We start from the raw sequence: 144,179 nt of genomic DNA, 5'->3' as shown, positions 1-144,179 counted from the left end.
GCCTTATGTTTGTTTTATATATGTAATATATGCTTATAAAATGAATTATTTATTTAAAGTGAAACTCAAACTCTTAACCTCATGCTTATTAATTAAGTTCTTTCCAACTAAGCAATTTCAAACCCCTTTGGTTTAATAAACCATTCTATGATTTATAAAGAGTTATGTACTAAGAAAATAATTATTTTGAGAATGGTTTATACCTTGTATATTTCTTAGTTTGATAAACTTATTATCTATTTTGGGAATATGTACTTTGTTATGTGATTTTAAGGAAATGATTTTTGCTACATCGGGCTATTTGATTGTAAGAACTATTTTGATTATTTGATCAAACTCATGAGGCAACCTACATTTTGCTGTTTGTTTTGTTTGGCTTGGAACGTTCCTAATTGCTCATTCCGAATCGTCGAGCTTGACTCATTCCGAATCGTCGAGTCTTTTGAATTATTTATTGGAACGTTCCATCCGGCTCATTCTGAATCGTCGAGCCTGACTCATTCCGAATCGTCGAGTCTTTTTGAACCATTATACCAATAATGGCATGTGCCACAGAATATAATGGTGGTTGTAGATTGCCAATGGGTCATATGTTAAGGAATGGTTTGTGCTTTTGAAAGTATTGTATTATGAAATATTGTTGATGCCCATGTAGCTAAAGTTTCTTGCTTTGTGGGAACTTGTGTATAGTATGATGAAAGTATATTATAACTTCGATATAGTTTAAAGATCGAGCTTTGCATCGAGTTATTACTCTAAAGCTTTTTGTATTATTTTGGGGTTACTTGATCCGGGATTGGGAGGAGTATCACTTACTGGGCATTAGCTCATTATTTGTATTTTATTTTCTCGTGTTTCAAAGTAGTAAGAACATGTGAATAGCATGAGCACAAGTGGTGGGGTCTCGAAGGTGACTTTTGAAACTAGGAGACTTAGTCCTAGTGTTGGAGCTTATCACGAATGTTTGTTTCTTTTGGATATTCCCTTTGACCCTTGTATTTTTGGTAACCCGTTGTGCTTGTGATGTATTTTGGACATACTACTCATGATTGTAAAAATTTGTGTGTGGATTTAATGAGCTTTTGGGAAGAACTAGTTGCTTATATTTTGTCATTTTGGGTTGTGGAATTGTTATGTATTTAAGTGTTGTTATGAAGGTTTCGAGAGATACGTGCGGTTAGGCTTCGTATTGTTACAAGTTTTCATGTAACGGTATGGTCGGGTCATGTCCTAGAAGTGGGGCGTGACAATTATTTTATTGAGAATTATATTGCAAGGCCGAAACAGACCCTAAGGTGCTTTGTGAGAACATCAAAACCTAGAAACCTGAGTGATGCTATGTGATTTGCAGGTCAGTATGAGAAAGGGCTCAAAACTGTTGACACCCCAAAAACCCCCAATTGGAACCCTAAAACACCATTGCCCACAGAATTCCCACAGAACCCTATCCAAAGCCTGAGCAACTCCAACTCACCCACCCAAATGACCAAACACCAAACCTCTGCACAGACAGCCACCTCCAAAACACCAGAAATAGCCCAATTCAAGAACCAACTAAGAGAACAAAAGAGATGTAAGGGCCCTACATTTAACATTATAGAGGAGGAAATCAGTGAAGTTCCTAAGGATGGGGAACAGGAGGAGCCAGACAGTGAGGAGGCTGAAGAAGCCGGTCGTCCACCACCAGCAAGAGGCAGCCGGATCACCTCCGACGAAGTTGCGATAGTCACGATTGCGGAGAACGCATCCGTTGGCCGATTTGTCTCCCAAAGGTCGCAAACGAGAGCGGCAGAGGTGGGGAGTCTCGTGAGATGGTCAGAAACACCATCGCCGGCGAGAGAACGGCTGGTCTCAGTCGAGGCAATCGCGATCGGCGCGAACTCGAGTTCGTAAACTGCGGCCGATCATCACTCCGATGGTCTGGATGAGTAGCTGCTGTGCTGGGGATGATTTCTACCGGTCTGGAATCTTCATCGCCAACAGTTTGCGTTTCTCAAACCGCGAACCTGGATTCGACTTTGGATGTTGTTCCGACATCGGTGTCGCTCCAAGCCGGCGATGAGGATTCTCGAAGGTCTAATGTCGTCGCCAACACCCAGGGAAAAAATTTACGCCTATGGCAGATGTAGAGAGCAAAGCGCTGATAACGTGTTGTAAAATCAAATAGCAGGGAAAATACAGAGAATGGAAAGGGAAGGCAGAAGCTTCTCATTCATCATCATCAGTCATTCTTATGGCAAGATACATATAAGGTAATTAACGGAAGCAATAATGAGAGATAATTACATAACTGTTACAACCGTTACAATACTATATAATAATATCCATAATAAGTATAATATTTATAACATACCCAACAGATTAATAGGAAAACAAATATCATTAGGATTTGAGATTTTACTATACTGCAATATAAGGTTCAAAGCTTAAGTGCAATCTTAATAAGCTTTATGACACATATATAGTATGTAGTGTACTATAAATAACTTAAGTTCGTTTAAAAAAAAAAAAAACCTTAAAGTTCATGTGATTTATAAGAAATTGTTAATTACGACAGTATAAAATTAAAAATTTGCTGATTATCTAAATTGCATATTAGGAACTTTAATATGTTTTCTTTCTTTAACTTAGGAAAATTATAATTTGCAGTCTGTTTTCTACTTGTACAACATTTATTAGTAAATATGATTAGTTAATAATCATTTAAATGCAGAATTCCACCATGGCTGCTGAAATGAATACCTTTGGCTGCTCAAGTATTTAACCCATACAAATTTCACCCCAAATTACTCCACAAAAGTCAAGCTGCATCTCTCATGCTGCAGCTAAATCGTTTCGAGATTTTCAAAGAACTTGGAGGATCCAAACTTCCGAAATGCCTCTTCTTCTATTTTGAATTCCTCTTTTCATAACTCTCTGATTCAAATTCCAATATGCTGCTCTTTGTAGTATCTGTTTCTGATACTAAACCATTCAGAACTTACAAGAACGACGAGACTAACCACATTCAAGAATACAGAGCAGAATAGGTGACCACAAAACTAAGAATAACCCCACCAGAAAACAAGAAAACAAATACCTTTGACACAGATTGTCCTGCATGGTGTTGTCAGAAACAACAGAGTGGTCCTTGTGTTCGAAGAACGATTAATATATATTTCTTGAGATTTCAGCCTTTTTATCCATCTTTTTGAGTACTGCAATCCGGGGATGGATAGAAAAAGCGAAAGGGTAAATTTGGATTCCAAGTATACTTTCATAAATCCCTCCTCTTTCTCTTTCAGAGCACGCCATGTAAACTGTGCATGTCATTTTTCCTTCAACTACAAGCTGGCTAACTTACCCTCCCCTCACCAACCAAGAAAAAAAAATAAAAAATTACAACCCAAAAAAGATAAAATTTTCCCCATTTTTGCTCGATTTCCAGTCAAGCAAAACCACTTTGTCTTCTTAGTAGTTATCATTTGGTTGTGACATGTCCCCAGAAATTCCATGAAAATACAACATAGTATTAGTAAAAATAAAAAGAATGAAAACCCTTTTGGAATATGATTGGAGTAATTTCTGGGAAACTTGGATGCCATGATTACACGTACAGAATGGTAATGATTGGGGTGACTGATGCCTTAAGGGATTAGCAAACTCAACCAAGATTTTAATGAATGTTTCAATTCCACACAGTAAACTTCCATAATACCATGCTGTCTCAATCTGTAGCACATTTGTAAGTGATTTATAAGGTAAGACATCAAATATGAAACCGAGTTTAAAATATGAAATCCTGCAGCTCAAACAACTGTTTTTGTTTCAACTATCCTTTCATTTTTCTCAGTTATATGGACAGAAGATGGAACAGCAGAAGAGCCCGGGGCTTTCACAGTTGGCAGCTTACTTTCTTGTTTCACCATTGCACGCTGCATCCTTGGAGGTCACAGCAGGCAGTGAAGAAACAGAAACAACTCCACCTTTGTCCTTCTTCCCACCAGAAAAGCTAGGCTGAGAGATCAGTTGCTTGCTCACAGTCACATCAATTGAAGTGGTCATTCTGGTTCTGGTTATAAACCCCCCTCTCCTCTTACCACCTTTGCTACTCGTCTCAGCTCAATACGCCTTCTGGCGAAGCCCTGATGATCCCTTTCTGCCGGCACCACTGGCTTGAGGTGCAGACACAACACTAGACTAGCTTTACTGCTATTTGGGATACGTAAAGGATGTCATTTATTTGAAATAATAAGGTTAAAATTAAAAAAAAAAAAAGTTAGGAAGCTACTATATATTTTTGGAAAAGTACCAAACAGAGCTTATAACGTATTAGTAAGTTAAAATAAGTTATAAGCTCTGTCAAACATAGCCTATTAGATTGCAATTACAACGAGTAAGAAAGAATGAATTGGAGATATTCGAGTTTGTGATCGAGGACTTAAATAGCTAAATGGCTACCTTTTAGAGTTTCGTTTTTGCATTGGGAAACTTTGGAGGTGCAGCAGGAGCACAGGCCTGGATTCGTGTTCAAAGTGCCATGTTCCACAGCCTCAAGCACATTGAGATCACATACCAAAAGGAGCCACATTGCATCTGCAACAATCAGGAATTACTTAACTTCTTTAAGCACACACACCATTTCCAGCAGGATATAAGGCTACAACTCCTTCCGTAAAGAGCTCCATTTGAAGAGTTTTAAACCTGTGCGCTCTCCGATGTTCTAAGTCATCTTTGGTATTCTTCTATAATACACACTAAATTGTCTATAAATGCACATTTTTGTAAGAGTCTAAGAGATTAAGACAACCGACGAAAGAGATTAAGGAAAATCCAATATTTTTTTAAAGTGATGAGACAAAAATACCCTTGTCTAAGAAACACTTTCATCGGAAAAGTTATCAAAATGACAAAAAGTGTTCAAAATTTTATAGTCTAGGGTGTTTAATGACAAATACGATAGTCTTATATTAAACGTGAAATTTTCACAAAAGACAAGATACCTATACAAATATAACGATAAGCAAAATAAATCATGTTATTAAAAATGAACATTCAATATATTAAAAATGAACAATGATCCGCATATGACATATAGTGTTTGGTAATAATTAGATTAGTTAATAAAACATTTCTAAAAACAAAAATGCACTAGTCGAGAATCAAACTCGAGTCTGTACAATGGCAGGGTACTATTCAACCACTAGACCACTAATGCCTCACCAATAAAATAAAAGTGATCAGAAACACCGACATTTTTCCGTCCACCAAAATTGTTCGACGAAAATTTGAAAAAAAATAGACTTTTTTCAGCTTTTTTTAGAGCGATTGGAAAAGTGAACATTTCCCGCAGTGGTTATGGAATTAGCAACATAAAAGTTAAATTATGTGTACCTAAGACTCAATCATCACGTGTAATATTATATTTTATTTGTCATCTTATATATATATATATATATATATATATATATATTATAGGAAAAAAATGAACATCCGGTCCTCAAATTATGTACCAAAATGTAATTAGATTATCAAATTAAAAAACTACAAATTGAACCCTTTGTGTGAATTTTGAATCCAAATATTATTATAATCAAAAGAAATCATGCATAATTTTAGGAAGTATATTTTTTGTAGGATTAAGTTCTTTCTACTACCTTGTCAACAACAGAGCTCACGTTATTTTTGTTGTATGTTAATTCTATCGTTGCAGTCGCTGGTTGCAGGTAAGTTAGTCGACTGACTGGAATTTTTAAAGTAAAACGTGATAGGTGCGTTTTAATTGTGGTACATTCTTGAGCATTTTTTTGTGCATTTTGAGATTGGAATACATGTGTGCTGATGGCGTATGTGTACACTTTAGTTAAATTTCTTTTGAATTTTAGTCAACGTTTCCGAAATCAGCTCCTTATGGAGCAACTAGCTCTTTTCGGATGGATCCTACAACTCCTTTCGGAAAGAGCTCCTTTAAGACAGTTTAATACCTATGCGCTCTCCTATCTTCAAAGTCATCTTTGGTATTCTTCTATAATACACAATTATTTGTCTACAAATGCACACTTCTGAAAGAGTCTAAGAGAAGAAGACAACCGACGAAAGAGATTAAGGAAAATCGAATATTTTTTTAAAGTGATGAGACAAAAATAACCTTGTCAAAAACAAAGTTGTCGAAAAAGTTATCAAAATAACAAAAAATGTTCATAATTTTATAGTTTAAGGTGTTTAATGACAAAAACGATAGTCTTATATTAAACGCGGAATTTTCACAAAAGACAAGAAACCTCTACAAATATAATGATAAGCAAAATAAATCATGATATTTAAAAATGAACATTCAATATATTAAAAATGAACAACGATCCACATATGACATATATTGATTGGTAATAATAGATTAGTTTATAAAACATTTCTAAAAACAAAAATGCACTAGCTGTGAATCAAACCCGGGTCTATAACGTGGCAGGGTACTATTCTACCAAAAGACCACTAGTGCCTCACCAATAATATAAAGGTGATCAGAAATACCGTCATTTTTCCGTCCACCACAATTGTTCGACGAAAAATTAAAAAAAAAAATACACTTTTTCAGCTATTTTTTAGAGCGATTGGAAAAGTGAACATTTCCCGCAGTGGTTATGGAATTAGCAACATAAAAGTTAAATTATGTGTTCCTAAGACTCAATCATCACGTGTAATATAATATTTTATATATTATCTTATATATATTATAGGAAAAAAATGAACATCTGGCCCTCAAATTATGTACCAAAATGTAATTAGATTATCAAATTTAAAAACAACAAATTCAACCCTTAAATTTGTGTGCATTTTGAATCCCAATATTATTATAATCAAATGTAATCATGCATTATTTTAGGAAGTATATTTTTTATATGATTAAGTTCTTTCTACAACCTCGTCAACAATTGAGGTCACGTTATTTTTGTCGTACGTTAATTGTTTCGTAGCAGTCGCTGGTTGCAGGTAAGTTAGTCGACTGGCAGGAATTTTCAAAGGAAAACGTGATAGGTGCGTTTTAATTGTAGTACATTCTCGAGTATTTTTTTTGTGCATTTTGAGATAGGGATTCATGTGTGTTGATGGTGTATGTGTACACTTTAGTCAAATTTCTTGTGCATTTTAGTCAACGTTTTCGAAAAGAGCTCATTATGTAGCAACTAGCTCTTTCCGGATGGACCCTACAACTCCTTCCGGAAAGAGCTCGTTTTGGAGAGTTTTTTACCTGTGCGCTCTCCTATCTTCTAAGTCATCTTTGTTATTCTTCTATAATACACAATAATTTGTCTTTGAATGCAAACTTCTAGAAGAGTCTAAGAGATGAAGACAACCGAAGAAAGAGATTAAGGAAAAGCGAATTTTTTTTTTTTAAAGTGATGAGACAAAAGTACCATTGTCTAAAACAAAGTTTCATCGGAAATGTTATCAAAATGACAAAAAATGTTCAAAATTTTATAGGTTAGGGTGTTTAATGATAAAAACGATAGTCTTATATTAAACGTGGAATTTTAACAAAAGACAAGAAACCTCTACAAATACAATGATAAGCAAAATAAATCATGATATTTAAAAATGAACATTCAATATATTAAAAATGCACAATGATCCGCATATGACATATACTGATTGGTAATAATTAGATTAGTTTGTAAAACATTTCTAAAAACAAAAATGCACCAGCCAGGAATCGAACCCTGGTCTGTACCGTGGCAGGGTACTATTTTACAACTAGACCACAAGTGCCTCACCAATAAAATAAAGGTGTTCAGAAATACCAACGTTTTTCCGTTCACCACAATTGATCGACGATAATTTGAAAAAAATGCACTTTTTGCAGCTATTTTTTAGAGCGATAGGAAAAGTGAACATTTCCCGCCGTGGTTATGGAATTAGCAACATAAAAGTTAAATTATGTGTACCTAAGACTCAATCATCACGTGTAATATTATATTTTATTTGTTATCTTATATATATTATAGGAAAAAAAATTAATGAACATCCGGCCCTTGAATAATGTACCAAAATGTAATTAGATTATCAAATTAAAAAACTACAAATTGAACCCTTAAATTCGTGTGCATTTTGAATCTCAATATTATTATAATCAAATGTAATCATGCATTATTTTAGGAAGTATATTTTTTGTAGGATTAAGTTCTTTCTACAAACTCGTCAACGACAGAGCTCACGTTATTTTTGTCGTATGTTAATTGTTTCGTTGCAGTCGTTGGTTGCAGGTAAGTTAGTCGACTGACTGGAATTGTCAAAGTAAAACATGATAGGTGCGTTTTAATTGTAGTACATTCTTGAGAATTTTTTTTGTGCATTTTGAGATAGGAAATCATGTGTGCTGATTGTGTATGTGTACACATTAGTCAAATTTCTTGTGCATTTTAGTCAACGTTTCCGAAAAGAGCTCCTTATGGAGCAACTAGCTCTTTTCGGATGGACCCTACAACTCCTTCCGGAAAGAGCTCCTAATGGAGTGTTTTATACATGTGCGCTCTCCTATGTTTTAAGTCATCTTTGGTATTTTTCTATAATACACAACAATTTGTCTATAAATGGACACTTCTGAAAGAGTGTAAGAGATGAAAAATGAAAATTGAATATTTTTTTAAATTGATGAGACAAAAATACCCTTGTCTAAAAAACACTTTCATCGGAAAATCTATCAAAATTACAAAAAATGTTCAAAATTTTATCGTCTAGGGTGTTTGATTATAAAAACGATAGTCTTATATTAAACGTGGAATTTTTACAAAAGACAAGAAACCTATACAAATATAATGATAAGCAAAATAAATCATGATATTTAAAAATGAACATTCAATATATTAAAAATGCACAATGATCCGCATATGAGATATACTGATTGGTAATAATTAGATTAGTTTGTAAAACATTTCTAAAAACAAAAATGCACCAATCGGGAATCAAACCCGGGTCTGTACCACGGTAGGGTACTATTTTACCACTAGACCACTATTGCCTCACCAATAAAATAAAGGTGATCAGAAATACCGGCGTTTTTCTGTCCACCCCAATTGTTCGACGAAAATTTTCAAAAAAAATACACTTTCTTCAACTGTTTTTTAGAGCGAAAGGAAAAGTGAATATTTCCCGCCGTGGTTATGTAATTAGCAACATAAAAGTTAAATTATGTGTACCTAAGACTCAATCATCACGTGTAATGTTATATTTTATTTGTCATCTTATATATATTATAGGAAAAAAATGAACATCCGGCCCTTGAATTATGTACCAAAATGTAATTAGATCATCAAATTAAAAAACTACAAATTGAACCCTTAAATTTGTGTGCATTTTAAATCTCAATATTATTATAATCAAATGTAATCATGCATTATTTTAGGAAGTATATTTTTTGTAGGATTAAGTTCTTTCTATAACCTCGTCAACAACAGAGCTCACGTTATTTTTGTCGTATGTTAATTGTTTCGTTGCAGTCGTTGGTTGCAGGTAAGTTAGTCGACTGACTGGAATTGTCAAAGTAAAACGTGATAGGTGCGTTTTAATTGGAGTACGTTCTTGAGACTTTTTTTGTGCGTTTTGAGATAGGGATTCATGTGTGCTGATGGTGTATGTGTACACATTAGTCAAATTTCTTGTGCATTTTAGTCAACGTTTACGAAAAGAGCTCCTTATGGAGCAACAAGCTCTTTCTGGATGGACCCTACAACTCCTTCTGGAAAGAGCTCCTTTTGGAGAGTTTAATACTTGTGCGCTATCCTATCTTCAAAGTCATCTTTGGTATTCTTCTATAATACAAAATAATTTGTCTATAAATGCACACTTCAGTAAGAGTCTAAGAGATGAAGACAACCGACAAAAGAGATTAAGGAAAATTGAATATTTTTTTTAAAGTAACGAGACAAAAATAAACTTGTATAAAACAAAGTTTCGTTGGAAAAGTTATCAAAATGACAAAAAATGTTCAAAATTTTATAGTTTAGGGTGTTTAATGACAAAAACGATAGTCTTATATTAAACATGGAATTTTCAGAAAAGACAAGTGTCCACTACAAATATAATGATAAACAAAATAAATCATGATATTTAAAAATGAACATTCAAAATATTAAAAATGAACAATGATCCGCATATGACATATACTGATTGGTAATAATTAGATTAGTTTATAAAACATTTCTAAAAACAAAAATGCACCAGCCATGAATCGAACCCTGGTCTGTACCGTGGCAGGGTACTATTCTACAACTAGACCACAAGTGCCTCACCAATAAAATAAAGGTGTTCAGAAATACCGACATTTTTCCGTCCACCACAATTGATCGACGATAATTTGAAAAAAAATGCACTTTTTGCGGCTATTTTTTAGAGCGATTGGAAAAGTGAACATTTCCCGCAGTGGTTTTGGAATTAGCAACATAAAAGTTAAATTATGTGTACCTAAGACTCAATCATCACGTGTAATATTATATTTTATTTGTCATCTTATATATATTATAGGATAAAAATGAATAGCCGGCCCTCAAATTATGTACCAAATTGTACTTATATTATCAAATTAAAAAACTACAAATTGAACCCTTTAACTTTGTGTGGATTTTGAATTTGAATATTATTAAAATCAAACGTAATCATGCATTATTTTAGGAAGTATATTTTTTGTACGATTAAGTTCTTTCTACAACCTCGTCAACAACAGAGCTCACGTTATTTTTGCCGTATGTTAATTGTTTTGTTGCACTCGCTGGTTGCAGTTAAGATCGTCGACTGACTGAATTTTCAAAGTGAAACGTGATAGGTGCGTTTTTAATTGTAGTACATTCTTGAGCATTGTTTTGTGCATTTTTTTGATAGGGATTCATATGTGCTGATGGTGTATGTGTACACATTAGTCAAATTTCTTGTGCATTTTAGTCAACGTTTACGAAAAGATCTCCTTATGGAGCAACTAGCTCATTCAGGATGGACCCTACAACTTCTTCCGAAGAGAGCTCCTTTTGGAGAGTTTTATACCTGTGCGCTCTCCTATGATCTAAGCCATCTTTGGTATTCTTCTATAATACACAATAATTTGTCTATAAATGCACAATTATGAAAGAGTCTAAGAGACGAAAACAACCGACGAAAGAGATTAAGGTAAATCGAATATTTTTTTAAAGTGATGAGACAAAAATATCATTGTCTAAAACAATGTTTAATCGGAAAAGTTATCAAAATGACAAAAAATGTTCAAAATTTTATAGTCCAGGGTGTTTAATGATAAAAACGATAGCCTTATGTTAAACGTGGAATTTTCACAAAAGACAAGAAACCTTTACAAATATAATGATAAGCAAAATAAATCATGATATTTATAAGTGAACTTTCAATATATTAAAAATGAACAATGATCCGCATATGACATATACTGATTGGTAATAATTAGATTAGTTTATAAAACATTTCTAAAAACAAAAATGCAACAACCAGGAATCAAACTCGGGTCTGTACCGTGGCAGGATACTATTTTACCACTAGACCACTAGTACCTCACCAATAAAATAAAGGTGATCAGAAATACCGGCATTTTTCTGTCCACCACAATTGTTCGACGAAAATTTGAAAAAAAAACACAATTTTTTTGGCTATTTTTTAGAGCGATTGGAAAAGTGAACATTTCCCGCAGTGTTTATCGAATTAGCAACATAAAAGTTAAATTATGTGTACCTAAGACTCAATCATCACGTGTAATATTATATTTTATTTGTCATCTTATAAATATTATAGGAAAAAAAAATGAACACCCGGCCCTCAAATTATGTACCAAAATGTAATTAGATTATCAAATTAAAAAACTACAAATTCAAGACTTAAATTTGTGTGCATTTTGAATCCGAATATTATTATAATCAAATGTAATCATGCATTATTTTAGGAAGTATATTTTTGGTAGGATTAAGTTCTTTCTACAACCCCGTCAACAACAGAGCTCACGTTATTTTTGTCGTATGTTAATTGTTTCGTTACAGTAGCTGGTTGTAGGTAAGTTCGTCGACTGATTGGAATTTTCAAAGTAAAACGTGATAGGTGCGTTTTTAATTGTAGTACATTCTTGAGCATTTTTTTTGTGCATTTTGAGATGGGGATTCATGTGTGCTGATGGTGTATGTATACACATTAGTCAAATTTCTTGTGCATTTTAGGCAACGTTTACGAAAAGAGCTCCTTATGGAGAAACTAGATCTTTTCGGATGGACCCTACAACTCCTTCTGGAAAGAACTCCTTTTGGGTTTAATTGAAGAATTAATCTAAGCTTTCTTTGGTAATCCATTTCTAAAAATCCTGAAATTTAATAGTCAAGGGACTAGAATTTGACTAATCACTTAAGTCAATCAGGTGTACCTTGTGCTTTATGGTTTGTGCCCTTACCCCTTTATCTTTCCAACTTTAGTAAGGGTAAAAATGACCTTTCACCCATGAATTGTTGTTCAAGCTATCCCTAGCAAGACATTTCATTCATTCCTCACTCAAGCCTAAGTCTCAAATACTCTAACATCTCTCTAAAAGAACCTAGCTTATTCTTCAAGAAAAAAGGTGAACCTTCTAGCCTTTCAAGATCTCACTCCAAGATTCCTACTTTCTTCTTCCCAAGCATAAGAAAGGGTAAGGTTCATAGCTTTTGAGTGTTTTTAGCCATCTTTTGGGTGTCTTTATCTAAGTTAGAATCTTTCTTGTGTTCTGGCTTGTGTAAGAATTTGGTGGAGAAGAGGAACTCTAAGAAGAGGCTTAGGAGGGTGAAAATGAGAAGTTGTTAAGCTACAAAGGTAACCCATGCTATACAAAACCTATTTTCTTACTGAAATGATGCTTATTAGCTTCTATTTGATGTTCTTGGTGTGATTTGTGAGATTTGATGCATGATCTTGTGATGATGCATGTTTAGAGCCTGTATTTAGGTTTCTTGAATGCCATTGCTTGGCTATTTCTTGGGTTCAAGTCATATATGTGTTGTGTGTGAGATTTTGGGTGTTTTGGACTGGAACTTGACCTTGATGATGAAAATCCCCGAAGGGAATATTGGTGTACAGGTATTGTATCCCGCGGGCAGAACGGTGGGCAGTGGCCTACCCGCCGCCCCACCCGCGGGGAACAGGCTGCGTGTGGGTTGTACCCCGCGTGCAGGCCCACGGGTGGGGGCCTACCCGTGGCCCCACCCGCGGGGAACAATTGTGGTTGGTGCGGGGATTTGTTCCCCGTGATTCTTTTCTTCTTGGTATTGATGTTTTGACCTCCCGTTGTTGGATTATTGAGCTATTTGTGAGTCTTCTTGATGTTTCGTATGTCTAGAACGATGTGTTAGGAATCCACGTTAGGATTTGGGGTCTTGAATCGTGCTAAGGGTCCAACCTTGTGTTTCGTTGGGCGTACATGAGTTTTGAAGGTTCGTTGGAACCATTTCGGTTTACCCGTTTGATGAGCATGCTAGTTTGATGTTGATATGCTAGTATGTATGGTTTGTTCTTTCTTGATGGGGTTGACAACTCGTATTGTCAATCATTTGATGTTGGATTGTAATCCTTTGTTGTTGAGTATTGTCTCATGTCTTCGTTGTGATGTATTTATTGATTCTTAAGGTGTGATCTTGTACAAATTGTTGTACCCTTTTTTCATACTTGAATGGGGCTATTGATGGGCTTTAGTCTTCTTGATAATGATGACTATGTGTGAATATGAATGAGATTGGTGGTTTGTGACTTGAGCTTTGCTCACATGATCGATGGTGTGTGACTATGTTATTTCATGGTACCCTCGTGTGCTGAGAGTTCGGCGGTGAATGATTGGCGGTGTAGGTGGGGGACGACGGTCCCAAGCGGAATAAGGTTGGACTCAGAAGTACAGGGTGGCACTAGGAGGTAACGGTTGGAACTGTGATAAGGCCACGGGTAGCCATAAGGTTGGAACAGGGCATAAGGTTGGAACTTTGAAACTTGAAACAGGAATGTGTCATTACGTGAATGTGAATTTCCTTGCTTATATGCACGTCTTTGATGAACTCTACCTTGTGAATGGTAGGTTGCATCTATATTGTGTTGTTCCTTGTTGTTTGTGATTTGTTGTCTTGTTGAGGTTGATGATCCTCGTTCTTGTTGAGAGTGTGATGATTCTTTGATGTTGATCTTCTTTTGGCTTTCAAATGACTATATACTGTATTCCTCAGTCTCAAATGGTTTTGATTATATCTATCTATATACTATGTTATTTAACGCGTATTGATGGGTTACCAGCATTATTTGCTGACCGGGTGTTATCCCTTATCTTTTACAGGTTTTGCTTAGTTGTGGAGCGCGCTAGTCGTTGTTAGTAGCTAGTGTAGTTCCCCCTTCCTTTAATTATTATGTTTTGGGCCTGTGAACCTTAGATAGACGTGTCATGTGTGCCCTAGACAGTATGTTGTTTTTGATGGATTGTTGTAGACTTAGCCTATGCACCCATGGTTTTATGGGTGTGGCATAACACCTTTCCCGGTTTTTGATAGCTTCTGCTTTATGTTGATTGATGTTAGTTTGTTTATCTTGAATTTAATTTTAAAAAAGTTGGTAAAAATCGGGGGTGTTACAGTTGGTATCAGAGCCTAGGTTTGAGCCTAGGATGTTAAGAGTTGAATTTTCAGAAGTTAAGTGTGAATTAAAACTCTAAGTTGACCTTTAAGTGCCTAAGTGTTAGGACTGAAGATTCTTAGGACACGCGGTGAGATGTGAGTTTTCTTATCGTTTGTTGTGTTTTTCTTATTGTTCTTGTTTAGTTGTAGTTTCCTCGTTTTAAGTGCTGGGTAAGGGTCCGCAGCTTTCTCGTGTTGTGCCGTAACCGTGTTGTTTATGTAGAATCTCGCTATGGCTCCGCCTCGCCACCGTGCCCGTACACCGGAGACGCCCACAAATGAGCAGCTGGCTCAGAACCTACAGCAGCTGACTCAGACAATGCAGACGTTGAGCGATGCCCTCTTGCACAAAAACAACCCTACTCCGCCGCCGCTAGCTGGGAATCGAGATGTGGGCCGCTTAGTTTCGGGGCATAGGCCGTCCGTCTTTGCTGGATTAGAAGACCCTGTTCTGCTTGAGGAGTGGATCAGGTCCTTGGACAAGATTTTTGCCGTAGTGGGTTGTCTGGACGACCTCCGCGTCGAGTTGGCTACGTTCTACTTTAGCCACGAGGCGAATCTTTGGTGGGTGCATGAAGGACCGACGTGGCTAGAAGAGCCAGGGTTCGATTGGTCGGCTTTGAAGGATAAGTTAGGAGAGAGATTCTACCCGTCCCACGTTAGGGCGGCCATGTACGAAGAGTTCCTGCATCTCCAACAAGGGTCATCAACCGTGGTGGAGTACCACAAACGCTTCCTCGAGTTGGCTCGCTATGCGCGGATGTTGGTTCCCACCGAGTTGGCTAAGGTGGAGAAGTTCGTTGCGGGGCTCAACTATGAAGCCAGGAAAGCTTTGATGGTGAACGGGCCTAAGACGCTCAATGAGGCTTATCTGAGTGCAGCAGATCTGTACCGAGTGCAACAGCTTCAAAGGGGATCTAATGAGTTGGCTAGGAAGAGAAGCGAAGGGAGTGGATCTCAAAGTTTCAAGAGGACAAGGCAAGATTTTAGAGCAAGACCAGCTCCTTCTCAGCCCCAGGGACCGGCTCGGACCGATTTTGGAGAGAGAGGGAGACCCTTCGGATGCAAGAGATGTGGGAAGGATCACATCGGAAAAGATTGTCAGGGTAACGCGCTCTAGTGCTTCAAGTGTGGGGAAAGCGGCCACAAAGCTTTTGATTGTCACCTCCAGTCCAACCAGAGAGCCTTGCCATCTAGCGCCAGATCCGGAGGACCACCAGGAGGGAGTTCCGGTCTTGGCTCGGGAGGGACGAAGCCTTTAGGCAGGGTGTTCGTGATGAGCAGGTCGCAGGCTGAGGCCGAGGGCATTCTGGAGGAGGAGGCTACAGGTGTCCTTCTTGAGCCTACCTTTTTACCTTGAGATGTACCCTTTTTGTGTGGTTTTCCTTGAGCCTACCTTTTTACCTTGAGATGTACCCTTTTTGTGTGGTTTTCCTTGTTACCTTTCTTTGAGTGAATTACCCCTTGTGGCTTGATTGTTCCTTTTGAGTTGTTAACCTTAGTTTATAGATCCCGGGGTAGTTAAGCTTAAAAAGTTAGGAAAAGTTTAATTTGTAATTAGTGAGTTTTAAACCCAGGCTTTAAAGTTTCTAAGCCATACCTTAAACCATCTACACCAATTGTGTTTCTTGAACTTTTTTCCACATAAGTTCCTTTTAACCTTTTTCTCTAAACCTACCCAAAAATCCCCAAATTAAAATCTTCTTTTTCCAAATTTTCCCCAAAACTCTTCCCTCTTTTTCTTTCTCTCCGACCCGTGCGCAGCATCAGCCGAGAACCCACCCCCTGTCGCTCTCCTCTGCCCGTCGCCCTACCAGCACCGCCGACCACCACCCGTCGCCGTCCGCCGTAGCTCATCGCCGCCACAGCAGTTCCGCGCCGCCGCCATGTCCTCGCCGGTGAAGCAGGCCGAAAGGGAAGAAGAAAAGGGAAGAAAAGAGAAGAAAAGAAGAAAAAGGAAAAGCTTTGGTTCTACTTAATCTTTGACATCTCATATCATGCCTAGAAGGTCAAAAACCGCGAGAAGAGTGGCGTGGGTGGATGCCCATTACTCGGTTTTGGAAGGTAAAGCTTTTGACCCCGAACCTTTTTCAAGCTCTATGTTGGAATTGTTGAATTATCAAGGCTTGTTAGATGGGTATCTTGCGATTAGAACCGAGACCTACCCAAGTTTGGTGAAAGTGTTCTATCGTCACATGAGTGTGACTAAAGAGGGGGGAATGTTGGAAATCACCTCTAAAGTGGGAGGTATGAAAATTTCCTTGACTGAGAAACGGTTGGCTCAGCTCTTGAGTTTGACGACCACCAGGGTCTCACAGTACAGTGGTGATTCTTGGATTGTGACAAGTAACTTGAGCTATCAGAATTATTTAAGCTTTTTGTTAGGTAGGACAAGTGGTTTTACCCAAGCCACGAGGCCATAAAGGAAATGGCTTTCTGCTGAGCAAAAGATTTTGGAAATGCTTGTTGCCTAACAACAATAAAAGTAATTTGTTGGGAAAGTTGGAATGCACATTTGCCTTTTACCTGAAATACAAAGTGAAGTTCAATCTGCCCTCCTTGATGCTGCAACACATGGACTACTGTAGGGACCATAACCGTAAAAGCCTACCCTATGGTATGGTTTTGAGTTGGATTTTCTTAAAGAAAGGGGTGAAAGTGGATGGCCATGTGTCCAAGCCAGTGGGCAAAATGGTTTTGGATGTCGTGAACCTCCGGAGCTGCAATATGTTTCAGTGGGAAAATGATGAATACATCACCCTGGAGGAAGTAGCAAAGAAACCCCTTGCCGAGAGGAGTTCCTTGGTTGAGCAGCTCGAGATTCCCGTTGGGAAGTTGAATCAGGTGGTGCAGAGTTTGGGAGGAGATGATGATGAAGAAAAAGAAGAAGAGGGAGGAGAAGAAGAAGAAGAGGAATCTGAGGAAAGTGATCCCGAGAGTGAGGAGAACTTGAGAAGAAAAGAGGTGATGACGAAGAGAGAGCACGATGCAATAACCCATGAGGAGCGTGTGGTGGCCCTTCTAAGATAACAAAATCGAATGATTGAAGAGGTTTTTTCCTTCATGAAGGCTCAGCTGGTCACCGTGAATCAAAGGCTGGATATGCTGGAAGCTAGCTCTAGCCGAGGTAGAGCCGAGGAAGCTTCTAACGAGGATGCCTAGGATTCGGAGGATGATTCCTCCTAGGCTGGAGTTTGGCGTAAGCTTGTTTCCTTCCTTGTTTGTCTTGGTTGCCAGCTGGTTGGATGTTGCTTGTTTAGTTGGGTGTTTAGTGGTGCTCCCTTGTTTGCTTTGGTTGTTAGCTTGTTGTTTAAGTTGTTTATTTAGTTGCTTTGCCTCATTTGAGCTTAGCCTGTTCATGGTTTAGGACTAGCGTAGATGGTTTTTGGTTGGTCTTAAGTTGTGCTAGTGGTAGTGTTGCTTGAGAAGTTTTCTCCGTTACCTTGAAACCTTGCATTACTTTTTGATCTTTGGAGCCCTTGTTTACTTACACTTTGTAATCTTTTGTCACATCTTTGATTCTTTGCTATCTTTTTGTTAAATCCGTCGTGCCCAAGCTTCGGGGACGAAGCTTCTTGTTAGGGGGAGAGGATGTGACACCCCGTAAATCTAAATACTAATTGGGATTAATTGAAGAATTAATCCAAGCTTTCTTTCGTAATCCATTTCTAAAACTCCTGAAAGTTAATAGTCAAGGGACTAGAATTTGACTAGTCACTTAAGTCAATCAGGTGTACCTTGTGCGTTATGGTTTGTGCCCTTACCCCTCTGTCTTTCCAACCTTAGTAAGGGTAAAAGTGACACTTCACCCATGAATTGTTGTTCAAGCTATCCCTAGCAAGACATTTCATTCATTCCTCACTCAAGCCTAAGTCTCAAACACTCTAACATCTCTCTAAAAGAACCTAGCTTATTCTTCAAGCAAAAAGGAGAACCTTCTAGCCTTGCAAGATCCCACTCTAAGATTCCTACTTTCTTCTTCCCAAGCATAAGAAAGGGCAAGGTTCATAGCTTTTTAGTGTTTTTAACCATCTTTTGGGTGTCTTTATCTAAGTTAGAATCTTTCATGTGTTTTGGCTTTTGTAAGAAGTTGGTGGAGAAGATGAACTCTATGAAGAGGCTTAGGAGGGTGAAAAGGAGAAGTTGTTAAGCTACAAAGGTAACCCATGCTATACAAAACCTATTTTTTTTACCTAAATGATGATTATTGGCTTCTATTTGATGTTCTTGGTGTGACTTGTGAGATTTGATGCATGATCTTGTGATGATGCATGTTTAGAGCTTGTATTTAGGTTTCTTGAATGCCATTGCTTGGCTATTTCTTGGGTTCAAGTCATATCTTTGTTATGTGTGAGATTTTTGGTGTTTTGGACTTGAACTTGACCTTGATGATGAAAACCCCCGAAGGGAATTTTGGTGTATATGTATTGTACCCCTCGGGCAGAACGGCGGGCAGTGTCCTACCCGCCGCCCCACCCGCGGGGAACAGGCTGCGTGAAGGTTGTACCCCGCGGGCAGGCCCACGGGTGGGGGCCTACCCGTGGCCCCACCCGAGGGGAACAATTGTGGTTGGTGCGGGGATTTGTTCCCCGTGATTCTTTTCTTCTTGGTATTGATGTTTTGACCTCCCGTTGTTGGATTATTGAGCTATTTGTGAGTCTTCTTGATGTTTCGTATGTCTAGAACGATGCGTTCGGAATACATGTTAGGATTTGGTGTCTTGAATCGTGCTAAGGGTCCAACCTTGTGTTTCGTTTGGATATTGTAACACCCCTAAATTTCAAGATATTTAAAACCTTTAAAATAAAGGCTAATCTCTTATAAATTCCCAAACAGAGCATAAACTTGACATAGTAGTCGGGGTGCTATGCCACAACTGAGCTGGAGAAATCAGATGCACAGGCTAAACTAACTAACAAGGCATAAACCATAACTAATATCCAAATACAATTCAAGGCAAGCAGGCCATCTCATCCAGGCTAGAACTATCTAAACTGTGACACCCCGTAATCCAAATTCAATTAAGGGATTAATTAAATAATTAATCCTATTTCAATTGGTAATTTAATTCTTAAAATCCTGGAAATTCAATAGTCGGGGACTAGTAATTGACTAGTCAACCACAAAGTCAAAGTTGTACCTTGAGCTTTGTAGGGAGTTCCCTTGTTCCCTTACACCACTTCATGTTAGTAAGGGTATTCTTGACTTTTCACCTTGTGTTAGTATTGTAAGCTAACCTAGTAGAACACCCTCATTTCTCTCCTTACACTTCCCAAATTCTAGCTCCACCTTCTCTCTAAAAGGATAGATAGCTTTTCTTCCAAGCCAAGTTGAAGCTTTGTCAAAACTTCAAGAGTTGTCTCCAAGATTCTACCTTTCATACATTTGGGCATCTAGGAGGGTAAGATCCATGTTCATCTTGTGTTTTTAGTGTTTTCTAAGGTGTCTTTTCTTAAAGATAGAATCTTTATGATCTTTTGGTGTGTTCTTGAAGTGGATGGGTTTGGAAGGTGAGCTTTGTTAAGAGCTTGGTGAGGTGTTAAGAGAAGGTTTTTGTCTACAAGAGGTAACCCATGCTCTACAAAATCTATTTTGCTTACCTATATGATGATTTCTTGGATTCTACATGTGTTTTGCTATGAATTGTGAGTGTTTATGCATTGTCTTGTGAAAATGCATATCTAGAGCTTGTGTTTAGGGTTCTTGTGTGCCATTGCTTGGCTATTCCTTTGATTCAAGTCATTTTGTTGTATTTGGTGAGTTTTTGGCATGTTTTGGACTTGAATTTGAGCTTGGAGTTGAAAATCCCCGAAGGGATTATTTGGTACAGGGTTACGTACCCGCGGGCGGAACGGCGGGGAGGGGATCCACCCGCCGCCCACCCGCGGGTAACATAAGCCGGTGGGTATGTAACCGCGGGTAGGGGCCTACCTGTGGGTCCACCCGCGGGGTACATATATGGTGTTGTTAGGGATTTGTTCCCCGTGATTCTTTTGACTCGGTATTTGGTCTTTTGCCTTCCCGATGTTCTTTTGTGGAACTATTTGAGCGTCTTCTTGATGTTTCGTATGTCTAGAACTATATGGTAGGAATCCATGTAAGTTTTGGTGTCTTGAATCGTGCTAAGTGTTCAACATTGTGTTTTGTTGAACCGTGATGAGTCTTGTGTGTTCTTCGGAACTACGTTTGGTTTACCCGTTTGCTAAGCATGCTAGTTCGGTGTTTAAATGCTAGCATGTGTGTTGTTTGTACCTTCCTATTGTTGATGATAACTTGTGTTATTCAACGTTTTTGTTGTTCGACTGTGATCCATTCCTTGATTGAGTATGGTTTCATATCTTCGTTGTGATCCGTTGATTGATTCCTGTTGTGGTGTGATGTGTGTGTGGCTTTACCTGGATTGCACGATTAGTGGTATGGGACACTAGTCACCAAGGTATTGCAGTGGTCCTCGTGGTGGCCATGACGTGATTATGGAGTTGTGACTTGTGTGTCAGGTTTGCGTATTTCTTGGGAGGCGTGTGTCGTAGTGTGTGTGATCGGTAACCTCGTGTACTATGAAATTGGTGGTCTTGTTGGTGGTTTGTTGGTGGGGGACGACGGTCCCAGGAAGGAAAAGGTTGGACTAAGAAGTACAGGGGTCCTGGAGGTAACGGTTGGAACTAGACATAAGGTTGGGGGTAGCCATAAGGTTGGAACCGGGCATAAGGAAGGCATATCAACTCGTGATGGGTGATGTCACGAGGGCTTGTGTAGCCGTTGTTGTGAGTTCTCTTCTTGTGAGGTGTGTAGTCACAAAGCCATGTGTTGCCTTGGCATGTGTTGCCGTTTGGTGTGTCCTTATTCCTTTGAGTTATGCATGTCGGGTATTAATCTATTGTGTGATGATAGATTATACCTTGAGACTTCTTGTGAGTTGTTGTTGTTCTTTGTAGTCTTGGGATGTGTTCCCATGTTCTTGTTGAGAGTGTTTGAGTTTTGTATTGACTTTTGTTGGTCCCGATAGGGTGGTGAAAATCTAGAGGGGGGGGGGGGGGGGGGTGAATAGACGTTCAAGCTTTTTCAAAATAAATAACTCTTTGGTAATTTCAACTCTAAATAACAAGTAAATAGAGTAAATTTAAACTGCACAGCGGAATAGGTAGTATGTAAAGAGTTATGCCCAATCAATAATTTAAATGCGCATGTAAGATAGGTACAGATGATATGTAAAGTGACAGAGATGTCTTGAATATATAAAGGAGATGGTGCACTTAATATATAATAATAATATTCAAGATTGTAAATAAATATGGTATTGCGTCAACCGTGTAACGAACGTTACATGCAACACGTCAAACTTGCTTAAAATAATTTGATATTTAAGCTCGTGAAGTTTGAGTCTCATGCATACGTGAAAACACACTAAACCCGAAGGATTAAGATTAACTGTGAATAGTAAACGGGTTAGTCAGATAAGATAGATAGATAGAGCAAATTATGTAAGTGCGGTATGTAAATGAGAGAGGCAATTTAGAGTGGTTCGGAAGTGGCGTAATCTTCGTAGTCCACTTTTCTCCTTTCGCGTCTAGGAGAAATTCACTATTTTTCACACACAGTTACAATAGTGAATAAGCGCTACACAAGCACTTCTTCCGGATGTTTTGCACACAGCTACACCCAACTCCGAGCGTTTCGCACACAGCTACACTCAACTTCGAGTATTTCGCACACAGCTATACTCAACGCCAACTAAGTGTCTCGCACACAGCTACACTTAGCAACTACGAGTGTTTTGCACACAGCTACGCTCACTAGAGTATTTTGCACACAGCTATACTCATTTTACAATTACACATACAAAGGTAATTGTATCTCTCTCCAACTAGATTTGAGACTATTCAGTCTAAGTCTCTAAGAATATTTGAGCACTTGCACTTTTCGAATTTTGCACTTCTCTTTTGTTCACGTCTATCTTGTTCACCTCTTCTTCTGTCTTCAAGTCTTCATGGCTTTTTATAGGCAATCAAATATATCCGTTGGAGTGGGATAATTTGATATTTGAATTTTGAATCTTCATAGCCTGATATTGTTGACAATAGTAGGTCTTCAATTTGATTTGATTGTCAACTTGCCTGACAAAATAATATCTTATCTTCACTTGATTTTCTAGTTGTTTCTTTTAAAATATTATTTTGTTGTCATATTGAATATCCAACGTATCTTTGAAATAAATTCATCTGATAGAATTTATTTCTAGGATAAGTTTTTATATTCATTTCTTCATAAATATTTTTTCGTTCTAATCAAATGTCTTTCAGGCAATTTTGGATTCTTGTGGCATGTGGGTAGACTTAGAATAAATTCCTTCGAATTTATCCAATTTCTGATCATCTTGCTTCTTTGACACATTGTGCTCCTTTGACTTGAACATTGTGCTCCTTAGCACACATCGTGTTCCTTTTAAGAACATTGTGCTCTTTTGGACATTGTGCTTGTCCGAAAACTTGACTTGTAAAAATAAATCCTTGGGGGGGGAATTGATCTCAAGTGTGATCGTTTTGAGTAAGGACTTCTACCATTTCACCGTTAGGCTCATCCGGTTATTTTCTGTAACGCCATTCCCTTATGCTTCTTTCTCGGATGTATACTCGTAGGACCAAAATTAATTTCCCAAATTAATTTTGTTCTTCATATGGTAGATTCCCTTTGATTCGATATTCTGATTTATGATGCATGTACTAAAAGACCTGAAAACCAAGGGGATTTAAAGTACATTTGGCTCATCAAAACTTACAAAAATATTCCTATCAATTTTCCCCCTTTTTGATGACGCCAAAACCTATACTCAGTCATTTGGCTTGTCTTTTAAAAACAATTATTTTTCAAAGGATTTTATTAACTTTGACATAGCCAAGACGAGTTTAACATTTGATTTTGACTCTAGGAAAGGTATTTTTAGCAACTGAAATTCCTATTCACATTTTTGGATTTAATAATAATGAATTTTTGCATTTTTCCAATTTATGCGATTTGATTCAATCTAAGCTAAAAATGTTACCTTTCAAGACAAATAAAATAACAATAAATAACAAGGAAAACTTAGTAGCATCATAAACAGATAATTCGAACCATATATTGTTCCAAGTTGTTCATGGGTTCATGTTCTCGTGGACCATACAAACACAAATGTGACAATCATACAAATCATCTAATGACTTTGTTTCTCCTCTCTTCAAGCACATGATTTATATGATTTTGAACATCAACGAAATTGTCACTAATGGCATAATTGTTGCATACCTGCCCAACCGAATAATAGTTGAATGCTTCAATGATGTTGCTTCCGGGCAGTATACCTTCTTCATACCATATGATGCATTCTTCTAGACTTCTTCCATTTTGTAGCTCGGCATCATTGACCTTGATATAGTCCTTTAGAACCATGATCATCAAAGCTCTAGCATAGCTTCTAATCCTTCTGAAGTTCTCATTTGAAACCCACAAATTTTGATCACTTGGACCACTCTTCTTCATTACCTTTGGTAGATCATTCAAAGTCACCAACTTTGGCATTTCAACTCTACCATCTCTTGGTGTGGATTCCAAATAGAGAGCTGCTTTGTTGTACCAATTGATTTGCTCAATATTTCCACCTGCACAAACAATGTCACGAAAAGAACAATTAGTGGTATTTGCGCTGCTTGATCCTCCTGGACTGCCAGCCTCACCACCACCGAACCAATATTCTAATCCTCCTCTTCTAGCAACATTTCTGCCAGCAGATCTGCCACCTCCTCCTCTACTACTGCTTGTACCAACATTTTGGGTGGCCATGGCAGTCATCATCATCTCAATCATGCCTTCCAAATGACTGAATCTCTCTTCCCCCTTTTTGGCGTAATCAAGGAGTGTATAAACTGATTCACGAAGAGATGAAATAGATTCTGAAATATTTTCATATGAACCTCGAAGGCAGCCCACTTTGGTGTTGACGGAGATGAGATCTGTGTGGACATCACTAATCTGCTTCTCATGTTGATGAACAACATTGAGAATTCCTTGGCTTTGGTTCACGGCAATTGCTTCATTTGCTTTTCCAGAATTATTGAGGATTTGAGAGAGTTGGATGTAGAACTCATTGAGTTGCCCCTTGACATTTGCATTCAATCCTCCAACTTGTCTCTCAAGTGCTTGGTCTGTGTCGATCAAATGTTGTTGACTCCTCCGATTTTCATCAAAAGATGTTTCGAATTTTCCTCTTTGAGTATTGACAACATGATCCACATGAGTGTAGATGCCTTGAAACATGCTTTCCATTTGGTCAACAAGGCTTAGTACAACTTTCTCCAGATTTTCCAATTTTTCATTTGAGGTTGTGCCATCAATATCTTACTCTTCTCGGGTTGTGGGAACACACCTTGCTCCTTCTTGAGCAGAATTGACTTCAAGCATGTGAGATTGTGCTTGATTTTCCACTTGATATCCTTCTCTTTCCGGTGTGTGTAACACGTGCGTGTCACCTTGTGCACTTTCTGCATGAATGGATTGAATTTCCTCCGTGTGTTGGCTAACTTGCATGGCATTTTGATCTTGACTTATTTCAATGAGATTCAACACACTCACATCATATAAGCCACTGTCCATTAAATGTGCACCATATGTGACATTTTCTTCTTCTTCATTCCTTGTGACAAATTCATCAATATCAACTAGGAAATCATCTTCGGTAGGCATATCTCCTTGGACTGTGCCATCAAGAGTAGTCTCGGCCAACTTAGCTGTCAATTTATTCACAAACATTCCATTCACCGTAGACATCAACGTTGCATGGCCAACATCAAAATTACCAATCCAATTTGAGGAAAATAATTCTTCTTCTTGCATACTCGGTCCTTTTGTCATCAAATCTTGATAGGAACCAAGTCTCCACTTTCTCCAATTTAGGACTCTTCGGTATTCATTTACCAAGACCAAATCAACTCCATCAACTTGATAAATTTCCTCATTCAACACTGTTTCCAATTCGGCAATTCGGGAAAAAAGGATTTATGAAACTTTGGCTTGTGTTGGGATTAGGGCTTGATGTGGGATTGTGACTCATGGTGGGATTTTGGCTTGTGGTAGGATTTTGGCTTGAGTTTGGATTTTGACTTGTGTTTGGATTTTGACTAGAGGTAGGGTTTTCATGGGATTGAGTTGAGGGTTGAGAGGATAAACCAAGAATTTCTGCAACTGGCCTTTTCCTAGCAGGAATGCCTCTCGGCTTCCTCTTTCTCTTGGAGTTCAAATCAGTTGATACTTCATGATCCTGAAACAAAATCCGGTTAGTTCCAAAAGGCTTTCTTGATCTCATTGGTAACCCCTTCCTTTTTATAATTTCACCAATAATTAGACCGAACCCTAGGATACGATTGAACTTCCCATTCCTGATTTTTGCACCTTTCACAAAATGTGTAATCCGGCTCAAGATAAGCTTACTCCAGTCACCCCTAACATCATTCATCACAACATGCAAATATCCAATTCTCACAGGTGATATATCCTCCATACTATTCAATTTGCACAATACACATTTATAGAGGATTTTAACTAGCATCTCATACTCAAACTTCAAATCAGATTTTTGACTGGAAAGATTTGGTTCGAGAGAAGCATTCTCATTCCGAATTTCTGTCCAAATTTCCGTGTGATCATATGTGTGAACATCTAAGTCCAATAGTGGTTGTTCTGGACTAGATATAGGCAAACCAAAAGTTGTGTGCAACTCTTGTTCATCAATGGTGATGAGAGTTCCATTCACGGTGGACTCAATGGTCCATCCAACAACCTTGGCATTCACATAAAAATCTGCTACATCTTCATCATAAAATCCTGAGTATGGATAAGAACATAACCTCATGAGATTACATTGTTCCAGTGCATGGATGATCCTTTGTGCGAATTGAGAGTTCTCGGCCTCTTTGAGAAATCCTTGAGGGTCAAAACTTCCTCCGGCCTTGATTCCAACTGCTAGCTTGGTGAGATTGAGTTGTTGAGAGTGTTCTTCATTCGGTTGAGAGCTTGAATCTCCAATGGCAGCCATAATGTGCTTGGTATTTTTGGAGATTGAGGGATTGAAGATTTTGAAAGAGATGAAGATTGAAAGGTTTCGGCTATGGAAGATGGAAAGATTTTGAGAGTTTTGAGTGTAATGGTGGCTCTTCCAACCGGTTGGGTGGAAGAGAGGTGCCTTTACAAAAATATCCTCACAATTGAATGTTGACTTTTAATAAGTGAGGGGTATTTTTGATATTCCAAGAGCTTCCAACCTTTGACCTAACTAATAGTTAGTTTAGGTTATTTATTCTTCATCCAATTTGTCTGCTGATGTGGCGCCAAAAATTTAGATACTCGGACTGATTTTACCTGAAATAAAATTCATAGAGCACTAAATCTGATCCAAAAATAATATATGCATATTTACACGTTTTATGTAGTTGGGATAAAGAGAAAGAAAGTTGATTCTTTCTAGACAATTTATTATATGCAACTACCATAAAAAGGTGTTCTCATTTAAGATAAAAACCATCATCGTGCTATCTTGTCACTCTTAAATGGTAAGATTGTGTAGAATTAAATAATTTTTATTTGTGCATATATGTATATGGATACACGGTTGAAGAGACATGCAAGCATTATGTGCTTTATCACATTTAATTGAGATAGGTAGACTTTAAATATAAAGATGTGACAATTTTTGCATGTGTGACACATAGGCACGAAAATAAATCAGATAAAGTAACAAAATTTCAGATGAGAAATTGAGCTTATAATTTAAATAGAGTTTAGAAACTTAGCTCAATTCAATCATGCCCATCTCGTGTCTTAATTTCGAAAATCTTGATTCACACAGAGGCTTTGTGAGAATATCAGCTAATTGATTCTCGGTCGGGATGTATTCGATTGACAATTCCTTCTTTTCGACATGATCCCGGATAAAATGATGTCTCACATCAATGTGTTTTGTTCTTGAATGTAACACGGGATTGTGTGTTATAGCTATGGCACTTGTATTGTCACACAGTATGTTGACATTTTCACAATTCACGCCATAATCTTTCAGCTGTTGTTTCATCCAGAGAATTTGCGCACAACAACTCCCAGCGGCTATATATTTAGCTTCGGCTGTACTCGTGGCTATGGAGTTTTGCTTTTTGCTAGACCATGATACCAATCTTCCCCCTAAGAACTGGCATGTCCCTGAGGTACTTTTTCGATCAATTTTATATCTTGCAAAATCTGCATCTGAGAAACTAGTTAGTGTAAAATTACCTTCTTTGGGATACCATAATCCCACATTGACTGTTCCTTTTAGGTATCGGATGATTTTCTTGGTGGCAAGAAAATGACTTTCTTTTGGCTTTGACTGAAACCTGGCACATATTCCCACTTAATAAGATATATCTGGTCAACTTGCAGTGAGGTATAGTAATGATCCAATCATTTCTCGATATTTTGTTTCGTCAACGTCTTTGCCTTCATCATCTTTATCCAATCTTAAAGATGTGCTCATCGGGATCTTGATTGAAGAGTTTCCATCTTGACCGAATTTCTTTATAAGATCTTTCGTGTATTTGGCCTGATTGATGAATATTCCTTCGTTGAGTGGCTTTACTTGTAAACCAAGAAAGTAGTTCAACTCTCCCATCATGCTCATCTCGAACTTATTCTGCATTAGCTTGAAAATTTCTCACATAACGTTTTATTAGTACTACCAAAGATAATATCATCGACATAAATTTGTACCAATAAAATGTGATCATTTTCTTGAATTCTAAACAAGGTTTTATCAACAAGGCCTTTTGTAAAACCACAGTTAATTAGGAACGTTGATAGTGTGTCATACCAAGCTCTCGGTGTTTGTTTCAACCCATATAACGCCTTCTTTAATCTGTAGACCTTATTAATATCACCTTTTACCTCGAAACCGGGAGGTTGCTCAACGTAGACTTCCTCTTCAAGTAAGCCGTTCAAAAATGCACTTTTCACGTCCATTTGATAGACGGTGAAATTCTTGTACGCGGCATAGGCTAGAAATATTCTGATGGTTTCCAGTCTTGCAACGGGTGCAAACGTTTCATCGAAATCTATGCCTTCTTCTTGTGAATATCCTTTTGCCACTAAACGTGTTTTATTTCGTATGACAATTCCATCCTCATTTGCTTTATTCCGAAAGACCCATTTTGTTCCAATTACATTGTAAATTGATCAAGCTCTTCTTGCATTGCATTAATCCAATCTGGATCACTTAGAGCTTCTTCAATGCTAGTGGGCTCCACCTGAGAAAGAAAACAAGAAAATAAAGTATGTATATTTGATGACCTTGTTTTTAGTCCTTCTCGTGGATCTCCAATCACTAGCTCTGGAGGGTGATTTTTGAGCCTTCTCAAGTCAGGTTGTAGGTTGCATGGGTTTTCCACGTTTCCTTGCTCAATAGGTAAGTTGGAGATAGATATATTTTGCTCATCAGATTGATCTCCAACTTGTGTTTCAACTTGAGAATTTTGACTTTCCACGTGGGGATCTTCATTGACTTCCATGTGTCCTTCACTATTGCAATCAATGTCCAATTGCTCCATACCCTGTATAATTTGATCTTTGAAAGATATGTCTGTATCATTAAATGACTTTTCAACTTGACAACTTTCCTGATCATTTTTCTTGCTCTGGGTTTCCTTCTTATGAGCTTCATCAAATGTAACATGAATTGATTCTTCTACCACCATGGACTTTTTGTTCAATACTCTGAATGCTTTGCTAGTGGATGAATATCCCAAAAATATTCCTTCATCTGCACGCTCATCAAAAGTCTTTAGATATGTTTTACCATTATTAAGAATGAAACACTTGATACCAAAAGTATGGAAATAATTAAGTTTAGGTTTTCTCCCTTTCCATAATTCATACGGAGTCTTATTGTAAGACTTGTGTATCAAGCTTCGATTTTGCGTGTAGCAAGCGGTGTTGATTGCTTCAGCCCAATATCTTTTAGGTAGCTCGGCTGACGTAATCATCACTCGTGCGGCTTCTTTTAGCGTTCTATTTCTTCTTTCGGCTACACCGTTTTGTTGAGGTGTACGTGCGGCAGATAATTGATGTAGAATTCCTTGAGAATTGCAGTAGACTTTAATTACTTGATTAACGAACTCTGTTCCACGATCAGTTCGGATTTTTGCAATTTTCAAGTCTTTCTCGTTTTGTAGTAGCTTGAGTAGTTCTGGCAACTTTTGCTCTACTTCATTTTTCTTCTTGAGAAATATCGTCCATGTGTACCTGGAAAAATCATCAACAACAACTAGTGTATATTTCTTACCACTTAGACTTGCAGGGTCTACTGGACCGAATAGATCCATGTGTAGTAGACTCAGCGGTCTTGTTGTAGATTCTTGAGCTTTGGATTTGAAAGATGACTTGATTTGCTTTCCTCTTTGGCAAGCATCACATATTTGATCTTTCTTGTAGACAATGTCGGGTAGACCTTCAACGAGTTTGTTTCTTGCTAGCTTGTTGATAGTCTTGAAGTTTAGATGATTCAACTTCTTGTGCCATTCCCAACTTGTTGCGTGTGAGTTGTTTGCTAGTAAGCATACTGATTCTTTTGTTGTGTTCCAATCCACAACATACATATTTTTCTTCCTTATTCCTTCAAGCACGACTTCTCCCGAGGAATTATTCTTCACTTGGCATTTATCTTTGAAGAACTCTACTAGATATCCTTTGTCACAAAATTGACTTGTACTCAACAAGTTGAATTTTAGACCTTCAACAAAGGATACATCTTCGATTTTCAAACCATTTTGAAAAATTGTACCAATTCCTTTTGTTATGCCGTATCGTTCATTTCCACCGAATACGACTTTTGGTCCTTCGATATTTTTAAGATTCACAGGACTAGATTTATTTCCAGTCATGTGTCTAGAGCATCCACTATCGAAGTACCAAACTTCCTGCAAATAAATTACACGTTTTTAGGTACCCAACTTGATTTGGGTCCTTGGGTGTTAGTCATTTTTGGTACCCAAATCCACCTTGTACTCACTGATCTAAGTTTAGGTGATTGGTAACCATTAAACACATTATAATCATATTTAATTTTTGAAAACATTTTTTTTGCCGGTTTTTGAAATTTGACTCGATTTTTTGGCACGTGGGAAGAAGATTGTTTGAGCCTATGATAAGCATTAAATCTGGACTTAGTCCATGGTTTAATATTATCAAACCAATCTTGTCTGGAGGGATAAAATCTCCTTGCCTCAATTCTTGGATTCCTTCCCATTCTCCTATGAGGGCTTTGTGCACTAGACTCATTGGTGTATTTCCATTTAGGAACAAACTTTTGCCTTTTTGTATACTGTTTAGGCGAAATATTATTTCTTTGGGGCTTCGGCCTAACAGTATTAATTTTGACATTCGTTTGATAACCAATTCCTTGTCTCACTATGCTTTCTTGACCTTTTACAAATTTTACTACTTGCACTTTATTATTTAAAGTAGTAGTAGAATTGGCCAAGTTTTTGGAGGCTTGAGAACACGATGGATCATAACCGAGTCTGGTTTTATCACTTGAGGGTTTTTGCATATTTACCATTTTGTCCATTATTTTGGATGAATGTGTAAATGTTGCTATAACCTCTCTAAGGTTGTGTTCTCTCACTTCCCTTGATTTACACTCTTCTTGAAGACAAATAATTTTATCTTTCAAGTCTTTCATTTCAAGTAGAGCATTTTGCAATTTTTCATTTATTTGATCTTTTTCGAGAATCAAAAGACAATTGCGCTCTTTGAGTTGAGAGTGAGTGTCCATTACGGTTTGACATTCTTCCATTAAGTGAAAGAAGGACTCCCTAGAAAATGATGAATTGACAGAATCATAAGAGTTAGATGTTACCTCATTTTTTTCATTTCCATTTGCCATAAGACACATGTCCTCGTAGGTGAGTTGTTAGAGATGTTCATGCAAAACATTGCATTGTCATCCTTTGAGGTGTCACTTTCATCACTTGAAGATTCTTCTGACTCACTTATCTCAAGTGGGTCACTAATGAGTGCTTTTCTTCTCTCCTTTGTGAATCTTTTATCTTTGGGCTTGTATTCTTCCTGTTGAGAGTTAGAAACATTTGTATATTGACTTTTACTTACCTTGGGGTGTGGACAACTTGCTGCAAAGTGTCCAGGCTTTCTACAGTTGTAGCATAAATTTGAATCTTCCTCATCAATTTATTTCTTCGAATTCTTTGTTGCATTCCACGATTTCCCTTGTGGATTTTTCTTGTAGTTGCTTCTCTTCATGAATTTCCTAAATTTTTTGACAAAGAGAGCAAATTGATCATTAGGCAATAATTCAACATTTTGTACTGACCTTGAGGTTGATGGTTGCTCAGCTACAAGTGCGTTGTTCTTTTCTTCATGATCTTCCTCTAATCTTGATTTCATCTCAAATTCATAAGCTTTTAGATCACTAAAGAGCTTATCGGTCGATAGGTTTTTAGATCCCTATGATCTCTCATGGCCGTGACCTTCATGTCCCATGTAGATGGTAGACCACGTAGAATTTTGAGTGAGATTTCTTTTTGATTAATATCTTTTCCAAGATCGTTAATCTCTCCTAAGATTTTGGCAAATCTTGTTTCCATGTCGGTAATATTCTCGCCGTTTATCATTTTGAAATCCTCGAATTTCTTTAATGCTATAGTGAGCTTATTATCCTTTTCTTGCTCGTCTCCTTCACCAATTTGAATGAGCATTTCCCAAACTTCCTTCGCGGATTGACACTTTAGAACTTTTGGAAATATCGTGTCATCGATAGATTTAAACAAAATATCCTTGGCAATGTTGTCCAAGTTATTTCTTGTTCTATCTCCACGAGACCATTCCTCTTTTGGTTTTGGAATGTATTGTGGAGTGTCACTTGTTTGTACGGATGAGGTGTTGACTTGCAAAATCTCAATAGGACCACTCGTAACCACTTCCCACATTTCATCATGTAATGCAGATAAATGTACCTGCATGCGAATTTTCCAATCATCAAATTTTTCTAAGGAAAATAATAAATTTTGGGCAAGAGCCATATCTCTTTTCATCATCTTGATTTTTCGAGATCTGTCTAGCAGTCAAAATTGACTCAAATAGACAACCGCTCTGATACCAATTGTTCGTCCCGATAGGGTGGTGAAAGTCTAGAGGGGGGGGGGGGGGGAGGGGGTGAATAGACTTTCAAGCTTTTTCAAAATAAATAACTCTTTGGTAATTTCAACTCTAAATAACAAGTAAATAGAGTAAATTTAAACTGCACAACGGAATAGGTAGTATGTAAAGAGTTATGCCCAATCAATAATTTAAATGCGCATGTAAGATAGGTACAGATGATATGTAAAGTGACAGAGATGTCTTGAATATATAAAGGAGATGGTGCACTCAATATATAATAATAATACTCAAGATTGTAAATAAATATGGTATTGCGTCAACCGTGTAACGAACGTTACATGCAACACGTCAAACTTGCTTAAAATAATTTGATATTTAAGCTCGTGAAGTTTGAGTCTCATGCATACGTGAAAACACACTAAACCCGAAGGATTAAGATTAACTGTGAATAGTAAACGGGTTAGTCAGATAAGATAGATAGATAGAGCAAATTATGTAAGTGCGGTATGTAAATGAGAGAGGCAATTTAGAGTGGTTCGTAAGTGGCGTAATCTTCCTAGTCCACTTTTCTCCTTTCGCGTCTAGGAGAAATTCACTATTTTTCACACACAGTTACAATAGTGAATAAGCACTACACAAGCACTTCTTTCGGATGTTTTGCACACAGCTACACCCAACTCCGAGTGTGTCGCACACAGCTACACTCAACTTCGAGTATTTCGCACACAGCTATACTCAACGCCAACTAAGTGTCTCGCACACAGCTACACTTAGCAACTACGAGTGTTTTGCATACAGCTACACTCACTAGAGTATTTTGCACACAGCTATACTCTTTTTACAATTACACATACAAAGGTAATTGTATCTCTCTCCAACTAGATTTGAGACTATTCAGACTAAGTCTCTAAGAATATTTGAGCACTTGCACTTTTCGAATTTTGCACTTCTCTTTTGTTCACGTCTATCTTGTTCACCTCTTCTTCTGTCTTCAAGTCTTCATGGCTTTTTATAGGCAATCAAATATATCCGTTGGAGTGGGATAATTTTATATTTGAATTTTGAATCTTCATAGCCTGATGTTGTTGACAATAGTAGGTCTTCAATTTGATTTGATTGTCAACTTGTCTGACAAAATAATATCTTATCTTCACTTGATTTTCTAGTTGTTTCTTTTAAAAATATTATTTTGTTGTCATATTGAATATCCAACGTATCTTTGAAATAAATTCATCTGATAGAATTTATTTCTAGGATAAGTTTTTATATTCATTTCTTCATAAATATTTTTCCGTTCTGATCAAATGTCTTTCAGACAATTTTGGATTCTTGTGGCATGTGGGTAGACTTAGAATAAATTCCTTTGAACTTATCCAATTTCTGATCATCTTGCTTCTTTGCCACATTGTGCTCCTTTGACTTGAACATCGTGCTCCTTGACTTGAACATTGAGCTCCTTTTCAGACATTGTGCTCCTTTTGAACATTGTGCTCTTTTTAAGAACATTATGCTCTTTTGGACATTGTGCTTGTCCGAAAACTTGACTTGTAAAAATAAGTCCTTGGGGGGGAATCAATCTCGGGTGTAATCATTTTGAGTAAGGACTTCTACCATTTCACCATTAAGCTCATCCAGTCATTCTTTGCAACGCCATTCCCTTATGCTTCTTTCTCGGATGAATACTCGTAGGACCAAAATTAATTTCCCAAATTAATTTTGTTCTTCATATGGTAGATTCCCTTTGATTCGATAATCTGATTTATGATGCTTGTACTAAAAGACATGAAAACCAAGGGGATCTAGAGTACATTTGGCTCATCAAAACTTACAAAAATATTCCTATCAACTTTTACTCTTGGTTTTGGACTTATATATATGTATCCCGTTTCGAAAATGAGTTTACAAACTTATATCTTATCTGTGGCCTGTGAGCCAATTTAGACTTAGTACTTGATGATGTTTGGTTTTAGATTTTGAACAATGCAGATGTTAGCCTGTGCGTTCACCTTTGGGTGAGCGTGGTATAGCACCCCTATACTTCCAGTTTACATATTTCCAGTTTCAGTCTTCCGATGTGTTTGATGTTTTGGTTTAGATATCTGCATGTTTAAGGCTTTAAATAGCATGGAAATCGGGGGTGTTACATAAACTAAGTCCACAAATCCACTAGCGCGCTCCTAAGCTACTTATTGTCCTTGAAAAACATTCGGTGTAACAACCGTCAGCGAATAATGCTGGTAACCCACTCCAACGCGTTAAGTACAATATAGGTAGATATAAGAAACTCATTTTGAAACTGGAATACATATATACATACAAGACTCTAGTTTAAATCGAAGATCAAGACTCAAGGCATATTAACAAACTCAATATCATAGAATAATCATAAGAACTAATAAGCATCCTAAGCATGCAACGTAAGACATATATAATCATGCAAATAACGAGTAGAGGCAACTAAGGCATTCAATACAATCAATTAGCAAGCAGTCAACAAAGCACATAATTCATCCTCCAACCTTATACCAAGTTCCAACCGTATAACTCCCCTACGTCCTTATATCAGTTCTGACGTATACCTCCAGGCCACCCTTATATCACCACCCCTTATGCCTCCGGGCAACTACATGCCCCCACCGACGAACCCACCTTTCAACCACCAACATATCAAGATGGTGCCGCAATGCCATTCAATGATCCGCACCTCTAGTGCTAATACCCAGGGGTTAGCGCATATAGCTCTAACATGACACCGCAGCACTTATAACCTGACCCATGCCTAAAGCAAGCAAGTCGAAGGTAGGTGTGTGCCTTTAGCACAGTCACCGCTATGGTCTGTACCTTTAGTACAATGACCGGGCACAAGTGAAGCCAACCGCCAACAGTTAATTTTCCATCAATCACAATCTCATCATCATCAGTCACACTGACCATTGCGTAATGACCACGATACTCATCATCATCAATCAATCAACTCATAATCACAGAACAAGCAAGACACAAAAACAACGACACGTATCACACATAAAATCCTAGAACGACGCCTAAAACACCAAACGAGACTCATACACGTCAAACGGGGTACAACGGGACACGGGGAAACAACAAACGGGGAAAAACACCACGAACCACGCTGGGATTCCAGAGGGTAGGTGGCGGGTGGAGGACCACCCGCCAGCCACCCGCTGCCGGCCGGTTACTATTCCAGCGGGTGGCCGGCGGGCGGTGGTCTGAATGGCCCGTCCTTTCCCTGGGCCAGGTCGAGTCGGATTTTATTCAACTCAGGATCCTGTTGCTAACTGGTTTTGATTTCTTCGAATAGTGTGGGTATGATTCTGAGATTAAATAGTTGGATTTTCGAATCTGTTCGTCTTTGTTCCACTATCTCTAAATTTAACCCTTGGATTCTTTACATAGTTCGTCTGACAGTACCCACGTGGTGTTGAGGGAGTAGCTCGTTTTTCGACTTAGTGCGTCTGCCACAACGTTAGCTCTTCCTTCGTGGTATTGAATATCCAAGTCATAGTCTTTTATGAGTTCTAACCACCGTCGTTGTCGCATGTTCAGATCCTTTTGAGTGAAGATGTATTTCAGGCTTTTATGGTCCGTGTAGATCTTGCATTGCACCCCATATAGATAATGCCTCCATATTTTTAGGGCGAATACAATGGCGGCTAGTTCTAGGTCGTGTGTGGGGTAATTTTCTTCGTGGGTTTTGAGTTGTCTGGACGCGTATGCTATTACTTTTCCGTTTTGCATTAGCACGCATCCCAGCTCCTTTTTAGAAGCGTCGCTGAAAACTTCGAATCCTTCTACTCCCGAGGGTAGCGTTAACACTGGGGTTGTGGTCAGCCTTTCTTTCAGTTCCTGAAAAGCCGAATCACAATTGTCGTCCCATCGAAAGGGGACTTCCTTTTTTCATGAGTCTGGTCAGGGGTTGGGCTATTATGGTGAAATTGGGTACAAATCTCCCGTAGTAACCGGCCAAACCAAGGAAGCTCATCACCTCTGGAAGTGCCTTTGGTGTAGGCCACTCCTTAACTGCGCGGATCTTGGTTGGATCTACCCTGATCCCCTCCTTGGTTATCACGTGGCCCAGAAATGCCACGCTGTCCTTCCAAAACTCGCATTTGGAGAGGTTGTGCGGAGGTGCTTCTCATGTGTTTCCTTGTCTTGTGAGTATACCAGGATGTCGTCAATAAATACAATCACGAAGTCATCCAGGTGGGGCCAAAATACACGGTTCATGAGATCCATGAATACTGCGGGTGCATTGTTTAGCCCGAAGGGCATCACTGTGAACTCGTAGTGGCCGTAGTGTGTTCGGAAGGCTAGTTTTGGAATATCTGGGTCGGCCACTTTTATTTGATGGTATCCGGATCTCAAATCGATTTTCGAGAACACCCCTGCTCCCTTGGGTTGGTCGAACAAGTCGTCTATCCGAGGAAGGGGATACTTGTTCTTTACAGTAACTTGATTTAGTTCCCTGTAGTCAATGCACAATCACATGCTTCCATCTTTCTTCTTGACGAATAGTACCAGTGCTCCCCATGGCGAGGTGCTGGGGCATATGTACCCTTTATCTAACAAGTCCTGTAGTTGTGTTTTTAGTTCTTGCATTTCCTTTGGTGCCAGGCTATAGGGTGGTTTTGAGATAGGGGCAGCGCCTGGCATCAATTCTACGGTGAATTCTACTTCCCTGGGCGGAGGTACCCCGGGGATTTCACTTGGTAAAACGTCCGCGAACTCGTCCACTATCAGAATTATCTGAGGTTCGGTTTCTTTAGCATCCAGATCCTCGATTGAGCACAAAAAGACTTCGTGCCCTTTTGTTAAGTACTTCTTCATTTTCATCATGTTTACTAGTTTGATTTCCGAACCCTTGGGGAATCCGCGGTAGGACATCCGTTTGTCGTTCGGTCCCCTCAGGACCACTTTTTGTTCGCCGCATATGATCTGTGCCTTGAATTTCCCCAGCCAGTCCATTCTCAAGATTACATGTATTCCATCCAATTTAAACTGGATTATGTTGCTAGGGAATTCTATTCCACCGATGGTGATCATTATGTTTTTGTACATGCGATCACACTTCATTACTTCGCCCGATGCCACCTTGATTCTTAGTTGTACCCCTGTGCTTGTGGTTAAATCGAGTCTTGTGGCGAATTCGGTTGCTATGAATGAATTGGTGGCTCCTTAATCAAATAGTACGACGGCAGGGATGGTGTGCATGAGGAATGTTCCGGTGACTATGTTGCTGTCTCCGATTCGGGCTCCACTCATGGGAAGGACCCTTTCTTGGGTGATTTTCACTCCCTCCTCTGGGACTTGCGCCATTGCTTCTTCCTGGTATTGGGGCGGGGTGGCCCTGGAAACTTTTGATTTTCATGGAGGGGTTGCGTGACTCCCCTCAACTTTCCTTTTGTGTCCCTCGTGTATCTTAGGGTCCTCTTCACCGGTGAACGAAGGGGGGTTGTATTCCCTGATTCGGCGTACTAAATCGTGGTCTCCTCCTATTGGGGTTGGATTGTTATTGATTGTTAAGGCGTGATTCACTGTTTGAACGATCTGGGTTAATCGCTGCAGGTTCTGGGTCAGGAGATCGTGTGTGTGTTGCTCTGGTTGATCCCCTGGAGGTGCCATCCCGGTCGTCTATAGGTTTAATACCGGGTGTGGGCGTGAGTTTAGAGAATTGTGTCTTTGTCTGCAAGAATTTCCTATGCTAAGCACATAGTGTATATTTGCAGATACAGGTTTAAAGGGGTTAAGCATAAGATGGTAAATAAACTCACTGTCTCACCACGTGCCCTAAGTTTCCTAGATCCTATGTACTTAAATACCTAGAGTTCAAGCTTAATGTCCTAAGGTCTTAGCCTAATGGCATTGTCCTAGGGTCGAACTTAGGCTCTGATACCAACTGTAACACCCCTAAATTTCAAGATATTTAAAACCTATAAAATAAAGGCTAATCTCTTATAAATTTCAAAATAGAGCATAAACTAGACATAGTAGTCGGGGTGCTATGCCACAACTGAGCTGGAGAACTCAGATGCACAGGCTAAACTAACTAACAATGCATAAACCATAACTAATATCCAAATACAATTCAAGGCACGCAGGCCATCTCATCTAGACTAGAACTATCTAAACTAAGTCCACGAATCCACTAGTGCGCTCCAAAGCTACTTACTGTCCCTGAAAAACATTCGGTGTAACAACCGTCAGCGAATAATGCTGGTAACCCACTCCAACGCGTTAAATACAATATAGGTAGATATAAGAAACTCATTTTGAAACTGGAATACATATATATACTTACGAGACTCTAATTTAAATCCAAGATCAAGACTCAAGGCATATTGACAGACACAATATCACAGAATAATCATAAGAACTAATAAGCATCCTAAGCATGCAACGTAAGACATAGATAATCATGCAAATAACGAGTAGAGGCAACTAAGGCATTCAATACAATCAATTAGCAACTAGTCAACAAAGCACATAATTCATCCTCCAACCTTATACCAAGTTCCAACCGTATAACTCCCCTCCGTCCTTATATCAGTTCCAACCTATATCTCCAGGCCACCCTTATATCCCCACCCCTTATGCCTCCGGGCAACTACATGCCCCCACCGACAAACCCACCTTTCAACCACCAACATATCAAGATGGTGCCGCAGTGCCATTCAATGATCTGCACCTCTAGTGCCAATTGTAACACCCCGTGTTACGACTCCTAAAACCATATTAATTAATTAATTACTCACCCTAAAAAGAGAATTAAAATCCATTAATTAACTAAAAGGGGGTCCACCATAGTCCATGGACCTTTATCCCTAAAACCAACCCCCTCTGTCCTATAAGGAATGGAAGTGGCAAGCCCATACCATTTAGACCCTAATTAGGACTCTTATGTATATAAATAGGGACATAAGAGGCACCTAGAACTCACACCACAATAAACTCTCACCACACAAGAATTCCCAAGAATTCTCGTAGTAGAAATCAAAAAAGAAGAAAACTTAAAGAAAGACCCTTCATAGCCAAGGAAATTAATTAAGGCTAAAAGGTAACCCATGTCTCAACAAAACCTATTTTCCTTGCTATAGTCTCCTTCTTTGGCTCCCTCTATATGCTTGTGTCTTGATGAATTCCTTTATAATAATCATGATATAATCTTATTTGATTGATGTGATTATTTTACATGTGATCTTGACGATCTTGATGTTAAAAAGAGGTTCTTGATGTTTATGTGATAATTCTTGATAAATCTTGATGTTTCTTGGTGTTAGAGATAAAATATGATCTTGGTAATTTGGATGGGAATTAGAGCCCTAGGTTGGATTGGGAATTTGTATTGTGATGTTCTTGATTCATATTTGGGTGGGAATTCGCATGTTCGGGTGTTGTTATGTTTAGAAGTCATGTTAGGATATGTTCAATATGATTCTTGCTTTTGATCCGTTAATTACCTATGTGGTGTCATTATTTACGTTTAAAAGTGTCTAAGCATGGTTTCGGGTTCCACAAGGGATCCCGGGGCGCGTTATTTGATGAAAGAGTTAGTGGGGGGTAGGTGGGGGTAGGGGAACCCGCCACCTACCCGCTGCCCGAGAATCACCGCCAGGCAGCGGGCAGCCGGCGGGCAGACGTCTGCCCGCCGGCCACCCGCTGCCCGGAGGATCGTCGCTGGCGGGTGGCCCTCCACCCACCGGCTACCCGCTGGTCTGTTACCCACCCCGGGTCCTCGGCTTCCCCGTTTGATGTTCCCCATTCCCCATGGAGTCCCAACGGACCCCATTTGTCGTGCTTGAGTCTAGTTTGATGTTTCGGGTGCCATTCGTAGGATAAAAGAGTCTTGGGAATTGCATGCTAGTGAATCGGTAACCCGTTGGCCTAGGAGGAGGATGCATGAACCCCTTAGGACTACTCTTAGTATGTGAATGATCACACTTAAGTTTATTTATACGTCTCCCCCTTCCCAATGTGCTATTACGTGCTACAAGGTGTTATGTGATGCATGATTCCCCAATTTGGTTGCGATCAAATTGGGTGTTCCTGAGTTGCGGTCAAATTGGTTACTTATGATCTGCGGTTCATTTTCCAGGCTGCGGTCAGTGATTCACTTCTTGGGCTACAGCCCACATGGGCCTTATGTGCAGATGGTCTACCGACTGGACGCGCCAGCGGTGTGTAGGGCCACCAACCTGAGGAAAGCCATAGCCCACTGAATGAGTGATCAGGCGGTGTGTAGGGCTATGGTCGGCTACGATCCACCGAGTGAGGGGCCAGCGGTGTGTAGGGTCGTAGTCTCCGAGGATCATCGCCCACCGACTGAGTCTCTCAGCGGTGTGTAGGGCTTGATTCGCTACGATCCACCGACTGTGCTCGTCAACGGTGTGTACGGTCGTAGTCCCAAAAAGAGGATCGCAGTCCACCGACTGAGCGCGTCAGTGGTGTGTAGGGCTGTGATCCGCCGTCGAACTATCGGCGGTCTATACGGTTGGTTGCGATCAACCCCTTCATGCTGCGGTATGAGGTAGGGTGCTGCGGGCCCGTGTTAGTGCTATATGCACTAACCCTCATGTTCGGGGTATGCGATTGGTCCCGTGGCGCCACCAAAGTGTGCTTGTGTGACTTGGATGATGATTGAATGATGTTGTGAATAAATTGAAAGTGAAATGCGACCTTAAATATATGCTCTTTATGATACTATCTCTATATGACTGATTATCCTTGTTTAATGTGCTTAACCCTATCTGTTGAGTCTATCCCTGATTTTTAAAAGCTAGAGTCTCCTAAGTATATATCTTCCTGCTTCAAAATGGTTTTCGTATATCTATATATATCTACCTATATTGTATTTCAACGCGTTGGAGTGGGTTACCAGCATCATTCGCTGAACAGATATATTTGGCTTTCAGGCACAGATGAGTAGACACTGGAGCGCGCTAGAGGTCCGGAGCGTAGATTAGTTAGTTTCCCTTTCGGCCTGCGTGCCATGATGATGTACTGATATTGCTTTGAGGATATTTAGTTAGTATAGAATGTGCATCTGGGTTTTCCAGCTCAGATGTGGCATAGCACCCCGCACTCTTATGATAATTTTGGGATTTAATGAGAATTCACCTTTCTATATAAGTTTTAAAAAGTTTCAAAATTTCGGGGTGTTACAGTTGGTATCAGAGCCTAAGTTTGACCCTAGGATAATACTCTTAAGACCAGACGTTAGGACATTAGGCGAAAGAGATTAAGGAAAATTGAATGTTTTTTTAAAGTGATGAGACAAAAATAACGTTGTCTAAAACAAAGTTTCGTCGGAAAAGTTATCAAAATGACAAAAAATGTTCAAAATTTTATAGTTTAAGGTGTTTAATGACAAAAACGATAGTCTTATGTTGGTCCCAAAAGAGGTAAGGTGAAAGTCTAGAGGGGGGGGGGGGGGGGTGAATAGACTTTCAAACTTTTTCGCACAGCACAACAATTGCTAAGCCAGAGATAAACCAAAACTCTTAACTAGATTGTTAGAGTATGGTGCATAGCGGAATTAAATAAAGAAAAAGTGTGTGTGAGATTGTGTGAGCAGTATATCTCGTGTAGAGCAATTAAGTAAAGAGCAGTAAGTAAAGAAAGCAGTAAAGAACACAAGACAATTATAGTGGTTCGCGAGGTGGTGTAATACTCCTACTCCACTTGCTCTTATCTCCAAGAGCAATTCACTATATCCACCACTTCTTGGTTCCAATATACAATGAATTTCCGTGATCTAGTGCTTTGATCACAAAGCCCGCATTAATCACGCCTAGTGACACCACACTGTTGCTTCGGGTTTCACGTCGCCGCGCTACTATCCCAGGATTTCACGACTCCGCGTTACTTTCCCCCCGTCTTCCACACTCCGGTAGAAACGTATCCCGTGATCTAGTGCTTTGATCACAAAGCCCGCTCTAATCACGCCCAGTGCCTCCGACACTGCTACTTCGGATCACAAAGCTCCGTGTGACAATCCAGGATTTCACAGTTCCGTGCTACTTTCCTCCCTTCTCTTGTTTTGCTCCAAAACAAGTGTTGTCTTGCTTCCAACTTCTAAGACTCTGTAGATGATCTTCAATGATGCGCAGGTCTCTTTGATGAAGATTAACATTCTTGAATGATTTCTCTTGAACGCTCTGAGTGTTTTCTCTTTTTTAGTATATCAAGTAAAGCACTTGATATTTATGCTCTGTTTTGCTCTGTTTAAGAACTCTTAGAATATTTTTCTCTTGAAGCTCTCTGAGTTCTTTTCTTTTCTCACTTCTCACTTGATGATTTTTTGTATGCTCTGTACCAAATGGGATTTTTGCTCAATGTATTTTTGCTTTCTGCTCTTTGCTCGTACGTTCCCCTGCCTCTTCAAGTCTTCATATCTTCATCATTTTATAGCTGGTAATGAGGATCTGTCCGTTGGAAAGAGACGATCTCATTTTTGAAATCTTGTATCTTTTTGTCAGAGATCTTATCTTATCTTCTGCAAAGATGTCAGAAAGGATAAGCTAGCCGTTTGAGAGCTTGAACTTCATGCAAATGGTTTCCCAACATTCATCTGATATTCCTCTGGTTTTACGTTGAGTGGGAATATCTGGGTGTAGAATGGCTTCTCTGATTAGCTCTGAAGTGGTCCTTGTATCTTTGAGATTTAAATACTTCAAAATATTCTTCAATTTAATCCCATACTAGTTAAACTAGTATTTTTCCTTGTGGGAATATTTTTACTGTAAGTTCATATTCATCTTCTTCATTCTCACGTCTGGGTGTTCTCAGACTTTAAACTGGTTGTGAACTTCCTCCCAATTTGAATTTCTCCTTTGTAATTCACACCTAATTACAATTGACTTGTAATTGGCACCCAATTTGAATTTCTCCATTGTAATTGGCACCCAATTTGAATTTCTCCATTGTAATTGACACCCAATTGACTTTGACTTGTAATTGGCTCCCAATCTACTCCTGGTGCTTTCAATTGCTTCCCAATCTACTCCTGGTGCTTTCAATTGCTTCCCAATTTGAATTACTGGTTCTTTCAATTGCTCTCCTGGTGCTTTCAATTGCTTCCCAATCTACTCCTGGTGCTTTCAATTGCTTCCCAAATTTGAATTTCTCCATTTGAATTTCTCCATTTGAATTTCTCCATTGTAATTGGCACCCAATTGACTTTGACTTGTAATTGGCACCCAATTGACTTTGACTTGTAATTGGCACCCAATTGACTTGTAATTGGCTCCCAATCTACTCCTGGTGCTTTCAATTGCTTCCCTTGACTTAGACTTGTAATTGGCTCCCAATCTACTCCTGGTGCTTTCAATTGCTTCCCAATTTGAATTACTGTAATTGGCACCCAATTGACTTTGACTTGTAATTGGCACCCAATTGACTTTGACTTGTAATTGGCACCCAATTGACTTGTAATTGGCTCCCAATCTACTCCTGGTGCTTTCAATTGCTTCCCAATTTGAATTACCGAAATTGGCTCCCAATCTACTCCTGGTGCTTTCAAATTGGCTCCCAATCTACTCCTGGTGCTTTCAATTGCTTCCGAATTTGAATTACCGAAATTGGCTTTCAAATTGGCTCCCAATCTACTCCTGGTGCTTTCAATTGCTTCCCAATTTGAATTACCGAAATTGGCTCCCAATCTACTCCTGGTGCTTTCAATTGCTTCCCAATTTGAATTACTGTAATTGGCACCCAATTGACTTTGACTTGTAATTGGCACCCAATTGACTTTGACTAGTAATTGGCACCCAATTGCCTTGTAATTGGCTCCCAATCTACTCCTGGTGCTTTCAATTGCTTCCCAATTTGAATTTGACTTGTAATTGGCTCCCAATCTACTCCTATTGGCCAATTTGAATGAATTTAACTTGTAATTGGCTCCCAATCTACTCCTACTCCTATTGCTTCCCCAATCTACTCCTGGTGCTTTTTGATGCTTTTAACACTCCTGGTGCTCCAATCTACTCCTATTGGCCAATTTGAATGAATTTAACTTGTAATTGGCTCCCAATCTACTCCTACTCCTATTGCTTCCCCAATCTACTCCTGGTGCTTTTTGATGCTTTTAACACTCCTGGTGCTTTTTGATGCTTTTAACAAATTTGATGCTTTTAATTGCTTCCCAATTTGAACTTGACTTGTAATTGACTTCTCCTGGTATTGAATTTTATTAATTCAATTGATCTCCAATGTTTTCTTTGAATCGGTCCCCAATTTCTAATTCAATTGATCTCCAATGTCTTCTTTGAATCGGTCCCCAATTTCTAATTCAATTGATCTCCAATGTCTTCTTTGAATCGGTCCCCAATTTGAAATTGCATCCCATACTACAACCTCAATTGGCTCCCAACTTAAATTTGGCTTCTCAAATTTTACCTTGTAAAATTGTTGATGGTGAGATTTGAACTTGAGCCATTTCTCATAATAAATCAGGCATCTTCCACTTCGTCCATATAGCTTATTGGTTAAATCTTCAATCACAATTGATGTACTCCTTTCTTTCCATAGATGCTTGATCTCCAAGTCAAATTCATGCAATCTTCCAAACTTAATTTTCTTTCACGAAAATTCTTCGGGGATATCTCTTTGAGTAGCTTGACGTGATTTTCATATCATTCAACTTCTTCTTTAATTTGTCATTTTCTCCAGACAAATTCTTGATTTTCGGCTTGATATCTTCTTCTAGTATTTTCATGCATCTTCCTCTGTTTTTCTCTTTTGCAATATAAATAATTTCCCGATCATGGTCTTAGACTCTACTAGACCTATGAAATAAAATTGGGGGATCTACAAATACATATTTGCATATCAAAACCATTACACTTTATTCCTAACAATTTCCCCCCTTTTGATAATGTCAAAACCTATACTCAGTGATTGGCTTTAAGTCTTTGAAAAATAATCTTTTTGCTCAATTTCATTTGACAAAAGCCAAGATGAGTTTAACAAATGGTTTTCTAGACACAATCAAAGATTACCTTCTGGGTTTCTTCACTCCCACGTCTTTCTTCAAAATTTCCTTGACATGTTCTCTGAGCTTGAAGAAATCATCTTTGAACTTTGCATTCTGAAATCTCTTTGTAAGTTGTCCGGCCATGTAATATCCAAAAGCTTCTTTGATATTGTTGCCCGGAAGAACTCCGGTTTCCCACCATAAAACACATTCTTCAAAGCTTCTTTCTTCTCCAAGATTCATGCCCATATTTCCAGTGAAATCTCTTAGTTCATACCACATCTCGGTTCTTTTCCTTTTACCTTCTCCTTCTTTATTCTTCTTCGAGATCCATTGGGCTTGATCGGCTGCAGGCCATTTCTTGATCATGCTTGGTAGATTTTCCTTGGTCCATATTGTTGTGAGAGTGGCGGTGCCTTTAGAGCATTCAAACCAGCCACGAGTTTCAACAACTTTTAATGTACTTGTACCAAGACTAGGATTCGCGAACTGAGCAAAACCAATCTGAGATGGTCCTTGTGAGGATTTTCCGCGGCTTCGGCCTCTACCTTGAGTCGATATTACTGGCTGTTGTTGGCTTCCAAGAATAAATTCTTATTGTTGCAAAGCCAAGTGACTGAGAATTTCTTCCCCCCTTTTGGCGTTATCAACCAAAAATGCAAGGGTTTTACAATCTCGGTATTGGTTTGCTTTCACAGCTTCAACACTATTGTGTGTTTCAATGGAAACAGCTTGTACATTTTCCAGCTTGTTTGTTGCAACTGTGAGCTCAACTTCAAGTTTGTTGATTCGGCTTTCTTGATCTTGAATCGCCTTGACTTGTCGTAAGTGGCGCTCGTTGTTAATCTTTTCAGTTGCTTCTCGTTCCTTCTTCATGAGCTGAATCACTTCAAGTAAGCCTTTTGTCAATTCTCCTTTCAAGATTCTTTCTGCTTTGTCAATCTGAGTCTTCAAAATATTTTGATGCTCCTTTAATTCCTTCAGATTGACTCGTGTATCCGTGTGTTGTTGATCCATCTTTTGATTTTGTTCAACCAACTTTTCTCTAATGGTTTGACAAACAACATCACCGGATTCGGCAACTTTGGCAAATAAGGATGTAAAAATTGCATCTCCTTGATCAGTTGTCTGCACAAAATTTTGAGGAGATCCGAATGGACTCCTTCTCGGTTCTGTAAGAACGGGTGTATCAACAAGTTGCATCCTTTCTTCTTCTTCAGGTGATTCGACTTCTTGATTGAGATCACCAATCTCTTCTTCTAAGACTTCTGTTCTTGTGTAGTTGTCTGCAAATATGTCTTCATTTTCTAGAACAGGGTCCATGATAGGCATGGTAGATTCGGTATGGTGTACTGGCAATACACTGGATAAATCCTCTGTGATTTGTTGTCTACTCTCAGTAGCAACTTCTACTGCAACTTCAACTGGTATATCTCTTCTTATTTCTTCTGACATTTCTCCTCTTAATTCTTCTTGTCTTTTATCCCTTCTTGTAGCCATATAATATATTTTTTATTTCTTTTATTCATATATTTTTTTGTGTATCTTTTTGGCTACGAAACTTTTGTTCTTTTTATATACCGTAGGGATTATTCATTTTTAGGAGAGAGAGAGATAGAGATAGACAGAACCAGTAGCAAAAACATCCATAAAAATTTATTTATCTCCTTCTTAGGGAGAAGGAGAGAGAGAGAGAGAGATAACAGGACACTTTCAACAAGCAGAGAAGCCAGTACTCATGCAATCATCTGAGTCATAACCTCCTGGTGGTGAAGGGGCGTATCCTGGCCCAGAGTCACCACTAAACTCACTTTCCTCAAACATTGACCCGTTTGAGCTTGAAGATGAGTAGGTTTGATTAAAAAACCTAGTAAAGTCCACTAGAGGACGGATGAACGGGTTGAGTGGCATCTGTTGAGGAGGCGGTGGAGGAGCAGGAACTTCTTGTGGAAGCGGTGCAAGAACTGGCAGACTTGGTGGAAACTTCGGAAGAGGCTCTGGTGGAGGTGGAGGTTGATAGAGCCCATCGAAACCGAAACCGGGAGGGGGTAGAACCGGTCCAAACGTCAGTTGTTTTAAATAGATGAGATATTCTGAATTGCTCATATTCAAAATTTCAGCATACATGTCAGGTTGAACAACCGGTGAAAATTTCATAAATGGAGGCTCAGACCCTTCCACTTTGTCTTGTTCCACCAACGGTTTCTTTTTACAAACGTCTTCTTCATATATGAAGCCTGGTTCACGCGGTGGTGATTCCACTACAGCTTGAATTTGTGGCGACACCTTTTCTTGCTCCTTTTCTTCTGATATTAAAATCAGAGGGTTGCTCGGGGTTTCTCCTTCTTTTCTCCTTGTGTCCGTTCGCGTTGCCCTTCGGGGTTGTTTGAGAACTTTCTCCCAAGTTCTTTGAGTTTGCTTCCTCATCTCGTTCTTCTGAGACTCGCTGGACACCATCTTGCACCTGCAAAAGAGTTCAAACAAACAATCTTCCACAACAAATATTTCTCGGCTGTCTCCCAATATATAGGGCGGTCAGGAAGACTATCGGTTCACTTGCCGATGATGAATTAATTCAGCTTGCCGTCGTTTAGAGCTTACGGGATGTGACGGATAGCGGCAAGGCTTCTCATTGGTCGAGATGGCGGTGGATGGGAAGGGATTTGATGGGCAACGGTTTAGAGGGGAGAGTTTAATGAGGGGTTATGTTTTAATTGCTATGTGGGAGACGATTGAGATTATTTAGCTGAGAGGAGGTATGGGTGTGCCAATTTGAGAGAGAGAGTGAATCAGTTTGGAAAGATTTGAACTAGGAGAGGTTTATGGGGGGAGGTTTAGGTTGGGTGGAGGTTTAGAAAGGGTAGGAGTTTATGGGTGGAGGTTTGATGCCCAATTAAACTCTGATTTTCCTCCTTTATCTCCTGATTTCCTTCTCAAAATCGTGTACCACAAACATAATCACACTCAAACATCTCGTTAGTAGCAAAAATTACTCCACAAATAATTAATCACACATACCAATTATATTAAACAAACACACGGTAATTTCCAATTAAAACAAACAAATTTTGGAAACTAACAAATTAACACACATATTCCAAATTAATAATTAAAAACATCTTCATATAATTAGCACACAAATCAGATTCCAAAATATTTTAGAAACTAACAAAAAATATTAATTTTTAGCTCAGGTTTCTAAAACATTTTAAAACAAATTATAACACATAAACCATATATGTACGAAACACATAAAATCACATTTTTAAAACAAGTTGTTCATGCAAACAAATTAATTAACTTACAAAAACATGAACACATACTCATAAACTAATTAACGCATTAAAGCATGCAATTTTAAACAAATTGACAAATAAATCACGAATTGCACATTTTATCAAATTAATTTGCATGACATATGATTTCACGTTAAATAACACATGCACATACATAAATAAATTCCTATCACGTATTGCAATTTTATCACATAAAAATTTCGAATAAAAATATGCATATAATCACATAAAACAATTTATTCACATAAAACAATTTATTTTGAGCACAAGTATCAATTTAAATAGAGAGATTAAGTCCAGTGATACTTAGCTCATTTCGATCATTCCCAACTCGTGCCTTAAGGTAGAAAATCTCGTTTCGCATAAAGGCTTCGTGAGAATATCAGCATCTTGGTTTTCCGTAGGGATATATTCGATCTTCAGATTCTTCTTTTCAACATGATCCCTTATGAAGTGATGTCGAATGTCGATATGTTTGGTTCTTGAGTGAAGCACCAGATTGTGAGTGATAGCGATTGCACTAGTATTATCACAATAAATACTAACTTCATCACAATTAACTTCGTAATCCTTTAATTGTTGCTTCATCCACAAAATTAGCGCACAACAACTTCCTACAGTAATGTATTCGGCCTCGGCGGTACTAGTTGCGATGGAATTTTGCTTTTTGCTAAACCAAGAAACAAGCCTTCCCCCCAAGAACTGGCATGTCCCGGAAGTGCTTTTTCTGTCTATTTTGCAACCTGCAAAATCCGCATCTGAAAAACCCGTTAGAGTAAAATTTGTACCTTTTGGATACCACAATCCAACATTGATTGTGCCTTTCAGATATCGTATGATCTTCTTTGTTGCGGTGAGGTGACTTTCTTTTGGATTTGCTTGGAGTCTTGCACACACTTCCACAGCATAAGAAATGTCCGGCCTTGTTAGGAATAAATTGTAAATTTTGATGAGCAAAATGTATTTTTGAAAAATCAAATAGTCCCCATTTTTATTCTATTTGAGTCAGTTTAAGTCTACAGAGTATGGTGCACCCATATCATGCAACCCATGTACAAGTCTGGAAAATCACAAGTTGATTTTAGATGTTAAGCGGGATTATAGCTTAACATAATTATGATGCGGATAAGTTACCAAGAACCATGCTAGAGGAGTTGGAAGAAACGTGTGTGAGCTATGCCAAGTGATCTTAAGTTTGAATCTTAAGTGAAGCATTTTTAACTTGCTTAGGACACTAGCTTGGACCGTATGGGAGACTAGCTAATACCGTATGGGAGACTAACCTCCACCGTATGAGAGACTAGCCCAAACCGTATGGGAGACTAGCTCTAGTGTATTGGAGACTAACTGAGAGACTAGCCAATATGGAGACTAAGTAAGGTAAATGCACAAGTCTCACAAAAGCCATGCACCAGATGAAGAAACACACCAAGTATGGTGGACCAAGCCTAAAATCGAAACAGAGCAGCTCACCATGGACAACTATGAAGTTTTTACAGAGGTTCCAGTATATCATTTTACAAGGACCATAAAGGAGAAAATATCTGATATATTTTCATCTGAACATCAAGTTTTTACGGTGGAATCGGAGACGCTCGAAGAAGGCTGATTCGCGGAGAAATTATTTTATACTCAAGCAAGAATCAGCAGATAAATTATTTGATCAACTTGACATGTCAGAGCATTTATGAAGGACAAGAAATATCAAGCTTGCCGCGCCGAACTTATTCAAATTTTGGAGGCTACAAAATTCAAGACACGGCAACGGGCAAATTATTCAAATCATCTGACAAAAGGAGAAATGACATCTATCTAATATTTCAGATCAAGTTGACAATATCTTTTGATCAACTACAATTCAAAATGGACGATCAAGATCGAAAGTTGATCAACGGGCAAATAGCTTTTACTAGCTATAAATTGTCCAAGAAGACTTGAAGACAAAAAGAACCAAGAAGCGATAGAGCAGTTCAACAACTTGAACAACGGCTAAGACATACAAGCAAAAGATACAAGTTTTTTTTTAATTAGCCGAAAAGGGGGAAACAGAGCTTCATAGAATTAAATTCAAGTCTGAGTGAGAGGGAAATTCTATTTCTTTGTAATATTCTCTACCGAGTGTAGAAAGAGGGCGGAGTAACTAGAGAGAGTGAAAAACCCTGGTTGAGTGTAGCTTTGTGCGTAGCACTCGGTGTAAAGGGCAGAGTAACAAGAGGAGCTTGTGAAAACCCTGTGAGGACGTAGCTTTGTGTGTAGTTCTCGTGGTGTAGGAGTACAGTTTGGTGCGAAGTACTCGGGAAGGCGGAGTAACAAGAAGAGCTTGCGAAAAACCTTGGAGGAGTGTAGCTTTGTGCGAAGCACTCGGAGAAGTGTCGGTGGACACTTATTCACTATTGTATCTGGGTGATCGAAGAATAGTGAATTTCCTCCTTGAAGTGAAAGGAGAAGAGTGGACTAGGAGGATTACACCACCTCTGGACCACTATAAATCTCTCTCTCTATTTACGTACTGCGAACTAACCCGATTACGATTTATCGCATATCTTTATCTGTCTGGGTTTGATAGTTCCCACGTTTGCATGCAAGCCAAACTTTACGTACATCATCTTTGAACCATATCAACTGTTTCTAATGTGTTGCATGTTTAGAATATCTCTTTGAGCAACGCACTTATAAGCATAACACTTTACCGCTACTTATTCCGCTGCACACTCTAAGTTGTTTATCTTGTTAATGCTTGTTACTTAGAATTGAAATTACCAAAGTGTTATTTGCCTTGTGTGTTTTCGAAGAAAGTCGAAAAAGTTAGAGAAGTCTATTCACCCCCCCCCCCCCCCTCTAGACTTCTCGCCACCCTTTTGGGACCAAAGGCCTGCTTGCAGTAAGATATAGAAGAGAACCAATCATTCATCTATATTTTGTTTGATCGACATCCTTTCCATCTTCATCTTTGTCTAGCCTTATTGAAGTGCTCATTGGAATTTTGATCGATGATTTTCCATCAAGGCCAAACTTCTTTATGAAGTCGCGGGTGTACTTTGCTTGATTGATGAATACTCCTTCTTTCAGTTGTTTGACTTGTAAGCCCAAGAAGTAGTTCAATTCACCCATCATGCTCATTTCGAATTTATTCTGCATAAGCTTCGAAAATTTCTCACACAAAGAATTGTTAGTGCTTCAAAAAATAATATCATCAACATATATTTGCACTAATAAAATATGATCACCATCTTGAATTCTAAATAGAGTTTTGTCAACAAGGCCTTTGGTGAATCCACAGCTTATCAAGAACATTGACAATGTATCATACCAAGCTCTAGGTGCTTGTTTCAACCCATACAATGCCTTTTTAAGTTTGTAGACTTTATCACCTTCGCCTTTACCTCAAAACCAGGGGGTTGTTCGACATAAACTTCTTCTTCGAGTAGACCATTCAAGAATGCGCTTTTTACGTCCATTTGATAAACAGTGAAATCTTTGTATGCGGCGTAGGCTAGGAAAATTCTGATTGCTTCAAGTCTGGCCACCGGTGCAAAAGTTTCATCAAAATCTATTCCTTCTTCTTGAGAGTATCCTTTTGCAACGAGCCTTGCTTTATTCCTAACAATCACTCCTTCTTCGTTTGCTTTGTTCCGGAAGACCTATTTGGTTCCTACAACATTGTGGTTCGCTGGTCTTGGAACAAGTTCCCAAACATCATTTCTTTTGAATTGATCGAGCTCTTCTTGCATAGCATTTATCCAATCCGGATCATTGAGAGCTTCGTCAACTTCTTTTGGTTCAATTTGAGATCGATAACACGTGAACAATGTTTCCATGGTAGATGATCTTGTTTTCACGCCTTCATGAATATTCCCAATAATTAATTCTGGAGGGTGATTTTTGAGCCATCTTAAATCTGGTCCAAATGGGTGCATGGTACTGGGTGGATCCATTTGTTGTGTACTGGAAGTGTTGGTTCGAATTTCCTCAATTAATTCATTTTGGAATTGATTACCAACTTCACCAGTAACTTGATCACTAATTGGATCACCAACCTCAACCCGTACTGCATCTCCATTCACACGTGCACCTTCACCTCCAAAACTATTATTAAAAGAATTTCCATCTTCTTCTGGATGAGGGATGGGATTTTCTAGAGAATTAATTTCCAACTCATCCATTCCCTCATCATCTTCACATGTATCATTAGTATCACAAAAATCAATATGACACTTGTTACCATTTTGTTCGAATTCTTCGCCCAGAGCATCATTTTTGATTTGCGATTTTTCATCAAATACCACGTGTATGGATTCTTCAACCACCATTGCTCTTTTATTCAACACTCTGAATGCCTTGCTGGTAGCTGAATATCCTAGAAAAATTCCTTCATTTGCACGCTCATCAAAAGCTTTTAAATGCAATTTATCATTAATATGAATAAAACATTTGCATCCAAAAATATGAAAATAACCAATATTTGGTTTTCTCCCTTTATAAAGCTCATATGGCGTCTTCTTATACTGCTTATGGATCATGCTTCGATTTTGCGTGTGGCAAGCAGTGTTGATAGCTTCCGCCCAATATCGTTTCGGGAGACCGGCTGCACTAATCATCACTCGTGCGGCTTCTTTGAGTGTCCGATTTCTTCTTTCGGCAACACCGTTTTGTTGCGGTGTTCTTGCGGCAGATAATTGATGAGAAATTCCATGTGAATTGCAAAAAGCTTGTATAACTCCATTCACGAACTCGGTTCCGCGATCTGTTTGTATTTTTGATATTTGCAATTCTTTCTCATTTTGGAGTTGCTTCAACAGCTTCGGTAGAACTTGCTCAACTTCATTTTTCTTCTTGAGAAACACGGTCCAAGTGTACCTGGAAAAATCATCAACAACAACGAGAGTATATTTCTTACCACTTACACTTATTGGATCAACCGGTCCAAATAAGTCCATGTGTAGTAAGCTTAGCGGTCTTGACGTTGACTCGTGTGTCTTTGATTTGAATGATGATTTGATTTGCTTTCCGCGTTGGCATGCATCACACACTTGGTCCTTCTTGAAGATAATATCTGGCAAGCCTTCAACTAGATTCTTCTTTGCAAGTTGATTGATAGTCTTGAAGTTTAAGTGGTTGAGCTTTCTGTGCCATTCCCAATTAGCTTCATTCGAATTTTTGGCCATTAAGCACACTGAATCTTTGCTTGTACTCCAATCAACAACATACATGTTCTTTCGTCTTTTTCTAGATAGAACAATCTCATTTGTGAGCTCATTTTTGATTAGGCAATTATCTTTAGAAAATTCTACAAGATAGCCTTTATCACAAAATTGACTAGTGCTCAACAAATTAAATTTTACGCCTTCAACGAAAGAAACATCTTCAATCTTCAATCCATTTTTCTTGATCGTGCCAACTCCTTTTGTAATTCCATAATTTTGATTTCCTCCGAATATAACTTTTGGTCCATCGATTTCTTTGAAATTCACTAGATATTATTTATTTCTAGTCATGTGGCGTGAGCAACCACTATCGATGTACCAAACATCCTGCAAAAAAGATTAATTAACTTTAGGTACCCATACTTGTTTGGGTCCTTTACTGTTAGTGATTTTAGGTAACCAAACCCACCTAGATCTTATTGAATTAAGATGAGGCGATTTGCAACCATTTGAGACATGATAATCATAACTCACTTTAGAAAATATTTTTTGGCGCCGAATTTTGAAAAACATTTTTATATTTTGGCACCTGGGAAGAAAATGGTTGCTTTGGTCTATAAAAAGCATTACAACTATTGCACAACCAATCCTTTTGAGTGGGATAAAATCTCTCAACTTTATTTCTAGAAAAGCTTCCCTCTTTTCTATGAAATCATTTTGCACTTGACTCTTTGGCATATCTTTGCTTGAAGAATTTTTGTTGCTTTGCCGTAGTGTAGATTTGTTTCGGCCTTTCAAGATTCAACTTTGTTTTTGTTTGATAGCCAAGTCCTTGTCTCATCGTGCTATTCTGACTTTTAACAAATTTTACCACTTGAACTTTATTATTTAAAGTAGTAGTATAATTAGTCATATTTGAGGGGTTTGAGAACATGTGGAGTCATAACCAATTCCGGTTCTATCTCCTGATGGCTTTTGCATGCTCACCATCTTGTCCATTATTTTGGACGAGTTAGTGAACGTAACAATGGTTGCCCGAAGGTTATGTTCTCTAACCTCTCTTGCTTTACACTCTTCTTGAAGATGAATATTTCCATTCTTCAATTTACTCACTTCAAATAAAGCATCTTGCAATTTTTTATTCATTTCTTCTTTTTCAAGAATTAGAATATTATTGCGCTTCTTGAGTTGAGGATGGGTGAGCATAATCTCTTGACATTCTCGCATTAGATTGTCAATAGATTCACGAGAAAAAGAAGAATTAACAGAATTGAAAGAATTAGGTGTTACCTCTTCTTCCTCTGCTCCGAGAGCCATAAAACAATCTTCACTTGTACTCAACTCAATTGATTTGCATACTAGCGCCGTATCATCATCCGAACACGAACTTTCATCGCTTGATGATGAATCCTCCGAATCATCATTTTCGTTTGGTTCATTGCTAACAAGAGCTTTTCTTTTGTCGCGCTTGAACCTTTCGCTTTCGGATTTGTTCGGCGTAGATTCAACATTTTTGCCTTGATACTTGCTAACAATCGGATATGGACAATTTATTTTAAAATGTCCGGGTTTGCGGTAATTGTAGCATAAATCCTTGTTTTCTTCGACTTTTTCTTCTTGTGTTATGCGAGAGACGAATTTTCCACGGGAATTTTTGTTGTCTCCTTTTCGCATAAACCTTCTAAATTTTTTAACTAAAAGAGCAAACTGTTCGTCAGTCATAAAATCAACATTATTTTCTACTGACCTGGAGGTTGATGGCTGTTCGGCCATTAGAGTAGAATTTTGAGCTTCCTGAACATCATCATCTTTGGCCTTCATTTCGAACTCATCTGCTTTTAGATCACTAAATAATTTGTCTGTTGACAACATTCATAGATCTCGGTGATCGCGCATAGCCGTAACCTTCATATCCCATGCAGATGGTAAGCCTTGTAGGATTTTGCGATTAATTTCTTTTTGGCTAATATTTTTGCCAAGATCACTAATCTCTCCAAGAACTTTGATCATTCGAGCTTCCATGTCTGCAACACTTTCATTTGAGAGCATTTTGAAATCTTCAAACTTCTTCATGGCGATTGTGAGCTTATTGTCTTTTTCTTGTTCATCTCCTTCGCCAATCTTGATAAGAGTTTCCCATATTTCTTTAGCAGTAGCACACTTTCGGATCTTCGGAAATATTGTATCATCTACGGCTTTGAATAGAATATCCTTGGCAATATTGTCAAGATTATTCCGCGTTCTATCATCCGATGTCCATTCCGGTTTAGGCTTTTGTACGTACGGTGGAGCATCCGGGGATATAACAAACGCCATATTGACTTTTAATATTTCGATAGGGCCAGTGGAAATAACTTCCCACATTTCATCGTGTAAAGCCGATAAGTGTACCTCCATACGAACTTTCCAATCATCAAATTTATCAAGTGAGAATAATAGATTTTGAGCTAAATCTTTCTTCATCATCATCACGAGAGATATAAAAGATTTATCCAATCACACACTTTGTATAATGGATCAGCCTAGCAGTCAAAAACAGTTAACCCAGTTGGGCAACGTGTTTTAATACCAAAGGTTGGTATAAACTGACTCAAATAGGCTACAGGTTCTGATACCAATTGTTGGTCCCAAAAGAGGTAAGGTGAAAGTCTAGAGAGGGGGGGGGGGGGGTGAATAGACTTTCAAACTTTTTCGCACAGCACAACAATTGCTAAGCCAGAGATAAACCAAAACTCTTGACTAGATTGTTAGAGTATGGTGCACAGCGGAATAAAATAAAGATAAAGTGTGTGTGAGATTGTGTGAGCAGTATATCTCGTGTAGAGCAATTACGTAAAGAGCAGTAAGTAAAGAAAGCAGTAAAGAACACAAGACAATTATAGTGGTTCGCGAGGTGGTGTAATCCTCCTACTCCACTTGCTCTTATCTCCAAGAGCAATTCACTATATCCACCACTTCTTGGTTCCAAGATACAATGAATTCCCGTGATCTAGTGCTTTGATCACAAAGCCCGCACTAATCACGCCTAGTGACACCACACTGCTGCTTCGGGTTTCACGTCGCCGCGCTACTATCCCAGGATTTCACGACTCCGCGTTACTTTCCCCCCGTCTTCCACAATCCGGTAGAAACGTGTCCTGTGATCTAGAGCTTTGATCACAATTGATTCCCAATTTGAATTATCCTGGTGCTTTCAATTGCTTCCCAATTTGAATTATTGACTTTGACTTCGAATTGCTTCCCAATTTGAAGCGCTACTATCCCAGGATTTCACGGCTCCGCGTTACTTTCCCCCCGTCTTCCACAATCCAGTAGAAACGTATCCTGTGATCTAGAGCTTTGTGGTGCTTTCAATTGCTTCCCAATTTGAATTATTGACTTTGACTTCGAAATTGGCTCCCAGACTTCTCCTAGTATTGAATTTTAGAAATTGGCTCCCAGACTTCTCCTAGTATTGAATTTTATCTCAATTCAATTGATCTCCATGTCTTCTTTGAATTGTCTTCTTTGAATTGGTCCCCAATCCTGGTATTGAATTTTATCTCAATTCGATTGATCTCCATGTCTTCTTTGAATTCCTCAATTGGCTCCCAATTTCAATTCTACATTGGCTCCCAACTTGAATTGATTTCCATGTGAAACTTGCTCCCAATTTCAATTTCTCTGAAACTAGCTCCCAATTTCAATTGCTTCTCAATTGCCACTCGTAATCAGCGTTTCAATTGCTTCTCAATTGCCACTTGTAATCAGCGCCCAAAGCCAAACTAACCCAGACTTAATCAAATTCCTCAATTTGCTCCCAATTTCAATTCTACATTGGCTCCCAACTTGAATTGATTTCCATTGGCTCCCAACTTGAATTGATTTCCATGTGAAACTTGCTCCCAATTTCAATTTCTCTGAAACTAGCTCCCAATTTCAATTGCTTCTCAATTGCCACTTGTAATCAGCGCCCAAAGCCAAACTAACGCAGACTTAATCAAATTTTACCTTGTAAAATTATTGATGGTGAGATTCGAACTTGAACCATTTCTCATAATAAATCAAATATCTTCCACTTCGTCCATACAGCTTATTGGTTAAATCTTCAATCACAATTGATGTACTCCTTTCTTTCCATAGATGATTGATCTCTAAGTCAAATTCATGCAATCTTCCAAACTTAATTTTCTTTCACGAAAATTCTTCTGTGATATCTCTTTGAGAAGCTTGACGTGATTTTCATATCATTCAACTTCTTCTTTAATTTATCATTTCTCCAGACAAATTCTTGATTTTCGGCTTGATATCTTCTTCTACTATTGTCATGCATCTTCCTCTGTTTTTTCTCTTTTGCAATATAAATAATTTCCCGATCATGGTCTTAGACTCTACTAGACCTATGAAATAAAATTGGGGGATGTATAAATACAAATTTGGCATATCAAAACCATTACACTTTATTCCTAACATCTTATATTAAACGTGGAATTTTCACAAAAGACAAGAGACCACTACAAATATAATGATAAGCAAAATAAATCATGATATTTAAAAATGAACATTCCATATATTAAAAATGTCCAATGACCAAATATTTAAAAATGAACATTCCATATATTAAAATGACCAAATTTAAAAACTAAAAATTCAACCCTTAAATTTATGTGCATTTTGAATCCCAATATTATTATAATCAATTGTAATCATGCATTATTTTAGGAAGAATATTTTTTGTAGGATTAAGTTCTGTCTACAACCTCGTCAACAACAGAGCTCACGTTATTGTTGTCGTATGTTAATTTTTTCGTTGCAGTCGCTGGTTGCAGGTTAGTTCATCGACTGATTGGAATTTTCAAAGTAAAACGTACGTGATAGGTGCGTTTTTAATTGCAGTACAATCTTGAGCATTTTTTTTTTGCATTTTGAGATAGGGATTCATGTGTGCTGATGGTGTATGTGTACACATTAGTCAAATTTCTTGTGCATTTTAGTCAACGTTTACGAAAAGAGCTCCTTTTGGAGCAACAAGCTCTTCTGGATGGACCCTACAACTCCTTCTGGAAAGAGCTCCTTTCGGAGAGTTTAATACCTGTGCGCTATCTTATCTTCAAAGTCATCTTTGGTATTCTTCTACGTTACACAATACTTTATCTATAAATGCACACTTCAGTAGGAGTCTAAGAGATGAAGACAATCGATGAAAGAGATTAAGGAATATCGAATATTTTTTTAAAGTGATGAGACAAAAATAACCTTGTCAAAACTAAGTTTCGTCGGAAAAGTTATCAAAATGACAAAAAATGTTCAAAATTTTATAGTTTAATGACAAAAACGATAGTCTTATATTAAACGTGGAATTTTCACAAAAGACAAGAGACAACAACAAATATAATGATAAGAAAAATAAATCGTGATATTTAAAAATTAACATTCAATTTATTAAAAATGACCAACGATCCGCATATGACAAATACTGATTGGTAATAATTAGATTAGTTTATAAAACATTTCTTAAAATCAAAAATGCACGAGCCAGGAATTGAACCTGAGTATGTACTATGGCATGGTACTATTCTACCACTAGACCACTAGTGCATCACCAATAAAATAAAGGTGATCAGAAATACCAGCGTTTTTCTGTCCACTACAATTGATCGACGATAATTTGAAAAAAAATGCACTTTTTGCAGCTATGTTATAGAGCGATTGGAAAAGTGAATATTTCCCGCAGTTGTTATGGAATTAGCAACATAAAAGTTAAATTATGTATACCTAAGACCCAATCATCACGTGTAATATTATGTTTTATTTGTCATCTAATATATATTATAGGATAAAAATGTACAGCCTGCCCTCAAATTATGTACCAAAATGTAATTAGAGTATCAAATTTAAAAACTAAAAATTCAACCCTTAAATTTATGTGCATTTTGAATCCCAATATTATTATAATGAATTGAAATCATGCATTATTTTGGAAGAATATTTTTTGTAGGATTAAGTTCTGTCTACAACCTCGTCAACAACAGAGGTCACGTTATTTTTGTCGTATGTTAATTGTTTCGTTGCAGTCGCTGGTTGCAGGTTAGTTCGTCGACTGACTGGAATTTTCAAAGTAAAACGTACGTGATAGGTGCGTTTTTAATTGCAGTACAATCTTGAGCATTTTTTTTCTGCATTTTGAGATAGGGATTCATGTGTGCTGATGGTGTATGTGTACACATTAGTCAAATTTCTTGTGCATTTTAGTCAACGTTTACGAAAAGAGCTCCTTATGGAGCAACAAGCTCTTCTGGATGGACCCTACAACTCCTTCTGGAAAGAGCTCCTTTTGGAGAGTTTAATACCTGTGCGCTATCCTATCTTCAAAGTGATCTTTGGTATTCTTCTACGTTACACAATAATTTATCTATAAATGCACACTTCACTAGGAGTCTAAGAGATGAAGACAATCGACGAAAGAGATTAAGGAATATCGTATATTTTTTTAAAGTGATGAGAAAAAAATAACCTTGTCTAAAACAAAGTTTCGTCGGAAAAGTTATCAAAATGACAAAAAATGTTCAAAATTTTATAGTTTAAGGTGTTTAATGACGAAAACGATAGTCTTATATTAAACGTGGAATTTTCACAAAAGACAAGAGACAACTACAAATTTAATGATAAGAAAAATAAATCATGATATTTAAAAATGAACATATATATGACCAATGATCCGCATAAGACATATACTAATTGGTAATGATTAGATTGCACCAGCCGGGAATCGAACCCGGGTCTGTACAGTGACAGGGTACTATTCTACCACTAGGCCACTGGTGCATCACCAATAAAATAAAGGTGATCAGAAATACCAGCGTTTTTCCGTCCACCACAATTGATCGACGATAATTTAAAAAAAAATGCACTTTTTGCAACTATTTTTTAGAGCGATTGGAAAAGTGAACATTTCCCGCAGTGGTTATGGAATTAGCAACATAAAAGTTAAATTATGTGTACCTAAGACTCAATCACCACGTGTAATATTATATTTTATTTGTCATCTTATATATATTATTGGATAAAAATGTACAGCCGGCCCTCAAATTATGTACCAAAATGTAATTAGATTGTCAAATTTTAAAACTAAAAATTCAACCATTAAATTTATGTGCATTTTGAATCCCAATATTATTATAATCAATTGTAATCATGCATTATTTTAGGAAGAATATTTTTTGTAGGATTAAGTTCTGTTTACAACCTCGTCAACAACAGAGCTCACGTTATTTTTTATCGTATGTTAATTGTTTCGTTGCAGTCGCTGGTTGCAGGTTAGTTCGTCGACTGACTAGAATTTTCAAAGTAAAACGAACGTGATAGGTGCGTTTATAATTGCTGTACAATCTTGATCATTTTTTTGTGCATTTTGAGATAGGGATTCATGTGTGCTGATGGTGTATGTGTACACATTAGTCAAATTTCTTGTGCATTTTAGTCAACGTTTACGAAAAGAGCTCCTTATGGTGCAACAATCTCTTTCTGGATGGACCCTACAAATCCTTCTGGAAAGAGCTCCTTTTGGAGAGTTTAATACCTGTGCGCTATCCTATTTTCAAAGTCATCTTTGGTATTCTTCTACGTTACACAATAACTTATCTATAAATGCACACTCCAGTAGGAGTCTAAGAGATGAAGACAATTGACGAAAGAGATTAAGGAATATCGAATATTTTTTAAAGTGATGAGACAAATATAACCTTGTCTAAAACAAAGTTTCGTCGGAAAAGTTATCAAAATGACAAAAAATGTTCAAAATTTTATAGTTTAAGGTGTTTAATGACAAAAACAATAGTCTTATATGAAACGTGGAATTTTCACTAAAGACATGAGACAACTACAAATATAATGATAAGAAAAATAAATAATGATATTTAAAAATTAACATTCAATATATTAAAAATGACCAATGTTCCGCATATGACATATACTGAGAACCCCCTCGGGTATAGAATCGATGGACGGAGAAATGCTCTCCAGCCAACGGTCGGAAGAATATCGAGATTTGCTTGAGCGGAGTACGAAGATGGCGAAGACGACAACTGGCTCTGGTACGAACGCGTTGATGGAATTTACGACTGACTATTCGACGGATGTGGCCTTTGTTCCAGAGTCTCCGTTGGACGTCGACGGGGCTCCAATCGAGCCGACGGCCAAGGAGGCGGTACGTGATGATAATTCATCAAGAGATCTAACGGTTAATATTGTGTCGCAGGTACCGGACATGGCTAGGAGGACATACGCTCAGACAGTCTCCGATCATATGGAGACAAATCTCGGCCATGCAGACGTGATTGAGGAGGAGGAAGACGAGGATCTATCCGACGGTGAGGCCGACGACCCGCTCTGTCCTACCATTCGGTTGACTAAGACGGAAATCGAACAGATTAGGGCGCCTTGGAGGAAGGCCATCATCGTTAAGGTGATGGGAAGATCGATAGGCTACGCTTATCTGCTTAGGCATCTCAACTCGATGTGGAAGCCGAAGGGGAAAATGGAGCTCATCGCGATCGACAACGGCTATTTCATCGTCCGTTTCGGCGCGGTAGAGGATCTAGAACACGCGATGTTCGAGGGTCTATGGATGATCATGGACCACTACCAGCTTGTAAAACCATGGGTGCCGGACTTCGACCCCTATTCCGATGTCACAGAGAAAATCCTAGTTTGGGTAAGAATTCCGTGTTTACCTGCTGAGTATTATAACTTGATTTTCCTGAGGAAGCTCGGGAACAAGGTGGGGAGGACGATCCGCGTCGACCAAGCAACAAGCCAAGTGTCGAGGGGTATGTTTGCACGCATATGTGTGGAGGTTGATATACGAAAGCCACTCATCTCAAAGTTTACTTATAAGAATCGAGTGAGGTCGGTGGCGTACGAAGGCATCCACCTAGTTTGTTTCTCATGCGGTATTTACGGACACTCATTGGAGACATGCCCCAAAACGAACAGACCAGTGCCTTCTAGTGACGTTTTAGGAAGCAAGGAAGGAGGAAACGCTGGATCAGGGGACGTGCATGGAGTCATTGTCGGTGCTGAACCTTTTGGGAAATGGATGATCGCTCCGGGGCGTAAGGGAAGATCTGGGGGTAGGCAGTACGAAAGGAACACTGGTGGAGCGGATGGGAAGAGGCAGGCAGCGCAATCTGGGCAGATTAAAAAGCCTTCGGCGACCAAGTTTTCGGCTCTTGCTGATTTGGAGGAGGACGGAGTGATTAATGGGAAGGAGGACATAAACGGGGATGCAAACATGGATCAGCTATTGGTAAATAGGGATGCCGGCAAAGCTACGCAGTCAAACTTACAAGCTGAGAATGGGGCGAGGACGGGCAGGAGACGTCCAAATGTGGTTATAGCTGAGAAGCAGATTCAGAATGAACCATTTGAACCAGAGGTTGTTCGGAGGAGGGGAGAAGGAGAGAATACAAGGGTGTTGCACGCAAGCCGGGGGAGTGGATCGCGAAGAGCGGCGGAAGAGGATGAGCATACAGTTGTCAGAGGTGAACAAGGCGGTCTTGTTATTCATTCATCACGTGTGGTGGTGGGGAACGAGGCCGGCGACCTACCTCCGCCCGTATGGCAACCTTCTGAAGAACACCACGCTGACCCGCCGGACTGCTTCGACAACGAAGGGGATGAAAAGTTATGGAAGTCGAAGGCAATCTAGCGGATCAGGAGGATTATGAGGCCCCTTTGGGCGTTTGAGTAATGTTGTTTCTGCCTTCCCTAATTGTTTGATTTTTTGTTTCCTGTTGGAGCTTTGTTAGTCTTTTTTTTCATTCTTATCCTATATTATTTTATGAATTTGTTGTTTTGGAATTGCCAAGGGGCGAGTGGGCGGGCAGTCCACCGTGCCCTAAAAAATCTGCTTCAGGTCTACAAGCCAAATATCCTGGGACTTTTTGAGCCCAAAGTGTCGGGGGACCACGCAAACAAAATTTGCGCAAAGCTCGGGTTTTTCGATTGGGTCCGCGTAGAAACTGTAGGCTTCAGTGGGGGTATTTGGGTTCTTTGGAAAGACCCAATTCATATGCATATCTCGTTCACCCATCCTCAATTTATTCTTCTACAGGTACAATAGGATGGCCAGGCACCGTGGGTCCTTGCGGCAGTTTATGGCAGTCCGGCACATCACTTGAGACGCCGGCTATGGAACGACCTTTCCCAGTCGCGAAGGGGCCTGAACGGACCTTGGATGGTGGCTGGGGACTTAAATTCAGTGGTCTCGAGGGAGGAAACACGCAACTATAGCTCCTTTTCGATGCAACGAAGTTCAGATTTTGTAAACTGGATACAGGACGAGGGTCTCATAGACATGGGGTATACGGGGCCGAAGCTAACTTGGGTTAAGGATGGTGCATCAGATGATGTTAAGGGAGCCCGTTTGGACAGGGCTATGTGCAACCTCGGCTGGCGTGCCCGTTTCACAGATGCTTTGGTGGACCATTTGTCCCAGGTGGCTTCGGATCATGCACCGCTCCTAGTAAGACTCTTTAGGGGAATTCGACCTAATAATGTCAAATTTTTTAATTTTCAGGCTGCTTGGACTACACACCAGGAATTGCCCGAGGTAGTCAAGAAGTTATGGAAGACCGACAAGTGTTTGACGGATAATTTTCGGCTGGTAGCGGATGGGCTTCAAAGTTGGAACACGGAGGTTTTTGGCAATGTACATAAACGCAAACGAAGCCTCTTGGCTAGAATTGGCGGCATTCAGAAGATCTTGGCCCAGCGACCCCATTCTGGATTGCGAAGACTGGAAAGAAAGCTGCAGGCTAGTTTGGAGGACACTCTGTATCAAGAGGAGTTGCTTTGGTACCAAAAGTCTAGAGAAGATTGGATAAAATCGGGGGATAGGAATACAAAGTTTTACCACGCTGCAGCTACTGTACGAAAAGCGCGCAGCAAGATCTTGGTTCTTCAGGACGATGTCGGGACGTGGCTTCCTCAGGGGGAGGATCTAAAAAATCGTGTAAGAGATTTCTACATCAGTTTGTTCACTGAATCCACGGAGGGGACAATTGAGCGCACCTTAGGCGCTACTTTCCCAGTCATAAGTCAGTTGGATTGGAGAGTGTTCAACAGGGAGGTGACAAAAGATGAAGTCAAGGATGCTGTTTTTGATATGAAGCCGTTTAAATCTCCAGGCCCGGACGGCCTACCTGCAGGTTTCTACCACCATACGTGGGAAGTCACTGGGGACAGCATTTTTAACCTGGTGTGAGATGCTATACGAACCGGCCGGCTCCCGGAGGGCATTAACGATACTCTGGTCGTGCTTATTCCTAAAGTTCAGGTGCCTGAGAATATAAAACAGTTCAGACCCATCAGTTTGTGTAATGTGAGTTATAAGATCTTAACAAAGCTGATCACGAATAGACTCAAACGCGTCGTCCCTCAAGTTATTGGACCCTACCAAAGCTCTTTTGTCCCAGGGCGGCAGATTTTGGATAACGTGCTTGTGTACCAAGAAGTCATGCACACCATGCGGGAATCCAAAGGGAAAAAGGGCTACATGGCCATTAAGCTGGATCTCGAAAAGGCCTACGACAGACTATCGTGGACCTTCATTAGAGAAACGCTGGTTTGGGCAGGATTTAATGACATTTGGACTAACATTATTCTGTCTTGTATTTCCTCTTCCAGGTTAGCGATCGTGTGGAACGGAGAACGCCTGGAGCATTTTCGACCAACGAGGGGTATTCGCCAGGGCGATGCAATGTCCCCGGCTATCTTTGTCTTGTGTATGGAGAGGCTTAGTCAACTAATTGTTTCGAAGGTGAATGATAGGGCATGGAATGGTATTAAGTTGGCTCCTGCGAGGCCCGTTTTATCTCACCTTTGTTTTGCAGATGATATGGTCCTCTCCACCGAGGCGTCCTGGGACCAAGTGGTGGTCGTTCAAGAGTGCCTGGGATCTTTTTGTCGAGAATCGGAGCAAAAGATCAGTTTGAACAAATCTCAGGTCTTCTTCTCGAAGAATGTTCACCCCAATATAGCTCAGGAAATAGTTGCTAAGCTGGGTATCGAGGAAACCAAGGATCTAGGACGTTATTTGGGAGTGCCATCTTTACATGGGAGAGTAACCTGCAACACGTACTCGGGTCTTCTGGAGAGAATATCAGCCAGGTTGGAAGGATGGAAAGCAAAGACACTCTCTTTAGCTGGGCGTGTCATTCTTGCAAAATCTGTCCTCAATGCCATTCCTATCTACACCATGCAAACTGCAGCACTGCCGAAAGGTGTCTGCAACGAAATTCAAAAGAGGACCGTCGGTTCTTGTGGGGCCGAAACGAAGCTACAGGAGGAAACAAGATGAGCCTGGTTAATTGGGACACGATCACAATGGAGAAAGCTAGCGGTGGCCTGGGACTAAGGAATATGCACACTATGAATATTGCATGCTTGTCTAATTTAAACTGGAGAATTAGAACGGAACCAAATGCGCTATGGGTGGGAACTCTGATGACCAAGTACACAAGAAACGCGGACCCACTTTCGATCACGCCGGGTAGAAGGAGTACTTCGAATGCATGGAAGGGAATTCTAACCGCACAGGAGGTCCTAGAAAAAGGTATTTTGCGAGTGGTTCGGAACGGGAAATCTACGAGGTTTTGGATGGATTCCTGGCTAACACCCAAACCCCTGTATGAGAATTTACAGGGCATCTTGAGTCTCCTAGATCTATACGCCAATGTGGAGGATTATTGGGACAGATGTGGGGGTTGGAAATGGGAGAAACTAGAGCAACATCTCCCTCCTGATGACCTTGAAAGGCTGGCAGGGTATGGTTTGGCGGAAGAAGAAGTTGACGGTGGCTGGGGCTGGAGCCCGGACCCCTGGGGGCGGTTCTCGGTGAAGTCAGCGTATGGCTTAATAGCCCAGTCCGGAGGACAAGAGCTGGACAAGGATTGGGAGCGTATCTGGGCTATGAAGGTGCCGGCGAAAATAGCGATGTTCATTTGGCTTGTCAAACACGAGAGAATCATGACTAACCATGAACGTACCAAATGCCACTTAACTACTGATGCAAGTTGTATTTTATGTGCAAGTCATCGCGAGGATTTAAATCATTTGTTTCGCAGCTGTGGTGCAGCAAAGAAGAATTAGGAGCAGTCCCTACTGAGGAGTTCGCGGGAAGCCATGCGAGACCTTGACTGGACAACATGGCTCACGTTGAACCTTCAAGGGGATATCAGGTACGGCTTTGAAGAAGGATGGCCTGAACGGTTTTGCACAAGACTCTGGTGGTTGTGGAGATGGCGAAATGAAAGGATCTTTAATGGCATATTTACACCGCTGGAATATAAGACACAGTGGCTGCGACAGTGTGATGACGAGACAAAAAGGGCCTTCGAGTCCGTGAATAGACCTCTACCGAGATTTTCCCGGGAAGTAGATGCGCGGCTCCCTTGGTTGAGACCAGAGGAGGGATGGTTAAAGCTGAATGTTGACGGCAGTAGGCAGGGCGACGGAAGGGCTAGTTGTGGGGGTGTTCTTCGAGATCATAATGGAGTTTGGAGGAGAGGATTCTTGTATAAAATCGGTAGATGTTCGGTTGAAGCAGCAGAAGCCTGGGGTATTCTATAGGGTCTTCGGATGGCACATGAGTACGGAGTCAGACGCGTCATCCTTGAGTGCGATTCGAAAAACTTGATGGACAGTCTTCGTAATGGCGAAGGGTGGAGGGACAAGCCAAACAACATCCTCTGCATGTGTCACCGAGAAGCAGCAGTTTTCTCCGAGGTGAGGTACGTTCACATATACAGAGAGCAGAATAGACTTGTGGACAGGCTAGCTCACAAGGCAGCAACGCATCAAGGCGGAATCGTCTTTCTTGATAGACCGCCGCGTGAGATGGAGGAGTTGATCGAGTTAGACCGGATCGGAGCGTCGTCACCTAGACGGGTCTCTCACTTGTGATTGTTCTGTTTCTCTGGGTTTTTTGACGGGTATCCCCCTCTCAACAGAAGAGGCTAGCTCACATGGCAGCAGCGCATCAAGGCGGAATCGTCTTTCTTGATAGACCGCCACGTGAGATGGAGGAGTTGATTGAGTTAGACCGGATCGGAGCGTCGTCACCTAAACGGGTCTCTCACTTGTGATTGTTCTGTTTCTCTGGGTTTTTTGACGGGTATCCCCCTCTCAGAAGAAAAAAAATGACATATACTGATTGGTAATAATGAGATTAGTTTATAAAACATTTCTAACAAACAAAAATGCACCAGCCGGGAATCAAACCCGGGTCTGTACCGTGGCAGGGTATTATTCTACCACTAGACCACTAGTGCATCACCAATAAAATAAAGGTGATCAGAAATACCAGCGTTTTTCCGTCCACCACAATTGATCGACGATAATTTGAAAAAAAATGCACTTTTTGCAGCTATGTTTTAGAGCGATTGGAAAAGTGAATATTTCCCGCAGTGGTTATGGAATTAGCAACATAAAAGTTAAATTATGTGTACCTAAGACACAATCATCACGTGTAATATTATATTTTATTTGTCATCTTATATATATTATAGGATAAAAATGTACCGCCTGCCCTCAAATTATGTACCAAAATGTAATTAGATTATCAAATTTAAAAACTAAAAATTCAACCCTTAAATTTATGTGCATTTTGAATCCCAATATTATTATAACCAATTGAAATCATGCATTATTTTAGGAAGAATATTTTTTGTAGGGTTAAGTTCGGTCTACAACCTCGTCAACAACAGAGCAAACGTTCTTTTTTTCGAATGTTAATTGTTTCGTTGCAGTCGCTGGTTGCAGGTTAGTTCATCGATTAACTGGAATTCTAAAAGTAAGACGTACGTGATAGGTGCGTTTTTAATTGCAGTACAATCTTGAGCATTTTTTTTTTTTTGCATGTTGAGATAGGGATTCATGTGTGCTGAAGGTATATGTGTACACATTAGTCAAATTTCTTGTGCATTTTAGTCAACGTTTACTAAAAGAGCTCCTTATCGAGCAACAAGCTCTTTCTGGATGGACCCTATAACTCTTTCTGGAAAGAGCACCTTTTGGAAAGTTTAATACCTGTGCGCTATCCTATCTTCAAAGTCATCTTTGGTATTCTTCTACGTTACAGAATAATTTATCAATAAATGCACACTTCAGTAGGAGTCTAAGAGATGGAGACAATCGACGAAAGAGATTAAGGAATATCGAATATTTTTTTAAAGTTATGAGACAAAAATAACCTTGTCTAAAACTAAGTTTCGTCGGAAAAGTTATCAAAATGACAAAAAATGTTCAAAATTTTATAGTTTAAGGTGTTTAATGACAAAAACGATAGTCTTATATTAAACGTGGAATTTTCACAAAAGACAAGAGACAACTACAAATATAATGATAAGAAAAATAAATCATGATATTTAAAAGTGAACATTCAATATATTAAAAATGACCAATGATCCGCATATGACATATATTGATTGGTAATAATTAGATTAGTTTATAAAACATTTCTAAAAAACAAAAATGCACCAGCCGGGAATCAAACCCAGGTTTGTACCGTGGCAGGGTACTATTCTACCACTAAACCACTAGTGCATCACCAATAAAATAATAGTGATCAGAAATACCAGCGTTTTTCCGTCCACTACAATTGATCGACGATAATTTGAAAAAAAAATGCACTTTTTGCAGCTATGTTTTAGAGCGATTGGAAAACTGAATATTTCCGCAGTGGTTACGGAATTAGCAACATAAAAGTTTAAATTATGTGTACCTAAAACCCAATCATCACGTGTAATATTATATTTTATTTGTCATCTTATATATAGTATAGGATAAAAATGTGCAGTCTGCCCTCAAATTATGTACCAAAATGTTATTAGGTTATCAAATTTAAAAACTAAAAATTCAACCCTTAAATTTATGTGCATTTTGAATCCCAATATTATTATAATGAATTGAAATCACGCATTATTTTAGGAAGAATATTTATTTTAGGATTAAGTTCTGTCTACAACCTCGTCAACAACAAAGCTCACGTTATTTTTGTCGTATGTTAATTGTTTCGTTGCAGTCACTGGTTGCAGGTTTGTTCGTCGACTGACTGGAATTCTCAAAGTAAGACGTACGTGATAGGTGCGTTTTTAATTGCAGTACAATCTTGAGCATTTTTTTGTGCATTTTGAGATAGGGATTCATGTGTGCTGAAGGTATATGTGTACACATTAGTCAAATTTCTTGTGCATTTTAGTCAACGTTTACTAAAAGAGCTCCTTATCGAGCATCAAGCTCTTTCTGGATGAACCTACAACTCCTTCTGGAAAGAGCTCCTTTTGGAAAGTTTAATACATGTGCGCTATCCTATCTTCAAAGTCATCTTTGGTATTCTTCTACGTTACAGAATAATTTATCAATAAATGCACACTCCAGTAGGAGTCTAAGTGATGGAGACAATCGACGAAAGAGATTAAGGAATATCGAATATTTTTTTAAAGTTATGAGACAAAAATAACCTTATCTAAAACTAAGTTTCGTCGGAAAAGTTATCAAAATGACAAAAAATGTTCAAAATTTTATAGTTTAAGGTGGTTAATGACAAAAACAATAGTCTTATATTAAACGTGGAATTTTCACAAAAGACAAGAGACAACTACAAATATAATGATAAGAAAAATAAATCATGATATTTAAAAGTGAACATTCAATATATTAAAAATGACCAATGATCCGCATATGACATATATTGATTGGCAATAATTAGATTAGTTTATAAAACATTTCTAAAAAACAAAAATGCACCAGCCGGGAATCAAACCCAGGTCTGTACCGTGGCAGGATACTATTCTACCACTAGACCACTAGTGCATCACCAATAAAATAAAGGTGATCAGAAATACCAGCGTTTTTCCGTCCACCACAATTGATCGACGATAATTTGAAAAAAAAAATGCACTTTTTGCAGCTATGTTTTAGAGCGATTGGAAAACTGAATATTTCCCGCAGTGGTTATGGAATTAGCAACATAAAAGTTAAATTATGTGTACCTAAAACCCAATCATCACGTGTAATATTATATTTTATTTGTCATCTTATATATAGTATAGGATAAAAATGTATAGCCTGCCCTCAAATTATGTACCAAAATGTAATTAGGTTATCAAATTTAAAAACTAAAAATTCAACCCTTAAATTTATGTGCATTTTGAATCCCTATATTATTGTAATGAATTGAAATCATGCATTATTCTAGGAAGAATATTTTTTGTAGGATTAAGTTCTGTCTACAACCTCGTCAACAACAGAGCTCACATTATTTTTGTCGTATGTTAATTGTTTCGTTGCAGTCGCTGGTTGCAGGTTTGTTCGTCGACTGACTGGAATTCTCAAAGTAAGACGTACGTGATAGGTGCGTTTTTAATTGCAGTACAATCTTGAGCTTTTTTTTTGTGCATTTTGAGATAGGGATTCATGTGTGCTGAAGGTATATGTGTACATATTAGTCAAATTTCTTGTGCATTTTAGTCAACGTTTACGAAAAGAGCTCTTTGTGGAGCAACAAGCTCTTTCTGGTTGGACCCTACAACTCCTTCTGGAAAGAGCTCCTTTCGAAGAGTTTAATACCTGTGCGCTATCCTATCTTCAAAGTCATCTTTGGTATTCTTCTACGTTACACAATAATTTATCTATAAATGCACACTTCAGTAAGAGTCTAAGAGATGAAGACAATCGACGAAAGAGATTAAGGAATATCGAATATTTTTTTAAAGTGATGAGACAAAAATAACCTTGTCTAAAACAAAGTTTCGTCGGAAAGTAATCAAAATGACAAAAAATGTTCAAAATTTTATAGTTTAAGGTGTTTAATGACAAAAACGATAATCTTATATTAAACGTGGAATTTTCACAAAAGACAAGAGACAACTACAAATATAATGATAAGAAAAATAAATCATGATATTTAAAAGGGAACATTCAATATATTAAAAATGACCAATGATCCGCATATGACATATACTGATTGGTAATAATTAGATTAGTTTATAAATCATTTCTAAAAAACAAAAATGCACCAGCCGGGAATCGAACCCGGGTCTGTATCGTGGCAGGGTACTATTCTAGCACTAGACCACTAGTGCATCACCAATAAAATAAAGGTGATCAGAAATACCAACGTTTTTTCCGTCCACCACAATTGATCGACGATATTTTGAAAAAAAAATGCAATTTTTGCAGCTATGTTTTAGAGCGATTGGAAAACTGAATATTTCCCGGAGTGGTTATGGAAATAGCAACATAAAAGTCAAATTATGTGTACCTAAACCCCAATCATCACGTGTAATATTATATTTTTTTTGTCATCTTATATATATTATAGGATAAAAATGTACAGCTTGCCCTCAAATTATGAACCAAAATGTAATTAGATTATCAAATTTAAAAACTAAAAATTCAACCCTTAAATTTATGTGCATTTTGAATCCCAATATTATTATAATAATTGAAATCATGCATTATTTTAGGAAGAATGTTTTTTGTAGGATTAAGTTCTGTCAACAACCTCGTCAACAACAGAGCTCACGTTATTTTTGTCGTATGTTAATTGTTTCGTTGCAGTCGCTGGTTGAAGGTTAGTTCGTCGACTGACTGGAATTTTCAAAGTAAAATGTACGTGATAGGTGCGTTTTTAATTGCAGTACAATCTTGAGCATTTTTTTGTGCATGTTGAGATAGGGATTCATGTGTGCTGATGGTATATGTGTACACATTAGTCAAATTTCTTGTGCATTTTAGTCAACGTTTACGAAAAGAGCTACTTATGGAGCAACAAGCTCTTTCTGGATGGACCCTCAAACTCCATCCGGAAAGAACTCCTTTTGGAGAGTTTAATACCTGTGCGCTATCCTATCTTCAAAGTCATCTTTGGTATTCTTCTACGTTACACAATAATTTATCTATAAATGCACACTTCAGTAGGAGTCTAAGAGATGAAGACAATCGACGAAAGAGATTAAGGAATATCGAATATTTTTTTAAAGTGATGAGACAAAAATAACCTTATCTAAAACTAAGTTTCGTCGGAAAAGTTATCAAAATGACAAAAAATGCTCAAAATTTTATAGTTTAAGGTGTTTAATGACAAAAACGATAGTCTTATATTAAACGTGGAATTTTCACTAAAGACAAGAGACAACTACAAATATAATGATAAGAAAAATAAATCATGATATTTAAAAGTGAACATTCAATATATTAAAAATGACCAATGATCCGCATATGACATATATTGAATGGTAATAATTAGATTAGTTTATAAAACATTTCTAAAAAACAAAAATGCACCAGCCGGGAATCAAACCCAGGTCTGTACCGTGGCAGGGTACTATTCTACCACTAGACCACTAATGCATCACCAATAAAATAAAGGTGATCAGAAATACCAGCGTTTTTTCCGTCCACCACAATTGATCGATGATAATTTGAAAAAAAAAATGCACTTTTTGCAGCTATGTTTTAGAGCGATTGGAAAACTGAATATTTCCCGCAGTGGTTATGGAATTAGCAACATAAAAGTTAAATTATGTGTACCTAAAACCCAATCATCACGTGTAATATTATATTTTATTTGTCATCTTATATATAATATAGGATAAAAATGTACAGCCTGCCCTCAAATTATGTACCAAAATGTAATTAGGTTATCAAATTTAAAAACTAAAAATTCAACCCTTAAATTTATGTGCATTTTGAATCCCTATATTATTATAATGAATTGAAATCATGCATTATTCTAGGAAGAATATTTTTTGTAGGATTAAGTTCTGTCTACAACCTCGTCAACAACAGAGCTCACATTATTTTTGTCGTATGTTAATTGTTTCGTTGCAGTCGCTGGTTGCAGGTTTGTTCGTCGACTGACTGGAATTCTCAAAGTAAGACGTACGTGATAGGTGCGTTTTTAATTGCAGTACAATCTTGAGCTTTTTATTGTGCATTTTGAGATAGGGATTCATGTGTGCTGAAGGTATATGTGTACATATTAGTCAAATTTCTTGTGCATTTTAGTCAACGTTTACGAAAAGAGCTCTTTGTGGAGCAACAAGCTCTTTCTGGTTGGACCCTACAACTCCTTCTGGAAAGAGCTCCTTTCGAAAAATTTAATACCTGTGCGCTATCCTGTCTTCAAAGTCATCTTTGGTATTCTTCTACGTTACACAATAATTTATCTATAAATGCACACTTCAGTAAGAGTCTAAGAGATGAAGACAATCGACGAAAGAGATTAAGGAATATCGAATATTTTTTTAAAGTGATGAGACAAAAATAACCTTGTCTAAAACAAAGTTTCGTCGGAAAGTAATCAAAATGACAAAAAATGTTCAAAATTTTATAGTTTAAGGTGTTTAATGACAAAAACGATAGTCTTATATTAAACGTGGAATTTTCACAAAAGACAAGAGACAACTACAAATATAATGGTAAGAAAAATAAATCATGCTATTTAAAAGTGAACATTCAATATATTAAAAATGACCAATGATCCGCATATGACATATACTGATTGGTAATAATTAGATTAGTTTATAAATCATTTCTAAAAAACAAAAATGCACCAGCCGGGAATCGAACCCGGGTCTGTACCGTGGCAGGGTACTATTCTAGCACTAGACCACTAGTGCATCACCAATAAAATAAAGGTGATCAGAAATACCAACGTTTTTCCGTCCACCACAATTGATCGACGATATTTTGAAAAAAAAATGCAATTTTTTCAGCTATGTTTTAGAGCGATTGGAAAACTGAATATTTCCCGGAGTGGTTATGGAAATAGCAACATAAAAGTTAAATTATGTGTACCTAAACCCCAATCATCACGTGTAATATTATATTTTTTTTGTCATCTTATATATATTATAGGATAAAAATGTACAGCTTGCCCTCAAATTATGAACCAAAATGTAATTAGATTATCAAATTTAAAAACTAAAAATTCAACCCTTAAATTTATGTGCATTTTGAATCCCAATATTATTATAATAATTGAAATCATGCATTATTTTAGGAAGAATGTTTTTTGTAGGATTAAGTTCTGTCAACAACCTCGTCAACAACAGAGCTCACGTTATTTTTGTCGTATGTTAATTGTTTCGTTGCAGTCGCTGGTTGAAGGTTAGTTCGTCGACTGACTGGAATTTTCAAAGTAAAATGTACGTGATAGGTGCGTTTTTAATTGCAGTACAATCTTGAGCATTTTTTTGTGCATATTGAGATAGGGATTCATGTGTGCTGATGGTATATGTGTACACATTAGTCAAATTTCTTGTGCATTTTAGTCAACGTTTACGAAAAGAGCTCCTTATGGAGCAACAAGCTCTTTCTGGATGGACCCTCAAACTCCATCTGGAAAGAACTCCTTTTGGAGAGTTTAATACCTGTGCGCTATCCTATCTTCAAAGTCATCTTTGGTATTCTTCTACGTTACACAATAATTTATCTATAAATGCACACTTCAGTAGGAGTCTAAGAGATGAAGACAATCGACGAAAGAGATTAAGGAATATCGAATATTTTTTTTAAAGTGATGAGACAAAAATAACCTTGTCTAAAACTAAGTTTCGTCGGAAAAGTTATCAAAATGACAAAAAATGCTCAAAATTTTATAGTTTAAGGTGTTTAATGACAAAAACGATAGTCTTATATTAAACGTGGAATTTTCACTAAAGACAAGAGACAACTACAAATATAATGATAAGAAAAATAAATCATGATATTTAAAAGTGAACATTCAATATATTAAAAATGACCAATGATCCGCATATGACATATATTGAATGGTAATAATTAGATTAGTTTATAAAACATTTCTAAAAAACAAAAATGCACCAGCCGGGAATCAAACCCAGGTCTGTACCGTGGCAGGGTACTATTCTACCACTAGACCACTAATGCATCACCAATAAAATAAAGGTGATCAGAAATACCAGCGTTTTTCCGTCCACCACAATTGATCGATCGATAATTTGAAAAAAAAAATGCACTTTTTGCAGCTATGTTTTAGAGCGATTGGAAAACTGAATATTTCCCGCAGTGGTTATGGAATTAGCAACATAAAAGTTAAATTATGTGTACCTAAAACCCAATCATCACGTGTAATATTATATTTTATTTGTCATCTTATATATAATATAGGATAAAAATGTACAGCCTGCCCTCAAATTATGTACCAAAATGTAATTAGGTTATCAAATTTAAAAACTAAAAATTCAACCCTTAAATTTATGTGCATTTTGAATCCCTATATTATTATAATGAATTGAAATCATGCATTATTCTAGGAAGAATATTTTTTGTAGGATTAAGTTCTGTCTACAACCTCGTCAACAACAGAGCTCACATTATTTTTGTCGTATGTTAATTGTTTCGTTGCAGTCGCTGGTTGCAGGTTTGTTCGTCGACTGACTGGAATTCTCAAAGTAAGACGTACGTGATAGGTGCGTTTTTAATTGCAGTACAATCTTGAGCTTTTTATTGTGCATTTTGAGATAGGGATTCATGTGTGCTGAAGGTATATGTGTACATATTAGTCAAATTTCTTGTGCATTTTAGTCAACGTTTACGAAAAGAGCTCTTTGTGGAGCAACAAGCTCTTTCTGGTTGGACCCTACAACTCCTTCTGGAAAGAGCTCCTTTCGAAAAATTTAATACCTGTGCGCTATCCTGTCTTCAAAGTCATCTTTGGTATTCTTCTACGTTACACAATAATTTATCTATAAATGCACACTTCAGTAAGAGTCTAAGAGATGAAGACAATCGACGAAAGAGATTAAGGAATATCGAATATTTTTTTAAAGTGATGAGACAAAAATAACCTTGTCTAAAACAAAGTTTCGTCGGAAAGTAATCAAAATGACAAAAAATGTTCAAAATTTTATAGTTTAAGGTGTTTAATGACAAAAACGATAGTCTTATATTAAACGTGGAATTTTCACAAAAGACAAGAGACAACTACAAATATAATGGTAAGAAAAATAAATCATGCTATTTAAAAGTGAACATTCAATATATTAAAAATGACCAATGATCCGCATATGACATATACTGATTGGTAATAATTAGATTAGTTTATAAATCATTTCTAAAAAACAAAAATGCACCAGCCGGGAATCGAACCCGGGTCTGTACCGTGGCAGGGTACTATTCTAGCACTAGACCACTAGTGCATCACCAATAAAATAAAGGTGATCAGAAATACCAACGTTTTTCCGTCCACCACAATTGATCGACGATATTTTGAAAAAAAAATGCAATTTTTTCAGCTATGTTTTAGAGCGATTGGAAAACTGAATATTTCCCGGAGTGGTTATGGAAATAGCAACATAAAAGTTAAATTATGTGTACCTAAACCCCAATCATCACGTGTAATATTATATTTTTTTTGTCATCTTATATATATTATAGGATAAAAATGTACAGCTTGCCCTCAAATTATGAACCAAAATGTAATTAGATTATCAAATTTAAAAACTAAAAATTCAACCCTTAAATTTATGTGCATTTTGAATCCCAATATTATTATAATAATTGAAATCATGCATTATTTTAGGAAGAATGTTTTTTGTAGGATTAAGTTCTGTCAACAACCTCGTCAACAACAGAGCTCACGTTATTTTTGTCGTATGTTAATTGTTTCGTTGCAGTCGCTGGTTGAAGGTTAGTTCGTCGACTGACTGGAATTTTCAAAGTAAAATGTACGTGATAGGTGCGTTTTTAATTGCAGTACAATCTTGAGCATTTTTTTGTGCATATTGAGATAGGGATTCATGTGTGCTGATGGTATATGTGTACACATTAGTCAAATTTCTTGTGCATTTTAGTCAACGTTTACGAAAAGAGCTCCTTATGGAGCAACAAGCTCTTTCTGGATGGACCCTCAAACTCCATCTGGAAAGAACTCCTTTTGGAGAGTTTAATACCTGTGCGCTATCCTATCTTCAAAGTCATCTTTGGTATTCTTCTACGTTACACAATAATTTATCTATAAATGCACACTTCAGTAGGAGTCTAAGAGATGAAGACAATCGACGAAAGAGATTAAGGAATATCGAATATTTTTTTAAAGTGATGAGACAAAAATAACCTTGTCTAAAACTAAGTTTCGTCGGAAAAGTTATCAAAATGACAAAAAATGCTCAAAATTTTATAGTTTAAGGTGTTTAATGACAAAAACGATAGTCTTATATTAAACGTGGAATTTTCACTAAAGACAAGAGACAACTACAAATATAATGATAAGAAAAATAAATAATGATATTTAAAAGTGAACATTCAATATGTTAAAAATGACCAATGATCCGCATATGACATATATTGAATGGTAATAATTAGATTAGTTTATAAAACATTTCTAAAAAACAAAAATGCACCAGCCGGGAATCAAACCCAGGTCTGTACTGTGGCAGAGTACTATTCTACCACTAGACCACTAGTGCATCACCAATAAAATAAAGGTGATCAGAAATACCAGCGTTTTTCCGTCCACCACAATTGATCGACGATAATTTGAAAAAAAAAATGCACTTTTTGCAGCTATGTTTTAGAGCGATTGGAAAACTGAATATTTCCCGCAGTGGTTATGGAATTAGCAACATAAAAGTTAAATTATGTGTACCTAAAACCCAATCATCACGTGTAATATTATATTTTATTTGTCATCTTATATATAGTATAGGATAAAAATGTACAGCCTGCCCTCAAATTATGTACCAAAATGTAATTAGGTTATCAAATTTAAAAACTAAAAATTCAACCCTTAAATTTATGTGCATTTTGAATCCCTATATTATTATAATGAATTGAAATCATGCATTATTCTAGGAAGAATATTTTTTGTAGGATTAAGTTCTGTCTACAACCTCGTCAACAACAGAGCTCACATTATTTTTGTCGTATGTTAATTGTTTCGTTGCAGTCGCTGGTTGCAGGTTTGTTCGTCGACTGACTGGAATTCTCAAAGTAAGACGTACGTGATAGGTGCGTTTTTAATTGCAGTACAATCTTGAGCTTTTTTTTGTGCATTTTGAGATAGGGATTCATGTGTGCTGAAGGTATATGTGTACATATTAGTCAAATTTCTTGTGCATTTTAGTCAACGTTTACGAAAAGAGCTCTTTGTGGAGCAACAAGCTCTTTCTGGTTGGACCCTACAACTCCTTCTGGAAAGAGCTCCTTTCGAAGAGTTTAATACCTGTGCGCTATCCTATCTTCAAAGTCATCTTTGGTATTCTTCTACGTTACACAATAATTTATCTATAAATGCACACTTCAGTAAGAGTCTAAGAGATGAAGACAATCGACGAAAGAGATTAAGGAATATCGAATATTTTTTTAAAGTGATGAGACAAAAATAACCTTGTCTAAAACAAAGTTTCGTCGGAAAGTAATCAAAATGACAAAAAATGTTCAAAATTTTATAGTTTAAGGTGTTTAATGACAAAAACGATAATCTTATATTAAACGTGGAATTTTCACAAAAGACAAGAGACAACTACAAATATAATGATAAGAAAAATAAATCATGATATTTAAAAGGGAACATTCAATATATTAAAAATGACCAATGATCCGCATATGACATATACTGATTGGTAATAATTAGATTAGTTTATAAATCATTTCTAAAAAACAAAAATGCACCAGCCGGGAATCGAACCCGGGTCTGTATCGTGGCAGGGTACTATTCTAGCACTAGACCACTAGTGCATCACCAATAAAATAAAGGTGATCAGAAATACCAACGTTTTTCCGTCCACCACAATTGATCGACGATATTTTGAAAAAAAAATGCAATTTTTGCAGCTATGTTTTAGAGCGATTGGAAAACTGAATATTTCCCGGAGTGGTTATGGAAATAGCAACATAAAAGTCAAATTATGTGTACCTAAACCCCAATCATCACGTGTAATATTATATTTTTTTTGTCATCTTATATATATTATAGGATAAAAATGTACAGCTTGCCCTCAAATTATGAACCAAAATGTAATTAGATTATCAAATTTAAAAACTAAAAATTCAACCCTTAAATTTATGTGCATTTTGAATCCCAATATTATTATAATAATTGAAATCATGCATTATTTTAGGAAGAATGTTTTTTGTAGGATTAAGTTCTGTCAACAACCTCGTCAACAACAGAGCTCACGTTATTTTTGTCGTATGTTAATTGTTTCGTTGCAGTCGCTGGTTGAAGGTTAGTTCGTCGACTGACTGGAATTTTCAAAGTAAAATGTACGTGATAGGTGCGTTTTTAATTGCAGTACAATCTTGAGCATTTTTTTGTGCATGTTGAGATAGGGATTCATGTGTGCTGATGGTATATGTGTACACATTAGTCAAATTTCTTGTGCATTTTAGTCAACGTTTACGAAAAGAGCTACTTATGGAGCAACAAGCTCTTTCTGGATGGACCCTCAAACTCCATCCGGAAAGAACTCCTTTTGGAGAGTTTAATACCTGTGCGCTATCCTATCTTCAAAGTCATCTTTGGTATTCTTCTACGTTACACAATAATTTATCTATAAATGCACACTTCAGTAGGAGTCTAAGAGATGAAGACAATCGACGAAAGAGATTAAGGAATATCGAATATTTTTTTAAAGTGATGAGACAAAAATAACCTTATCTAAAACTAAGTTTCGTCGGAAAAGTTATCAAAATGACAAAAAATGCTCAAAATTTTATAGTTTAAGGTGTTTAATGACAAAAACGATAGTCTTATATTAAACGTGGAATTTTCACTAAAGACAAGAGACAACTACAATTATAATGATAAGAAAAATAAATCATGATATTTAAAAGTGAACATTCAATATATTAAAAATGACCAATGATCCGCATATGACATATATTGAATGGTAATAATTAGATTAGTTTATAAAACATTTCTAAAAAACAAAAATGCACCAGCCGGGAATCAAACCCAGGTCTGTACCGTGGCAGGGTACTATTCTACCACTAGACCACTAATGCATCACCAATAAAATAAAGGTGATCAGAAATACCAGCGTTTTTCCGTCCACCACAATTGATCGACGATAATTTGAAAAAAAAAATGCACTTTTTGCAGCTATGTTTTAGAGCGATTGGAAAACTGAATATTTCCCGCAGTGGTTATGGAATTAGCAACATAAAAGTTAAATTATGTGTACCTAAAACCCAATCATCACGTGTAATATTATATTTTATTTGTCATCTTATATATAATATAGGATAAAAATGTACAGCCTGCCCTCAAATTATGTACCAAAATGTAATTAGGTTATCAAATTTAAAAACTAAAAATTCAACCCTTAAATTTATGTGCATTTTGAATCCCTATATTATTATAATGAATTGAAATCATGCATTATTCTAGGAAGAATATTTTTTGTAGGATTAAGTTCTGTCTACAACCTCGTCAACAACAGAGCTCACATTATTTTTGTCGTATGTTAATTGTTTCGTTGCAGTCGCTGGTTGCAGGTTTGTTCGTCGACTGACTGGAATTCTCAAAGTAAGACGTACGTGATAGGTGCGTTTTTAATTGCAGTACAATCTTGAGCTTTTTATTGTGCATTTTGAGATAGGGATTCATGTGTGCTGAAGGTATATGTGTACATATTAGTCAAATTTCTTGTGCATTTTAGTCAACGTTTACGAAAAGAGCTCTTTGTGGAGCAACAAGCTCTTTCTGGTTGGACCCTACAACTCCTTCTGGAAAGAGCTCCTTTCGAAAAATTTAATACCTGTGCGCTATCCTGTCTTCAAAGTCATCTTTGGTATTCTTCTACGTTACACAATAATTTATCTATAAATGCACACTTCAGTAAGAGTCTAAGAGATGAAGACAATCGACGAAAGAGATTAAGGAATATCGAATATTTTTTTAAAGTGATGAGACAAAAATAACCTTGTCTAAAACAAAGTTTCGTCGGAAAGTAATCAAAATGACAAAAAATGTTCAAAATTTTATAGTTTAAGGTGTTTAATGACAAAAACGATAGTCTTATATTAAACGTGGAATTTTCACAAAAGACAAGAGACAACTACAAATATAATGGTAAGAAAAATAAATCATGCTATTTAAAAGTGAACATTCAATATATTAAAAATGACCAATGATCCGCATATGACATATACTGATTGGTAATAATTAGATTAGTTTATAAATCATTTCTAAAAAACAAAAATGCACCAGCCGGGAATCGAACCCGGGTCTGTACCGTGGCAGGGTACTATTCTAGCACTAGACCACTAGTGCATCACCAATAAAATAAAGGTGATCAGAAATACCAACGTTTTTCCGTCCACCACAATTGATCGACGATATTTTGAAAAAAAAATGCAATTTTTTCAGCTATGTTTTAGAGCGATTGGAAAACTGAATATTTCCCGGAGTGGTTATGGAAATAGCAACATAAAAGTTAAATTATGTGTACCTAAACCCCAATCATCACGTGTAATATTATATTTTTTTTGTCATCTTATATATATTATAGGATAAAAATGTACAGCTTGCCCTCAAATTATGAACCAAAATGTAATTAGATTATCAAATTTAAAAACTAAAAATTCAACCCTTAAATTTATGTGCATTTTGAATCCCAATATTATTATAATAATTGAAATCATGCATTATTTTAGGAAGAATGTTTTTTGTAGGATTAAGTTCTGTCAACAACCTCGTCAACAACAGAGCTCACGTTATTTTTGTCGTATGTTAATTGTTTCGTTGCAGTCGCTGGTTGAAGGTTAGTTCGTCGACTGACTGGAATTTTCAAAGTAAAATGTACGTGATAGGTGCGTTTTTAATTGCAGTACAATCTTGAGCATTTTTTTGTGCATATTGAGATAGGGATTCATGTGTGCTGATGGTATATGTGTACACATTAGTCAAATTTCTTGTGCATTTTAGTCAACGTTTACGAAAAGAGCTCCTTATGGAGCAACAAGCTCTTTCTGGATGGACCCTCAAACTCCATCTGGAAAGAACTCCTTTTGGAGAGTTTAATACCTGTGCGCTATCCTATCTTCAAAGTCATCTTTGGTATTCTTCTACGTTACACAATAATTTATCTATAAATGCACACTTCAGTAGGAGTCTAAGAGATGAAGACAATCGACGAAAGAGATTAAGGAATATCGAATATTTTTTTAAAGTGATGAGACAAAAATAACCTTGTCTAAAACTAAGTTTCGTCGGAAAAGTTATCAAAATGACAAAAAATGCTCAAAATTTTATAGTTTAAGGTGTTTAATGACAAAAACGATAGTCTTATATTAAACGTGGAATTTTCACTAAAGACAAGAGACAACTACAAATATAATGATAAGAAAAATAAATAATGATATTTAAAAGTGAACATTCAATATGTTAAAAATGACCAATGATCCGCATATGACATATATTGAATGGTAATAATTAGATTAGTTTATAAAACATTTCTAAAAAACAAAAATGCACCAGCCGGGAATCAAACCCAGGTCTGTACTGTGGCAGAGTACTATTCTACCACTAGACCACTAGTGCATCACCAATAAAATAAAGGTGATCAGAAATACCAGCGTTTTTCCGTCCACCACAATTGATCGACGATAATTTGAAAAAAAAAATGCACTTTTTGCAGCTATGTTTTAGAGCGATTGGAAAACTGAATATTTCCCGCAGTGGTTATGGAATTAGCAACATAAAAGTTAAATTATGTGTACCTAAAACCCAATCATCACGTGTAATATTATATTTTATTTGTCATCTTATATATAGTATAGGATAAAAATGTACAGCCTGCCCTCAAATTATGTACCAAAATGTAATTAGGTTATCAAATTTAAAAACTAAAAATTCAACCCTTAAATTTATGTGCATTTTGAATCCCTATATTATTATAATGAATTGAAATCATGCATTATTCTAGGAAGAATATTTTTTGTAGGATTAAGTTCTGTCTACAACCTCGTCAACAACAGAGCTCACATTATTTTTGTCGTATGTTAATTGTTTCGTTGCAGTCGCTGGTTGCAGGTTTGTTCGTCGACTGACTGGAATTCTCAAAGTAAGACGTACGTGATAGGTGCGTTTTTAATTGCAGTACAATCTTGAGCTTTTTTTTGTGCATTTTGAGATAGGGATTCATGTGTGCTGAAGGTATATGTGTACATATTAGTCAAATTTCTTGTGCATTTTAGTCAACGTTTACGAAAAGAGCTCTTTGTGGAGCAACAAGCTCTTTCTGGTTGGACCCTACAACTCCTTCTGGAAAGAGCTCCTTTCGAAGAGTTTAATACCTGTGCGCTATCCTATCTTCAAAGTCATCTTTGGTATTCTTCTACGTTACACAATAATTTATCTATAAATGCACACTTCAGTAAGAGTCTAAGAGATGAAGACAATCGACGAAAGAGATTAAGGAATATCGAATATTTTTTTAAAGTGATGAGACAAAAATAACCTTGTCTAAAACAAAGTTTCGTCGGAAAGTAATCAAAATGACAAAAAATGTTCAAAATTTTATAGTTTAAGGTGTTTAATGACAAAAACGATAATCTTATATTAAACGTGGAATTTTCACAAAAGACAAGAGACAACTACAAATATAATGATAAGAAAAATAAATCATGATATTTAAAAGGGAACATTCAATATATTAAAAATGACCAATGATCCGCATATGACATATACTGATTGGTAATAATTAGATTAGTTTATAAATCATTTCTAAAAAACAAAAATGCACCAGCCGGGAATCGAACCCGGGTCTGTATCGTGGCAGGGTACTATTCTAGCACTAGACCACTAGTGCATCACCAATAAAATAAAGGTGATCAGAAATACCAACGTTTTTCCGTCCACCACAATTGATCGACGATATTTTGAAAAAAAAATGCAATTTTTGCAGCTATGTTTTAGAGCGATTGGAAAACTGAATATTTCCCGGAGTGGTTATGGAAATAGCAACATAAAAGTCAAATTATGTGTACCTAAACCCCAATCATCACGTGTAATATTATATTTTTTTTGTCATCTTATATATATTATAGGATAAAAATGTACAGCTTGCCCTCAAATTATGAACCAAAATGTAATTAGATTATCAAATTTAAAAACTAAAAATTCAACCCTTAAATTTATGTGCATTTTGAATCCCAATATTATTATAATAATTGAAATCATGCATTATTTTAGGAAGAATGTTTTTTGTAGGATTAAGTTCTGTCAACAACCTCGTCAACAACAGAGCTCACGTTATTTTTGTCGTATGTTAATTGTTTCGTTGCAGTCGCTGGTTGAAGGTTAGTTCGTCGACTGACTGGAATTTTCAAAGTAAAATGTACGTGATAGGTGCGTTTTTAATTGCAGTACAATCTTGAGCATTTTTTTGTGCATATTGAGATAGGGATTCATGTGTGCTGATGGTATATGTGTACACATTAGTCAAATTTCTTGTGCATTTTAGTCAACGTTTACGAAAAGAGCTCCTTATGGAGCAACAAGCTCTTTCTGGATGGACCCTCAAACTCCATCTGGAAAGAACTCCTTTTGGAGAGTTTAATACCTGTGCGCTATCCTAACTTCAAAGTCATCTTTGGTATTCTTCTACGTTACACAATAATTTATCTATAAATGCACACTTCAGTAGGAGTCTAAGAGATGAAGAAAATCGACGAAAGAGATTAAGGAATATCGAATATTTTTTTAAAGTGATGAGACAAAAATTACCTTGTCTAAAACAATGTTTCGTCGGAAAAGTTATCAAAATGACAAAAAATGTTCAAAATTTTATAGTTTAAGGTGTTTAATGACAAAAACGATAGTCTTATATTAAACGTGGAATTTTCACAAAAGACAAGAGACAACTACAAATATAATGATAAGAAAAATAAATCATGATATTTAAATGTGAACATTAAATATATTAAAAATGACCAATGATCCGCATATGACATATACTGATTGGTAATAATTAGATTAGTTTATAAATCATTTCTAAAAAACAAAAATGCACCAGCTGGGAATCGAACCCGGGTCTGTACCGTGGCAGGGTACTATTCTACCACTGGACCACTAGTGTTTCACCAATAAAATAAAGGTGATCAGAAATACCTGCGTTTTTCCGTCCACCACAATTGATCGACGATAATTTGAAAAAAAAATGCAGTTTTTGCAGCTATGTTTTAGGGCGATTGGAAAACTGAATATTTCCCGCAGTGGTTATGGAATTAGCAACATAAAAGTTAAATTATGTGTACCTAAAACCCAATCATCACGTGTAATATTATATTTTATTTGTCATCTTATATATATTATAGGATAAAAATGTACAGCTTGCCCTCAAATTATGTACCAAAATGTAATTAGATTATCAAATTTAAAAACTAAAAATTCAACCCTTAAATTTATGTGCATTTTGAATCCCAATATTATTATAATGAATTGAAATCATGCATTATTTTAGGAAGAATATTTTTTGTAGGATTAAGTTCTGTCAACAACCTCGTCAGCAACAGAGCTCACGTTATTTTTGTCGTATGTTAATTGTTTCGTTACAGTCGCTGGTTGAAGGTTAGTTCGTCGACTGACTGGAATTCTCAAAGTAAGACGTACGTGATAGGTGCGTTTTTAATTGCAGTACAATCTTGAGCTTTTTTTTGTGCATGTTGAGATAGGGATTCATGTGTGCTGATGGTGTATGTGTACACATTACTCAAATTTCTTGTGCATTTTAGTCAACGTTTACGAAAAGAGCTCCTTTTGGAGCAACAAGCTCTTTCTGGATGGACCCTAAAACTCCATCTGGAAAGAACTCCTTTTGGAGAGTTTAATACCTGTGCGCTATCCTATCTTCAAAGTCATCTTTGGTATTCTTCTACGTTACACAATAATTTATCTATAAATGCACACTTCAGTAGGAGTCTAAGAGATGGAGACAATCGACAAAAGAGATTAAGGAATATCGAATATTTTTTTAAAGTTATGAGACAAAAATACACTTGTCTAAAACTAAGTTTCGTCGGAAAAGTTATCAAAATGACAAAAAATGTTCAAAATTTTATAGTTTAAGGTGTTTAATGACAAAAACGATAGTCTTATATTAAACGTGGAATTTTCACAAAAGACAAGAGACAACTACAAATATAATGATAAGAAAAATAAATCATGATATTTAAAAGTGAACATTCAATATATTAAAAATGACCAATGATCCGCATATGACATATACTGATTGGTAATAATTAGATTACTGTATAAATCATTTCTAAAAAACAAAAATGCACCAGCCGGGAATCGAACCCGGGTCTGTACCGTGGCAGGGTACTATTCTACCACTAGACCACTAGTGCATCACCAATAAAATAAAGGTGATCAGAAATACCTGCGTTTTTCCGTCCACCACAATTGATCGACGATAATTTGAAAAAAAAAAGCACTTTTTGCAGCTATGTTTTAGAGCGATTGGAAAACTGAATATTTCCCGCAGTGGTTATGGAATTAGCAACATAAAAGTTAAATTATGTGTACCTAAAACCCAATCATCACGTGTAGTATTATATTTTATTTGTCATCTTATTTATATTATAGGATAAAAATGTACAGCATGCCCTCAAAATATGTACCAAAATGTAATTACATTATCAAATTTAAAAACTAAAAATTCAACCCTTAAATTTATGTGCATTTTGAATCCCAATATTACTATAATGAATTGAAATCATGCACTATTTTAGGAAGAATATTTTTTGTAGGATTAAGTTCTGTCTACAACCTCGTCAACAACAGAGCTCACGTTATTTTTGTCGTATGTTAATTGTTTCGTTGCAGTCGCTGGTTGCAGGTTAGTTCGTCGACTGACTGGAATTTTCAAAGTAAAACGTACGTGATACGTGCGTTTTTAATTGCAGCACAATCTTGAGCATTTTTTTGTGCATGTTGAGATAGGGATTCATGTGTGCTGATGGTGTATGTGTACACATTAGTCAAATTTCTTGTGCATTTTAGTCAACGTTTACGAAAAGAACTCCCTATGGAGCAACAAGCTCTTTCTGGATGGACCCTAAAACTCCATCTGGAAAGAACTCCTTTTGGAGAGTTTAATACCTGTGCGCTATCCTAACTTCAAAGTCATCTTTGGTATTCTTCTACGTTACACAATAATTTATCTATAAATGCACACTTCAGTAGGAGTCTAAGAGATGAAGAAAATCGACGAAAGAGATTAAGGAATATCGAATATTTTTTTAAAGTGATGAGACAAAAATTACCTTGTCTAAAACAATGTTTCGTCGGAAAAGTTATCAAAATGACAAAAAATGTTCAAAATTTTATAGTTTAAGGTGTTTAATGACAAAAACGATAGTCTTATATTAAACGTGGAATTTTCACAAAAGACAAGAGACAACTACAAATATAATGATAAGAAAAATAAATCATGATATTTAAATGTGAACATTAAATATATTAAAAATGACCAATGATCCGCATATGACATATACTGATTGGTAATAATTAGATTAGTTTATAAATCATTTCTAAAAAACAAAAATGCACCAGCTGGGAATCGAACCCGGGTCTGTACCGTGGCAGGGTACTATTCTACCACTAGACCACTAGTGCATCACCAATAAAATAAAGGTGATCAGAAATACCTGCGTTTTTCCGTCCACCACAATTGATCGACGATAATTTGAAAAAAAAATGCACTTTTTGCAGCTATGTTTTAGAGCGATTGGAAAACTGAATATTTCCCGCAGTGGTTATGGAATTAGCAACATAAAAGTTTAATTATGTGTACCTAAAACCCAATCATCACGTGTAGTATTATATTTTATTTGTCATCTTATTTATATTATAGGATAAAAATGTACAGCATGCCCTCAAATTATGTACCAAAATGTAAATACATTATCAAATTTAAAAACTAAAAATTCAACCCTTAAATTTATGTGCATTTTGAATCCCAATATTACTATAATGAATTGAAATCATGCTTTATTTTTGGAAGAATATTTTTTGTAGGATTAAGTTCTGTCTACAACCTCGTCAACAACAGAGCTCATGTTATTTTTGTCGTATGTTAATTGTTTCGTTGCAGTCGCTGGTTGCAGGTTAGTTCGTCGACTGACTGGAATTTTCAAAGTAAAACGTACGTGATAGGTGCGTTTTTAATTGCAGCACAATCTTGAGCATTTTTTTGTGCATGTTGAGATAGGGATTCATGTGTGCTGATGGTGTATGTGTACACATTAGTCAAATTTCTTGTGCATTTTAGTCAACGTTTACGAAAAGAGCTCCTTATGGTGCAACAAGCTCTTTCTGGATGGACCCTAAAACTCCATCTGGAAAGAACTCCTTTTGGAGAGTTTAATACCTGTGCGCTATCCTATCTTCAAAGTCATCTTTGGTATTCTTCTACGTTACACAATAATTTATCTATAAATGCACACTTCAGTAGGAGTCTAAGAGATGAAGACAATCGACGAAAGAGATTAAGGAATATCGAATATTTTTTTAAAGTGATGAGACAAAAATAACCTTGTATAAAACTAAGTTTAGTCGGAAAAGTTATCAAAATGACAAAAAATGTTCAAAATTTTATAGTTTAAGGTGTTTAATGACAAAAACGATAGTCTTATATTAAACGTGGAAATTTCACAAAAGACAAGAGACGACTACAAATATAATGATAAGAAAAATAAATCATGATATTTAAAAATGAACATTCAATATATTAAAAATGACCAATGATCCGCATATGACATATACTGATTGGTAATAATTAGATTGCACCTGCCGGGAATCGAATCCGGGTCTGTACCGTGGCAGGGTACTATTCTACCACTAGACCACAAGTGCATCACCAATAAAATAAAGGTGATCAGAAATACCACCGTTTTTCCGTCCACCACAATTGATCGACGATAATTTGAAAAAAAATGCACTTTTTGCAGCTATTTTTTAGAGCGATTGGAAAAGTGAACATTTCCCGCAGTGGTTAGGGAATTAGCAACATAAAAGTTAAATTATGTGTACCTAAGACCTAATCATCACGTGTAATATTATATTTTATTTGGCATCTTGTATATATTATATGATAAAAATGTACAGCCTGCCCTCAAATTATGTACCAAAATGTAATTAGATTATCAAATTTAAATACTAAAAATTCAATCCTTAAATTTATGTACATTTTGAATCCCAATATTATTATAATCAATTGAAATCATGCATTATTTTTAGGAAGAATATTTTTAGTAGGATTAAGTTCTGTCTACAACCTCGTCAACAAGAGAGATCACGTTATTTTTGTCGTATGTTAATTGTTTCATTGCAGTCGCTGGTTGCAGGTTCGTTCGTCGACTGACTGGAATTTTCAAAGTAAAACGTACGTGATAGGTGTGTTTTTAATTGCAGTACTATCTTGAGCATTTTTTGGTGCATTTTGAGATTGGGATTCATGTGTGCTGATGGTGTATGTTTACACATTAGTCAAATTTCTTGTGCATTTTAGTCAACGTTTACGAAAAGAGCTCCTTATGGAGCAACAAGCTCTTCTGGATGGACCCTACAACTCCTTCTGGAAAGAGCTCCTTTTGGAGAGTTTAATACCTATGCGCTATCCTATCTTCAAAGTCATCTTTGGTATTCTTCTACGTTACACAATAATTTATCTATAAATGCACACTTCAGTAGGAGTCTAAGCGATGAAGACAATCGACGAAAGAGATTAAGGAATATCGAATATTTTTTTAAAGTGATGAGACAAAAATAACCTTGTCTAAAACAAAGTTTCGTCGGAAAAGTAATCAAAATGACAAAAAATGTTCAAAATTTTATAGTTTAAGGTGTTTAATGACAAACACGATAGTCTTATATTAAACGTGGAATTTTCACAAAAGACAAGAGACAACTACAAATATAATGATAAGAAAAATAAATCATGATATTTAAAAATAAACATTCAATATATTAAAAATGACCAATGATCCGCATATGACATATACTGATTGGTAATAATTAGATTGCACCAGCCGGGAATCGAATCCGGGTCTGTACCGTGGCAGGGTACTATTCTACCACTAGACCACAAGTGCATCACCAATAAAATAAAGGTGATCAGAAATACCACCGTTTTTCCGTCCACCACAATTGATCGACGATAATTTGAAAAAAAATGCACTTTTTGCAGCTATTTTTTAGAGCGATTGGAAAAGTGAACATTTCCCGCAGTGGTTAGGGAATTAGCAACATAAAAGTTAAATTATGTGTACCTAAGACCCAATCATCACGTGTAATATTATATTTTATTTGGCATCTTGTATATATTATATGATAAAAATGTACAGCCTGCCCTCAAATTATGTACCAAAATGTAATTAGATTATCAAATTTAAATACTAAAAATTCAACCCTTAAATTTATGTACATTTTGAATCCCAATATTATTATAATCAATTGAAATCATGCATTATTTTTAGGAAGAATATTTTTAGTAGGATTAAGTTCTGTCTATAACCTCGTCAACAACAGAGATCACGTTATTTTTGTCGTATGTTAATTGTTTCATTGCAGTCGCTGGTTGCAGGTTCATTCGTCGACTGACTGGAATTTTCAAAGTAAAACGTACGTGATAGGTGTGTTTTTAATTGCAGTACTATCTTGAGCATTTTTTGGTGCATTTTGAGATTGGGATTCATGTGTGCTGATGGTGTATGTGTACACATTAGTCAAATTTCTTGTGCATTTTAGTCAACGTTTACGAAAAGAGCTCCTTATGGAGCAACAAGCTCTTCTGGATGGACCCTACAACTCCTTCTGGAAAGAGCTCCTTTTGGAGAGTTTAATACCTATGCTCTATCCTATCTTCAAAGTCATCTTTGGTATTCTTCTACGTTGCACAATAATTTATCTACAAATGCACACTTCAGTAGGAGTCTAAGCGATGAAGACAATCGACGAAAGAGATTAAGGAATATCGAATATTTTTATAAAGTGATGAGACAAAAATAACCTTGTCTAAAACAAAGTTTCGTCGGAAAAGTAATCAAAATGACAAAAAATGTTCAAAATTTTATAGTTTAAGGTGTTTAATCACAAAAACGATAGTCTTATATTAAACGTGGAATTTTCACAAAAGACAAGGGACAACTACAAATATAATGATAAGAAAAATAAATCATGATATTTAAAAATGAACATTCAATATATTAAAAATGACCAATGATCCGCTTATGACATATACGGATTGGTAATAATTAGATTGCACCAGCCGGGAATCGAACCCGGGTCTGTACCATGGCAAGGTACTATTCTATCACTAGACCACTAGTGCATCACCAATAAAATAAAGGTGATCATAAATACTACCGTTTTTCCGTCCACCACAATTGATCGACGATAATTTGAAAAAAAATGCACTTTTTGCAGCTATTTTTTAGAGCGATTGGAAAAGTGAACATATACCGCAGTGGTTATGGAATTAGCAAAATAAAAGTTAAACTATGTGTACCTAAGACCCATTCATCACGTGTAATATTATATATTATTTGTCATCTTATATATATTATAGGATAAAAATGTATAGCCTGCCCTCAAATTATGTACCAAAATGTAATTAGATTATCAAATTTAAAAACTAAAAATTCAACCCTTAAATTTATGTGCATTTTGAATCCCAATATTATTATAATCAATTGAAATCATGCATTATTTTAGGAAGAATATTTTTTGTAGGATTAAGTTCTGTCTACAACCTCGTCAACAACAGAGCTCACGTTATTTTTGTCGTATGTTAATTGTTTCGTTGCAGTCGCTGGTTGCAGGTTAGTTCGTCGACTGACTGGAATTTTCAAAGTAAAACGTACGTGATAGGTGTGTTTTTAATTGCAGTACTATCTTGAGCATTTTTTGGTGCATTTTGAGATTGGGATTCATGTGTGCTGATGGTGTATGTGTACACATTAGTCAAATTTCTTGGGCATTTTAGTCAACCTTTACGAAAAGAGCTCCATATGGAGCAACAAGCTCTTTCTGGATGGACCCTAAAACTCCATCTGGAAAGAACTCCTTTTGAAGAGTTTAATACCTGTGCACTGTCCTATCTTCAATGTCATCTTTGGTATTCTTCTACGTTACACAATAATTTATCTATAAATGCACACGTCAGTAGGAGTCTAAGAGATGAAGACAATTGACGAAAGAGATTAAGGAATATCGAATATTTTTTTAAAGTGATGAGACAAAAATAACCTTGTCTAAAACAAAGTTTCGCCGGAAAAGTTATCAAAATGACAAAAAATGTTCAAAATTTTATAGTTTAAGGTGTTTAATGACAAAAACGATAGTCTTATATTAAACGTGGAATTTTCACAAACGACAAGAGACAACTACAAATATAATGATAAGAAAAATAAATCATGATATATAAAAATGAACATTCAATATATTAAAAATGACTAATGATCCGCATATGACATATACTGATTGGTAATAATTAGATTGCACCAGCCGGAAATTGAACCCGGGTCTGTACCGTGGCAGGGTACTATTTTACCACTAGACCACTAGTGCATCACCAATAAAATAAAGGTGATCACTAATACCAGCGTTTTTCCCTCCACCACAATTGATCGACGATAATTTGAAAAAAAATGCACTTTTTGCAGCTATTTTTTAGAGCGATTGGAAAAGTGATCATATACCGCAGTGGTTATGGAATTAGCAACATAAAAGTTAAATTATGTGTACCTAAGACCCAATCATCACGTGTAATATTATATTTTATTTGTCAACTTATATATATTATAGGATAAAAATGTACAGCCTGCCCTCAAATTATGTACCAAAATGTAATTAGATTATCAATTTTAAATACTAAAAATTCAACCCTTAAATTTATGTGCATTTTGAATCCCAATATTATTATAATCAATTGAAATCATGCATTATTTTAGGAAGAAAATTTTTTGTAGGATTAAGTTCTGTCTACAACCTCGTCAACAACAGAGCTCACGTTATTTTTGTCGTATGTTAATTGTTTCGTTGCAGTCGCTGGTTGCCGGTTAGTTCGTCGACTGACTGGAGTTTTCAAAGTAAAACGTACGTGATAGGTGCGTTTTTAATTGCAATACAATCTTGAGCATTTTTTTGTGCATTTTGAGATAGGGATTCATATGTGCTGATGGTGTATGTGTACACATTAGTCAAATTTCTTGTGCATTTTAGTCAACGTTTACGAAAAGAGCTCCTTATGGAGCAACAAGCTCTTTCTGGATGGACCCTACAACTCCATCTGGAAAGAGCTCCTTTTTGAGAGTTTAATACCTGTGCGCTATCCTATCTTTAAAGTCATCTTTGGTATTCTTCTATGTTACACAATAATTTATCTATAAATGCACACTTTAGTAGGAGTCTAAGAGATGAAGACAATCGACGAAAGAGATTAAGGAATATCGAATATTTTTTTAAAGTGATGAAACAAAAATAACCTTGTCTAAAACAAAGTTTCGTCGGAAAAGTTATCAAAATGACAAAAAATGTTCAAAATTTTATAGTTTAAGGTGTTTAATGACAAAAACGATAGTCTTATATTAAACGTGGAATTTTCACAAAAGACAAGAGACAACTACAAAATAATGATAAGAAAAATAAATTATGATATTTAAAAATGAACATTCAATATATTAAAAATGACCAATGATCCGCATATGACATATACTGATTGGTAATATTTAGATTAGTTTATAAAACATTTCTAAAAATCAAAAATGCACCAGCCGGGAATCGAACCCAGGTCTGTACCGTGGCAGGGTAGTATTCTACCACTAGACCACTGGTGCATCCGAAATCCCCAATAAAATAAAGGTGATCAGAAATACCAGCGTTTTTCCGTCCACCACAATTGATCGACGATAATTTGAAAAAAAAATGCACTTTTTGCAGCTATTTTTTAGAGCGATTGGAAAAGTGAACATTTCCCGCAGTGGTTATGGAATTAGCAACATAAAAGTTAAATTATGTGTACCTAAGACCCAATCATCACGTGTAATATTATATGACATTTGTCATCTTGTATATTGTTAGGAATATATTGTAAATTTTGATGAGCCGAATGTATTTTTGAAAAATCAAGTAGTCCCCATTTTTATTCTATTTGAGTCAGTTTGAGTCTACGGAGTATGGTGCACCCATATCATGCAACCCATGTACAAGTCTGGAAAATCACATGTTGATTTTAAATGTTAAGCGGGATTATAGCCTAACATAATTAAGTTGCGGATAAGTCACCAAGAACCATGCTAGAGGAGTTGGAAGAAACCCATGTGAGCTATGCCAAATGATCCTAAGTTTGAATCTTAAGTAAAGCATTTTTAAGCTTGGGAGACTAGCTTGGACCGTATGAGAGACTAGCTCTAACTGTATGAGAGATTAGTTTGGACCGTATAACCGTATGGGAGACTAGCTTGGACAGTATGGGAAACTAGCTCAAGGTCAAGTATATTGGACCGTATACCGTATGGGAGACTTGCTCAAAGTATACCAAACTGTATGAGAGACTAGCTTGAGTGTATTAGAGACTAGCTTTAAATTGGACAGTATGGGAAACTAGCTCAAGGTCAAGTATATTGGACCGTATACCGTATGGGAGACTTGCTCAAAGTATACCAAACTGTATGAGAGACTAGCTTTAAATGGAGACTAGCCAATATGGAGACTAAGTAAGGAAAATGCACAAGTCTCACAAAAGCCATGCACCATATGGAGAAACACACCAAGTATGGTGAACCAAGCTAAAAATTCGAAACAGAGCATCTCACCATGAACAACAGTGAAGTTTTTACAGAGGTTCCAGTATATTATTTTACAAGGATCATGAAGGAGAAAATATCTGATATATTTTCATCTGAACTTCAAGTTTTTACGGTGGAACCAGAGACGCTCGAAGAAGGCTGATTCGCGGAGAAATTATTTTATACTCAAGCAAGAATCAGCAGATAAATTATTTGATCAACTTGACATGTCAGAGCATTTATGAAGGACAAGATATATCAAGCTTGCCGCGCCGAACTTATTCAAATTTTGGAGGCTACAAAATTCAAGACACGGCAACGGGAAAATTATTCAAATCATCTGACAAAAGGAGAAATGACATCTACCTAATATTTCAGATCAAGTTGACAATATCTTTTGATCAACTACAATTCAAAATGGACGAACAAGATCGAGAGTTGATCAACGGGCAAATAGCTTTCACTAGCTATAAATTGTCCAAGCAGACTTGAAGACAAAAAGAAAGAAGAAAAAGAGACAATAACCCCAAGTGATTGAGCAGTTCAACAACTTGAACAACGGCTAAAACATACAAGCAAAAGATACAAGCTATTTTTTCTTTATTAGCCGAAAAGGGGGAAAACAGAGCTTCATAGAATTACATTCAAGTCTGAGTGAGAGAAAAATTTTATCTCTTCGTAGATTTCTCTACTGAGCGTAGAAAGAGGGCGGAGTAACTAGAGAGAGTGAAAAACCCTGGTTGAGTGTAGCTTTGTGCGTAGCACTCGTGGTGAAGGGCAGAGTAACAAGAGGAGCTTGTGAAAACCCTGTGAGGACGTAGCTTTGTGCGTAGTTCTCGTGGTGTAGGAGTACAGCTTGGTGCGAAGTACTCGGGAAGGCGGAGTAACAAGAGGAGCTTGCGAAAAACCTTGGAGGAGTGTAGCTTTGTGCGAAGCACTCGGAGAAGTGTTGGTGGACACTTATTCACTATTGTATCTGGGTGATCGAAGAATAGTGAATTTCCTCCTTGAAGTGAAAAGGAGAAGAGTGGACTAGGAGGATTACACCACCTCTGAACCACTATAAATCTCTCTCTCTATTTACTTACTGCTCATATATTTTGTGCATGCTTATTCTAACTGCGAACTAACCCGATTACGATTTATCGCATATCTTTATCTGTCTGGGTTTGATAGTTCCCACATTTGCATGCTAGCCAAACTTTACGTACATCATCCTTGAACCATATCAAGTGTTTCTAACGTGTTGCATGTTTAGAATATCTCTTTGAGCACCGCACTTATAAGCATAACACTTTACCGCTACTTATTCCGCTGCACACTCTAAGTTGTTTATCTTGTTAATGCTAGTTACTTGGAGTTGAAATTACCAAAGTGTTATTTGCCTTGTGTGTTTTCGAAGAAATTTTGAAAAGTTAGAGAAGTCTATTCACCCCCCCTCTAGACTTCTCGCCACCCTTTCGGGACCAACAAGTGGTATCAGAGCGGTTGTCTATTTGAGTCAATTTTGACTGCTAGATAGATTTCAAAAACTTCAAAATGAAGAGAGATATGGCTCTTGCTCAAAATTTGTTTTTCTCACTTGATAAATTTGATGATTGGAAAATACGTATGCAGGTGCACTTATCTACTTTAAATGATGAAGTGTGGGAAGTCATCACCACTTGTCCTATCCAAATCATGGAAGCTAATACTGCTACTCCACGAGATCCAAATGCTCCACGATATATTCCAAAGCCAAAAATGGAGTGGACAAAGGAAGATAGAGGGCGAAATAACTTGGACAATATTGCCAAGGATATTTTGTTCAAAACGGTCGATGACACAATATTCCCAAAGATTCGAAAGTGCACCACAGCAAAAGAAATATGGGATACTCTCATTAGTATCGGTGAAGGCGATGAACAAGAAAAAGACAACAAACAAACCATTGCCATGAAGAGGTTCGAAGATTTCAAAATGCTACTGAACGAAAGCATCACCGACATGGAAGCTCGATTAATCAAAAATCTTGGAGAAATCACGGATCTGGGAAAGACCATTACCCAGAAAGAAATATCGCTCAAAGTGTTACGCGAATTACCTACAAATTGGGATATGAAGGTGACCGCAATGCGCGATCATAGAGATCTAAGGACATTATCTACGGATAAACTCTTTAGTGATCTTAAGGCGTATGAGTTCGAAATGAAGACACGAGTCGAGGAAGAACGTGATGAACGAACATCCGCATTGATGGCCGAACAACCCTCAACATCAAGGTCAGTAGGAAATAATGAATTTTTATGTGACGAACAATTTTCTCTATTTGTTAGGAAATTCAAGAAGTTCATGCGAAAGAACAAAGGATCACCACAAGGAAATTTCTTTCGAGAAAATAGAAGATCAAGAAGGGAACCGGTCGAAGATAACACAAACGTGTGTTACAATTGTAGAAAGCCTGGACATTTTATGGCCGAATGTCCACACCCCAAGGCGGACAAAAATTCGAATACTTCTCCACAAGTGGAATACAAATCCAAAGAGAAGAAATTCAAAAAGGGCAAACGGAAGGCACTAATAAGCGATCCGTTAGAAGCAAGTGAATCCGAAGAATCATCTAGTGACGAGAGTGATTCATCACAAGAAGATACGGCGCTACTATGCCTAGTGGGCAAGACATCCGAACATGAAGAATGTTATATGACGCGTGAAATCGACGAAGAGGTATCTTCTAGCTCTTTTAGTTCTTTTAGTTCAGTTGAAACTTCTTTCCAGACTCAAGAATCATTTCAAAGTCTTATGGAAGATTGTCAAAAGGTCATGACCACTCATACTCAAATCAAAGAGCGCAATAATACGTTAATTCTTGAAAAGGAAGAAATGTCACAAAAATTGCTAAATGCTCTAAATGAAATGAGTAATTTGAAAGCCGAAAATGTTCGACTTCAAGAAGAGTGCAAAGCTAGAGAGGTTCGAGAACGTAACCTTCGGGAAGTAATCGCATCATTTACAAATTCATCCAAAATAATGGATAAAATGGTAAATATGCAGAAACCCGCTGGAGATAAATCCGGACTAGGCTACGATCCATCATGTTCTCAAACCCATGTGAAACTGACTAATTCTACTACTACTTTAATTAATAAAGTTCCAGTGGTAAAATTTGTAAAAAGTCAGTATAGCTCAATGAGACAAGGAGTTGGTAATCAAATAAATGCCAAGAAAAATGTTGCAAAGCCGAATCAAAAATTCAATATCTCGGATAGGCAACAAAATTTTAAAAGGCAAAAATTTGTATCTCCAAAGAGAGCCAACGAGTCTAGTGCAACAAAACCTCATAGGAATATGGGAAGAATTCCAAGAATTGGGGCTGGGAGATTATATCCCTCAGAACAAGATTGGTCGCTTGATGACAAACCATGGACCAAGTCCAGATTTTCTTTTTTTCATAGAATCAAGCAACTATCTGCTTCCCAACCCGCACCAAATCATTATTCGAAAGTGCGCTATGATTATAATGTTTTTAATGGTTACAGATCACCTATTCTTGGATCAGTAGGATCTAGGTGGATTTGGATGCCAAAAATTACTAACACAAAAGGACCCAATCAAGCATGGGTACCTAAAAATAATTAATCTTTCTTGCAGGAAGTTTGGTATTTCGATAGCGGTTGCTCTCGACATATGACCGGCAATAAAGCTAGTCTAGTTGAGTTCGAAAGTATTGAAGGACCAAAAGTAGTGTTCGGTGGAAACGATCGATATGGAATGACAAAAGGAACCGGCGCAATTGCGAAAAATGGTCTACGAATTGATGACGTATCTTATGTCGAAGGATTAAAATTTAACTTGTTTAGTACAAGTCAATTTTGCGACAAAGGATATCTCGTAGAATTTTACAAAGGCAAATGTCAAGTCAAGGACGAATCTACGAACGAAGTCGTACTCGCCGGATCAAGAAAGAAAAACATGTATGTTGTGGATTGGAGTACAACGAAGGAATCCGTATGCTTGATGGCAAATAATTCGAATGAAGCTTGTTGGGAATGACACAGAAGGCTAAATCATTTCAATTTCAAAACCATCAACAAGCTTGCAAGAAATAATATAGTCGAAGGACTACCCAACATTGTGTTCAAGAAAAATCAAATTTGTGATGCATGCCAGAAAGGAAAACAAATCAAAGCATCATTCAAAGTCAAAGCTCTAGAGCCAACATCAAGACCCTTAAGTCTACTGCACATGGATTTATTTGGTCCAGTAGACCCAGTAAGTATAAGTGGTAAGAAATATACTCTGGTTGTTGTTGATGATTTTTCCAGGTACACATGGATAATATTCATCAAGAAAAAGGATGAAGTCTTATCAAAGTTGCCAGAGTTATTGAAGCTACTGCAAGTCGAAAAAGACATGAAGATTGCAACAATACGAACCGATAGAGGAACAGAGTTCGTGAACAGAGTGATTCAATCTTATTGCAATTCACAATGAATTTTACATCAATTATCTGCCGCACGAACGCCGCAACAAAATGGTGTAGCTGAAAGAAGAAATCGAACACTCAAAGAAGTCGCACGAGTCATGATAACGGCCGCCGGACTACCAAAAAGATTTTGGGTAGAAGCGATTAACACGGCGTGCTATACTCAAAATCGCAGTCTAATCCACAAGTCTTATAACAAAACACCATATGAATTGTGGAAAGGGAGAAAACCCAATCTCACCTATTTTCATACATTTGGTTGTAAATGTTTTGTACTTGTTAATGGAAAGTCTCAATTAAAGACTTTTGACGAGCGAGCGGACGAAGGAATATTCTTGGGATATTTATCTACCAGCAAGGCATATAGAATATTCAACAAATCAAAAATGGTGGTAGAAGAATCGATTCACGTTGTGTTCGACGAAAATCATGACAATAACAGCAAAAATGGTGAAGGTAATCGTGATTTAATTAAATCTAATGATTTGTTCGAAGAAAATGTGTTGCAGGAAGTAGAAGAATCAAGTGATATGGGTGATCACCAAATTGAGGCAATATCAAATGTGATACCCGAAATATCACGCACAACTGAAATTGCACAAGAAGAAATTCCTGTAGTTGAACCCGAAGATGCACCCGTCAATAATACACAACAAGTGGTATCACATCAAGAAGGATACTCTGAGAATCCAACGAATTTTCAACCAAATCGGAAATGGCTAAGGAGTCACACACATGACTTAGTCATTGGAAATCCAAGTGACGGAGTGAAAACGCGATCATTTACTAGGAATCAACAACAAGATGCAATGTTCTCATGCTTTCTATCTCAGCTGGAACCAAAGGAAATTGATGAAGCTTTAGCCGATCCAAGTTGGATAGATGCCATGCAAGAGGAATTAGATCAATTCAAGCGCAACGACTTATGGAGACTTGTTCCAAGACCAACGCACCAAAATGTAATTGGCACTAAATGGGTCTTTAGGAACAAAGCAAACGAAGACGGCGTCATTGTTAGGAATAAAGCAAGATTAGTTACGAAGGGGTATTCACAAGAAGAAGGCATTGATTTTGATGAGACATTCGTCCCCGTCGCACGACTCGAAGCAATTCGGATATTCCTAGCATATGCAGCGCACAAGAATTTCGTTGTATATCAAATGGACGTAAAGAGTGCATTTCTAAATGGCTTACTTGAAGAAGAAGTTTACGTCGAACAACCACTCGGATTTGAGGTAAAAGACGTTGGTGATCAAGTCTACAAATTAAAGAAGGCATTGTATGGGTTAAAACAAGCTCCGCGAGCTTGGTACGACACCTTGTCGATGTTCTTAATTAGTTGTGGATTCACCAAAGGTCTAGTCGATAAAACCCTCTTTAGAATTCAAGAAAATAATCACATTTTATTAGTTCAAATTTATGTTGATGATATTATCTTTGGAAGTACTGATAAATCTTTATGTGAGAAATTTTCTAAGCTCATGCAGAACAGGTTCGAGATGAGTATGATGGGAGAATTAAATTACTTTTTGGGACTGCAAGTCAAGCAACTTGAAGAAGGAATTTTCATAAATCAAGTCAAGTACACAAGAGATCTTATCAAGAAATTTGGCTTAGATGGAAAATCCTCAGTCAAAATTCCCATGAGTACATCTCAAAAATTGGATAAAGATGATGAAGGAAAAGACGTCGATCAAACGATGTATCAAGGGATGATTGGATCGTTACTATACTTAACCGCAAGCAGACCGGACATATCCTACTCGGTTGGCGTGTGTGCAAGATTCCAATCAAAGCACAAAGAGAGTCATCTGATTGCAACCAAGAAGATAATTCGATATCTCAAAGGAACAATCAATGTGGGATTATGGTATCCCAAAGAAGGAGATTTTACACTAACTGGTTATTCAGATGCAGATTTTGCAGGTTGTAAAATAGACCGAAAAAGTACCTCAGGGACATGCCAGTTATTAGGGGGAAGATTGGTCTCTTGGTTCAGCAAAAAGCAAAACTCCATAGCTACGAGCACTGTCGAAGCCGAATATATTGCAGCAGGGAGTTGTTGTGCACAAATCTTGTGGATGAAGCAACAATTATTAGACTATGGGATTAAGTGCGAAAATGTTAGCATTTTATGCGATAATACAAGTGCAATCGCCATAACCCAAAATCCGGTGCTTCATTCGCGAACCAAGCATATCGACGTTTGACATCATTTTATCCGAGACCACGTCGAAAAGAAAGATTTGAAAATCGATCATGTTCCCACGGAGAATCAAATTGCCGACATTCTCACAAAGCCATTGTGTGAATCTCGTTTTGCGACTCTAAGGCATGAAATGGGAATGATCGAAATGAGCTAAGCATTTTCTAAACTCTTAATTGTTGTTTATTTTTGATACGTACTGTGTGTATTGCATGTAATCTATGTGACCTATGTGTTTTAATTTGATTTGGTATGTACGTATGATACATGTTTAATTGTGTACATGTTTTCATAAAATTTATATGTACCTAAATGTGTTATAATTTTATCTTACGAAATCTGCGTACCTAAATTTGCGATTTACTTATGTGTTTCGTACGATTATTTATTTTGTCACATTAATTCGTGTAATTTATGTGTCTAATTTGCTTATTTGATTATTTGATCTAAGTATGTAATTTAGGGGGAATATAGTTTTTGCATGTCTATTTGGGTTTGTGTAAGAATAGATTTTCTGATGAGTGCTTGCCAAATTTCGAAATTCAAAAGTCAACAAGTTAGGCCCAATTTTAGAAAGTCAAAAGATTTAATTGTTTTGGGAACTTGAAATTTCTTTTCAGATATTAGGTATCTGTCTGATCAATTTATTTTTATCAGGTTTCTTTTCAGAAAATCAGCTCTATTGAAATATGAAATTGATGTAATAATATTTATCTGGAGTATATTTATCAGTCTAACAGATTATTTTCGAGATTTTTTTTTATCTGATTTGCTCCAGGTTGGCGGTTGTTTGAAGCACAATTTTTGGCGCCATGTACTCACAAATGGAGTATAAAAATCTGAGCTGGCAAATTTAAATCATGTGGAAGGTCGAATTTATCCTCAAGGAGATCAATACTCTCTCTCTACCCACTAGAGGGCAAAGGAGTAATTTTGCACCCCTTCTCCCTCAATCCTAACGGGTAGAAAGTGGAATTAAAGAAGAACACAAAATCTTCTTCTTCCCTCTCTCTCGCCGGCCCGAAAAACACACAAGAAGAAGCCAAAAATCTCTCAATGCTCCTATACCCACTCTAATTTCTCTACACAAAAATCTTCTACACACTAAAACCCATCACCCAAACCCAAAATCCTACCCAAATAACCTCACAATCCAAAAACCCATTCCTCCTATCCTTCTTTCGGACCTCACTACCGAAACACCTCAATCTTGCACCAAAAAATTCCTAAATTCTATTTCTACTCAAATGGAGGCTAATCAAGTGGAGATGGAGTCATTCACAACTGGAGGATCAAGAAGGTCGAGCCGTGTACTTAGCGGGATGATTCTTGATGTCACCGACTTCAATAAGCAAGTGGAGGACAAATCTATTGGGGTAAAAATTATCAACTCTCTCGAATCTAGTGGGTTGTTAAATTTTTGCACTTTTAGATATCTTGGTTTCTATAAAGATGAGGTGACCGAATTATACATGAATGCTAGAATAGAAAATGGCTCAATTATTTCTATGATCAAAGGTGTTGATGTAGAAATTAATCTCGATGATTTTCGGAGGATGTTTAATCTTGTTGAATCAAATTTGAGGGTAGAAAATCATGTGCATGATGTCAATGCCATTTGGGCCGAGGTACGCGATGCAAACGCATCGCTATCTCCGAAGGTTAATGGTAACAAAAGAGATTTGAAGAAGGATTATGGATTGTTGTTGGATATTGTTCATAAATGTGTAGAATCCCGGTATCATTGTCGTGACAAGTTGTCAAAAGAAAAATTGTTGATTATGGACATTATTTTGAACAATGTTTGTGTGGATTGGGGTGCCTTTATGTTTGGAAGGTTGTGTGAGTCTATAAGGAAGGCGAAACCTTTGGTGGATGGATGGTTTCAACAGGAGATCGGTTACGGGTTTGCCGTTGGTGAGATTTTGAGAAGCAAAGATGTCACCCTTACCAAAGCCAAGCATATTACAAACCATAGCTACCTCTTTCGGCCACCCAACTCCAATGAACCTAAAAATCCTACCTTACCCACAAGCCTACCAAAACCCACCCGAAAAAGAAAATTGCCCAACCCCTTCCAAAACCTTAAACAATATATCCGAGAACCAAGCCATGAAGGATCAAACACCCATGCCGTCCGATCCAACGAAGAACAAAATAGCCACCCAATCTCAAGACCCTTAACCACTCAAAACCCGAACCCAATTATCTTTGAGAGCCACGGCTTTGTTGAGGAAAATAGAGTTGAGGTGAATGTTGTTGAGAATGATCAAATTGAAGTTGGAAGTGATGATGAGATATCCACAATTGGGGCGGATAGTGCACTTTTGGAGGAGTATAAAAGAGCACTTGAATGGAGAGCATGGAGATTAGGAGATCACAACTTGTTAGTCGAATCAATAGGGCCGAATACCATGGAAAAGGGAAGAATTGGTGTTGAATTGGTTAGGCACACGGGATCTTGCTAGAGATACCCGACTTTCGGTGATTAAGTCTCACTTTTTGACTAAGCTTGCTAGGAAGAAGAGAACCGAAAAGGGAGTGATGGTTGAAGCCACAACCGAAGAGCCTTTAGGAGAGTTTGATCCGAACGATATTCGCCGTGCCACCGCTATGTCTTTAGAGGATACCCGAAGAGGACCCGGAGAGGGATCTTTGGCGAGAAATGATGGTGTAGAGATCGTGGCATTTGATCCATATCCTGCGAATTTTGGAGATGAAAATTTGAATGAAAATTTGAGCTTTGAGTCTTACTTTCCACATCCCGTAACGGAGGTTACGGAGTCTATTCGTGAAGAAGGAAGTGCACCAAGTCAAGGGGTTTCTTTGAACTTGGATGAAACAAGGAACTTGCCTGATTTGCCATCTTCCTATGAGTTTTATGACCAAGAACATCCAAGAAATAGATCAACATTGCTTCTTTGCTACAACACCGACGAAGCCGAACCCAACCTTGTTGATACAATGATCACCACACCAAGAGATGATTTTGCACACCCTTTGCCAATTCCAACCCCACCCGTGCAACATGAACCCTTGATCAATACTCAAGCCTTAAGAGAAGAGATTGTTGGAGATGTTAAGGCAATTGTACAAGACTCTACGGGTGGATTGAGAACAAAGATGGAGGCAATGGACACAAAACTTGATGATTATCATAAGGAGATGGTGGATCGTGCTCAACAATTGTTTAATAGGCAAGGCTTATTAAAAACCGAAATTGACACGGCCAAAGATGAATTGAAGAAAGATGTGATGAAGTTGTTCAATGAAATGGGAAAGCATGGGTCCGATACTACGTCGAGGCTCAAACTTTTGGAACAACAAGTGCAAGGTTTACTAACTCAATCGCGTATTCACATGGATCTTCTAGAGGGAGTGCGTGACAAGCAAGATTCTTCCACCAAGAGCTTTCAACGATTCATAGATGCTGCCAAAAAGGGGGAAGGATTGGCACGTCATTTTGTGCCACAAGCTTATGCGTACACACAACCAAGAGCTCAAAGAGGACCAATAGTTGAACTAATTCGACCAACACCACCAAGAGCTCCAAGCCGTGTAAGTATGGTTGATTACTTTAAAGAAACTCGTCCTAGCTCGAGTTCTACTTCTCATGATGTGTTGCCACCAAGGCCGATTGCTCCAATGCCACAAATGCCGAAGCCAATTGCAACAAGGATTCAAAAATTGCAAGAACTTCAAACGGAGTTCGGACACCGAAGTGACCAAATGAGTGATGGCCGAACACTTGACGAATGTATCTTTTGGCATGAAGCCGGAGTGTTGAAAGGAGAAAATTTAAGAGAAGCTTATGGCAACTACATCACCAGGCAAGTGACCGCACCCTATCAACACAAAGGGCTAGAAAAGGACTTCAAGAAATTGAGGGAGTTCATCAATGCGAAGTTGAAAGGGAGGTAACAAAGTTGTTTGTCAAAATTCAATTTTTGGTGTACAAAGTATTTTAGCTAGCACTTTTCTTTTGACATCTTATATATGCTAAGCTAAAATGGGTTGAAATTGCATGATGACAATATTCCGTACCATACGAAGTAAGTCCTAGTTAATTTATTTATTTTGTGTTTTTACGTCACAAGATTTTAAATTGGACTTAGTAATTGCATGTGATGCGTATAATTGAGAAAATAAAATTGAAAGGGGGAAGAAAAATTAAAAGATAAAAATCAATACGCAACCCCACGTTATAGTCTCAACATACGTTTAGGACCGTCCAAAATTAAAATCTCTAGGTCTCAATTTTTGTTAAACCCGTCAATTGGCTAGTCGAAATAAAATCGAATAAAAGAAAATATTATTCAAAATTGACAAAGCCAAAATGACTTGGGTATAAATTTTGGCATCATCAAAAAGGGGGAAATTGTTAGGAATATATTGTAAATTTTGATGAGCCGAATGTATTTTTGAAAAATCAAGTAGTCCCCATTTTTATTCTATTTGAGTCAGTTTGAGTCTACGGAGTATGGTGCACCCATATCATGCAACCCATGTACAAGTCTGGAAAATCACATGTTGATTTTAAATGTTAAGCGGGATTATAGCTTAACATAATTAAGTTGCGGATAAATCACCAAGAACCATGCTAGAGGAGTTGGAAGAAACGCGTGTGAGCTATGTCGAATGATCCTAAGTTCAAATCTCAAGTGACCGTATGGGAGACTAGCTCTGACCGTATGGGAGACTAGCTCTGACCGTATGGGGGACTAGCTTGGACCGTATAACCGTATGGGAAACTAGCTCAAGGTCAAGTATATTGGACCGTATACCGTATGGGAGACTAGCTCAAAGTATACCAAACTGTATGAGAGACTAGCTTGTATTGGACCGTATACCGTATGGGAGACTAGCTCAAAGTATACCAAACTGTATGAGAGATTAGCTTTAAATGGAGACTAGCTACATGGAGAATAGCTAAGAGAGACTCTCCAATATGGAGACTAAGTAAGGAAAATGCACAAGTCTCACAAAAGCCATGCACCATATGGAGAAACACACCAAGTATGGTGAACCAAGCTAAAAATTCGAAACATAGCATCTCACCATGAACAACAGTGAAGTTTTTACAGAGGTTCCAGTATATTATTTTACAAGGATCATGAAGGAGAAAATATCTGATATATTTTCATCTGAACTTCAAGTGTTTACGGTGGAACCTGAGACGCTCGAAGAAGGCTGATTCGCGGAGAAATTATTTTATACTCAAGCAAGAATCAGCAGATAAATTATTTGATCAACTTGACATGTCAGAGCATTTATGAAGGACAAGAAATATCAAGCTTGCCGCGCCGAACTTATTCAAATTTTGGAGGCTACAAAATTCAAGACACGGCAACGGGCAAATTATTCAAATCATCTGACAAAAGGAGAAATGACATCTACCTAATATTTCAGATCAAGTTGACAATATCTTTTGATCAACTACAATTCAAAATGGACGATCAAGATCGAGAGTTGATCAACGGGCAAATAGCTTTCACTAGCTATAAATTGTCCAAGCAGACTTGAAGATAAAAAGAAAGAAGAAAAAGAGACAATAACCCCAAGTGATTGAGCAGTTGAACAACTTGAACAAAGGCTAAAACATACAAGCAAAAGATACAAGCTATTTTTTATTTATTAGCCGAAAAGGGGGAAAACAGAGCTTCATAGAATTACATTCAAGTTTGAGTGAGAGAAACATTTTATCTCTTTGTAGATTTCTCTACTGAGCGTAGAAAGAGGGCGGAGTAACTAGAGAGAGTGAAAAACCCTGGTTGAGTGTAGCTTTGTGCGTAGCACTCGTGGTGAAGGGCAGAGTAACAAGAGGAGCTTGTGAAAACCCTGTGAGGACGTAGTTTTGTGCGTAGTTCTCGTGGTGTAGGAGTACAGCTTGGTGCGAAGTACTCGGGATGGCGGAGTAACAAGAGGAGCTTGCGAAAAACCTTGGAGGACTGTAGCTTTGTGCGAAGCACTCGGAGAAGTGTCGGTGGACACTTATTCACTATTGTATCTGGGTGATCGAAGAATAGTGAATTTCCTCCTTGAAGTGAAAAGGAGAAGAGTGGACTAGGAGGATTACACCACCTCTGAACCACTATAAATCTCTCTCTCTATTTACTTACTGCTCATATATTTTGTGCATGCTTATTCTAACTGCGAACTAACCCGATTACGATTTATCGCATATCTTTATCTGTCTGGGTTTGATAGTTCCCACGTTTGCATGCTAGCCAAACTTTACGTACATCATCCTTGAACCATATCAAGTGTTTCTAACATGTTGCATGTTTAGAATATCTCTTTGAGCACCGCACTTATAAGCATAACACTTTACTGCTACTTATTCCGCTGCACACTCTAAGTTGTTTATCTTGTTAATGCTAGTTACTTAGAGTTGAAATTACCAAAGTGTTATTTTCCTTGTGTGTTTTCGAAGAAAGTTAGAAAAGTTAGAGAAGTCTATTCACCCCCCCTCTAGACTTCTCGCCACCCTTTCGGGATCAACATATATATTATAGGATAAAAATGTACAGCCTGCCCTCAAATTATGTACCAAAATGTAATTAGAATATCAAATTTAAATACTAAAAATTCAACCCTTAAATTTATGTGCATTTTGAATCCTAATATTATTATAATCAATTGAAATCATGCATTATTTTAGGAAGAATTTTTTTTGTAGGATTAAGTTCTGTCTACAACCTCGTCAACAACAGAGATCACGTTATTTTTGTCGTATGTTAATTGTTTCGTTGCAGTCGCTGGTTGCAGGTTAGTTCGTCGACTGACTGGAATTTTCAAAGTAAAACGTACGTGATAGGTGTGTTTTTAATTGCAGTACAATCTTGAGCATTTTTTGATGCATTTTGAGATAGGGATTCATGTGTGCTAATGGTGTATGTGTACACATTAGTCAAATTTCTTGTGCATTTTAGTCAACGTTTACGAAAAGAGCTCCTTATGGAGCAACAAAGTCTTCTGGATGGACCCTACAACTCCTTCTGGAAAGAGCTCCTTTTGGAGAGTTTAATACCTGTGCGCTATCCTATCTTCAAAGTCATCTTTGGTATTCTTCTACGTTACAGAATAATTTATCTATAAATGCACATTTCAGTAGGAGTCTAAGAGATGAAGACAATCGACGAAAGAGATTAAGGAATATCGAATATTTTTTTAAAGTGATGAGACAAAAATAACCTTGTCTAAAACAAAGTTTCGTCGGAAAAGTTATCAAAATGACAAAAAATGTTCAAAATTATATAGTTTAAGGTGTTTAATGACAAAAACGATAGTCTTATATTAAACGTGGAATTTTCACAAAAGAAAGGGGACAACTACAAATATAATGATAAGAAAAATAAATCATGACATTTAAAAATGAACATTCAATATATTAAAAATGACCAATGATCCGCATATGACATATACTGATTGGTAATATTTAGATTAGTTTATAAAACATTTCTAAAAAACAAAAATACACCAGCCGAGAATCGAACCCGAGGCTATACCATGGCAGGGTACTATTCTACCACAAGACCACTAGTGCATCACTAATAAAATAAAGGAGATCAGAAATACCAGCTTTTTTCCGTCCACCACAATTGATCGACGATAATTTGAAAAAAAATGCACTTTTTGCAGCTATTTTTTAGAACGATTGGAAAAGTGAACATTTCCCACAGTGGTTATGGAATTAGCAACATAAAAGTTAAATTATGTGTACCTAAGAACCAATCATCACGTGTAATATTATATTTTATTTGTCATCTTGTATATATTATAGGATAAAAATGTACAGCCTGCCCTCAAATTATGTACCAAAATGTAATTAGATTATCAAATTTAAATACTAAAAATTCAACCCTTAAATTTATGTGCATTTTGAATCCCAATATTATTATAATCAATTGAAATCATGCATTATTTTAGGAAGAATATTTCTTGTAGGATTAAGTTCTGTCTACAACCTCGTCAACAACAGAGATCACGTTATTTTTGTCGTATGTTAATTGCTTCGTTGCAGTCGCTGGTTGCAGGTTAGTTCGTCGACTGACTGGAATTTTCAAAGTAAAACGTACGTGATAGGTGTGTTTTTAATTGCAGTACAATCTTGAGCATTTTTTGGTGCATTTTGAGATAGGGATTCATGTGTGCTGATGGTGTATGTGTACACATTAGTCAAATTTCTTGTGCATTTTAGTCAACGTTTACGAAAAGAGCTCCTTATGGAGCAACAAGCTCTTCTTTGTTGGTCCCGAAAGGGCGGCGAGAAGTCTAGAGGGGGGGTGAATAGACTTATCTAACTTTTCAAACTTTCTTCTTTTGCAAAACACACAAGGCAAATAACACTTTGGTAAATTCTACTTTAAGTAACAAGCATCAATAAGATAAACAACTTAGAGTGTGCAGCGGAATAGATAGCGGATAAAGTGTTATGCGTAATTAGTGCGGTGCTCAAAGAGAGATTCTAAACATGCAACACGTTAGAAACACTTGATATGGTTCAAAGATGATATACATAAATTTTGTCTTGCATGCAATCGTGGGAACTATCAAACCCAGACAGATAAAGATATGCGATAAATCGTAATCGGGTTAGTTCGCAGTTAGAATAAGCATGCAGAAAATATATGAGCAGTAAGTAAAGAGAGAGAGAGATTTATAGTGGTTCAGAGGTGGTGTAATCCTCCTAGTCCAATCTTCTCCTTTCACTTCAAGGAGGAAATTCACTATTCTTCGATCACCAAGATACAATAGTGAATAAGTGTCCACCGACACTTCTCCGAGTGTTTAGCACAAAGCTACACTCCTCCAAGGTTTTTCGCAAGCTCCTCTTGTTACTCCGCCTTCCCGAGTACTTCGCACCAAGCTGTACTCCTACACCACGAGAACTACGCACAAAGCTACGCTCTCACAGGGTTTTCACAAGCTCCTCTTGTTATTCTGCCCTTTACAACGAATGCTACGCACAAAGCTACACTCAACCAGGGTTTTTCACTCTCTCTAGTTACTTCGCCCTCTTTCTACACTCAGTAGAGAATATTACAAAGAGATAAAATTTTTCTCTCACTCAGACTTGAATTCTATCGTGTATAGCTCAATATATCACTTGATGATTGATTGGATATTCTTCGTTATAGAATTCGTGTTTGTCTTCAAGTCTGCTTGGACAATTTATAGCCAATGAAAGTTGTTTGCCCGTTGATCAACTTTCGATCTCGATCGTCCATTTTGAATTGAGGTTGATAAAATAATATTGTCAACTTGATCTGAAATATTAGGTAGAAGTCTTTTCTCCTTTTGTCAGATGATTTGAATATTTTGCCCGTTGCCGTGTCTTGTATTTTGTAGCCTCCAAAATTTGAATAAGTTCAATGCGGAAATCTTGATATTTCTTGTCCTTCATAAATGCTCTGACATGTCAAGTTGGTCAAATAATTTATCTGTTGATTCTTGCTTGAGTATGAAACAATTTCTCCATGAATCAGCCTCCTTCGAGCGTCTCCGGTTCCACCGTAAAAAGTTGATGTTCAGATGAAAATATATCAGTTATTTTCTCCTTCATGATCCTTGTAAAACAATATATTGGAACCTCTGTAGAAACTTCACAGTTGTTCATGGTGAGATGTTCTGTTTCGATTTTATGCTTGGTCCACCATACTTGTTTCAATTTTATGCTTGGTCCACCATACTTGGTGTGTTTCTTCATCTGGTGCATGGCTCTTGTGAGACTTGTGCATTCTCCTTGGTAGTCTCCCAGTTAGTTTTATGCTTGGTCCACCATACTTGGTGTGTTGCTTGGTAAAAGTGCTTCACTTGAGATTCAAACTTAAGATCATTTGACATAGCTTACACGCGTATCATCCAACTCCTCTAACATGGTTCTTGGTGACTTATCTGCATCATAATTGTGTTAAGCTATAATCCCGCTTAACTTCTTCAAATAAATTATGATCTTCCAGACTTGTACATGGGTTACATGATGTGGGTGCACCATACTCTGTGGACTCAAACTGACTCAAATAGAATAAAAATGGGGAGTACTTGATTTTTCAAAAATACATTCAGCTCATCAAAATTTACAATATATTCCTAAAAATTTCTCCCTTTTTGATGATGCCGAAACTTATACCCAAGTCATTTTGGCTTTGTCAATTTTAAAAATAATTTCTTTTTAATTGCTTTTATTTCGACTAGCCAATTGACGGGTTTAACAAAAAAAATTGAGACTTAGAGATTTTTCAATTTGGACAACCTAAACGTATATTTGAGACTTTGATCGTGGGGTTGTCATTTTTCTTTTTAGCTTGAATTTTTCTTCCCCCTAAATTTTATATTCTCATATGATACATGTTACAATATTAATTCTAAGTCCAAATTAAAATATTGTAACATACTAAACACAAATAAATAAATTAACTAAGACACACTAGATAAGTATGGTACGAAATTTGTGTCATGCATTTTCAACCCATTTTAGCTTGGCATAGATATAGTATCAAAAGATAATGTGCTAGCTAAAATAAATTATACACCAAAAATTTGTCAATCAAATTTTTACCTCTCTCTTAATTTAGCATTGATGTGAGCCCTCAATTTCTTGAAGTCCTTCTCGAGGCCCTTGTGTTGAAAAGGTGCTGCTACTTGTCTGGTGACGTAGTTACCGTAAGCTTCTCTTATGTTGTCTCCTTTCAACACACCTGCTTCGTGCCAAAAGATGCACTCATCGAACGTACGGCCATCACTCATTTGTTCACTTCGATGACCGAATTCAGTTTGAAGCTCCTGCAATTTTTGTATCCTTGTAGCAATAGGCTTCGGCATTGGTGCAATTGGCGTGGGTGGCAACACATCATGACGGGTTGAGCTTGAGCTAGGGCAAGTGCCTCTAAGATAATCCATCATGCTCCCTCGGCTTCTAGGTGTTGTTGACGGTCGAACAAGTTCCACCACAGGTCCTCTTGGTCGTGGAGCTCTCGGTTGTGATGATGCATATGCATACGCTTGTGGTACAAAATAACTTGCCAATCCTCCCCCCTTTTCGGCAGCATTAATAAACCTTTGAATGGTGTCCGAGGAAGTATTTTGCTTAACACGAACATTTTCAAGAAGGTCCATGGTGATGTGGGATTGTTGTAGAACTCCCTTCATTTGTTGCTCCAATAGCTTGAGCCTTGAGGTTGTTTCGGACCCAAGCTTTCCCATTTCAACAAACAATTTTATCACCTCATTCTTCAACTCCTCCTTTGCCGTATCAATCTCATTTTTCAATAGGCCTTGCCTATTGAACAATTGCACAACACGGTCCACCATGTCTTTGTGATAGCCATCAAGCTTGTTGTCCATTGCATCCATCTTGGTGTTTAATCCTCCTGTGGACTCTTGCAAAATTACCTTGACATCTCCAACAATCTCCTCCCGTACGGATTGAACATTGAACACTGTTTCGGCTTGCATTGGGGGTGTTGGATTCGGCAATCAATGAGCAAAATCATCTTGAGGAGTAGTGAGCATTGTTTCGGAAAGATTTGGTTCGGCCTCCTCATTATTGTAACAAAGCAACAGGGTGGTACGGTTTCTCGGGTGTTCTTGATCATAGAACTCACAAGTGGTTGGCAAGGTAGGCAAGTTTTGTGCTTCATCCAAATTTAAAGAAACTTGTTGACTCGGTGCACTCACATTATCATGAATAGATCCCGTAATTTCCGTTGCGGGATGGGGAAAGCAAGATTCATAACTTAAATTCTCATCCCCAACAGTGGCAGGATACGGGTCCAACTCCGGATGTCCTCCATCATCAATCCGAGCCATAGATCCTTCTCCGGGTCCTCTTCGACTATCCTCCAAAGAAATAATAGTTGCTCGGCGAATTGGCACTTCGGATGCGGCTTCAACCATGACACTTTTCTCGGTCCTCTTCTTCTTTGTAAGCTTAGTCAAGAAAAAAATAACTAATTACCGAAAGACGGGTGGCTCGGGCAAGATCACGTGTGCCTAGCCAACTCAAGACTAGTTCTTCCCGCTCCAAGGTGTTTGGCCCTATTGTCTCGGCCAACCTATTGTGATCTCCCAACCTCCAAGCTCTCCAAGTTAGTGCACGTTCAAATTCCTCCAAAAGCACACTATCCGCCCCAATTGTTGGTATGTTCTCAGCACTCCCAACCTCAACTTGGTCACACTCAACTGCATCAACCTCCAATCTAGTTGCTTCTCCGGCCATCCCGGAACTATTTAGGACAAGAGGATTCGGGTTTGGGAAGGGTAAGGGTCTTGTGGTTATTGGGTGGCTTGATTGTTCTTCATTGGATCGAATGGCAGGGGTGTTTGATCCTTCATTGCTTGGCTCTCGAATAAATTGTTTTAGGGCTAGGGAGGGGTTTGAGAGTTTCCTTTTTCGGGTAGGCTTGGGTATTGTGGGTATGGTGGGATTTTTGGGTTCGGTCGTGTTTCGCCGAAAGAGATAATTGTGGTTTGTGACATGTTTGGCTTTGGATAAAGTCACATTCTTTGTCCTCAAAATTTCACCAATTGCAAAACCATAACCGATTTCCTGTTGAAACCAACCATCTACCAAAGGTTTTGCCTTCTTCAAAGATTCACACAATCTCCCAAACACAAATGCACCCCAACCAACACAAACATTGTTCAAAATAATATCCATTATCAACAATTTATCTCCCGACAACTTGTCACGGCAATGGTACCTAGACTCAACACACTTGTGTATAATATCCAACAAGAGTCCGTAGTCTTTCTTCAAATCCTTTTTATTGCCATTTATCCTAGGAGCTAGCGGTGCATTTGCATCGCGTACCTCGGCCCAAGTGGCATTAATATCAAACACATGATTTTCTACCCGCAAATTTGTTTCAACAAGATTGAAAATCCTCCGAAAATCATCGATTTTTATTTCTATATCAACTCCATTGACCATAGAAATAATTGAATTATTTTCGATTCTAGCATGCTTGTATAACTCGATCACCTCATCTCTATAGAAACCAATATATCTAAAGGTGCAAAAATTTAACAACCCGCAAGATTCAAGAGAGTTGATAATTTTTACCCAATAGTTTTGTCCTCCACTTGTTTGTTGAAATCGGTGACGTCGAGTATCATCCCACTAAGAATTCGGCTAGACTTCCTTGTCCCTCCGGTAGTAGTTGTCTCCATCTCCACTTGATCAACCTCCATTTGAGTAGAACTTAAGTTTAGGAATTTTTGGTGAATAAAATGGGTGTTTCGGCAGTGAAGTCCGAAAAGGGTGAGGGGTATGGGTATTTGGATTTAGAGGATATTTGGGTGAGATTTTGGGTTTGGGTGATGGGTTTTTGTGTGTAGAAGAGTTTTGTGTAGAAGATTTAGGATGGGTGTAGAAGCATTGGAAGATTTGGACTCTTCTTCCTTCGAATTTCCGGCCGGCAAGTGTTAGAGAAGAAGGAGTGGTTTCACTTTTTGGGTTTCTCTCTTCTACCCGTTAGAATTGAGGGAAATCCTTAGTGAAATTACTTCTTTGCCCTCTAGTGGATGGAGAGAGAGTATTGATCTCCTTGAGGATAAATTCGACCTTCCACATGATTTAAATTTGCCAACTCAGATTTAAATACTCCATTTGTGGGTACATGGCGCCAAAAATTGTGCTTCAAATAACCGCCAACCTGGAGCAAATCAGATAAAAAAATCTCGAGAATAATCTGTTAGAGCAATAAATATATTCCAGATAAATATTATCATCTCGATTTCATATTTCAATAAAGCTAATAAATTTTTTGAAAAGAAATCTGATAAAATTTTTGGACTGACAGATACCTAATATTCTGAAAGGCTTCAAGTTCCAAACATATTTAAAACGTTTGACTTTCATACAAAATTGGGCCTAACCTTTTTGACATTTGATACCTACAAATTGGGCAAGCAAACATCAGAATATATTTCTTTATATATATAAACCCTCCAAGCATGAGAATTTCTAAATTCCCCCTAAATAGATGTTTTATCTACAAAATTAACCCAACTGAGATTTGTTCCCCCTTAATTGTATACTATGCTCAAATTAGTTTAATTAAACATACTTAGTAAATAAATCACACAAATTAATTATCCTAAAACGTGACAAATGAATTAAAACACATGTACGCAAATTTCGTAAAACAAAATTATAACATATAAAGACACATATAAATTTTACGAAAACATGTACACAACCAAACACATATCACACGTACATACAAAATTAAATTAAGGCACGTAGATCACTTAAATTACATGCAACATGCACAGTGCGAACATATTTATCAAAAATAAAGAGTTTAGAAATTGCTTAGCTCATTTCGATCATTCCCATTTCATGCCTTAGAGTAGCAAAACGAGATTCACACAACGGCTAAGTGAGAATGTCGGCAATTTGATTTTCCGTGGGAACATGATCGATTTTCAAATCTTTCTTTTCGACGTGGTCTCGGATAAAATGGTGTCGAACGTCGATGTGCTTGGTTCGCGAATGAAGCACCGGATTTTGGGTTATGGCGATTGCACTAGTATTATCGCATAAAATGCTAACATTTTCGCACTTAATCCCATAGTCAAATAATTGTTGCTTCATCCACAAGATTTGTGCACAACAACTCCCAGCTGCAATATATTAGGCTTCGGCAGTGCTCGTAGCTATGGAGTTTTGCTTTTTGCTGAACCAAGAGACCAATCTTCCCCCTAAGAACTGGCATGTCCCTGAGGTACTTTTTTGGTCTATTTTACAACCTGCAAAATCTGCATCTGAGTAACCAGTTAGTGTAAAATCTCCTTCTTTGGGATACCATAATCCCACATTGATTGTTCCTTTAAGATATCGAATTATCTTCTTGGTTGCAATCCGATGACTTTCTTTGGGCTTGGATTGGAATCTTGCACATACGCCAACCGAGTAAGATATGTCCGGTCTGCTCGCGGTTAGATATAGTAACGATCCAATCATCCCTCGATACATCGTTTGATCGACATCTTTTCCTTCATCATCTTTATCCAATTTTTGAGATGTACTCATGGGAATTTTGACTGAGGATTTTCCATCTACGCCAAATTTCTTGATAAGATCTCTTGTGTACTTGGCTTGATTTATGAAAATTCCTTCTTCAAGTTGCTTGACTTGCAGTCCCAAAAAGTAATTTAATTCTCCCATCATACTCATCTCGAACCTGTTCTGCATGAGCTTAGAAAATTTTGTTAGAATATTTTATTCTAATGTTATTGTGGTCCATGTATTAAAGTGGTCTGGACAATTAAAATCCCGTTGTGATAGGTAATGGGAATAAAATATGTAACGGATCAAGGGGTTATTACTCCCCTCTCTTTGGCTTTCAATAGGGCTATTTAAGCCTACTTAATATTTGGTTTATGGCCATTATTGCCATAATTCCAATAATCAATATTGGAATGTAAGTTATGTAACGAACGCAATATAAAAGGGCATAAGCATTTTCCTATCCTATCACTGTGAAAACTAACGTGAAAGACCAGAGGAAAAAGTATTCTGAAAAACACTCTACAAACTTGCATAAAGAAGTTGTGAAGAAGAAAGGGTTGAAAGCTTTATCATTCTCTCATGGAATCAGGTTAGTACTTTAACGCTTCTGATTAAAGGTTTAGGTTAAATCATTCCATGCCTATTGTTATAGTTTTACATGTGGTATCAGAGCAAGGTTAGGTATAATGATTTACCAATTTTGTTTTGAAATTTGTGTATATATATACGTTAATTTCAATTTGTGTATATATGCGTTAATTTTGTATTGTTATTATATATATACATATTATGGTCGTATATATATATATATATATATATATATATATATATATATATATATATATATATATATATATATATATATATATATATATATATATATATATATATATATATATATATATATATAAAAGTTTTGAATTGATTCGACGGATTAAAGATGATTTTGACAATTAAAAATTAACAGTGTCTGAATTATTCCGTCGTCGGCTAGACGGTCGGTGCCGTCGGTAGCCACCTTTTCTCCAGCCTTGCGGCTGGAGACGGAAAGCAGCAAAGCTGCTGCTTCTCCAGCACAAGGCTGGAGGTTTTTTTATGGGGCCGTGAAGGGCTCTAGCCAATTTGGCTAGAGCCCTAAGCCCATTATTTTTTTTTTATATATATATTTTTTAATAATAATAATATTAATAATAATAATAATATATTATTATTATTATTATTATTATGGGTGATAGTTTGAGAAGAAAAGATTTGTTGGATTCATGAATTATTATTGTTTGGTGATTCGTGGATTTGTATGGCTCTCAAATTATTAGTGTTATTATTATTAGTGTTGTTATTTTGTCTATTGTTGTGAGGAGCTTGTTAGTCACCAAAGTGGCCTTGCTAAGGAACAATTAGATTAAAATAAATTATTGGTTTGGTGATTCGTGGATTTTTATGGTTCTCAAATTATCATTGTTGTTATTTTGTCTATTGTTGTGAGGAGCTTGTTAGTCACCAAAGTGGCCTGGCTAAGGAACAATTAGATTAAAATAAATTAAATTTTTCCTACTTAAATTGTTTTTAGTCTATTAAGGATTCTGAGAGTCACCAAAGTGACCATGTTATATAATATTTGGACTAAATGAATGTTGTGTATGGCAATAAAATTATATTTCACTCATTAAGGATGTCTATTTTTTTAGCTTGTTAATCACCAAAGTGATCTAGCTACATGGAGATAGATGATGATTAAAAATAGAATTTATGCTGCCCAAATCATTGAGATGCCTTAGATGACAATTACAATAATTATAAATTATATTGCTATGAGATTGCCCAAAGGTGAATCACTACAAATAATTTATAATACTTAAAGAATATGATTTTAGTGCTTTGTCAAATAGCTTTGTTTATCCAAAGATGACTTGGTTATTTGACTAGTACTTGATTATCATTATTATTGTTTTATGTATTGTTGGTATCTATTAAAAGTTATGTAAAGTCGGAATTGGTTATACGCTTAGCATAAAAGCATTAAAGTGTAAATATGAAATTTCAGCTTTTGCTCAATTCTCGGCTTCAATGAATGCTGTTGTGAGGTTCAATGGCCTCAATTATCATGACTGGTATGAACAAGTCCAATTCTACTTGGGCTTAACTAGACTAGACCTTTCCTTAAACACAAAGGAACCTGCAGCCCTCACAGACAAAAGCTCGCAAGAAGAGAAGGAATATCATGAAGAATGGATGAGGTCCAATAAATGTGTTTAAACCTCATGAAGATTACCATGGTAGAAAATATGAAGCCGATGATGCCCAAAGTGGACATTGCATCTGAATTTTTAGAAACAGTGAAAGAGCTATCTATGTCTGAAATTGCAGATAAGTCAATTGCAGGGAACCTGATGACAGAACTAACTTCTAAGAAGTTTGATTGGTCTATGCCAATCCATGATCACTGCGATCAAATGGCCAATATTGCAGCAAAATTAAAGGGGATGGGGATGGAGTTGTCCGAATCATGGCTAGTTCATCTAGTCATTAACTCACTTCCACCAGCAGAGTTTGGACAGTTCCATGTGAACTACAATACTCTTAAAGAAAAATGGAGTTTTAAAGAAACCAAACATTTGCTGGCTCAAGAGGAAACAAGATTAAAGAAGTTAAGAGATCACTCCATCCACTTCACATCTCAAGGAAATTCAAGCACCAATAAAAGAAAACCAGGTAAGAAGGGCAAGACCCAACATAACACTCATTCGGGTCAAGCCCAGAAAAGAGTCAAGTGCTTCTTTTGTAACAAAATGGGGCATTTGAAGAAAGATTGTCCGAAAAGAAAAGCTTGGTTTGAAAAGAAGGGTAATGATTCTATCTTTTTGTTTTTTGAATCAAACCTTATAGAAGTACCAAACAATACCTGGTGGTTAGATTCCGGTGCTACTACTCATGTCTCTCATATTTCGCAGGGATTCAGTTCGATCCAACTCACAAGAAAAACTGATGAATTCTTATTTATGGGAAACAGGATGAAGGCACGGATAGAGGGAATAGGGACGTATAGATTGATCCTAGATACTGGATATCATTTGGATCTAGCAAATTGTCTCTATGTCCCTGACTGTGCTAGAAATCTTGTTTCAATTAGTAAGTTGGATATGTTGGGATTTTACATCAAATTTGAGAATCGTACTTTTCATTTATGTAAGGACAATAAATATTATGGTTTTGGTACTTTAATTGATTCTCTTTATCGTTTTAATCTTGATGTAAATTTTGCTGAATCCTTATTTCATGTTGAGAGTAATATAGGAGTTAAACGTAGTGCATTAACGGAAAACTCTGCTTACTTGTGGCATAAACGTTTGGGACACATATCCAAGGAAAGGTTAGTAAGGTTGGAGAAAAATGAAATCCTCCCTGCCTTGGATTTTAGTGATTGGGATGTGTGTGTGGATTGTATTAAAGGAAAAGAAACCAAACACATAACCAAGAAACCTACTACAAGAAGTAGTGAGCTGCTTGAAATAATTCACACCGACATTTGTGGACCTTTCGATGTTCCTTCTTGGGGCGGCGAAAGGTACTTCATCACCTTTACATATGACTACTCACGATATGGCTATATATGTCTACTGCACGATAAATCTCAGTCTGTGGGCACTTTAGAGGTGTTCATTAATGAGGTTGAAAGGCAGTTAGATAGAAAAGTCAAAATTGTGAGGTCAGACCCGGGGGGGGGGGGGGGGTGAATATTATGGTAGGTTTGACGAAAAAGGACAATGTCTAGGTCCTTTTGCTAAATTCCTCGAAAGCAGGGGCATTTGTGCACAGTATACAATGCCTGGAACACCACAGCAGAACGGCGTGGCTGAAAGGCAGAATCGAACCCTCATGGATATGGTTAGGAGTATGGTAAGTAATTGTACCTTACCTTCTTCATTGTGGATGTATGCGTTAAGGACCGCTACATATTTATTAAATCGGGTTCCAAGTAAAGCAGTTCATAAGACACCTTATGAACTATGGACAGGAAGGAAACCGAGTTTAAGGCATCTCCATGTATGGGGTTGTCAAGCAGAAGTAAGGTTGTATAATCCACGTGAGAATAAACTTGACCCAAGGACAGTCAGTGGTTTTTTCATTGGCTATCCAGAAAGGTCTAAAGGGTATAGGTTTTATTGTCCTAACCATAGTATGAGGATTGTAGAGACTGGGAATGCTCGATTCATTGAAAATGGTCAAAATAGTGGGAGCACAGAACTACGTAAGGTGGACATTCGAGAAATTCATGTTCAAACCTCTTCACATGAAAATTTCTTTCAAGATGTAGTTCCGATTATCATGTTGCCATCATCTAGTGCACCGGAACAACATGAGAATGCCCTAAACCCACATGAGGGTATTGTGACCAATGAAAATGAATCAATCACAATTCAGCAAGAAATCAATGAACCACAGGAAGAAATGGCATTAAGGCGCTCTACAAGGGAAAGGAGGCCTGCCATTTCTAATGACTACGTGATATATTTTGCTGAACAAGAAAATGATTTGAGCATTGATAAGGATCCAGTTTCTTTCAAACAAGCCATTGAAAGTGACAGTTCTGAAAGATGGTTAGATGCCATGAAAGATGAGTTGAAATCTATGAAAGTCAACAAAGTTTGGAACCTTGTAGAATTACCTGAAAATTCAAGAAAAGTCGGGTGCAAATGGGTCTTTAAGACCAAACGCGACTCTAACGGTAATATCGAAAGGTATAAAGCTAGACTTGTTGCCAAGGGTTATACTCAGAAAAGTGGCATCGACTATAATGAGACCTTTTCCCCAGTTTCCAAGAAGGACTCGTTAAGGATTGTCTTGGCATTGGTGGCTCATTACAATTTAGAGCTTCACCAAATGGATGTTAAAACTGCCTTTCTAAATGGTGATTTAGAGGAAGAAGTATATATGGACCAACCAGAAGGGTTTTTTACCACAGGAAAGGAACACTTGGTGTGTAAATTAGAAAAGTCAATATATGGACTTAAGCAAGCTTCTCGACAGTGGTACATTAAATTTGACAGTATTATTACATCTTATGGTTTTGTGGAAAATACTGTTGATCGATGTATCTACATGAAAGTCAGTGGGAGCAAGTTTGCTATTTTGGTCTTATATGTTGATGACATTTTACTTGCTGCAAATGATAAGGCCATGTTGCGTGATATTAAAGTATTTCTTTCCAAGACCTTTGAAATGAAGGATATGGGTGAGGCATCCTATGTGATTGGAATAGAAATATTTCGAGATAGAACACAAGGATTATTAGGATTGTCTCAGAAAGGATACATTAACAAGATCTTGGAAAGATTTAAGATGGATAAATGCTCTCTGGGAGTGGTTCCAATGCAGAAAGGAGACAAATTAAGTTTAGCTCAATGTCCCAGAAATGAACTTGAGCAAAAGCAAATGGAAGGTATACCTTATGCAACAGTGGTTGGATGTTTGGGATATTTACAGACTTGTACTCGGCCAGACATCAGCTTTGCTGTTGGTATGTTGGGTTGATATCAAAGTAATCCCGGCATAGAACACTGGAAGGCTGCGAAGAAGGTTTTAAGATATCTACAAGGCACAAAAGATTACATGCTTACATATAGGAAGTTAGATCCACTTGAAGTGATTGGCTATTCTGATTCAGACTATGCTAGGTGTGTAGATACGAGAAAATCTACATTCGGTTATTTGTTCCTATTAGCTGGAGGAGCAGTTTCTTGGAAAAGTGCGAAGCAGTCAGTCATCGCTACTTCCACTATGGAGGCAGAATTTGTGGCATGCTTTGAAGCCACAAATCATGGACTATGGCTGTGGAATTTGATCTCGGGGCTTAAAGTAGTCGACAGTATTTCTAGACCTTTGAGAATTTATTGTGACAACTCCGGAGCAGTGTTCTTCTCTAAGAATGACAAGTACTCTAAGGGTGCTAAGCATATGGAATTGAAATACTTGTCAGTGAAAGAAGAAGTACAGAAACAGAGAGTGTCAATTTGGCATATTAAAACTGAACTTATGGTTGCTGATCCTTTGACCAAAGGTTTAGCGCCGAAAGTCTTCTCCTGTCATGTGGAGACTATGGGAATTTTGGATAGAGCCTTGTTATCATTGTAATTTTGGTTTCCAGTTTTATGATATATTGACTCGGTTGAATTCAATTAATGTTATATCTCTGTTTGCACCTAAGGTTGTCAGTATCGAAATTAAAGTTGACCTATGATGCATGGAAGGGAACATGTTGTTCAAATAACGTGCGACCGCCATGATTTAGCTAACTTTAAGTTGAGTAAAGGTTCATTGATGTTTTGGGATATTTCGCGAAGTGGGAGAATGTTAATGTTATTGTGGTCCATGTATTAAAGTGGTCTGGACAAATAAAATCCCGTTGTGATAGGTAATGGGAATAAAATATGTAACGGATCAAGGGGTTATTACTCCCCTCTCTTTGGCTTTCAATAGGGCTATTTAAGCCTACTTAATATTTGGTTTATGGCCATTATTGCCATAATTCCAATAATCAATATTGGAATGTAAGTTATGTAAAGAACGCAATATAATAGGGCATAAGCATTTTCCTATCCTATCACTGTGAAAACTAACGTGAAAGACCAGAGGGAAAAGTATTCTAAAAAACACTCTACAAACTTGCATAAAGAAGTTGTGAAGAAGAAAGGGTTGAAAGCTTCATCATTCTCTCATGGAATCAGGTTAGTACTTTAACGCTTCCAATTAAAGTATTGGTTAAATCATTCCATGCCTATTGTTATAGTTTTACAAATTTCTCACATAAAGATTTATTAGTACTTTCAAAAATAATATCATCAACATAAATTTGTACTAATAAAATGTGATTATTTTCTTGAATTCTAAAGAGGGTTTTATCAACTAGACCTTTGGTGAATCCACAACTAATTAAGAACATCGACAAGGTGTCGTACCAAGCTCGCGGAGTTTGTTTTAACCCATACAATGCCTTCTTTAATTTGTAGACTTGATCACCAACGTCTTTTACCTCAAAACCGGGTGGTTGTTCGACGTAAACTTCTTCTTCAAATAAGCCATTAAGAAATGCGCTCTTTACGTCCATTTGATAAACAATGAAATTCTTGTGCGCTGCATATGCTAGGAATATCCGGATTGCTTCGAGTCGTGCGACGGGGACGAATGTCTCATCAAAATCAATGCCTTCTTCTTGTGAATACCCCTTCGCAACTAATCTTGCTTTATTCCTAACAATGACACCATCTTTGTTTGCTTTGTTCCTAAAGACCCATTTAGTGCCAATTACATTTTGGTGCGTTGGTCTTGGAACAAGTTTCCATACGTCGTTGCGCTTGAATTGATCTAGTTCCTCTTGCATGGCATCTATCCAACTTGGATCGGCTAAAGCTTCGTCAATTTCTTTTGGCTCTAGTTGTGATAGAAAGCATGAGAACATTGCATCTTGTTGTTGATTCCTAGTAGATGATCGCGTTTTTACTCCGTCCCTCAGATTTCCAATGACTAAGTCATGTGTGTGACTTTAGCCATTTTCGATTTCGTTGGAAACTTGTTGGATTCTCAGAGTTTCCTTCTTGTTGGAATACTTGTTGTGATTCCACTTGTTGTGCATTGTTGACGGGTGCATCTTCGGGTTCATCAACTGGAATTTCTTCCGCTTGAATTCCGGGTGCAATTTCGGTTGTAGGTGTGCGTGATATTTCGGGTATCACATTGGATATTGCCTCAATTTGGTGAGTACCCATATCACTTGATTCTTCTACTTCCTGCGACACATTTTCTTCGAAATTGTCATTAGAATTAATTAAATCACGATTACCTTCACCATTTTTGCCATTATTGTCGTGATTTCCGTCGAACACAACGTGAATCGATTCTTCTACCACCATTGTTGATTTGTTGAATATTCTATATGACTTGCTGGTGGATGAATATCCCAAGAATGTTCCTTCGTCCGTTCGTTCATCAAAAGTCTTTAATTGAGACTTTCCATTAACAAGTACAAAACATTTACAACCAAATGTATGAAAATAGGTGAGATTGGGTTTTCTCCCTTTCCATAATTCATATGGTGTTTTGTTATAGGACTTGTGGATTAGACTGCGATTTTGAGTTTAGCACGCCGTGTTGATTGCTTCTGCCCAAAATCTCTTTGGTAGTCCAGCGACTGATATCATGACTTGTGCGGCTTCCTTAAGTGTTCGATTTCTTCTTTCAGCTACGCCATTTTGTTGCGGCGTTCGTGCGGTAGGTAATTGATGTAATATTCCTTGTGAGTTGCAGTATGATTGAATCACTCTGTTCACGAACTCTGTTCCTCGATCGGTTCGTATTGTTGCAATCTTCATGTCTTTTTCGACTTGCAGTAGCTTCAATAACTCTGGCAACTTTGATAAGACTTCATCCTTTTTCTTGATGAATATTATCCATGTGTACCTGGAAAAATCATCAACAACAACCAGAGTATATTTCTTACCACTTATACTTACTGGGTCTACTGGACCAAATAAATCCATGTGCAGTAGACTTAAGGGTCTTGATGTTGGCTCTAGAGCTTTGACTTTGAATGATGCTTTGATTTGTTTTCCTTTCTGGCATGCATCACAAATTTGATTTTTCTTGAACACAATGTTGGGTAGTCCTTCGACTATATTATTTCTTGCAAGCTTCATTCGAATTATTTGCCATCAAGCATACGGATTCCTTCGTTGTACTCCAATCCACAACATACATGTTTTTCTTTCTTGATCCGGCGAGTACGACTTCGTTCGTAGATTCGTCCTTGACTTGACATTTGCCTTTGTAAAATTCTACGAGATATCCTTTGTCGCAAAATTGACTTGTACTAAACAAGTTAAATTTTAATCCTTCGACATAAGATACGTCATCAATTCGTAGACCATTTTTCGCAATTGCGCCGGTTCCTTTTGTCATTCCATATCGATCGTTTCCACCGAACACTACTTTTGGTCCTTCAATACTTTCGAACTCAACTAGACTAGCTTTATTGCCGGTCATATGTCGAGAGCAACCGCTATCGAAATACCAAACTTCCTGCAAGAAAGATTAATTACTTTTAGGTACCCATACTTGTTTGGGTCCTTTAGTGTTAGTAATTTTTGGTATCCAAATCCACCTAGATCCCACTGATCCAAGAGTACGTAGGTGATTTGTAACCATTAAAGACTCTATAATCATAACGCACTTGCGAATAATGCTTTGGTGCGGGTTGGGAAGCAGATAGTTGCTTGATCCTATGAAAAAGATCAAATCTGGACTTGGTCCATGGTTTGTCTTCAAGCGACCAATCTTGTTCTGAGGGATATAATCTCCCAGCCCCAATTCTCGGAATTCTTCCCATATTCCTATGAGGTTTTATTGCACTAGACTCGTTGGCTCTCTTTTGAGATACAAATTTTTGCCTTTTAAAATTTTGTTGCCTATCCGAGATATTGATTTTTGGATTCGGCCTTGCAACATTTTTATGGGCATTTATTTGATTACCAACTCCTTGTCTCATTGTGCTATACTGACTTTTTACAAATTTTACCACTGGAACTTTATTAATTAAAGTAGTAGTAGAATTAGTCAGTTTCACAGGGGTTTGAGAACATGATGGATCGTAGCCTAGTCCGGCTTTATCTCCAGCGGGTTTTTGCATGTTTACCATTTTATCCATTATTTTGGATGAATTTGTAAATGACGCGATTACTTCCCGAAGGTTATGTTCTCGAACCTCTCTAGCTTTACACTCTTCTTGAAGTCGAACATTTTCGGCTTTCAAGTTACTCATTTCATTTAGAGCATTTTGCAATTTTTGTGCCATTTCTTCCTTTTCAAGGATTAACGTATTATTGTGCTCTTTGATTTGAGTATGAGTGGCCATGGCTTTTTGACAATCTTTCATAAGACTTTGAAATGATTCTTGAGTCTCGAAAGAGGTGTCAACGGAACTAAAAGAACTAAAAGAGCTGGAAGATACCTCTTCATCGGTTTCACGCGCCATATAGCATTCCTCATGTTCGGATGTATTGCTTACTAAACATAGTAGCGTGGTATCTTCTTGTGATGAATCACTTTCGTCGCTAGATGATTCTTCGGATCCACTTGCTTCTAATGGATCGCTTATTAGAGCCTTCCGTTTGTCCTTTTTGAATTTCTTCTCTTTTGACTTGTACTCAACCTGTGGAGAGTTAGAAGTATTCGAATTTTTGTTCACCTTGGGGTGTGGACATTCGGCCATAAAGTGTCCAGGCTTTCTACAATTGTAACACAGATTTGTGTTTTCTTCTGTAGATTCTCTTCTTGATCTTCTATTCTCCCGAAGAGAATTTCCTTGTGGTGATCCTTTGTTCTTTCGCATGAACTTCTTGAATTTCCTAACAAATAGGGAAAATTGTTCGTCAGATAAAAAATCATTATTTACTACTGACCTTGATGAGGATGGTTGTTCGGCCATCAGTGCAGATGTTCGTTCATCGCGTTCTTCTTCGACTCGTGTCTTCATTTCGAACTCGTACGCCTTAAGATCACTAAAGAGTTTATCCGTAGATAATGTCCTTAGATCTCTATGATCGCGCATTGCGGTCACCTTCATATCCCAACATGTAGGTAGTCCGCGTAACACTTTGAGCGATATTTCTTTCTGGGTAATTGTCTTTCCTAGATCCGTGATTTCTCCAAGGATTTTGATCAATCGAGCTTCCATGTCAGTGATGCTTTCATTCGGTAGCATTTTGAAATCTTCGAACCTCTTCATGGCAATGGTTAGTTTGTTATCCTTTTCTTGTTCATTGCCTTCACCGATACCGATAAGTGTATCCCATATTTCTTTTGCTGTGGTGCACTTTCGAATCTTTGGGAATATGGTGGCATCGACCGCTTTGAACAAAATATCTTTGCCAATGTTGTCCAAATTATTTCGCCCTCTATCATCACTTGTCCACTCCATTCTTGGCTTTGCAATATATTTTGGAGCATCTGGATTTAGTGCGGCGGCGGTGTTAACTTCCATGATTTGGATAGGACCATTTGTGATGACTTCCCACATTTCATCATTTAGAGCAGATAAGTGCACCTGCATTCGAATTTTCCAATCATCAAATTTGTTAAGTGAGAAAAGCAGATTTTGAGCGAGAACCATATCTCTATTCATCTTGAAGATTTTGAGATCTGTCTAGCAGTCAAAATTGACTCAAATAGACAACCGCTCTGATACCACTTGTTACTCACAAAGCTACACTCTCACAGGGTTTTCACAAGCTCCTCTTGTTACTCTGCCCTTTACAACGAGTGCTACGCACAAAGATACACTCAACCAGGGTTTTTCACTCTCTCTAGTTACTCCGCCCTCTTTCTACACTCAGTAGAGAATATTACAAAGAGATAAAATTTTTCTCTCACTCAGACTTGAATTCTATCGTGTATAGCTCAATATATCACTTGATGATTGATTGGATATTCTTCGTTGTAGAATTCGTGTTTGTCTTCAAGCCTGCTTGGACAATTTATAGCCAATGAAAGCTATTTGCCCGTTGATCAACTTTCGATCTCGATCGTCCCTTTTGAATTGAGGTTGATCAAATAATATTGTCAACTTGATCAGAAATATTAGGTAGAAGTCTTTTCTCCTTTTGTCAGATGATTTGAATATTTTGCCCGTTGCCGTGTCTTGAATTTTGTAGCCTCCAAAATTTGAATAAGTTTGATGCGGTAATCTTGATATTTCTTGTCCTTCCTAAATGCTCTGACATGTCAAGTTGATCAAATAATTTATCTGCTGATTCTTGCATGAGTATGAAACAATTTCTCCGTGAATCAGCCTCCATCGAGCGTCTCCGGTTCCACGTAAAAAGTTGATGTTCAGATAAAAATATATCAGTTCTTTTCTCCATCATGATCCTTGTAAAACAATATATTGGAACCTCTGTAGAAACTTCACAGTTGTTCAAGGTGAGATGCTCTGTTTCGATTTTATGCTTGGTCCACCATACTTGGTGTGTTTCTTCATCTGGTGCATGGCTCTTGTGAGACTTGTGCATTATCCTTGGTTACTCTCCCATATGGTTTAGATAGTCTCCAATACGGTTTTGCTAGTCTCTCATACGGTGGAGGTTAGTCATATACTGATTGGTTATAATTAGATTAGTTCATAAACCCATTTCTTAAACACAAAAGTGCACCAGCCGGGAATCGAACCCGGGTCTGTACCATGGCAGGGTACTATTCTACCACTAGACCACTAGTGCATCACCAATAAAATAAAGGTGATCAGAAAGACCAGCGATTTTCCGTCCACCACAATTGATCGACGATAATTTGAAAAAAAAATGCACTTTTTGCAGCTATTTTTTAGAGCGATTGGAAAAGTGAACATTTCCCGCAGTGGTTATGGAATTAGCAACATAAATGTTAAATTATGTGTACCTAAGACCCAATCATCACGTGTAATATTATATTTTATTTGACATCTTATATATATTATAGGATAAAAATGTACAGCCGGCCCTCAAATTATGTAAAAAAATGTAATTAGATTATCAAATTTAAAAACTAAAAATTCAACCCTTAAATTTATGTGCATTTTGAATCCCATTATTATTATAATCAATTGTAATCATGCATTATTTTAGGAAGAATATTTTTTGTAGGATGAAGTTCTGTCTACAACTTCGTCAACAACAGAGATCACCATATTTTTGCCGTATGTTAATTGTTTCGTTGCAGTCGCTGGTTGCAGGTTAGTTCGTCGACTGACTGGAATTTTCTAACTAACGTACGTGATAGGTGCGATTTTAATTGCAGTACAATCTTGAGCATTTTTTGTGCATTTTGAGATAGGGATTCATGTGTGCTGATGGTGTACGTGTACACATTAGTCAATTTTCTTGTGCATTTTAGTCAATGTTTACGAAAAGAGCTCCTTATGGCGCAACTTGCTCTTTCCGGGTGGACCCTACAACTCCTTCTGGAAAGAACCCCTTTTGGAGAGTTTAATGCCTGTGCGCTCTCCTATCTTCAAAGTTATCTTTGGTATTCTTCTACATTACAAAATAAATTCTCTATAACTACACACTTCAGTAAGAGTCTAAGAGATGAAGACAATCGACGAAAGAGATTAAGGAAAATCGAATATTTTTTTAAAGTGATGAGATAAAAATAACCTTGTCTAAAACAAAGTTTCGTCGGAAAATTTATCAATATGACAAAAAATGTTCATAATTTTATAGTTTAAGGTGTTTAATGACAAAAATGATAGTCTTATATTAAACCTGGAATTTTCACTAAAGACAAGAGACCAATACAAATATAATGATAAGCAAAATAAATCATGATATTTAAAAATGAACATTCAATATACCGCATATGACATATACTGATTGGTTATAATTAGATTAGTTCACAAAACATTTCTAAAACACAAAAATGTACCAACCAGAAATCGAACCCGGGTTTGTACCGCGGCAGGGTACTATTCTACCACTAAACCACTAGTGCATCACCAATAAAATAAAGGTGATCAGAAAAACCAGTGTTTTTCCGTCCCCCACAATTGATCGACGATAATTTGAAAAAAAATGCACTTTTTGAAGCTATTTTTTAGAACGATTGGAAAAGTGAACATTTCTCGCAGTGGTTATGGAATTTGCAACATAAAAGTTAAATTATGTGTACCAAAGACCCAATCATCACGTGTAATATTATATTTTATTTTTCATCTTATATATATTATCGCATAAAAATGTACAGTCGGCCCTCAAATTATGTACCAAAATGTAATAGATTATCAAATTTAAAAACTAAAAATTCAACCCTTAAATTTATGTGCATTTTGAATCCCAATATTATTATAATCAATTGTAATCATGCATTATTTTAGAAAAAATATTTTTTGTAGGATTAAGTTCTGTCTGCAACCTCGTCAACAACAGAGCTCACGTTATTTTTGTCGTATGTTAATTGTTTCGTTGCACTCGCTAGTTGCAGGTTTGTTCGTTGACTGATTGGAATTTTCAAAGTAAAACGTACGTGATAGGTGTGTTTTTAATTGCAGTACAATCTTGAGCATTTTTTGTGCATTTTGAGATAGGGATTCATGTGTGCTGATGGTGTATGTGTACACATTAGTCAAATTTCTTGTGCATTTTAGTCAACGTTTACGAAAAGAGCTCCTTATGGAGCAACTTGCTCTTTCCGGATGGACCCTACAACTCCTTATGGAAAGAGCTCCTTTTGGAAAGTTTAATACCTGTGCGCTCTCCTATCTTCAAAGTCATCTTTGGTATTCTTCTACATTACACAATAATTTGTCTGTAAATGCACACTTCAGTAGGTGTCTAAGAGATGAAGACAACCGACGAAAGAGATTAAGGAAAATCGAATATTTTTTTAAAGTGATGAGACAAAAATAACCTTGTCTAAAACAAAGTTTCGTCGGAAAAGTTATCAAAATGACAAAAAATGTTCATAATTTTATAGGTTAAGGTGTTTAATGACAAAAATGATAGTCTTATATTAAACGTAGAATTTTCACAAAAGACAAGAGACCACTACAAATATAATGATAAGCAAAATAAATCATGATATTTGAAAATGAGCATTCAATATACCGTACCGAAAATCGAACCCGAGTCTGTATAGTGGCAGGGTACTATTCTACCACTAAACCACTAGTGCATCACCAATTAAATGAAGGTGATCAGAAATACCAGTATTTTTCCGTCCACCACAATTGATCGACAATAATTTGAAAAAAAAATGCACTTTTTGCCGCTATTTTTTAGAGCGATTGGAAAAGTGAACATTTCCCGCAGTGGTTATGGAATTAGCAACATAAAAGTCAAATTATGTGTACCTAAGATCCAATCATCACGTGTAATTTTATATTTCATTTGTCATCTTATATATATTATAGGATAAAAATGTACCGCCGGCCCTCAAATTATATACCAAAATGTTATTAGATTATCAATTTAAAAACTAAAAATTCAACCCTTAAATTTATGTGCATTTTGAATCGCAATATTATTATAATCAATTGTAATAATGCATTATTTTAGGAAGAATATTTTTTGTAGGATTAAGATCTGTCTACAACCTCGTCAACACCAGAGCTCACGTTATTTTTGCCGAATGTTAATTGTTTCGTTGCAGTCGCTTGTTGCAGGTTAGTTCGTCGACTGACTGGAATTTTCAAACTAACGTACGTGATCGGTGCGATTTTAATTGCAGTACAATCTTGAGCATTTTTTGTGCATTTTGAGATAGGGATTCATGTGTGCTGATGGTGTACGTGTACACATTAGTCAAATTTCTTGTGCATTTTAGTCAATGTTTACGAAAAGAGCTCCTTATGGCGCAACTTGCTCTTTCCGGATGGACCCTACAACTCCTTCTGGAAAGAACCCCTTTTGGAGAGTTTAATGCATGTGCGCTCTCCTATCTTCAAAGTCATCTTTGGTATTCTTCTACGTTACAAAATAATTTGTCTATAACTGCACACTTCAGTAAGAGTCTAAGAGATGAAGACAACCGACGAAAGAGATTAAGGAAAATCGAATATTTTTTTTAAAGTGATGAGATAAAAATAACCTTGTCTAAAACAAAGTTTCGTCGGAAAAGTTATCAATATGACAAAAAATGTTCATAATTTTATAGTTTAAGGTGTTTAATGACAAAAATGATAGTCTTATATTAAACCTGGAATTTTCACAAAAGACAAGAGACTAATACAAATATAATGATAAGCAAAATAAATCATGATATTTAAAAATGAACATTCAATATACCGCATATGACATATACTGATTGGTTATAATTAGATTAGTTCACAAAACATTTCTAAAACACAAAAATGTACCAGCCGGGAATCGAACCCGGGTTTGTACCGCAACAGGGTACTATTCTACCACTAAACCACTAGTGCATCACCAATAAAATAAAGGTGATCAGAAATACCAGCGCTTTTCCGTCCACCACAATTGATCGACGATAATTTGAAAAAAAAAATGCACTTTTTGCAGCTATTTTTTAGAGCGATTGGAAAAGTGAACATTTCACGCAGTGGTTATGGAATTAGCAACATAAAAGTTAAATTATGTGTACCTAAGACCCAATCATCACGTGTAATATTATATTTTATTTGTCATCTTATATATATTATAGGATAAAAATGTACAGTCGGCCCTCAAATTATGTACCAAAATGTTATTAGATTATCAAATCTAAAAACTAAAAATTCAACCCTTAAATTTATGTGCATTTTGAATCCCAATATTATTATAATCAACTGTAATCATGCATTATTTTAGGAAGAATATTTTTTGTAGGATTAAGTTCTGCCTACAACCTCGTCAAAAACAGAGCTCACGTTAGTTTTGTCGTATGTTAATTGTTTCGTTGCAGTCGCTGGTTGCAGGTTAGTTCGTTGACTGACTGGAATTTTCAAAGTAAAACGTACATGATAGGTGCGTTTTTAATTGCAGTACAATCTTGAACATTTTTTTGTGCATTTTGAGATAGGGATTCATGTGTGCTGATGGTGTATGTGTACACATTAGTCAAAGTTCTTGTGCATTTTAGTCAACGTTTACGAAAAGAGCTCCTTCTGGAGCAACTTGTTCTTTCTGGATGGATCCCTACAACTCCTTCTGGAAAGAGCTCCTTTTGGAGAGTTTAATACCTGTGCGCTCTCCTATCTTCAAAGTCATCTTTGGTATCTTTCTACATTACACAATAATTTGTCTATAAATGCACACTTCAGTAAGAGTCTAAGAGATGAAGACAACTGACGAAAGAGATCAAGGAAAATCAAATTTTTTTTTAAAGTGATGAGACAAAAATAACGTTGTCTAAAACAAAGTTTCGTCGAAAAAGTTATCAAAATGACAAAAAATGTTCATAATTTTATAGTTTACGGTGTTTAATGACAAAAATGATAGTCTTATATTGAACGTGGAATTTTCACAAAAGACAAGAGACCACTACAAATATAATGATAAGCAAAATAAATCATGATATTAAAAATGACCAATGATCCGCATTTGACATATACTGATGGGTTATAATTAGATTAGTTCATAAAACATTTCAAAAAAACAAAAATGCACCAGCCGGGAATCGGTTGGGTTGAGATTTCCTCCTATGTGGAAAATAGCTCATGTTTGGACCAAGTATTTTTGTACCCACTATATAGTTTTATTGAGCCCTAATTATTATTATTATTAATGTATAATAATAATAAGGGATTATGAAGGGTTGGAAACAAAGAGACTTTTTGCATCTTGTGACCTTTCATGTACTTCATTCCCTATAAAAATGCTTAGGGATTTTGGATGCAAGATGGCCACTAGACACACACACATATGTTTATTCAACAGAAAGGAAAGGTAGACGTGAGGCTAGGCAGTGAAATAAAACAAAGATTTCTTTTGCTTGTCTCTTTGTCTCCTTGGGTAGTTCGGCAGTAGCGTGTTCGGCGGGTTTCATCCTTTGTCGCATGCTTGTTGGTTTTGTCGTGAAGTTTGCCGAAGATCTTTGTGGTACTTTCTTCATCAAATATTCGTAGAGGTCAGTTGTTTGTTCCAGACATCGTTTTGGGTAGTCTCGTACTACTTATATTCATTTTATCTTGTACGTGGTAGTTGAATATTTTGAGTATGTACGGGATATTATTCCTTTTAGGCCTGTGAACGTGATAGAATGTATTTGGCCTATAGTTGTTGTATTTGATGATTTGTAGGGTGTTTCGCTCGGGTGGTAGCCAGCAACTTTGTACCCAAGATTTGTGATAGTGGAAACTTTGGTTGTGGTGGTCCCGTGGTTTTTCCCCGTGGTTTCGGAGTATCCACGTAAATCTTGTGTCCCTTGCTTTGTTATTTATTTTGGGCTATTGTGTTATCTCGTATTTGTGGACCATGTCGGGGTCTGTGATTTTTAATGTGACAGGAAGTGGGATTTTTCCCAACAAAGTGGTATCAGAGCCCTGGTTGTTGATTGGGCATATTTGACATGGTATCTACGAGACCGGATATTGCTCATGCAGTAGGTGTTGTTTGCAGATTTCTCTCAAATCCAGGGAGAGAACATTGGGATGCTGTAAAGTGAGTTATGAGATATCTTCAGGGTACTTCAAGTCTGAGTTTGTTTTTGGGTACGGGAAACATATTGTTACCGGGTACACTAATTCAGATATGGAAGGAAACATTGATATCAAGAAATCTACTTCAGGCTATTGGATTACCTATGCAGGGGGAGCAGTGGTTTGTTGTTGTATCGCTGGGATTGCGATATCTTCCACATAGTCGGGAGGGGGAGTTTGTTGGGTTGAGATTCCCTCCTATGTGGAAAATAGCTCATGTTTGGACCAAGTATTTATGTACCCACTATATAGTTTTATTGAGCCCTAATTATTATTATTATTAATGTATTAATGTATAATAATAATAAGGGATTATGAAGGGTTGGAAACAAAGAGACTTTTGGCATCTTGTGACATTTCATGTACTTCATTCCCTATAAAAAATGCTTAGGGATTTTGGACGCAAGATGGCCACTAGACACACACACATATGTTGATTTGACAGAAAGGAAAGGTACACGTGAGGCAAGGCAGTGAAATAAAACAAAGATTTCTTTTGCTTGTCTCTTTGTCTCCTTTGGTAGTTCGGCAGCAGCGTGTTCGGTGGGTTTTATCCTTTGTCGCATGCTTGTTGGTTTTGCCGTGAAGTTTGCCGAAGATCTTTGGGGTACTTTCTTCATCAAATATTTGTAGAGGTCAGTTGTTTGTTCCAGACATCGTTTTGGGTAATCTCGTACTACTTATATTCATTTTACCTTGTACGTGGTAGTTGAATATTTTGAGTACGTACGGAATATTATTCCTTTTAGGCCTGTGAACGTGATAGAATGTTTTTTTTTTTTTGAAAGGAACCAGGGTGGCATTTTATTCAAAGTAGTGTGAAATTGTAACTGGTGGGAGTACATCCTAATACATAGCTCTAGTCTAACTAATAACTGAGGTAGTTAGAGCATGTGCTATAAAATTCTCTGATCTAGGAACAAAAACAACTAAACAAGAATGTAAAGATCGAAGAAATTAAATTCCTGCAACTATCTATTGCGTAGCCAACATATGTTCGATCGGTACGTGCTGTAGTAGTTAGATATTGCTTGACCGTTAAACAGTCCGTGTGTAGTTCCAAATAATACTCACCATGATTCTTTAGCCAAGACAAAGCTTCCTTACATGCAAATGCTTCTGCCATAAGAGACGAGAAACAACTTGGAAGCGAAGAAGCGTAGGCGGAGATGAATCGACCATTTCCATCCAAAAGAACTGCACCTACCGAGGCCGTATTTGAGGCGTGGTGATAACTCGCATCCACATAACACCGGCGAGTGAGCTGCCCCGGCAGTGACGTTGCATGGTGATCGGCAGTAGCAATGGCCGTGTGGGCGTGTGTTGAGGCGACTGCATGGTGTTCGGGTACATGGTGCACGGCGCGCCAGGCTTGCAACATGGAGGTAGCTGTCATCAAAGTCTTCTTCGACATTGGCATGTACGCATCCCATACGGCATTGTTCATTGCTCTCCAAATGTGATATAGAATTGCAGCTGCATACATCATACCATCAGTGTCTAGATTATCCAAGATCGTATTAAACCACTCATTAAAAATATTCGTCTGAATAACATGGATTGGGAGGTTGGCTTTCCCCCATACAGCCTTGGCATAATCACATGTAACTAACGCATGCATGGTACCTTCATGTATCATTCCACACATGGCACAATTAGGCTCAATATCAACCCTTTTGTTAAGCAGGTTCATAGTAGTGGGCAGAATATCACTCAGGGCTCTCCATAGAAAGGTTCTCCATTTGGGGGGATTTTGAGTTTCCATAGCACCTGCCATTTATTAAAGGCAGTATTTGTATTATCATACCTCCCAACAATACATCTATATCCACTCTTCACAGAATAGATCCCTCTAGGATCATCATGCCAGTACCATGTGTCTGCATATTCTGGTGATACCAGAATTTTCATTATTCTGGATACATCCTCTGGCACAAAAATATCAAATATAATCGTGGCATCCCATGTCCCAGTATCCTGATCAATTAAACCTACCACTCGTGCATTAGCCAGTTGTGGTGGCATTTCCGTTTGGATCATTGGTTCCTGCTCATCCTGCAGCCAGGGGTGATCCCATATTCTTGTATCCTGCCCATTCCCTATCCTCCGCCGTACTCCACTACAAACCAAGCTTTATGCTGCCATAATACTTCGCCAACAAAAACTTGGATTATTCCCAAGATATGCCTCTGAAAAAGTATCTTTCGGATAATATCTGGCCTTATAGACACGCGTCACTAGGGGCCACAGTTTTTGCCTGGGAGAATGAATTTGGCCTATAGTTGTTGTATTTGATGATTTGTAGGGTGTTAGCCAGCAACTATGTACCCAAGATTTGTGATAGTGGAAACTTTGGTTGTGGTGGTCCCGTGGTTTTGGAGTTTCCACGTAAATCTTGTGTCCCTTGCTTTGTTATTTATTTTGGGCTATTGTGTTATCTCGTATTTGTGGACCATGTCGGGGTCTGTGATTTTTAATGTCACAGGAAATGGGATTTTTCCCAATAGAATAGAACCCGGGTCTATTCCGTTGCAGGGTACTATTCTACCACTAGACCACTAGTGCATCACCAATAAAATAAAGGTGATCAGAAATACCAGCGTTTTTCTGTCCAACACAATTCATCCACGATAATTTGAAAAAAAAATGCACTTCTGCTGCTATTTTTTAGAGCGATTGGAAAAGTGAACATTTCCCGCAGTGGTTATGGAATTAACAACATAAAAGTTAAATTATGTGTACCTAAGACCCAATCATCATGTGTAATATTATATTTCATTTGTCATCTTATATATATATTATAGGATAAAAATGTACAGCCGGCCCTCAAATTATGTACCAAAATGTATTTAGATTATCAAATTTAAAAACTAAAAATTCAACCCTTAAATTTATGTGCATTTTGAATCCCAATATTATTATAATCAATTGTAATCATGCATTATTTTAGGAAGAATATTTTTTGTAGGATTAAGTTCTGTCTACAACCTCGTCAACAATAGAGCTCACGTTATTTTTGTCGTATGTTAATTGTTTCGTTGCAGTCGGTGGTTGCAGGTTAGTTCGTCGACTAACTGGAATTTTCAAAGTAAAACGTACGTGATAGGTGCGTTTTTAATTGCAGTACAATCTTGAGCATTTTTTTGTGCATTTTGAGATAGGGATTCGTGTGTGCTGATGGTGTATGTGTACACATTAGTCAAATTTCTTGTGCATTTTAGTCAACGTTTACGAAAATAGCTCCTTTTGGAGCAACTTGCTCTTTCCGGATGGACCCTACAACTCCTTCTGGAAAGAGCTCCTTTTGGAGAGTTTAATGTGAGTAATATTAGTGTTATTATTATTTTATGTTTATAGTCTATAGTTATTTATGTATGGTTATAATAAGTCTTCTGCTTATAACCTGTTAGATAGGAACAGTTAGAGATAGACTCAGATATACTCTCCTGTAATCCTATGTTTCTGAATGAAATTGAATTTTGAATTTCCACCTGGTATCAGCCTAAACACGATCCTCCACTGCAGAACACCCAACCCCCTCCTTACCCCACCATGTCGTCGAACTCTTCCGAGAGAACCCCATCCGCTGCCGCCGGCGGTTCGTCTCCGGAGACCGGAAATCCGTTGGTCGGGGCCCATCATTTTATTTCAATGAAATTAACATCTAGAAATTTTTTTTTTTGGAGAACCCAACTTCTCCCGTTTCTCAGAGGTCAGGACCTAATTGGTTTTGTGGATGGCACCACACCGTGTCCACCGGCGTTCCTCTCTGCGACTGTCTCCGGCGACTCTGGCTCCGGCAATACCGCCATCGCTCCATCGACCCCAAACCCGGCGCATAAAGCCTGGGTTCTCCAGGACCAATCCATCTTGAGTCTTGTCATTTCATCGATGTCCGATGAAGTCCTGCATCTCGCGGTTGGCCGGAATACCGCCGTCGACGTATGGAGGTCCATCTGCACCGCCCTCGGTTCCAACATGCAGGCGAGGTGCTTGAGCTTGCTTGGCCAGTTCCAGGCGCTCCGGCAAGGGGCGTCTACGCCCGGTAACTACCTCGGGAAGGCGGAGTTGTTGGTAGAAGCCCTTGCACAGGCCGGACAACCCCTTTCCATGGCGGAGCAAAATTTGTACGTGCTACGGGGCTTGCGTCCGAAGTACAGGGCATACGCGGCATCGCTGACTGCGCACGCGCCGGTCTCTCTTCCGCACCTTGCGGATCATCTGCAAGCAGCAGACTTTATACTGGCCGACGACTTTGCAGATGGAGCCGGCACTGGTGCGCCTTCGGCTTTCTACGCTGGCCGAGGCAGTGGTAGCGGAGGAAGGCACTCCGGTGGCAGTCACGACAACGCAGATGGAGGCCGGCAGAACAATTGGAGAGGTGGTCGTGGTGGCCGGAATCAGCGGGGTGGCGGCCGGAATCAACGTGGTAGTCCCCGTTGTCAAATTTGTAGGGCGCAGGGTCATACCACGGTTTATTGCTATAAATAGTATACAACACAACTGATAAACATTATTTTTAGTGTTATTTTTAATAATATTTTTATAGTTAATTTGCAATAATTAATTAATTTTTATTTATTATTGTTATTATTAGTAGCTTTGATAGTTATTCAATTTTAGGCTGTTTTAATTATTAAATTTATCTATTATTTGAATTCTGTCAATTAAATAATTCATTGATTCTAATTTTTTTTTTTTGAATGGATTCTAATTTAATTATAATATTGTTAATTTTAGCAGTACATGTTCGGTAGGAGTTTAATAAAGGTAGATTAGTTATATATGATATATAATAAGGTTATTATTATTATTATTATTATTATTATTATTATTATTATTATTATTATTATTATTATTATTATTATTATTATTATTATGTTTAGGTTAGTTAATAAAATTGTACCAATGTGAGTCCAACAAATAAATATTCATTTCCATTCCATTCCTTCTATGCTGATTCCGTCAAATTGTAGTCGGCGAGAGACCCGGACGCAACTATAGATTCGGCAGCGACAAATCTGAATCGTTTGGGGGAGCCGATTGATCAGCTAGAGCTCGGGTAGAAGCAGTTGGGTCTAAGCATTATAAATAGAGACCAAATTCAAGAAAACAATCATCAGTTTTGCCCCGGACCAATTCCCGTGGCGGAGTTTGACAATTCGGATCGTCGGCAAATTTCTGGTTAATTATTCTTTCTTTTTGGGTGACAACAAGTCTTGATCGGCTTTTGCGATCTTTCGGCGGCTAAGCTCATCAATATCTTTCGGCAGCTTTGGTTTCAACGTGGGCAGTAGCAAACTTTAGTTTCCTGGTTTTGATTTCTTTCTCTTCAATTTGTATTGCTGTTTAAATTCTTTAATTCACTATTTTAATACTTCAATTCCCAAATATCTAGTTTGATTTTAATATTGATTTTAATTATGATTTTAATTATTGACTTTAGAATGCATTTTCAAACCTTTTTAATTTGATTGGTGTAGTTAATACTTTGGTTCGGGGTAATTTACTGGTTCACCGTATTAAGTTTTGATTCAATTGTTCATTCGTTTAGCTTTCTGAATTTCAATTGTTTTGAATTTGATTCTTAATTAGCTTTGAACCTTCAAGTTGTTTAATTAGTTATTTTCAAATTATTAAATTGTCCATCTGGTTTATGTTCCTTGAATCTATTTCATTTTGAGATTATTCAATTATTTTTCCTGCTATCATTTTCTACTAGTAATTTAGTTAATCCATTATGATTGTCAATTCTATGTTCTACTCTTGATTAGTATATTTTTCTAAGTTGTTCTCATTCGATTTAATTTCACTGCAATTCAACTTTATTTTCACTTTCCACTCTTTCAAGATTATAAATTGCATACTATCAACTCCCTGTGGGATCGACCCTTGCTATTGCACACTACCACTACAGTGATTCGTGCACTTGCGAGGACTTAATAAAAATTGTCCATCAGCAACCGCCCGCGCAGGCACATGTTGCAGTTTTGGGCGAGACTCCGGTCACAACCACACCATCGGCCGAGGCATGGTACCCTGATACGGGTGCCACGGCTCACGCAACTCCGGAAGCTAGAATGTTAACATCCTCAGAGGAATATACCAGTCCGGATACGTTGCGAGTGGGAAATGGTACATGTTTAGTAATTTCGCGGGTTGGCCATGCATCGATCCCCTCTGTGTCAAAACACCTGTTTCAATCTAATGTGTTACATGTCCCAAAATTAACTGTTCCCTTATTATCTGTTCAAAAATTCGCTAAAGAAAATTCTGTGTTTTTTGAATTTCATGACAGTTGTTTCGTTGTGAAGGATTCCAAAACCAAGGCGGTGCTTCTTAAGGGCCCGACTTCTGGAGGTTTATACAAGTTACCCATTTCCCGGAGTCATTTCGCGTTCGTCAGTTCCCGTGCAACGCCCACGATTTGGCACCGCAGGCTCGGTCACCCTCATAATCTGGTCCAGAATAAAATTTTGCAACATTGTTCAGTTACACAAAATAGTGTTAGTTTCGGGTCATGTATGGCTTGCCACCTCGGCAAGTCTTCTCGTTTTCCATTAGATAGAATAAATGCTTCTAGCAATAATGTACTTGATTTATTGTACACGGATATCTGGGGGCCTGCACCAGTTATCTCATCTAGTGGGTTCCGATATTTTCTTCTCTTTGTAGATGATTTTTCACGTTATTGCTGGTTTTATCCATTAAGGGTAAAATCAGATATCTATAAAACTTTTGATGTTTTTCGTGTTTTTGTAGAGCGACAATTCTCGCGCTCTATCAAGTCCATACAGTAAGATTTAGGGGGTGAATACCGCAAACTCCACACTACGTTTCAGTCCCTTGGGATTAATCACCGTCAGTCGTGTGGTACACACATGAGCAAAACGGGAGAGTTGAATGCCGTAACAGACATATTGTCGAAACGGGCTTAGCTCTTCTAGCTCAAGGGTCAGTCCCACAGCAATACTGGGATTATGCTTTCGAGACAGCCACATGTCTCATCAATTATCTCCCCTTCTCCGTCCTAAAGTTTGAAAGTCTTTATTTCCGTCTACATCAAAAGCTACCACCCTATCAGTTTCTACGTGTCTTCGGGTGTTTGTGTTACCCCTATCTTAGGCCTTACAATCTGCATAAGATAGAGTTTCGTTCCACCCCTTGTGTCTTCCTGGGGTACCCTCTATCTTTTCGAGGTTACAGATGCATGGATCTAACTAGTGGAAAAACTTATGTATGCCGTCATGTACGGTTTGATGAAACCATTTTCCCCTTTGTTACAGGTATAGCTCCTCATATTGTTGAGGCCCAGCCTGTACCGTGGGCATCCGGGCCCATTGTGCTAGTTCATGTTCAGTCTATGGTGGATCCTAACACTTCTGTACCACAAGATTCTGACCCCCGTCATATAGCTCAAGAAGAGTCACCTTTAGAGATTGAGCACGCTGTCCCAACTACTCGGGGGCGGGGGCGGGGTCGAGGTTGGGGGCAGGGACGGGCCCAACCGCAGGAACGGGCTCATGTCATGCGTCTCCGCTGTCAGACTCATGGTACTGATGAAGGATTTCAGGCCCTAACAGCCATTGCTGCTGATCCAACTTGTTATTCCCAAGCTGTTGGCCATCCACAGTGGCGGGATGCTATGAATCAAGAATTTAATGCCCTTCTACATAACAACACCTGGCGTCTGGTTCCACCTAGTCCCACTATGAATATTATCAGGTGTAAATGGGTATTCCGCACCAAACGGACTGCTGATGGATCAGTAGAACGACATAAGGCACGACTTGTGGCTAAGGGCGACAATCAGGTAGCTGGGGAAGATTTTTTCAACACCTTCAGTCCGGTTGTCAAGCCGACAATTGTCCGTCTTCTTCTCTCGTTGGCTATTACCAACAAGTGGACACTCCGACAGTTAGATGTGCATAACGCCTTTCTGAACGGGCATCTAGCTGAGACTGTATATATGAAACAGCCTCCAGGATATGAAGACCCGGCTCATCCGAATCTTGTCTACCACTTACAAAGGTCTCTCTATGGTCTTAAGCAAGCACCGCGGGTATGGTTTAAACGTCTTCATGATTTTCTACTTAACACCGGTTTCAGCGCCTCGAAAACTAATGTATCCCTTTTCTACTACAGTTCGGATGGGTGTCAGGTGTTCTTACTAGTTTACGTGGATGATATTATTATGCTAGGGAGCAGTGCTACACTTATTAACACCTTATGATGCCGCCTTGCGACTGCTTTTAAAATCAGAGATCTCGGGAAACCAAGTTTTTTCTTGGGGAT

At 37.5% G+C, this 144,179-nt stretch overlaps 1 protein-coding gene and 24 non-coding genes across 25 annotated transcripts; 1 reads left to right on the top strand and 24 right to left on the bottom strand.

Annotated features, from left to right (window-relative positions):
- Positions 1-14,865: 14,865 nt before the first annotated feature.
- On the top strand, positions 14,866-15,753 carry LOC109168731. The gene has a single exon (XM_019317710.1). It carries the CDS (start codon positions 14,866-14,868, stop codon positions 15,751-15,753), a length of 888 nt encoding a protein of 295 aa, XP_019173255.1.
- Positions 15,754-60,965: 45,212 nt separating this feature from the next.
- TRNAD-GUC lies at positions 60,966-61,036 on the bottom strand. Its single transcript has one exon. It is a non-coding gene; the product is annotated as a tRNA-Asp (tRNA).
- Positions 61,037-68,473: 7,437 nt separating this feature from the next.
- Positions 68,474-68,544, bottom strand: TRNAG-GCC. Its single transcript has one exon. It is a non-coding gene; the product is annotated as a tRNA-Gly (tRNA).
- A 1,202-nt stretch (positions 68,545-69,746) lies between these two features.
- On the bottom strand, positions 69,747-69,817 carry TRNAG-GCC. The gene has a single exon. It is a non-coding gene; the product is annotated as a tRNA-Gly (tRNA).
- A 2,469-nt stretch (positions 69,818-72,286) lies between these two features.
- On the bottom strand, positions 72,287-72,357 carry TRNAG-GCC. The gene has a single exon. It is a non-coding gene; the product is annotated as a tRNA-Gly (tRNA).
- Positions 72,358-73,556: 1,199 nt separating this feature from the next.
- TRNAG-GCC lies at positions 73,557-73,627 on the bottom strand. The gene has a single exon. It is a non-coding gene; the product is annotated as a tRNA-Gly (tRNA).
- A 1,200-nt stretch (positions 73,628-74,827) lies between these two features.
- TRNAG-GCC lies at positions 74,828-74,898 on the bottom strand. Its single transcript has one exon. It is a non-coding gene; the product is annotated as a tRNA-Gly (tRNA).
- Positions 74,899-76,097: 1,199 nt separating this feature from the next.
- TRNAG-GCC lies at positions 76,098-76,168 on the bottom strand. Its single transcript has one exon. It is a non-coding gene; the product is annotated as a tRNA-Gly (tRNA).
- Positions 76,169-77,368: 1,200 nt separating this feature from the next.
- Positions 77,369-77,439, bottom strand: TRNAG-GCC. Its single transcript has one exon. It is a non-coding gene; the product is annotated as a tRNA-Gly (tRNA).
- Positions 77,440-78,637: 1,198 nt separating this feature from the next.
- On the bottom strand, positions 78,638-78,708 carry TRNAG-GCC. The gene has a single exon. It is a non-coding gene; the product is annotated as a tRNA-Gly (tRNA).
- Positions 78,709-79,907: 1,199 nt separating this feature from the next.
- On the bottom strand, positions 79,908-79,978 carry TRNAG-GCC. The gene has a single exon. It is a non-coding gene; the product is annotated as a tRNA-Gly (tRNA).
- A 1,198-nt stretch (positions 79,979-81,176) lies between these two features.
- Positions 81,177-81,247, bottom strand: TRNAG-GCC. The gene has a single exon. It is a non-coding gene; the product is annotated as a tRNA-Gly (tRNA).
- A 1,199-nt stretch (positions 81,248-82,446) lies between these two features.
- On the bottom strand, positions 82,447-82,517 carry TRNAG-GCC. The gene has a single exon. It is a non-coding gene; the product is annotated as a tRNA-Gly (tRNA).
- A 1,198-nt stretch (positions 82,518-83,715) lies between these two features.
- On the bottom strand, positions 83,716-83,786 carry TRNAG-GCC. Its single transcript has one exon. It is a non-coding gene; the product is annotated as a tRNA-Gly (tRNA).
- A 1,199-nt stretch (positions 83,787-84,985) lies between these two features.
- Positions 84,986-85,056, bottom strand: TRNAG-GCC. The gene has a single exon. It is a non-coding gene; the product is annotated as a tRNA-Gly (tRNA).
- A 1,198-nt stretch (positions 85,057-86,254) lies between these two features.
- Positions 86,255-86,325, bottom strand: TRNAG-GCC. The gene has a single exon. It is a non-coding gene; the product is annotated as a tRNA-Gly (tRNA).
- A 1,199-nt stretch (positions 86,326-87,524) lies between these two features.
- Positions 87,525-87,595, bottom strand: TRNAG-GCC. The gene has a single exon. It is a non-coding gene; the product is annotated as a tRNA-Gly (tRNA).
- Positions 87,596-88,794: 1,199 nt separating this feature from the next.
- On the bottom strand, positions 88,795-88,865 carry TRNAG-GCC. Its single transcript has one exon. It is a non-coding gene; the product is annotated as a tRNA-Gly (tRNA).
- Positions 88,866-90,033: 1,168 nt separating this feature from the next.
- On the bottom strand, positions 90,034-90,104 carry TRNAG-GCC. Its single transcript has one exon. It is a non-coding gene; the product is annotated as a tRNA-Gly (tRNA).
- A 1,167-nt stretch (positions 90,105-91,271) lies between these two features.
- On the bottom strand, positions 91,272-91,342 carry TRNAG-GCC. The gene has a single exon. It is a non-coding gene; the product is annotated as a tRNA-Gly (tRNA).
- Positions 91,343-92,509: 1,167 nt separating this feature from the next.
- On the bottom strand, positions 92,510-92,580 carry TRNAG-GCC. Its single transcript has one exon. It is a non-coding gene; the product is annotated as a tRNA-Gly (tRNA).
- A 1,167-nt stretch (positions 92,581-93,747) lies between these two features.
- Positions 93,748-93,818, bottom strand: TRNAG-GCC. The gene has a single exon. It is a non-coding gene; the product is annotated as a tRNA-Gly (tRNA).
- A 1,197-nt stretch (positions 93,819-95,015) lies between these two features.
- On the bottom strand, positions 95,016-95,086 carry TRNAG-GCC. Its single transcript has one exon. It is a non-coding gene; the product is annotated as a tRNA-Gly (tRNA).
- Positions 95,087-129,922: 34,836 nt separating this feature from the next.
- TRNAG-GCC lies at positions 129,923-129,993 on the bottom strand. The gene has a single exon. It is a non-coding gene; the product is annotated as a tRNA-Gly (tRNA).
- Positions 129,994-133,599: 3,606 nt separating this feature from the next.
- On the bottom strand, positions 133,600-133,670 carry TRNAN-GUU. The gene has a single exon. It is a non-coding gene; the product is annotated as a tRNA-Asn (tRNA).
- Between the last annotated feature and the right edge of the window lie 10,509 nt (positions 133,671-144,179).

This window comes from Ipomoea nil, unplaced genomic scaffold (assembly GCF_001879475.1).
Source record: "Ipomoea nil cultivar Tokyo-kokei standard unplaced genomic scaffold, Asagao_1.1 scaffold3226, whole genome shotgun sequence".
In the NCBI taxonomy this organism is placed as follows: Eukaryota; Viridiplantae; Streptophyta; class Magnoliopsida; order Solanales; family Convolvulaceae; genus Ipomoea; species Ipomoea nil.
This window is presented reverse-complemented; position numbering and strand designations above follow the sequence as displayed.

Coding starts and splice junctions, on each gene's coding strand:
- LOC109168731 (XM_019317710.1), top strand. CDS start 14,866: ATGGCTCCGCCTCGCCACCGTGCCCGTACACCGGAGACGCCCACAAAT.